This window comes from Triticum aestivum, chromosome 7A, assembly GCF_018294505.1.
Source record: "Triticum aestivum cultivar Chinese Spring chromosome 7A, IWGSC CS RefSeq v2.1, whole genome shotgun sequence".
Taxonomy (NCBI): Eukaryota; Viridiplantae; Streptophyta; class Magnoliopsida; order Poales; family Poaceae; genus Triticum; species Triticum aestivum.
This window is the reverse complement of record NC_057812.1, coordinates 10,160,497-10,303,392: the sequence shown is the minus strand read 5'-3', so window position 1 is coordinate 10,303,392 and position 142,896 is coordinate 10,160,497. Positions and strand designations below refer to the sequence as shown.

Sequence of the window (142,896 nt, the reverse complement as noted above, 5' to 3'; positions counted from 1 at the left end):
ACGAGTACTGGTAAGGTACACATCAATTATATGTATATCACATATACCTTTTGTTTTTCCGGCCTTCTTGTCCGCTAAGTATTTGGGGCAGTTCCGCTTCCAGTGACCACTTTCCTTGCAATAAAAGCACTCAGTCTCGGGCTTGGGTCCATTCTTTGGCTTCTTCCCGGCAGCTTGCTTGCCGGGCGCGGCAACTCCCTTGCCGTCCTTCTTGAAGTTCTTTTTACCCTTGCCCTTCTTGAACTTAGTGGTTTTATTGACCATCAACACTTGATGTTCCTTCTTGACTTCTACCTCTGCTGATTTCAGCATTGCAAATACCTCAGGAATGGTCTTTTGCATCCCCTGCATATTGAAGTTCATCACAAAGCTCTTGTAGCTTGGTGGAAGCGACTGGAGGATTCTGTCAATGACCGCGTCATCCGGGAGATTAACTCCTAGCTGAGTCAAGCGGTTATGCAACCCAGACATAGTGAGTATGTGCTCACTGACAAAACTATTTTCCTCCATCTTACAGCTGAAGAATTTGTCGGAGACCTCATATCTCTCGATCCGGGCATGAGCTTGAAAAACCATTTTCAGCTCTTCGAACATCTCATATGCTCCATGTCTCTCAAAACGCTTTTGGAGCCCCGGCTCTAAGCTGTAAAGCATGCCGCACTGAACGAGGGAGTAGTCATCAACACGTGTCTGCCAAGCATTCATAACGTCTTGGTTCTGTGGGACGGGAGCTTCACCTAGCGGTGCTTGTAGGACATAATCTTTCTTGGCAGCTATGAGGATGATCCTCAGGTTCCGGACCCAGTCCGTGTAGTTGCTGCCATCGTCTTTCAGCTTGGTTTTCTCTAGGAACGCGTTGAAGTTGAGGACTACGTTGGCCATTTGATCTACAAGACATATTGTAAATATTTTAGACTAAGTTCATGATAATTAAGTTCATCTAATCAAATTATTCAATGAACTCCCACTCAGATAGACATCCCTCTAGTCATCTAAGTATAACATGATCCGAGTTAACTAGTCCATGTCCGATCATCACGTGAGACGGACTAGTCAACATCGGTGAACATCTTCATGTTGATCGTATCTTCTATACGACTCATGCTCGACCTTTCGGTCTTCTATGTTCTGAGGCCATGTCTGTACATGCTCGGCTCGTCAAGTCAACCTAAGTGTTTGCATGTGTAAATCTGTCTTACACCCGTTGTATGTGAACGTTGGAATCTATCACACCCGATCATCACGTGGTGCTTAGAAACGAACGAACTGTCGCAATGGTGCACAGTTAGGGGGAACACTTTCTTGAAATTATCATGAGGGATCATCTTATTTACTACCGTCGTTCTAAGTAAACAAGATGGAAAAACATGATAAGCATCACATGCAATCAAATAATAATAGTGACATGATATGGCCAATATCACATAGCTCCTTTGATCTCCATCTTGGGGCTCCATGATCATCTTGTCACCGGCATGACACCATGATCTCCATCATCATGATCTCCATCATCGTGTCTCCATGAAGTTGCTCGCCAACTATTACTTCTACTACTATGGCTAACGCGTTTAGCAATAAAGTAAAGTAATTTACATGGCGTTTCTCAATGACACGCAGGTCATACAAAAAATAAAGACAACTCCTATGGCTCCTGCCGGTTGTCATACTCATCGACATGCAAGCCGTGATTCCTATTACAATAGCATGAACATCTCATACATCACATATATATCATTCATCACAACTTTGGCCATATCACATCACAAAACACTTGCTGCAAAAACAAGTTAGACGTGCTCTAATTGTTGTTGCAAGTTTTACGTGGCTGCAATAGGGTTCTGGCAAGAACGTTTTCTTACCTACGTGAAAGCCACAACGTGATTTGTCAACTTCTATTTACCCTTCATAAGGACCCTTTTCATCGAATCCGCTCCAACTAAAGTAGGAGAGACAGACACCCGCCAGCCACCTTATGCAACTAGTGCATGTTAGTCGGTGGAACCGGTCTCACGTAAGCGTACGTGTAAGGTTGGTCCGGGCCGCTTCATCCCACAATACCGTTGAAGCAAGATAAGACTAGTAGCGGCAAGAAAGTTGACAACATCTACGCCCACAACAAATTGTGTTCTACTCGCGCAAGAAGAACTACGCATAGACCTAGCTCATGATGCCACTGTTGGGGAACGTTGCAGAAAATAAAAATTTTCCTACGGTTTCACCAAGATCCATCTATGAGTTCATCTAGCAACGAGTGATCGGATGCATCTACATACCTTTGTAGATCGCGAGCGGAAGCGTTCAAAAAACAGGGATGATGTAGTCATACACGACGTGATCCAAATCACCGGAGATCCTAGCACCGAACGGACGGCACCTCCGCGTTCAACACACGTACGGTCAGCGTAACGTCTCCTCCTACTTGATCCAGTAAGGGGAAAGGAGAGGTTGATGAAGATCCAGCAGCACAACGGCGTGGTGGTGGATGCAGGGCGTCACAGCAGCAGGGCTATGCCGTATACTACGTGAGAGAGAGAGGTGTTGCAGGGGAGAGGGAGGCGCCAAGGCTCAAGGGGTTTGGCTGCCCCCTCCCTCCCTCCCTTTATATAGGCTCCCTAGGGGGGGGCACCGGCCCTAGGAGATGGGATCTCCTAGGGGGGCGGCGGCCAGGGCTGGAGTGGCCCCCAAGCCAAGGTGGGGCGCCCCCCACCCCTAGGGTTTCAACCCTAGGCGCATGGGGTGGGCCTAGGGGGCGCACCAGCCCACTATGGGCTGGTTCCCCTCCCCACTTTGGCCCATGGGGCCCTCTGGGATGGGTGGCCCCACCCGGTGGACCCCCGGGACCCTTCCGGTGGTCCCAGTACAATACCGGTGACCCCGAAACTTGTCCCGATGGCCGAAACAGCACTTCCTATATATAATTCTTTACCTCCGGACTATTCCGAAACTCCTCGTGACGTTCGAGATCTCATCCGGGAGTCCAAACAACATTCGGGTTACTGCATATACATATCTTCACAACCCTAGCGTCACCGAACCTTAAGTGTGTAGACCCTACGGGTTCGGGAGACATGCAGACATGACCGAGATGACTCTCGGGTCAATAACCAACAGCGGGATCTGGATACCCATGTTGGCTCCCACATGCTCCATGATGATCTCATCGGATGAACCACGATGTCAAGGATTCAAGCAACCCCGTATTCAATTCCCTTTGTCAATCGGTATGTTACTTGCCCGAGATTCGATCGTCGGTATCCCAATACCTCGTTCAATCTCGTTACCGGCAAGTCACTATACTCGTACCGTAATGCATGATCCCGTGACCAGACACTTGGTCACTTTGAGATCATAATGATGATGCGTTACCGAGTGGGCCCAGTGATACCTCTCCGTCATACGGAGTGACAAATCCCAGTCTTGATCCGTGTCAACCCAACAGACACTTTTGGAGATACCCGTAGTATACCTTTATGGTCACCCAGTTACGTTGTGACGTTTGGTATACCCAAAGCACTCCTACGGTATCCGGGAGTTACACGATCTCATGGTCTAAGGAAAGGATACCTGACATTGGAAAAACTCTAGCAAACGAACTATATGATCTTATACTATGTTTAACATTGGGCCTTGTCCATCACATCATTCTCCTAATGATGTGATCTCGTTATCAATGACATCCAATGTCCATAGTCAGGAAACCATGACTATCTGTTGATCAACGAGCTAGTCAACTAGAGGCTTACTAGGGACATGTTGGTGTCTGTTATTCACACATATATTACGATTTCCGGATAACACAATTATAGCATGAATAAAGACAATTATCATGAACAAGGAAATATAATAATAATGCTTTTATTATTGCCTCTAGGGCATATTTCCAACACCATCAACACTTGATGTTTTTCTTGATTTCTACTTTCGCCGATTTTAGCATCGCGAAGAGCTTGGGAATTGTTTTCGTCATCCCTTGCATATTATAGTTCATCACAAAGTTCTACTAACTTGGTGATGGTGACTAGAGAATTCTATCAATGACTATTTCATCTGGAAGATTAACTCCCACTTGATTCAAGCGATTGTAGTACCCAGACAATCTGAGCACATGCTCACTAGTGGAGCGATTCTCCTCCATCTTTTAGCTATAGAACTTGTTGGAGACTTCATATCTCTCAACTCGGGTATTTGCTTGAAATATTAACTTCAACTCCTGGAACATCTCATATGGTCCATGACGTTCAAAACGTCTTTGAAGTCCCGATTCTAAGCCGCTAAGCATGGTGCACTAAACTATCAAGTAGTCATTATATTGAGCTAGCCAAACGTTCATAATGTCTGCATCTGCTCCTGCAATAGGTCTGTCACCTAGCGGTGCATTAAGGACATAATTCTTCTATGCAGCAATGAGAATAAACCTCAGATCACGGATCCAATCCGCATCATTGCTACTAACATCTTTCAACACAATTTTCTCTAGGAACATATCAAAATAAACATATGAAAGCAACAACGCGAGCTATTGATCTACAACATAGATATGCTAATACTACCAGGACTAAGTTCATGATAAATTAAAGTTCAATTAATCATATTACTTAAGAACTCCCACTTAGATAGACATCCCTCTAATCCTCTAAGTGATCACGTGATCCATATCAACTAAACCATGTCCGATCATCACGTGAGATGGAGTAGTTTCAATGGTGAACATCACTATGTTGATCATATCTACTATATGATCCACGCTCGACCTTTCGGTCTCCGTGTTCCGAGGCCATATCTGTATATGCTTGGCTCGTCAAGTATAACCTGAGTATTCCGCGTGTGCAACTGTTTTGCACCCGTTGTATTTGAACATAGAGCCTATCACACCCGATCATCACGTGGTGTCTCAGCACGAAGAACTTTCGCAACGGTGCATACTCAGGGAGAACATTTCTTGATAATTAGTGAGAGATCATCTTAAAATGCTACTGTCAATCAAAGCAAGATAAGATGCATAAAAGATAAACATCACATGCAATCAATATAAGTGATATGATATGGCCATCATCATCTTGTGCTTGTGATCTCCATCTTCGAAGCACCGTCATGATCACCATCATCACCGGCGCGACACCTTGATCTCCATCGTAGCATCGTTGTCATCTCGCCAATCTTATGCTTCTACGACTATCGCTACCGCTTAGTGATAAAGTAAAGCATTACAGGGCGATTGCATTGCATACAATAAAGCGACAACCATATGGCTCCTGCCAGTTGCCGATAACTCGGTTACAAAACATGATCATCTCATACAATAAAATTTAGCATCATGTCTTGACCATATCACATCACAACATGCCCTGCAAAAACAAGTTAGACATCCTCTACTTTGTTGTTGCAAATTTTACGTGGCTGCTACGGGCTTAAGCAAGAACCAATCTTACCTACGCATCAAAACCACAACGATAGTTTGTCAAGTTGATGCCGTTTTAACCTTCGCAAGGACCGGGCGTAGCCACACTCGGTTCAACTAAAGTTGGAGAAACTGTCACCCACAAGCCACCTATGTGCAAAGCACGTCGGGAGAACCGGTCTCGCGTAAGCGTACGCGTAATGTTGGTCCGGGCCGCTTCATCCAACAATATTGCCGAACCAAAGTATGACATGCTGGTAGGCAGTATGACTTATATCGCCCACAACTCACTTGTGTTCTACTCGTGCATATAACATCAAACCATAAAACCTAGGCTCTATACCACTGTTGGGGAACGTAGTAATTTCAAAATTTTCCTACGCACACGCAAGATCATGGTGATGCATAGCAACAAGAGGGGAGAGTGTTGTCTACGTACCCTCGTAGACCATTCGTGGAAGCGTTATATCAACGCGGTTGATGTAGTCGTACGTCTTCACGTCCGACCGATCCAAGTACCGAAAGCACGGCACCTCCGAGTTCTGCACACGTTCGGCTCGGTGACGTCCTCGCCTTCTCGATCCAGCAAGAGGGGCGAAGTAGTAGATGAGTTCCGGTAGCACGACGGTGTGGTGACGGTGTTGGTGAAGAACAATCTCCGCAGGGCTTCGCCTAAGCACTACGAAAACTACGACAGAGGATAAACTAGAGGATACAGGGTTGCCGGCACACGGCTTGGTGTTTCTTGATCTGTCTTTGGTGCTAGCCCTGCCCCTCTATTTATATCTTGAGCCCTGGGGTCGAAACTTGGAGTAAAAGCCTCCACAAAGTCGGTTTCACCCGAAAGGCAAGAGTCCTTCTCGGACTCCAGGGCCAGACGCCAGGGTTCCCGGCGTCTGGACCCAGACGCCAGGGACCCTGGCGTCTGGCCCCTGGACTCTGCAAAACTTCCTTTTGCGCTTTCCAAAAACCTTGTGGGCTTTCCCCTTTGGCCCAAATAAAGTGTTCTCGTACCCAAACATTTCGGGAAACATCCGGAACCCCTTCCGGTGATTTTCGGAACCCTTCCGGTGACCAAACACTATTATCATATATATCAAACTTTATCTCCGGACCATTCCGGAGTTCCTCATCATGTCCGTGATCTCATCTCGGACTCCGAACAACATTCGGTCACCAACATACATAACTCACATAGTACTATATCGTCAACGAACGTTAAGCGTGCGGACCCTACGGGTTCGAGAACTATGTAGACATGACCGAGACACCTCTCTTGTCAATAACCAATAGCGGGACCTGGATGCCCATATTGGCTCCTACATATTCTACGAAGATCTTTATCGGTCAGACCGCATAACAACATACGTTGTTCCCTTTGTCATCGGTATGTTACTTGCCCGAGATTCGATCGTCGGTATCTCAATACCTAGTTCAATCTCGTTACCGGCAAGTCTCTTTACTCATTCCGTAATACATCATCCCGCAACTAACTCATTAGTTGCAATGCTTGCAAGGCTTATAGTGATGTGCATTACCGAGTGGGCCCAGAGATACCTCTCGGACAATTGGAGTGACAAATCCTAATCTCGAAATACGCCAACCCAACATGTACCTTCGGAGACACCTGTAGAGCATCTTTATAATCACCCAGTTACGTTGTGATGTTTGGTAGCACACAAAGTGTTCCTCCGGTAAACGGGAGTTGCATAATCTCATAGTCATAGGAACATGTATAAGTCATGAAGAAAGTAATAGCAGAATACTAAACGATCGGGTGTTAAGCTAACGGAATGGGTCATGTCAATCACATCATTCTCCTAATGATGTGATCCCGTTAATCAAATGACAACACATGTCTATGGTTAGGAAACATAACCATCTTCGATCAACGAGCTAGTCAAGTAGAGGCATACTAGTGACGTTTAGTTTGTCTATGTATTTACACATGTATTATGTTTCCGGTTAATACAATTCTAGCATGAATAATAAACATTTATCATGAAATAAGGAAATAAATAATAACTTTATTATTGCCTCTAGGGCATATTTCCTTCAGATCATACCTAGAGATTCTCATAACTATGCTCAATTCTGTCAATTGCTCAATAGTAATTTGTTCACCCACCGTAGAATACTTATGCTCTTGGGAGAAGCCACTAGTGAAACCTATCATCCCCGGGTCTATCTTTATCATATTAATCTCATATTACTTAGTTATTTCCTTTGCTATTTACTTTGCCTTTATTTTACTTTGCATCTTTATCATCAAAATACCAAAAATATTATCTTATCATATCTATCAGATCTTAGGGCGAGTTCTTTTCGATGATTCTCCCAGAATCGCGCCCCTCCCCAGCTTCTCCCAGAATCGCCACTCCATATGTTTTTTACAATCCTAGCTAATTAGACCTTAATTAGATATGATTGTAAAAAAATATGGAGTGGCGATTCTGGAAGAAGCTGGGGAGGGGCGATTCTGGTAGAATCGCCAAAAAGAACTGGCCCTCACTCTCGTAAGTGGCCTTATAGGGATTGACAACCCCTATTTGCGTTGGTTGTGAGGATTTATTTGTGTTGTGCAGGTACGAGGGACTCACGCGTAGCCTCCTACTGGATTGATACCTTGGTTCTCAAAAACTAAGGGAAATACTTACGCTACTTTGCTGCATCATCCCTTCCTCTTCGGGGAAAACCAACGCAATGCTCAAGAGGTAGCAGGAAGCGGCTCAATGGATCAGCCAGATCCCCACCGCCCCCGGCCACAATCGGCAGGGCCATTTCATCATTGTTGGCACCCTCAAGATCGACTGGGCCCGGTCCACTGCGAGCTACGCCGCCCCGCAAAGCCACAAAACCAACGGGGCAGGGGGAGGAGCGGGGGTGGCTGGGCTGGGCCTGGGCCCTTGCAGGCAACCACAAGGGGAATGCGACCCATATGCTCCCCCAGTCAGATCTTCACCGTCTTGACCGGGCAGACTTCAGGATTGGTCAGCGCTAGCAGATGCTCCATCGTCCATGCCCTCTGGCTCCGGGCCCGCGAATGCACCAATGGGCGTGCATGCAGGGGAGGGGCATGCACGTCGCCCGGAACCCCGATGCAAGCCGTCCTCCCTTCCTCTCCATGCCCTGCCGCTCCTGCCTCTTCCTGCACTGGCACAGACCGCTGCACCAAGGTGCTTTCATGAGAAAGGGCAGGCATGCCTCCTGATTGCCCATCCACACCTCCTTCCCCCTTCCCTTCCTGGCTTGTAGCCCTGACCGACGCGCCAGTCGCGCCGAGCACCAAGCTGTCAACAGGGGCGTCACCAGAACCCGTGAACGGGTCCGCACCCGCTGTAGGGCAGTCCATCAGCCCTACGCCAATGAGCGGCGGCACCGAAGCCGTCGGCGACCCCTCGTGTCTCCGGCCGCCGACGTCTTATTGGGGAACGTAGTAATTTCAAAATTTTCCTACGCACACGCAAGATCATGGTGATGCATAGCAACGAGAGGGGAGAGTGTGTCCACGTACCCTCATAGACCGAAAGCGGAAACGTTAGCACAACGCGGTTGATGTAGTCGTACGTCTTCATGATCCGACCGATCAAGCACTGAACGCACGGCACCTCCGAGTTCTGCACACGTTCAACTCGATGACGTCCCTCGAACTCCGAACCGACCGAGCTTTGAGGGAGAGTTCCGTCAGCACGACGGCGTGGTGACGATGATGATGTTCTACCGACGCAGGGCTTCGCCTAAGCACTGATACGATATGACCAGGGTGGATTATGGTGGAGGGGGCACCGCACACGGCTAAAAGATCCAAGAGATCAATTGTTGTGTCTATGGGGTGCCCCCTCCTCCGTATATAAAGGGGGGAGGAAGAGGGGGCCGGCCAAGGGGAGGAGGCGCGCCCAAGGGGGGGCAATCCTACTCCAAGTAGGTTTTGCCCCCCTTTCCTATTCCAACTAGGAGAAGGGGGAAGGAGGAGGTGGAGAGAAGGAAGGAGAAAAGGGGCCGCCGCCCCCTTCCCTTACCCAATTCGGATTGGGGCAAGGGGGGTCGCGTGCCACCTCCTGCCGCCTCTCCTCTTCCACCACTTGGGCCCATGAGGCCCAATAACCCCCGGGGGGGTTCCGGTAACCCCCCCGGTACTCCGGTATATATCCGACAACCCCTGGAACCATTCCGGTGTCCGAGTATAGTCGTCCAATATATCAATCTTCATGTCTCAACCATTTCGAGACTCCTCGTCATGTCCGTGATCACATCCGGGACTCCGAATTACCTTCGGTACATCAAAACACATAAACTCATAATATAACCATCATATAACTTTAAGCGTGCGGACCCTACGGGTTCGAGAACTATGTACACATGACCGAGACACGTCTCCGGTCAATAACCAATAGCGGAACCTGGATGCTCATATTGGCTCCTACATATTCTACGAAGATCTTTATCGGTCAAACCGCATAACAACATACGTTGTTCCCTTTGTCATCAGTATGTTACTTGCCCGAGATTCGATCGTCGGTATCTCAATACCTAGTTCAATCTCGTTACCGGCAAGTCTCTTTACTCGTTCTGTGATACATCATCCCGCAACTAACTCATTAGTTACAATGCTTGCAAGGCTTGAGTGATGTGTATTACCGAGTGGGCCCAGAGATACCTCTCCGACAATCGGAGTGATAAATCCTAATCTTGAAATGCGCCAACCCAACAAGTACCTTTGGAGACACCTGTAGTGCACCTTTATAATCACCAAGTTACATTGTGACGTTTGGTAGCACACAAAGTGTTCCATCGGTAAACGGGCGTTGCATAATCTCATAGTCACAGGAACATGTATAAGTCATGAAGAAAGCAATAGCAACAAACTAAACAATCAAGTGCTAAGCTAACGGGATGGGTCAAGTCAATCACATCATTCTCCTAATGATGTGATCCTGTTAATCAGATGACAACGCTTTGTATATGGTTAGGAAACATAACCATCTTTGATTCAACGAGCTAATCAAGTAGAGGCATACTAGTGACACTTTGTTTTGTCTATGTATTCACACATGTATCATGTTTCCGGTTAATACAATTCTAGCATGAATAATAAACATTTATCATGATATAAGGAAATAAATAATAACTTTATTATTGCCTCTAGGGCATATTTCCTTCAGTCTCCCACTTGCACTAGAGTCAATAATCTAGATTACACAGTAATGATTCTAACACCCATGGAGCCTTGGTGCTGGTCATGTTTTGCTTGTGGAAGAGGCTTGGTCAACGGGTCTGCAACATTCAGATCCGTATGTATCTTGCAAATCTGTATGTCTCCCACCTGGACTTGATCCCGGATGGAGTTGAAGAATCTCTTGATGTGCTTGGTTCTCTTGTGAAATCTGGATTCCTTTGCTAAAGCAATTGCACCAGTATTGTCACAAAAGATTTTCATTGGACCTGCTGCACTAGGTATGACACCTAGATCGGATATGAACTCCTTCATCTAGACTCCTTCATTTGCTACTTCCGAAGCATCTATGTACTCCGCTTCACATGTAGATCCCGCTACGACGCTTTGTTTAGAACCGCACCAACTGATAGCTCCACCATTTAATAAAAACACGTATCCGGTTTGTGATTTAGAATCGTCCGGATTAGTGTCAAAGCTTGCATCGACGTAATCATTTACGACGAGCTCTTTGTCACCTCCATAAACGAGAAACATATCCTTTGTCCTTTTCAGGTATTTCAGGATGTTCTTGACCGCTGTCCAGTGACCCACTCCTGGATTACTTTGGTACCTCCTTGCTAAACTAATAGCAAGGCACACATCAGGTCTGGTACACAGCATTGCATACATGATAGAGCCTATGGCTGAAGCGTAGGGAACATCTTTCATTTTCTCTCTATCTTCTGCAGTGGTCGGGCATTGAGTCTTACTCAACTTCACACCTTGTAACACAGGCAAGAACCCTTTCTTTGCTTGATCCATTTTGAGCTTCTTCAAAACTTTGTCAAGGTATGTGCTTTGTGAAAGTCCAATTAAGCGTCTCGATCTATCTCTATAGATCTTGATGCCCAACATATAAGCAGCTTCACCGAGGTCTTTCATTGAAAAACTCTTATTCAAATATCCTTTTGTGCTATCCAGAAATTCTATATCATTTCCAATCAACAATATGTCATCCACATATAATATCAGAAATGCTACAGAGCTCCCACTCACTTTCTTGTAAATACAGGCTTCTCCAAAAGTCTGTATAAAACCATATGCTTTGATCACACTATCAAAACATTTATTCCAACTCCGAGAGGCTTACACCAGTCCATAAATGGATCGCTGGAGCTTGCACACTTTGTTAGCTCTCTTTGGATCGACAAAACCTTCCGGTTGCATCATATACAACTCTTCTTCCAGAAATCCATTCAGGAATGCAGTTTTGACATCCATTTGCCAAATTTCATAATCATAAAATGCAGTAATTGCTAACATGATTCGGACAGACTTAAGCATCTCTACGGGTGAGAAAGTCTCATCGTAGTCAATCCCTTGAACTTGTCAAAAACCTTTTGCAACAAGTCGAGCTTTATAGACAGTAACATTACCGTCAGCGTTAGTCTTCTTCTTGAAGATCCATTTATTTTCAATGGCTTGCCGATCATCGGGCAAGTCAACCAAAGTCCACACTTTGTTCTCATACATGGATCCCATCTCAGATTTCATGGCCTCAATCCATTTTGCGGAATCTGGGCTCACCATCGCTTCTTCATAGTTCGTAGGTTCGTCATGGTCTAGCAACATAACCTCCAGAACAGGATTACCGTACCACTCTGGTGTGGATCTCACTCTGGTTGACCTACGAGGTTCAGTAACAACTTGATCTGAAGTTTCATGATCATCATCATTAACTTCCTCACTAATTGGTGTAGGTGTCATAGGAACCGGTTTCTATGATGAACTACTTTCCAATAAGGGAGCAGGTACAGTTACCTCATCAAGTTCTACTTTCCTCCCACTCACTTCTTTCGAGAGAAACTCCTTATCTAGAAAGGATCCAAATTTAGCAACAAACGTTTTGCCTTCAGATCTGTGATAGAAGGTGTACCCAACAGTTTCCTTTGGGTATCCTATAAAGACACATTTCTCCGATTTGGGTTCGAGCTTATCAGGTTGAAGTTTCTTCACATAAGCATCGCAGCCCCAAACTTTAAGAAACGAAAACTTTGGTTTCTTGCCAAACCACAGTTCATAAGGCATCGTCTGAACGGATTTTGATGGTGCCCTATTTAACGTGAATGCAGCCGTCTCTATAGCGGTAAATCAGTAAGACACATCATAGATCGCACCATATCTAGTAAAGTACGATTACGACGTTCGGACACACCATTACGTTGTGGTGTTCCGGGTGGCATGAGTTGCGAAACTATTCTGCATTGTTTCAAATGAAGGCCAAACTCGTAACTCAAATATTCTCCTCCACGATCAGATCGTAGAAACTTTATTTTCTTGTTACGGTGATTTTCAACTTCACTCTAAAATTCTTTGAACTTTTCAAGTGTTTCAGATTTATGTTTCATTAAGTAAATATACCCATATCTGCTTAAATCATCTGTGAAGGTGAGAAAATAACGATACCCGCCGTGAGCCTCAACATTCATCGGACCACATACATCTGTATGTATGATTTCCAACAAATCTGTTGCTCGCTCCCATAGTTCCGGAGAACGGCGTTTTAGTCATCTTGCCCATGAGGCACGGTTCGCAAGTACCAAGTGATTCATAATCAAGTGATTCCAAAAGTCCATCAGTATGGAGTTTCTTCATGCGCTTTACACCAATATGACCTAAACGGCAGTGCCACAAATAAGTTGTACTATCATTATCAACTCTGCATCTTTTGGCTTCAATATTATGAATATGTGTATCACTACTATCGAGATTCAATAAGAATAGACCACTCTTCAAGGGTGCATGACTATAAAAGATATGACTCTTATAAATAGAACAACCATTATTCTCTGATTTAAATGAATAACCGTCTCGCATCAAACAAGATCCAGATATAATGTTCATGCTCAACGCTGGAACCAAATAACAATTATTCAGGTCTAAAACTAATCCCGAAGATAGATGTAGAGGTAGCGTGCCGACTGCGATCACATCGAATTTGGAACCATTTCCCACGCGCATCATCACCTCGTCCTTAGCCAATCTTCGCTTAATCTGTAGTCCCTGTTTCGAGTTGCAAATATTAGCAACAGAACCAATATCAAATACCCAGGTGCTACTACGAGCATTAGTAAGGTACACATCAATAACATGTATATCACATATACCTTTGTTCACCTTGCCATCCTTCTTATCCGCCAAATACTTGGGGCAGTTCCGCTTCCAGTGACCAGTTTGTTTGCAGTAGAAGCACTCAGTTTCATGCTCCTTTTTTATTTCTACTTCCGCGGCCTTTAGCATTGCGAAGAGCTCGGGAATTGCCTTATCCATCCCTTGCATATTATAGTTCATCACGAAGCTTTTGTAGCTTGGTGGCAGTGATTGAAGAACTCTGTCAATGACACTATCAACAGGAAGATTAACTCCCAGTTGAGTCAAGTGATTATGATACCCAGACATTTTGAGTATATGTTCACTGACAGAACTATTCTCCTCCATCTTGCAGCTATATAACTTATTGGAGACTTCATATCTCTCAATCCGGGCATTTGCTTGAAATATTAACTTCAACTCCTGGAACATCTCATATGCTCCATGATGTTCAAAACGTCATTGAAGTCCCGGTTCTAAGCCGTAAAGCATGGCACACTGAACTATCGAGTAGTCATCAGTGATGTCTACTACACAACCTTCTTCTTGTAGACGTTGTTGGGCCTCCAAGTGCAGAGGTTTGTAGGACAGTAGCAAATTTCCCTCAAGTGGATGACCTAAGGTTTATCAATCCGTAGGAGGCGTAGGATGAAGATGGTCTCTCTCAAGCAACCCTGCAACCAAATAACAAAGAGTCTCTTGTGTCCCCAACACACCCAATACAATGGTAAATTGTATAGGTGCACTAGTTCGGCGAAGAGATAGTGAGACAAGTGGTATATGGATAGTAGATAAAGGTTTTTGTAATCTGAAAATATAAAAACAGCAAGGTAACTAATGATAAAAGTGAGCGTAAACAGTATTGCAATGCTAGGAAACAAGGCCTAGGGTTCATACTTTCACTAGTGCAAGTTCCCTCAACAATAATAACATAATTGGATCACATAACTATCCCTCAACATGCAACAAAGAGTCACTCCAAAGTCACTAATAGTGGAGAACGAACGAAGAGATTATGGTAGGGTACGAAACCATCTCAAAGTTATTCTTTCCAATCAATCCGTTGGGCTATTCCTATAAGTGTCACAAACAGCCCTAGAGTTCGTACTAGAATAACACCTTAAGACACAAATCAACCAAAACCCTAATGTCACCTAGATACTCCAATGTCACCTCAAGTATCCGTGGGTATGATTATATGATATGCATCACACAATCTCAGATTCACCTATTCAACCAACACATAGAACCTCAAAGAGTGCCCCAAAGTTTCTACCGGAGAATCACGACGAAAACGTGTGCCAACCCATATGCATAGGTTCATGGGCGGAACCCGCAAGTTGATCACCAAAACATACATCAAGTGAATCACGTGGTATCCCATTGTCACCACAGATACGCACGGCAAGACATACGTCAAGTGTTCTCAAATCTTTAAAGACTCAATCCGATAAGATAACATCAAAGGGAAAACTCAATCCATTACAAGAGAGTAGAGGGGGGAAGAAACATCATAGGATCCAACTATAATAGCAAAGCTCGCGATACATCAAGATCGTATCACCTCAAGAACATGAGAGAGAGAGAGAGAAAGAGAGATCAAACACATAGCTACTGGTACATACCCTCAGCCCTGAGGGAGAACTACTCCCTCCTCATCATGGAGAGAACCAGGATGATGAAGATGGCCACCGAAGAGGGATTCCCCCCTCCGGTAGGGTGCCGGAACGGGTCTAGATTGGCTTTCGGTGGCTACGGAGGCTTCTAGCGGCGGAACTCCCGATCTATTGTGTTCCCCAATCGTTTTAGGGTATATGGAGATATATAGGTGGAAGAAGTACATCAGGGGAGCCACGAGGGGCCCACGAGGGTGGAGGGCGTGCCCCCCTACCTCGTGGCTTCCTCGTTGACCCCCTGATGTGCAATCCAAGTCTTCTGGGCTTCTTCTGATCCAAAAATAAGTTCTGTGAAGTTTCAGGTCAATTGGACTCCGTTTGATTTTCCTTTTCTTCAAAACCCTAAAATAGGCAAAAAAAAACAAAAACTGGCACTGGGCTCTGGGTTAATAGGTTAGTCCCAAAAATAATATAAAAGTGTATAATAAAGCCCATAAACATTCAAAACAGATAATATAATAGCATGGAACAATCAAAAATTATAGATATGTTGGAGACGTATCAATCAGCTTTACTCTGCCAAACGTTCTTAACATTGTCAACAGCATCTGCAGCAGGCCTGGCACCCAGCGGTGCTTCCAGGACGTAATTCTTCTATGCAGCAATGAGGATAATCCTCAAGTTATGGACCCAGACCGTGTGAAAGTGCAACTATCCCTAGGTGGTTTTGGTAATTCATAACAACATATAGCTCATTGAGCTAATGCTATTCCAAGATGATCATTTCAGGAAAGCTCAATGATTGGCATGGCATGGATGGTGAAAGTGGAACCCTCAAAATGCTAAGGACAAAGGATTGGCTCTAGCTCATATGCTCAAGACTCTTCATTTTACATTTTAGTGGTCCAAGATCACATTGAGTCCATAGGAAAAGCCAATACTATCAAGGAGGGGTGAGGTGTTGCTTAATGAGCCTCTTGCTTCATGTGCTTAATGATATGCTCCAAAATCCTCAGCTACTTTACCATATCCACATTTGACCTAAACCCAAAGCCAAACTCGGCCCTACTGATTCTTTCAACCCGGCGCCACCGAGTTTCACTTGTCATAGCCATTGCCAAACCCTATGCAAATCGGTTCTACCGATAGGGATCTCGGTCTCACCGAGATGGGATTGCAATTTCTCTGCTTCCTTTTCATAACTTTTCAGTCTCACCGAAAGAGCGGATCGGTCCCACCGAGATTGCAATGTAAACTCACTGTTTCCTTTTCGTAACATTTCGGTCTCACCGAGAAGAGCGAATCGGTCCCATCGAGTTTGCCTGACCAACCCTCTGGTTAGCCTATTACCAAATCGGTCTCACCGAGTTTGTGTAATCGGTCTCACCGAGATTATGTTATGCCCTAACCCTAACCATATCGGTCCTACCGAGTTGCATGTCAGTCCCACCTAAAATCTCTAACGGTCACTAGGTTTACTATTTCGGTCCGACCGAGTTTGTTGATTCGGTCCCACCGAGATTGGTAAATTGTGTGTAACGGTTGGATTTTGTGTGGAGGCTATATATACCCCTCCACCTCCTCTTCACTCGTGGAGAGAGCCATCAGAACACATCTACACTTCCAACTCATATGTTCTGAGAGAGAACCACCTACTCATGTGTTGAGGCCAAGATATCCCATTCCTACCACATGAATCTTGATCTCTAGCCTTCCCCAAGTTGCTTTCCACTCAAATCTTCTTTCCACCAAATCCAAATCCTGTGAGAGAGAATTGAGTGTTGGGGAGACTATCATTTGAAGCACAAGAGCAAGGAGTTCATCATCAACACACCATTTGTTACTTCTTGGAGAGTGGTGTCTCCTAAATTGGCTAGGTGTCACTTGGGAGCCTCCGACAAGATTGTGGAGTTGAACCAAGGAGTTTGTAAGGGCAAGGAGATCGCCTACTTCGTGAAGATCTACCGCTAGTGAGGCAAGTCCTTCGTGGGTGATGGCCATGGTGGGATAGACAAGGTTGCTTCTTCGTGGACCCTTCGTGGGTGGAGCCCTCCGTGGACTCGCGCAACCGTTACCATTCGTGGGTTGAAGTCTCCATCAACGTGGATGTAGGATAGCACCACCTATCCGAACCACGGGAAAAACATCTGTGTCTCCAATTGCGTTTGAATTCTCCAAACCCTTCCATTTACATTCTTGCAAGTTGCATGCTTTACTTTCCGCTGCCAATATACTCTTTGCATGCTTGCTTGAATTGTGTGATGATTGCTTGACTTGTCCTAAAATAGCTAAAATCTGCCAAGAACTAAAATTGGGAAAAGGTTAAGTTTTTATTTGGTCAAGTAGTCTAACCACCCCCCTCTAGACATACTTTCGATCCTACAAGTGGTATCAGAGCTTTGGTCTCCATTTGCTTTGATTTCCATAGCTTTTGGTGGTCATAGCCTTGGTTTCACAACCTAGGAGAGTATGGCGTCTAGCGAGGGAAATTATCACCGTAGAGGTCCTTACTTTGATGGTACTAATTTTGCTAGTTGGAAGCATAAAATGAAAATGCATATTCTTGGACATAACCCCGCCGTTTGGGCTATTGTGTGTGTTGGTTTGCAAGGTGACTTCTTTGATGGGAGAGAACCAAACCGTGAAGCTACCGCGGATGAGTTGAAGATGTTGCAATACAATGCCCAAGCTTGTGATATTCTCTTCAACGGATTGTGCCCCGAAGAATTCAACAAAATCAGCCATCTTGAGAATGCAAAGGAAATTTGGGACACTTTGATTGATATGCACGAAGGTACCGACTCCGTCAAGGAATCCAAATTGGATGTGCTTCAAAGTCAACTTGACAAGTTCAAAATGAAGGATGGTGAAGGTGTCGCTGAAATGTACTCTAGGCTTGCTCTCATCACAAATGAGATTGCCGGCTTAGGGAGTGAAGAGATGACCGATAGATTCATCATCAAGAAGATTCTAAGAGCCTTGGATGGAAAATATGATACCGTGTGCACATTGATCCAAATGATGCCCAATTACAAAGATCTCAAGCCAACGGAGGTAATTGGAAGAATTGTTGCTCATGAGATGTCACTTAAGGATAAAGAGGAACTTCACAACAAATCAAGTGGTGCCTACAAAGCCTCATGTGAAGCCCCTACATCATCAAGTGAGAAACAAAACTTCAATGAAGAATTGAGCTTAATGGTGAAAAACTTCAACAAGTTCTACAAGAGTAGAAGAAAAGATAGAAGCTCCAAGTCAAGGTCCTACAATGACAAAAGATCTTCTAGTCGAGAGCGAAACTGCTACAATTGTGGAAGACCCGGACACTATTCCAATGAGTGTACGGCTCCCTACAAGAGAAGAGAAGACTCTCCAAAAAGAAGAAGCAAAAGAGAAGAATCACCACCAAGAGAGAGAAGGAGTAGAGATGATCGTTATGAACGAAGACACTCACAGAGAAGCAAGGATTCTGAAAGGAAGGAAAAATCATCAAGGAGCTACACAAAACGAAGACATCAAGCTCATGTTGGTGAATGGGTATCCGGCTCCGACTCCGACAACCACTCCGAGAGAAGCTATCACTCCGATTCCGAATATACTCAAGATGAAGGTGTTGCCGGTCTAGCACTTGTGTCAACCAACTCCTACGACATATTTGACTCACCAAATGAAGGAATTGGAAGATGCTTCATGGACAAAGGTCCTAAGGTAACACACCCCGAGTATGTTGATTTTAATAGTGATGAAGATGACTTGTTAGGTGATGATGATTTACTTGTTGACAACTCTAGTGATGAATACTATGATGAAACGTCAATTAATCATGCTAATCAAGATAAAACGAATGACAATGATAAGGAGAAGATTGAGGCTCTAACTAAAGAACTAAACACTCTTAAGTTAGCTCATGAAACTATCTTCAAAGATCATCGAGAACTTTTAAGAGCTCATGAGAAGTTACGCTTTGAAAAGCTCAATCTTGAGCAAGAGCATGAGTTTTTAAAGGCAATCAATGATGATCTCCGCAAGAAAAGTTCTTCTTACATTGCCAAGCGTTTACTCTTATCCACTTACATGCCTCAAGTCAAGTCTAGTAACAAGAACAAGAAAGATTCTTCCTCTAGTAGTAACAATGATCATGCTAAATCCAATATTGTTGCTTCTAGTAGTTCTCTTGATTCCACTAATGATTCTCTTAGCCAAGTTACACTTGAGCAAGAAAATAGCTTATTGAAGGGAATTATAGAGAAAGGAGTGTACAAAAGCCTTGCCGGGAGTAAGCAATTCGAGGAAATTGTGCGCAAGCAAGGAAGGCACTGGAAGAATCAAGGTGTTGGTTTTGAATGAAAGTTCAATGCCAATGGAGTTGAGTGGGAAGAAGATCAATACCCCAAGACAAAGTTTGTTCCTCAACAAGAGAAGTATGATCCTACTTCCTTCAAGGGGACACAAGCTCAAGATTATCTTCCACCACAAGACTACAAGCAAAAAGGCAAGGGCAAGCTTCAAGAGGAAATTGATGCATTTGAAGAAGCTCCTAAGACCTTAGTCAAGTGGATTCCCAAGACCACTTCAAGTTCCACTTCATCAAGTACGACTACAACTCCAAGGATTCCCATCAAGATGGTGTGGATCCAAAAGAAGAAGAACTAGAGAGTTCTTGAGGGTGACTCCGCCAACATACTTCACTCTTATCATTTTGGCAAGAACAAGTGCAATCAACTTCCACATCTTGCACTAGTTCAAGGAGTCACAAACCCTCTTGTTGGTAAGACAAGGGACAAGGTAACCTAAAAGTTTTCATGGACATCATCTTGTGTGTGCATCACTCTATGTCTATGGATATCCTTGTTTGTTCCTTGTGGGACTAACCCATGTAGGTATTGAAAGTGCAATTCACTCAAATGGATAGCTCCAAGTGATCTACATCAACAATGAGCATACACATCTTCAACATCTACATGCAGTCATCATCGACAAAACCAAAGGTTAGTTCATCCCTCTTAGGGGGGATATCACCTCTAGGGGGAGCTTTACTCAAAGACTTGAGATAAAGCAACTCTAAAGATGTGAACACAACAATGCTTTATGTAAAAGTGGTAACCCCACTTGAGCTTAAATGATGAGTATGACCTATGATCAAGTGTTCTCACTTGACTCCTAAGTCAATATACTCATATATAGATGACCTAGTCATCGCCAATTGCTTGATAGATGCTAGAATTGGTTGTGCATGTTTTGTCACATATTTCAATTGCCATTTTATTGTGTGAGCATGTTGGTTGCATATTTTACTCATTCGAGGACATCCACTTGTTGTTTTGATTGTTTGGTTTTATTTCCTTTTGCCAAGTGGATGGACAAGAATGCCTAAGAACCTTCTCTAGCTATCTATGCTTTTCTCGTCTCAAACTCTATTCATGCTACATCACAAAATTTGATCAAGTCAGATTCGAACCACTCTGTGTGAGGAGCACTCGGAGTCCCCGATTCGTCATAGACTTAAACTTCCAAAACCTCTTTGTGATTCTTGTTCTGACCGATATCCTACTTTCGGTCCTACCGAGATCATTAAGTTGATCTGAATTTTCGATCTCGGTGCAACCGATTTGAACCATTCGGTCACACCGAGTTGCAATAACTGTATACAGTTTTGCATCTCGGTGCCACCGAGTTGTTCCACTCGGTCACACCGACAGGGTCGGGCTATATATAGGCACGGGCAAAAATTTGGAAATTTCTCCGAACCCCTTCGCCCGCGCGATAGCTCGCTCTGCCAATGTGGTCTCCGGATCGTCTCCTCGCTGCCAGCCGCCTCCAGTCGCTGGTCTCCATCACCGTCAACGGAATTCATCCCCGCCGTTGCCGCCATAGCGAGTCTCCGCCGAACTAGGGTATGGACTCGATCTTTGTGCTATCCCTAATCTGATTCCTAGCACATTGTGATCTTATTGTTTCTAGCCACGATTGAAACACTCCTATCCAGTCAATGCGTTCATAGAATAGGATTGATTCGAAAATTTTAGGGTTAGGTTTCCGCCGAAACCATCTCGGACCCACGGAGTTGAAAAACTCAGTCCCATCATTTTGGCTCATGCCATTGCACAAGTGAGACTCGGTCTGACCGAGAATTACTAATCGGTGTGACCGATTTTGGAACTTTGTGAAACCCTAGCAGTCACGGTGCCACCGAACTATGACTCGGTCTGACCGAGTTCACTAGTTTAGGTTCCAAAACTGCTTCGGTATCACCAAGTTTAAAAATCGGTAGATCCGAAATGATTTCTATGGGAAACTAAAACTAAGATTTTGAATCATTCTTTTGCAAAAATCTCTGCATTTTGTGATGCTCATCCACTCTACTCATATATAAACTGTTCACAGGGTCAGCAGTCAGCTTGTTCATCATGTCAGATCAGAGTGATAGCCAAAACCTGTCAGAGCAGCAAGTGCACATGAGTGAGGGCACTAGTCCCTACAGTTCTTCAGATGAAGGCAGCAGGAGCACTCCTAGTAACTTGCCAAAAGCTGCCACCAGACAAAGGAAGAAAAGAACCTCAGAATCAGAGGATGAGGACTATGTGGCAGAAGAAGAAGCCACTTCCAAGAAAGTTGTGCTCAAGAAGGAATATAGCACTGCTGCTGCCACCAAGCCAGGCATGAAGCAAAAGGTTCCTGCAAAGAGAATTCCAATTTCTAAGGCCAGAGCATCTACTCAAGTCCCTTTGGGATCTGAACCCAAAGAGGCTGCTGCAGAAGGGAAGGAGAGGAAGGAGAGGATCAAAAAGATCACTGCTAGAGTGCTTGGGAGATCCTCAATCATGAGAGATTCTGAAGAGGAAGAGGAAGAAGAGGTTGCTGCACCAGCACCCAAGGCACAAAAGCTGATAGGTGATGCTATAAGATCAGGGGCTACTGCATCCAAGCCCAAGGAAGCACCCAAGGCTGCATCAAAGGCCAAGACAGCTGCTGAAAAGAACAAGGCCCCAGTGCCTGACACTGCAGAAGAAGAGGAAGGCCAAGTTCTCAGGAAGCTAAAGCCCAAGATCCCAGACCACAATGATGCTCATCCTGTGGCTGAGGACATGAAGATCAGAAGAGACTCAGGGCTGAGAAAGTGGAGAGCAGAAGATCCATATGCTACAAGAAGAAGAATTGCTGTTGACTATAGGTTCCACACTAAGGAACAGCAGGACTTCTATGAGACAGTCTTGTTGGATAAGAAGCCCATTGTTTGTGACATGAGATGGGTAGATTGGCAGTTCATCAAGGACAGTGAAGAGCACTATCCTGGAGTGCAAGACAGCTTCAAGGCTTGTGGAGTAGCAGACTTTGTTGGGCAGAAGCTCACAAAGTGGAATGAAGAGCTGATCATGCAGTTCTACTCCACAGCACACTTCTATCCAGATGGAAGGATTGTGTGGATGTCTGAAGGTACGAGGTACCAATCAACAGTTGCTGAGTGGGCACAGCTCATCAATGCCCCAGAGGAGCATGAGGATGACTTAGACATATATGCCAAGAAGAAGATGGACCACAACTCTATGTCCAACATGTACAAGGAGATTCCAAACAAGGCACTTGATACTTTCAAGTTTGGGTCTGTACATTATCTTCTGTCAGGGTTGCCAACTATCAATTGAATTTTGAGGCACACTCTGTTGCCCAAGTCAGGTGATCACAAGATGATCAGAGGCCATGCAATCAACTTGCTTCATATCTTTGATGTGCCACAGAAATTCAAAGGCATGAGCCTCATGGTAGAGACCATCAAGAGAACTGCAGCAGATCAGAAGAGGAGCTGTGGTTATGCCCCTCAGATCCAAGAGCTGATTAACTCCAAGATGGGCACAGGCATATACCTATTGGACAAGGAACATTTGCCTATTCATCCAGATTTTGAAGATAATGAAGTTGTGATGAACAAGGATGAACCATCATCAGTTCATGCTCAAGCACAGAAGGAGAAGGGAAGGAAGGAGAAAGCTGCAAAGATGCCAACTCAAGAGGAGGCATCTGAGTATTTCCTGAAAAACAAGAAAGAGCAGCTTAGTTACTTGATTGCATCCACACTGAGGATTGAGAAAGGACTGGCCACCCTCACTCAGAATCATGTGAGCTTAGAGAGGATCATAGAACAAAAGTTCTATGACATGGATGTCAAAGTAACAGAGATTCAGTCTGCAGTGGAGCAACTTCAAGATGACATGCAGGAGAGGAGAGGGAAGACTACAACAGATGCATTTGCCAGAGTGCCACGAGCTCAGAGGTCGACTGCAGTGCCAGTTCCTGACACCAGAGCCACCACCTTAGCTCCAGCCACAGCACCAGCCCAACTAGCTCCAGCATCTACTTCAGCTCCAGCTCCAACCACGTCTACAGAAGCCTTCATCCTTGGAGTGATCCAGACTCCACCACCACTAGAAGATCAAGCCTAAGAGTCGATCTAGCACTATGCATTTTCTAGGAACTTTTTGGTAACTTGTTGCCAAAGGGGGAGAAAAATGTATAGATCATAGGCTTCGAGAGAGAGAGAGAGAGTTGCTTTTATTCTCTCTTGCTTTATTTGGTGGTTTTTCAAACTTTGTTTGCTTTTGGTTGAGATACTTTGATATGCTTGTGAGACATTGATGTTCATGTGTTTGATCATAAGCTACACTTATGCATGCTTGATATATCTTATCTATCTTATGTGATCATTCACTTTCTTTGGTGATGAGTGCATGTATTTCATTCTTATCTTTTTGAGCACTCCACCAAGATGTATGTGACATGGAAGAGTAACCCATGACTCTAACTCTTTGTGCATTTGCAGTCCAAAGCAAATTTTAAATATGCACAAATTTAGGGGGAGCTCTTACTTATCACATACTTCTCAAAGCAATGATATATTTCATTATTATTATTATTTGTCGAAGCTTTGATCTATATGTTGTCATCAATTACCAAAAAGGGGGAGATTGAAAGTGCAACTATCCCTAGGTGGTTTTGGTAATTCATAACAACATATAGCTCATTCAGCTAATACTATTCCAAGATGATCATTTCAGGAAAGCTCAATGATTGGCATGGCATGGATGGTGAAAGTGGAACCCTCAAAATGCTAAGGACAAAGGATTGGCTCTAGCTCATATGCTCAAGACTCTTCATTTTACATTTTAGTGGTCCAAGATCACATTGAGTCCATAGGAAAAGCCAATACTATCAAGGAGGGATGATGTGTTACTTAATGAGCCTCTTGCTTCATGTGCTTAATGATATGCTCCAAAATCCTCAGCTACTTTCCCATATCCACATTTGACCTAAACCCAAAGCCAACTCGGCCCTACCGATTCTTTCAACCCGGCGCCACCGAGTTTCACTTGTCATAGCCATTGCCAAACCCTAAGCAAATCGGTTCTACCGATAGGGATCTCGGTCTCACCGACATGGGATTGCAATTTCTCTGTTTCCTTTTCGTAACTTTTTGGTCTCACCGAAAGAGCGGATCGGTCCCACCGAGATTGCAATGTAAACTCACTGTTTCCTTTTCGTAACATTTCGGTCTCACCGAGAAGAGCGAATCGGTCCCACCGAGTTTGCCTGACCAACCCTCTGGTTAGCCTATTACCAAATCGGTCTCACCGAGTTTGTGTAATCGGTCTCACCGAGATTATGTTATGCCCTAACCCTAACCATATCGGTCCTACCGAGTTGCATGTCAGTCCCACCTAAAATCTCTAACGGTCACTAGGTTTACTATTTCGGTCCGACCGAGTTTGTTGATTCGGTCCCACCGAGATTGGTAAATTGTGTGTAACGGTTGGATTTTGTGTGGAGGCTATATATACCCCTCCACCTCCTCTTCACTCGTGGAGAGAGCCATCAGAACACATCTACACTTCCAACTCATATGTTCTGAGAGAGAACCACCTACTCATGTGTTGAGGCCAAGATATCCCATTCCTACCACATGAATCTTGATCTCTAGCCTTCCCCAAGTTGCTTTCCACTCAAATCTTCTTTCCACCAAATCCAAATCCTGTGAGAGAGAATTGAGTGTTGGGGAGACTATCATTTGAAGCACAAGAGCAAGGAGTTCATCATCAACACACCATTTGTTACTTCTTGGAGAGTGGTGTCTCCTAGATTGGCTAGGTGTCACTTGGGAGCCTCCGACAAGATTGTGGAGTTGAACCAAGGAGTTTGTAAGGGCAAGGAGATCGCCTACTTCGTGAAGATCTACCACTAGTGAGGCAAGTCCTTCGTGGGCGATGGCCATGGTGGGATAGACAAGGTTGCTTCTTCGTGGACCCTTCGTGGGTGGAACCCTCCATGGACTCGCGCAACCGTTACCCTTCGTGGGTTGAAGTCTCCATCAACGTGGATGTAGGATAGCACCACCTATCCGAACCATGGGAAAAACATTCGTGTCTCCAATTGCGTTTGAATTCTCCAAACCCTTCCCTTTACATTCTTGCAAGTTGCATGCTTTACTTTCCGCTGCCAATATACTATTTGCATGCTTGCTTGAATTGTGTGATGATTGCTTGACTTGTCCTAAAATAGCTAAAATCTGCCAAGAACTAAAATTGGGAAAAGGTTAAGTTTTTATTTGGTCAAGTAGTCTAATCACCCCCCCTCTAGACATACTTTCGATCCTACACCGTGTAATTGCTACCATCAACTTTCAACTTTGCTTTCTCAAGGAACGCATTAAAACTCAATGGAACAACAGCACAAGCCATCTACCTACAATCAACATAGACAAGCAAAAACTATCATGTACTAAGTTCATGATAAATTTAAGTTCAATTAATCATATTACTTAAGAACTCCCACTTAGATAGACATACCTCTAATCCTATAAGTGATCATGTGATCCAAATCAACTAAACCATGCCTGATCATCACGTGAGATGGAGTAGTTTCAATGGTGAACATCACTATGTTGATCATATCTACTATATGATTCACGCTCGACCTTTCGGTCTCAGTGTTCCGAGGCCATATCTGCATATGCTAGGCTCGTCAAGTTTAACCTGAGTATTCCGCGTGTGCAACTGTTTTGCACCCATTGTATTTGAACGTAGAGCCTATCACACCCGATCATCACGTGGTGTCTCAGCACGAAGAACTTTCGCAATGGTGCATACTCAGGGAGAACACTTATACCTTGATAATTTAGTGAGAGATCATCTTATAATGCTACCGTCAATCAAAGCAAGATAAGATGCATAAAAGATAAACATCACATGCAATCAATATAAGTGATATGATATGGCCATCATCATATTGTGCTTGTGATCTTCATCTCTGAAGCACCGTCATGATCACCATTGTCACCGGCGCAACACTTTGATCTCCATCGTAGCATCGTTGTAGTCTCGCCAACTTATGCTTCTATGACTATCGCTACCGCTTAGTGATAAAGTAAAGCATTACAGGGCGATTGCATTGCATACAATAAAGCGACAACCATATGGCTCCTACCAGTTGCCAATAACTCGGTTACAAAACATGATCATCTCATACAATAAAATATAGCAGCATGCCTTGACCATATCACATCACAACATGCCCTGCAAAAACAAGTTAGACGTCCTCTACTTTGTTGTTGCAAGTTTTACATGGCTGCTATGGGCTGAGCAAGAACCGTTCTTACCTACGCATCAAAACCACAAAGATAGTTCGTCAAGTTAGTGATGTTTTAACCTTCTCAAGGACCGGGCATAGCCACACTCAGTTCAACTAAAGTTGGAGAAACTGACACCCGCCAGCCACCTGTGTGCAAAGCACGTCGGTAGAACCAGTCTCGTGTAAGCGTACGCGTAATGTCGGTCCGGGCCGCTTCATCCAACAATACCGCCGAACCAAAGTATGACATGCTGGTAAGCAGTATGACTTGTATCGCCCACAACTCACTTGTGTTCTACTCGTGCATATAATATCAACGCATAAAACCTGGCTCGGATGCCACTGTTGGGGAACGTAGTAATTTCAAAATTTTCCTACGCACACGCAAGATCATGGTGATGCATAGCAACGAGAGGGGAGAGTGTGTCCACGTACCCTCATAGACCGAAAGCGGAAGCGTTAGCACAACACGGTTGATGTAGTCGTATGTCTTCACGATCTGACCGATCAAGCACTGAACGCACGGCACCTCCGAGTTATGCACACGTTCAACTCGATGACGTCCCTCGAACTCCGATCCAGCCGAGCTTTGAGGGAGAGTTCCATCATCACGACAGCGTGGTGACGATGATGATGTTCTACCGATGCAGGCCTTCGCCTAAGCACTGCTATGATATGACCGAGGTGGATTATGGTGGAGGGGGGCACCGCACACGGCTAAAACATCCAAGAGATCAATTGTTGTGTCTATGGGGTGCCCCCCTCCTCCGTATATAAAGGGAGGAGGAGGAGGGGCGGCCAAGGGGAGGAGGCGCGCCCAAGGGGGGGCAATCCTACTCCAAGTAGGTTTTGCCCCCCTTTACTATTCCAACTAGGAGAAGGGGGAAGGAGGAGGTGGAGAGAAGGAAGGAGAAGGGGGGTTGCCGCCCCCTTCCCTTTCCCAATTCGGATTGGGGCAAGGGGGGCCGCGTGCCACCTCCTGCCGCCTCTCCTCTTCCACCACTTGGGCCCATGAGGCCCAATAACCTCCGGGGGGGTTCCGGTAACCCCCCGGTACTCCGATATATATCCGACAACCCCCGGAACCATTCCGGTGTCCGAATATAGTCGTCCAATATATCAATCTTCATGTCTCGACCATTTCGAGACTCCTCGTCATGTCCGTGATCACATCCGGACCTCCGAACTACCTTCGGTACATCAAAACACATAAACTCATAATATAACCATCATCGAACTTTAAGCATGCGGACCCTACGGGTTCGAGAACTATGTAGACATGACCGAGACACGTCTCCGGTCAATAACCAATAGCGGAACCTGGATGCTCATATTGGCTCCTACATATTCTACGAAGATTGAGGGAGTCATCGATTAGGAGGTGTTCGGGTAGCCGGACTATACCTTCAGCCGGATTCCAGGACTATGAAGATACAAGATTGAAGACTTCGTCCCGTGTCCGGATGGGACTTTCCTTGGCGTGGAAGGCAAGCTTGGCGATGCGGATATTCAAGATCTCCTACCATTGTAACCGACTCTGTGTAACCCTAACCCTATCATGTGTCTATATAAACCGGAGGGTTGTAGTCCGTAGGACATCAACTCCATATACAACAATCATACCATAGGCTAGCTTCTAGGGTTTAGCCTCCTTGATCTCGTGGTAGATCTACTCTTGTACTACCCATATCATCAATATTAATCAAGCAGGAGTAGGGTATTACCTCCATCGAGAGGGCCCGAACCTGGGTAAAAACATCGTGTCCCTTGTCTCCTGTTACCATCCGGCCTTGACGCACAGTTCGGGACCCCCTACCCGAGATCCGCCGGTTTTGACACCGACATTGGTGCTTTCATTGAGAGTTCCTCTGTGTCGTCGCCTTTCGGCCCGATGGCTCCCTTGATCATCAACAACGATGAGGTCCAGGGTGAGACTTTTCTCCCCGGACAGATCCTCGTCTTCGGTGGCTTCGCACTGCGGCCCAATTCGCTTGGCCACCTGGAGCAGATCGAAAGCTACGCCCCTGGCCATCAAGTCAGGTTTGGAAGCTTAAACTACACGGCTGACATCCGCGGAGACTTGATCTTCGACGGGTTCGAGCCACGGCCAAGCGTGCCGCACTATCTCGAGGGGCATGATCTAGCTCTGCCTCCGGACAGTGTCCTGGAGGCCGCACACGCACCGGTTCCGCCCCCTAACTCGGAGCCTATTGTGCCAATCGAGGATGAGCGGTTGGACGTCACCTCGGGGGCTGCGATCCCAAAGGCGATCGAGCCGAACGCCAGCCCCGCACTCTGCATGACCCGTGACTCCGAGGATCCGGACTCCAAACCCCCCGCGCCCCTGCCAATCGAATCCGATTGGGCGCTGATAATGGAGTTCACTGCCGCGGACATCTTTCAGCACTCGCCTTTTGGCGACATCCTGAATTCTCTCAAGTCTCTCTCTTTATCAGGAGAGCCTTGGCCGGATTACGGTCAGCGAGGATGGGTTACGGACGATGAAGAAGTTCAAAGCCCACCCACCACCCACTTTGTAGCCACTGTTGATGATTTAACCGACATGCTTGACTTCGGCTCTAAAGACATCGACGGTATGGACGACGATGTAGGAGACGAACAGGAACCAGCACCTGTAGGGCGCTGGAAGGCCACCTCGTCATATGACATATATATGGTGGATACTCCAAAAGATGCAGATGGCGATGGAACAGCGGGGGATGACACCTCCAAGAAACAGCCAAAGCGCCGGCGTCAGCGGCGCCGCTCTAAATCCCGCCAAAGCAAAAACGGTGATTCCGGCACGGGAGATAATACTACCCCGGATAGCGCCGAAGAACACTCACCCCAGCAAGATTCGGCACAGGAAGATGGAGAAGCCAGCCCTCATGAGAGAGTGGCAGACCGAGAGGTCGAGGATGATAACTATATGCCTCCCTCTGAAGACGAGGCAAGCCTCGATGACGACGAATTTGTCATACCATCAGACCCCGCCGAACAAGAGTGTTTCAAACGCAGGCTTTTAGCCACGGCAAGCAGCCTCAAGAAAAAGCAGCAACAGCTTAGAGCTGACCAAGATTTGCTAGCTGACAGATGGACTGAAGTCCTTGCGGCCGAAGAGTATGAACTCAAACTCCCCTCCAAGAGTTACCCAAAGCACAGGCCGCTACCCCGATCAGAGGAGGAAGCACCTACATCACCAGCGCACGACATGACAGACCGGCCACCTCGCGGCCGCGACAGAGAGGCCTCTCGGCCCTCCACCCAAGCCATGCCCCGACGCCGCTCAACTAAGGCACGGGAAAATGCGCCAGACCTGCGAGACGTATTGGAGGATAAGGCAAGACAAACAAGATCGATCTACGGATCGCGCAGGCGCCCTACGGCATGTGACGATGATCTTCACTCCGGATACAACAAATCCGACCGGGCCGAACACAACAGACATAGCTCTTTCGAGTTGCGTCGTGATATAGCCCAGTACAGAGGCGCCGCACACCCTCTATGCTTCACGGATGAAGTAATGGATCATAAAATCCCAGAGGGTGTCAAACCCGTAAACATCGAATCATACGATGGCACAACAGATCCGGCGGTATGGATCGAGGATTATCTCCTTCACATCCACATGGCATGCGGCGATGATCTACACGCCATCAAATACCTCCGGCTCAAACTTAAAGGACTGGCCCGGCATTGGCTTAACAGCTTGCCAACAGACTCAATCGGTTCTTGGGAGGACCTGGAAGCCGCATTCCTCGACAACTTCCAGGGCACTTATGTGCGACCACCGGATGCCGACGACTTAAGCCACATAATTCAGCAGCCAGAGGAATCGGCCAGGCAATTCTGGACACGGTTCCTAACAAAGAAAAACCAGATAGTCGACTGTCCGGACGCAGAGGCCCTAGCAGCCTTCAAGCATAACATCCGCGACGAGTGGCTTGCCCGGCACCTGGGACAGGAAAAGCCGAAATCTATGGCAGCCCTCACGACACTCATGACCCGCTTTTGCGCGGGAGAAGACAGCTGGCTAGCTCGCAGTAACAACTTATCAAAGAACCCTGGTAATTCGGATACCAAGGACAAAAGTGGCAGGACACGTCGGAATAAGCAAAAACACCGCGTTAGCAGCGACAGCAATGAAGACACGGCAGTCAATGCCGGATTCAGAGGCTATAAATCCGGTCAGTGGAAAAAGCCATTCAAAAAGAATACTCAGGGCCCGTCCAGTTTGGACCGAATACTCGACCGCTTGTGCCAGATACATGGCACCCCCGAAAGGCCAGCCAATCACACTAACAGGGATTGTTGGGTGTTCAAGCAGGCAGGCAAGTTAAGAGCCGAAAACAAAGACAAGGGGCTGCACAGCGACGACGAGGAGGAGCCCAGGCCGCCGAACAACAATGGACAGAAGGGCTTTCCCCCACAAGTGCGGATGGTGAACATGATATACGCAACCCACATTCCCAAGAGGGAGCGGAAGCGTGCGCTACGGGACGTATACGCGATGGAGCCAGTCGCCCCAAAGTTCAACCCATGGTCCTCCTGCCCGATCACTTTTGATCGAAGGGACCATCCCACTAGAATCTATCATGGCGGCTTCGCCGCATTGGTTCTCGACCCAATCATCGATGGATTTCATCTCACAAGAGTCCTCATGGACAGCGGCAGTAGCCTGAACCTGCTTTATCAGGATACAGTGCGGAAAATGGGCATAGATCCCTCAAGGATTAAGCCCACAAAAAACGACCTTTAAAGGCGTTATACCAGGTGTAGAAGCCAACTGTACAGGCTCAGTAACACTTGACGTGGTCTTCGGATCCCCGGACAATTTCCGAAGCGAAGAGTTAATCTTCGATATAGTCCCGTTTCGCAGTGGCTATCACGCCTTGCTCGGAAGAACCGCATTCGCAAAGTTCAATGCGGTGCCGCACTATGCATATCTCAATCTCAAGATGCCAGGCCCTCGAGGAGTAATCACGGTCAACGGAAACACCGAACGCTCCCTCCATATGGAGGAGCACACGGCGGCTCTCGCAGCGGAAGTACAAAGTAGCCTTCTTAGGCAATTCTCCAGTCCGGCTGTTAAAAAGCCAGACACTGCCAAGCGCACCCGGAGTAACCCACAGCAGGACCGCCTGGCACGCTCTGAGCAAGCGTAGCAATGCGGCCCCAACCCCAGCTCTCGCGACATAGCGAAAGCAGTGCCTCGCGTACATAACTACGCCCTTGAAATACCATGGGCACAGGGGAAGGGGCACAATAACGGCACGCCCAAAATACGGCTTAAAACGTACTAGGGGCTGCCGGATTCTTTTTTTAATTTTTTCTTACTTTCAGGACTCCCTATTTCGGACGACCTGTTCGGCAATTCGACTGCCGCACAAACGATGCAAGATCCAGGGAGGCAGACAAGCCATGCCGCATTATGGAACTCCCAGGTGGTCTCTGTTGCGAGCAGTATACCTATTTTGAATACAATTCCGCGGCCTGTCCCTGGTCAGGACATGTTAAATAGTCCAATATATTTTTGTTTATCGCACTATTTGTATCGTTCGGCTTTGATAAATAGCCTCTCTATAAACAATGCATAGCTTTTTGTCTATGTTTTGCATTATCCTCTTTTCACATATATTTTTATTAAATGACATGATTGCACCCGTACACCATGGTACGGCAAACACGCCAGGGGCTTCAGTACCCCTCATTATGGTGTGAGAAGTCCGTACACTTTCACAAGTGCGGCACCCCGAACTTATAGCACTATATGCATCAGCTCCGAATCATGATTTGGGTCAATAGTTGGGTTTGCCCGGCTCCTCTGTTTTGGTGCCTTACGTTCTGCTATATCGGCTAACGTAGCACTAGGAGAACCACTGTGATTGTGCCCCGGTTCAGCTGGGTTAAGCACCTCAGTGGAGAAAGTTAAAACTGACTGTCATGATGAGGCGAGAGACCGGTCACTGTTCGAGAGGTTTTTCGAGTCCCTAAAGACTTATGCCGCTTCGAGCGAGGAGCTGGCTTTGTCCGGCCAAGGCGTGGATAGCGCCCCAAACTCGGTCTTCCGAACTAGGGGCTTCGCTGAAATTTAAAATTATAGAGTTCTATGGCTAAGTGAGAGTGTTCAAGCATTATAGTCCGATTGCCTGGTTCGTTGTGCTGAGCGCCTCCCTCGAAGGACCCAACTATGGGAAAAAGAGCGCTCAGGTTTATCCCGAACACCCCAGCACTAGTGGCATGGGGGCAGAAGCCGACGACTGGCCATCTCTCAATTTTTTGATAAACGGCCGCACAGAAAGTAATATTTTAAATTCAATAAGCATTTCTTAGCGCATATGAACAAGTTTTCAGCGCACAGGATAAACACGAGCGAGTTCATTCAAAAATCACATCCTTGGTACATTCATCCGCCACAAGGCGGGCACCTGCAAGAACATCCTTGTAGTAGTTCTCGGGCTTGTGATGCTCCTTCCCCAGCGGCGGCCCGTCCTTCACAAGCTTCTCACCATCCAGCTTACCCCAGTGCACCTTTGCACGGGCAAGGGCCCGACGGGCACCTTCGATGCACATGGAGCGCTTGATGACCTCGAGCCTCGGACAGGCCTCCACCAGCCACCGCACCAACCTGAAATAGCTCCCAGGCAGGGCCTCTCCGGGCCACAGCCGAACTATGAAGCCCTTCATGGCCTGTTCGGCCGCCTTGTGGAGCTCGACCAGCTGTTTCAGCTGGTCGCTCAAGGGCACAGGGTGTCCGGCCTCAGAATACTGAGACCAGAACACCTTCTCCGTCGAGCTGCCCTCTTCAGCTCGGTAGAATGCGGCGGTGGCGGATACGCTGCGGGGAAGATCTGCGAATGCCCCTGGAGAGCTCCGGATTCGGGTAAGTAACAAGTAGTTTACTTTTATATTTCTGCTTTGCATAAAGAATGCCTTACCCGCTGCTATCTTCTTCATCTCCTCCAACTCTTGGAGGGCCTTTTGGGCTTCGGCCTTGGCAGACTTGGCAGTCTCAAGGGCCGTCGTGAGCTCGGATGCTTGCGCCTTTGACTCAAGCTCCAAACTCTCATGTTTTTTCATGAGAGCCTGAAGCTCTTGCTGCACCTCGCCGACCTGAGCCCCGAGTCTGTCTCGCTCGGTGCGCTCCGCGGCCGTTTTCTTTTCGGCCTCAGACAGCGCCTGCTTAAGGGTCGCCACCTCAGTCGTGGCCCCTACAATAAGCAGTACAATCCTGTTATTTTTTTGCAATCACGCTTTTTATAGGCACTTTTTCTGTAAGGTATTTCTTACCTTCTTTCTCCTCGAGCCGCCGCTTGGCAAGGCCGGGCTCTTGCTCGGTCCGCTCGAGGTCCTGCTTCAGGACACCCACCTCCGCAGTCAGTGCGGCGGTGGATAGCAGCGAAGCCTGCATACGCATATTGACTCTTTTTTGTTAGACTCCTGCGAAATTTAATAGATCCTCTATTCGGCTTTTCTTTCTGAACGCCAAACAGAGCATCAGGGGCTACTGTCTATGCGGTAATATTTTTACATATTTTTACTTACCTCGAAGCCTGTTAGAAGGCTAGCGCAAGCTTCAGTCAGTCCGCTCTTGGCGGACCGAACCTTCTGGATCACCGTACTCATAATAGTACGGTGCCCCTCGTCGATGGAGGCGCCGTCAAGCACCTCCAGCAGATTGTCCAGCACCTCCGGTTGGACGGAGGCCGCCGGCTCAGAAGGCTTGCTCCTCTTGGAAGGAGTTCGCCTACCGCGGTCCGGAACTGTTGAAGATTCCGGTGCGGTGTCCGGCACAAAGCCGGAATTGGAGCCCTGGGGGGCTTTATCCCCTTCACTCCTGGAGTCCGGGAGGTTGCCTTGCGGCTCCTTCGGGACCACCTCCTCCTGCCCCGGAGCTTGTCGCGACGCCACTTCGGCGTCGTCTGCAGTGCGGGGGGAGACATCGGGCGGAACTGAGTTCACGTCCGATGAGTCCAGGGAGCCGCCCGACGATTCGTTGAATTCGGCCCGGGGCGGGCTGCATAATTACGTTCGACATTAGGGAAAGCTGTGCAACAAAGGAACATCATGAGTTACTCTGATATCCGAACTTACGATTTCGCCGGACGCTTGGCCCCGTTTGGCCACTCCTCTTCGCCCTCTTCGGCGTCAGGGGAGTAGTCCAGCGGAGGGGTATTCCTTTTCCTAGACCCCTCGGCCTCCCCCGTTGGGGCAGCCTTTCTCTTCTCTCCTCCCTCCGCTGGGGGGGAGAGTTTTCTTCTTCCTCCTCCTCGTTTTCACAGGAAGAGGGCGTCTCAGACTCGTCGGATGACGAGTCCAACACCACCACGTTACGGGCACTCTTTCGAGTCCCCGTGGTCTTCTTCTTCTTGGCCTTCTTCTCCGGCACCACATAAGGCGCCGGAACCAGCAGCTTCACTAGTAGAGCTGGGGCTGGGTCTTCGGGCAGCGGAGCCGGACAGTTAATCGGTCCGGATATCGCCCGCCAAGCCTGTCAAAGGTAAGGGAGTTTAGATCTCGCATAGAGTCAAACTATGAAAAAAGCTTAACACCATGTAAAAGGTGAAGATAGCTTACCTCGCTAGCGTGACGCTGCGAGCTGTATCCGCGGTCCTCGAAAGCGGATGCGGGAGCCTCGGCGCCCTTGAATAGCACCTTCCAAGCATCTTCATACGTCGTGTCGAAGAGCCTGCTAAGGGTTTGGTGTTGCGCCGGGTCGAACTCCCACAGATTAAAATCTCGTTGTTGGCACGGGAGGATCCGGCGGACGAGCATAACCTGGATTACATTAACAAGCCGGATTGGCTTGTTCACCAGGGACTGGATGCATGTTTGCAATCCGGTCACCTCTTTTTCGTCACCCCACGACAGGCCCGTCTCTTTCCAGGACATAAGCCGCGTGGGGGTCCGGATCGGAACTCAGGGGTTGTGATCCATTTCAGATCGCGTGGCTCGGTGATGTAAAACCACCCGGATTGCCACCCCTTTAGGGTCTCCACAAAAGAGCCCTCGAACCATAGGACATTGGCCATCTTGCCCGCCATGGCGCCTCCGCACTCCGCCTGGCTGCCGTGCACCACCTTGGGCTTGACATTGAAGGCCTTGAGCCAGAGGCCGAAATGAGGGCGGACGCGGAGGAAAGCCTCGCACACGACGATAAACGCCGAGATGTTGAGGATGAAGTTTGGGGCCAGATCGTGGAAATCCAGGCCGTAGTAGAACATGAGCCCCCGGACAAATGGGTGGAGTGGAAAACCCAGTCCGCGGAGGAAGTGGGGAAGAAATACTACCTCTCATGGGGCCTTGGGGTGGGGAGAAGCTACCCCTTTTCGGGAAGCCGGTGCGCGATGTCCTTAGACAGGTATCCAGCCTTCCTTAGCTTCTTGTCTTGGCCCTCCGTGGCGGAGGAGACCATCCACTTGCCTCCCGCTCTGGACATTGCTAGAGAAGGTTGAGGTGGGAAGTGCGGGCTTGGGCGCTGGAGCTCGAGTGCGCAGGAGATGGATAGGCAAAGGAGGAAGAAGGCATAGGTAAAAAGGTGGATCCTTATCCCCTTATATGGGCGGATGCGGTTGTGCGTCCCCACCAGCCTAGTAAAACTCACTTGCCTCCCAAGCGCCGTGATAAATGGCGCGGTTGGGTTACCCACGTCCGTATTGATGAGAATCCTGTAAAAGGGGGTACACGATCTCTGCTTTGACAAGACGTGCCAAGGAAACCGCCTCGCAAAACGTGCTGAGGTGGAAAAGTAAAAAATGATTTGAGTAAAGGACTTGGCCGTAGTGTGATGACGCACTGCGGAATACGTCGGCAGATTTCATTTGTGTTAATATTATCCTCTCTATGGCAATATGTGGAAACTTATTTTGCAGAGCCGGACACTACTCTTGGTGTTTACAATCTTCTATGAAGGACTTGGAGGAGGAACCCGCCTTGCAATGTCGAAGACAATCTGCGCGCCGGACTCGTCGTCATTGAAGCCTGGTTCAGGGGCTACTGAGGGAGTCCTGGATTAGGGGGTGTTCGGGTAGCCGGACTATACCTTCAGCCGGACTCCAGGACTATGAAGATACAAGATTGAAGACTTCGTCCCGTGTCCAGATGGGACTTTCCTTGGCGTGGAAGGCAAGCTTGGCGATGCGGATATTCAAGATCTCCTACCATTGTAACCGACTCTATGTAACCCTAACCCTATCCGGTGTCTATATAAACCGGAGGGTTGTAGTCCGTAGGACATCAACTCCATATACAACAATCATACCATAGGCTAGCTTCTAGGGTTTAGCCTCCTTGATCTCGTGGTAGATCTACTCTTGTACTACCCATATCATCAATATTAATCAAGCAGGAGTAGGGTATTACCTCCATCGAGAGGGCCCGAACCTGGGTAAAAACATCGTGTCCCTTGTCTCCTGTTACCATCCGACCTTGACGCACAGTTCGGGACCCCCTACCCAAGATCTGCCGGTTTTGACACCGACAAAGATCTTTATCGGTCAAACTGCATAACAACATACGTTGTTCCCTTTGTCATCGGTATGTTATTTGCCCGAGATTCGATCGTCGGTATCTCAATACCTAGTTCAATCTCATTACGGGCAGGTCTCTTTACTTGTTCAATACATCATCCTGCAACTAACTCATTAGTTACAATGCTTGCAAGGCTTGAGTGATGTGTATTATCGAGTGGGCCCAGAGATACCTCTCCGACAATCAGAGTGACAAATCCTAATCTTGAAATACGCCAACCCAACAAGTACCTTTGGAGACACATGTAGAGCACCTTTATAATCACCCAGTTACGTTGTGACGTTTGGTAGCACACAAAGTGTTCCTCCGGTAAACGGGAGTTGCATAATCTCATAGTCACAGGAACATGTATAAGTCATGAAGAAAGCAATAGCAACAAACTAAACGACCAAGTGTTAAGCTAACGGAATGGGTCAAGTCAATCACATCATTCTCCTAATGATGTGATCCCGTTAATCAAATGACAACTCTTTGTCTATGGTTAGGAAACATAACCATCTTCGATTCAACGAGCTAGTCAAGTAGAGGCATACTAGTGACACTCTGTTTTGTCTATGTATTCACACATGTATCATGTTTCCGGTTAATACAATTCCAGCATGTATAATAAACGTTTATCATGATATAAGGAAATAAATAATAACTTTATTATTGCCTCTAGGGCATATTTCCTTCACGTCTCCCCTCCCCTCACACCTCCCACCCGCCTCACGTTGCCCGCTTGCGCCAGCCTGGTGCATCCCGATGCTTGCCTACCGGAAACCTTCGCCGGAACCGTATGTGCGCCGTCCCCCTCCCCCTCCACCACCGCTCTGCTCCAGGAAGCGCGAAGTCTTGAGAGAGCCGATTGTCGTGGCCGTGGAGGTGGAAAATCGCCATCCTCGAAGCTCAGGTACCACCTGTACCCCCACTGCACCGACCAAGATGGAACCGAGCCATCATCCGATGGCAGCCCACTCATGCCACTGCTGCTGCTGTTCCCGCTCTCTGGGCTAGAGGCCGGTGGGCAAGTGAAGTCGACGACGTGGTCGAGGTGGATGAGCACTGGATGCCCGAGAATGCCCACCTGATCCCACCTCGCCGGCACCTCTTCCATGATGTTGAGCTCTGGGTAGCACATCCCAGGCGAGCCCGTGTCACGAGGTTCCTCGAGTTGTAGCACACCTCGCGTCTTCAGCTTCTTCACCGCATCCATCCACACCCACAGCCGGAAACATCCCGTCTCCTCCTCCCGCCTCACCTCCTCATCGATCCCCTCAATGAGCATGGATGGGTCGAACAGAGGGGTGGCGCTCTCGATCTCCCAGGCGTGCTCCGGCACCCCTTCAAGGCACACCCTGGCCTTGTAGAGCATCTTTGCTGGCGATGCACGACGGAATCGCGACCATGGCGCCACCATAAAGGTGACTCTCCCAAGCACCATGGGGCCTTGGATTCCCAGCACCTTGTCCCGGACCGCGGCGTCATCAAAGATGAGCAGCAGCTCGCCAAGAGCTCGCAAGAACACCTTGACCGCCTCTTCGTGTATCCTGAAGCGCAGCGCCAGCGCCCGCTTGACGTCAACGAGCTCAAAGGGGAGGGGGAGCCCGCCACCACCGCCACGACCGCGCATCTCGAGAGCTTCCTCTCCGCCTCCGCAAGCGCCGCCGTCCTGCGCGCAGTGCCGATGACCAGCCCACGCCTCGCCTCCGGGTCACTAGCTGGAGCCTCCATTGGAGCACGAACGTTAGAGCTCAGTGGTGGTCCAGGCGGTGGAGGAGGTAGAACCACGACCGGATGGACCTTTCTCACAGGACTCGCAGCCGGCTCAGGCGTCTCACCACCGCACCACCTTGCCCTGTGCCCAGCCTCGCCACAAAGCAAACACCTCTCTCTGTTTGTACACTTGGCAATCCTATGATCCGTCTCGAGGCACCGGAAACACTTTCCCTAGGCTTTCTTGAAGAGAAGCACTTTGAGTTGAGATGGCTTGGCCTTCGACGGAGGGCGCTGGTAAAAAGGGGGCGCCTCCCCCTCCCTACCATCCTCCACCCATCGTCATCAAGGCGCATATGGGAGTTGCTGGGCCTTGAATGCGATGGATCTGTGGCCGGAGCGACCATAATGGACTGCAGACGGCCACCGGTTGCATTAATCACCGGGCCCCCCTCCGTCCCATGCGGCCTAGGGGACTGCGCAGGGCACGCCGGCGCAAGCAAAGCCTCCAAGTAGGAGACCGTTGGGGCGAGGGAGGCTGGAGCCGGTGACGAGGACATGGGGCAGGGCGCGTCGCCGAGGAGGCGGCGCAGAGGGGGGGGGGAGGGGGAGAGCGGGAGGAGAGTCGACTCTGCCGTCTGAGCCAAGATGAGCTACATAACCTTCATTTCATCTTCTTCTTTTTGTAGCACATTTATTTTATATACGGTGGTCAACTACATGGAGGGGAAAAAATAGGGAAGGATCCCTCTCTCCACTAGATCTGGCGGTCTCGTCAGCCGGTGGGGTGAGGAGAGGGGGGGCGCTCCTGTGCATTAGTTTTAGGTTCCTTTCTTACTATGTTTGCATCCTACGTGGCTAGATTTTGGCTCTTACTCGATGGGGTGGAGGCACCGTCGAGCTCCTCTCTTGGTCGTCCTCAGCTTGTTCTTTGTCGTGGCCTTCCTCGTTGACGACTTTGGCTCGATTCGTCCTAGAGATGCCCTGCTGAATAACCTCCCTTCTCACCTAGTGATTTCCCGGTCTTTTTCTTCCCTTTTGATTCTTGGCACCATGGTGGTGTCAAGCCATCGAAGAAGGGTTGTGACTGGGATCTTACTAGATCGTTGCCCCTTTCCCTTTCCCTTAATCTCCTACCAGTTTATCCCCATCCAACCTATGGAGATACAAAAATCTTTTCATGAAGATCTTGTGCTTCACTTTTGATGTTGCTTCAGCTTCTACAGGGAGGTCACAATCCATCCAAGGGGCTTATTCCTCTCTGGCGCATGCTATTATACATGATCCTTGGCGTCGATGAGCTACTAATCATGTGTCTCAAGAGGCTGCTTGATGAAGTCATCTTCGTCCTCCTTTAGGTTGTTGGTCATCATCTTCATTACCGGTGTTTGGCTACATGTTCTGCTTGATAGCCGACAATGGTCATCGTCTTCATTACCGGTGTTTGGCTACATGTTCTGCTTGATAGCGATTGTCGGCGGCAAGGCTTCAAGGTGGAGCAGCGTCGATCGGCTCTCCCAATGCCTGCTACTCGTGGCCCTTCACGTGTCCTCTTCCTCGGTCTCATAATGTAAGCCGTTTTTGTACGAGATAATGTAAGACTTAGTATGACACTTAAGGGTGTCTTAGATTCGCTAGTTGTACGGATCATATCGATTTCTCTTGAAGACCACATGGCTACATTTTATTATCACACTCGTCTTCCATTGATAAACGCTGGATGTAAAAACATTGCACATACCAAACTATCTTATGCAGCCATGTTGAAAGAAGAGAGTTTATTCGTTCATTATTAATCCCATTTCGTTTTTATTTACCACTACGTCAGCCGAGCACGCATGTCTCGCACGTGCCCAAGCGGCCGATCGACGACGGTCAGGCGATGCCGCTGGTGAGCCCGAGCGCGATGACGGCGAGGCGGCCGTACTCCTTGTCGTGCCCGGCGACGGGGACGCCTCCCCGCGCCTCCTCCTCGCCCTTCCACGCGTCCTCGCACCGCTCCGCAGCGCCCAGCGCCGCCGCGATCTGCTCCACGGCGCGCCCGTACACGCGCACGCGGATGTTGTCCAGCGCGTCCCGGAGCACGTCGGCCGCTGCGCCGTAGAGCTCCGTGCAGCGGCCGAGCCTGGCGCGCGCGCGCGGGCTGCCCTCCGCCTCGCCCAGCCCCTCCATCCGCGCCTCCGTGGCCGCCGCGTGCTCCACCGCCATCCGCGTCGCCGCCGCCGCCAGCGCGTGCATGTCCGCCGCGTCCCGGCCCTCGGAGTCGGAGGAGAGGGAGGCCACGCAGTGCTCGTAGTCCACGGCCGCGTCCCGGCCCGCCGCGCCCCGGCACGCCTCCTCGATCCCCGCCGACGCCGCCATCACCGCCGCCTGCGCCGTGCGCGGCGCCCCGGCCAGGATGAGGACCGCCACGGCCACGGCGAGCACCGCCATGGACGTGGTGTGGCCGCGTCCTCCTTGCTGCATCGCCATGCTACCTCGATCGTTCAGGAGTGTGGTTGTGCGGCATGGGTATTTATGTATGAGCTCGTACGTGGGGTGAGGGTCTGTCAATGAAGGACGACACAGGTGTCGGCCATGCCCCAAGCCGGAGATCAGCCATTGCTAATTCGGACATGAACGAACGACACAGAGTGAGCGGCTAATTATAGATGGATTTGAGTGACACCATGAATCAACATCTCATAGTTCATCCCCATCTTCACCAGAGCATCTCACTCTCATGTCAAGATCACAACTGTTCCCATCCAAATTTCCTACGGTACAGTACAGTGTTTGATTAGTAGTTTCAGTTCATCATGTTCTCTCTAGTTCAAAATTTCAAATGCGTGTCTTGCTGCAGTTCAGACTTCGGTTCGGGATCACACTCTCTCCTGCTGCTCTGCCACGTCTCCGTGGCCAGCTGCTGCTACCTCCACCGTCTTGGGCGGAGCGGCGGCGGCCGCAAGCGCGACGGCGGCTTCCTCCCTCTTGCCCCACAGCACGAGGTAGAGGCCCAGGATGACCAGCACCGACCCCAGCACGCTGCAAACATCATGTCATCATCATCAGATCAATCGACAATTCGTCACTGAATGAGCTCACTGTCTGATGCAGTTTAGACCACTGAACTCTGACGAAAAACAACAGTGTTCAGAGAGTGGGTGGGTGTGGGTTCAGTTTAATGGCGGACCGACCTGCCGAGGTAGAGGGGCTCGTGGAGGACGCATAGGTCGATGCCGGCGACGAACATCTGCGCCAGCGGGCTGAAGGCGGCGGTGAATACCGGGCCCCGCTTCTCCACGCAGTAGGTCAGCAGCAGGTACCCGGCCCCGGACGCCACCACCCCCTGCCAAATCCAAATCCAAACAAATCCCCAATCAAAATCTTGCATCTTTAATCTTCAGGAGTCGACGGATGGACCAGGGATCGCGCGCACGTACGCAGTACACGACGGCGGCGATCTCGACGGTGCCGCGGAGCCGCCAGGCGGCGAGGCCGGCGCCCCACTGCGTGGACAGCGCCAGCGCCGCCGCCTGCGCGAAGCTGAGCAGCGACATGAGCGCCGTGGCCGAGTACACCGCCGGGTACAGGCGCGTGAGCCGCCGCTGCAGCAGCAGCCACCCCGCGAACCCCACCACGTTCGCCAGCATCGACGCCGACCCCAGCACCCACCGCACCGCGCTCCGGTGCTGCTCCTCGACGCCGGCCGCCGCCGCCGACGACGGGGGCAGGTGGTGGTGGAGGTGGGTGAGGGACGCGCCCTTGTAGAAGGTGAGCATCATGGCCCCCGTGAGGGACAGCAGCGTGCCGGAGATCTTGGCGCTCCCGGACTTGCTCCGAACCTCCAGCGCCTCATACCTAGCACAGGTCATGGATGAGATTCATTTGAATTTGTTTGGTTTTCTACTAATTGTGTTTATAAATCATGGCTCATAGGTGTGCAATACAAACCTAGAAAATTATGAAAAAGTGTTTAATTCTGATTCACATGACTTAGAAAATTATGTGTGTTAAAGTTCTGTTCATAGGATACGCTGATCGATGTGGTCCGTAAAGTCGAAGTCTTTTTCTTTTGCTGTTGATTCAGTTCAAGATGCTATTATGTGCTAGATTTGATGAAAACAGATTTAAAAAGTAATAGTGCAGAATCAAACTAGCTATTAGGGTCTTATATTGCATTTCAAGCTCCTATTGTACTACTCCTAGTTAGATTAATGGAAGCTGTATTAAAGTGTTCAAACAGAGTCGATTCAAACTTATAGTCGTGCTACACACTTGTATATGAAACTTTGCAACATGACCTACTACATGGAAGAAACCTTCTTTTCACAGAAAACAACTTTTTGCCACAGGAAAGAGAATGAACATTTACCCGAAAGCGAGTGATATCAGGAAGGTAACCACCGGGAGCAGATTGCCGAAAGTCGCAGCAAACGTTGCGGTCGTGTACTCCAGCCCGACGAAGAGCGTGTACTGAAGCAGGACCGGGCCGAGGATTCCACTAAGGAACAGGTACGCAAAGATTTCAGCAGTGATCTTTGGTCTTGTCTTCCTGAAAGGAGGAACACAAAAAAAAGGCCAGTTCATGTGCATGATCAGCGACAGTGAAATACCAACGACGACTACTGGTACTAGTACTAGCAGCTGCTTTTATCGCCATGATGATCTGTTTTTGCCTTTGCTTTTGATAATAGTAATGATGATACCTTTCCTTGAAGTAGGCAATGGGGCCAAGGAATACAGTGGCCAGCATCTGCCTGAAAGTGATGAGGACCAGCCGGTTCATCCCCTGGTTCAGCGCCTGCTTGAGCAGCGCGGTCATGACGGCGATCACGATGTTCGTCGCCACCATCGCCGCCGTCGGCATCCACTGCTCCACGCATCCTGCACTCCACATTTTCAGTCCGTCTGCCTCGATGATCTGATGGGCAATTTGTTTCTGGTTATGCCATGGTTTTTATAGGGGTGGTGACAGGCGAAGGTCCGGAAAATGGCATCTCAAGGCATGTCTCCGACTCACGGTTTCGTTTTCGCACACGTGACCGAGAGCTAAAACATGGCCCGGGGGAGAGGAGCACATCGTTTGTTCTCTTAATGTCTGAATAATTGTGGGAAATTTGCCGTATCGAGCAAATTGCGCACCCGGCTGAATCGAATAGCTGTCTCTTTATTGCATAGTGCGAAGGAACAAAGTAAGGCTCTGCCCCCCTTTTTTCCAATTTCTGGCAAGCAAAATATAGCTTGTGATCCTTCCTGCATGGCCTTCTTCTACACTGTAGGGCATTAGATGCTGTCTTAGCACTGAAAATTTTGGCATGAGCCCGTTTAGGACCTACAAGGAACAATTTAGGGGAACGCCTTCCCGTGCGAAAGTTCTTAGATCCAATGCCCACTGTCTCTTCTTTGATGAGCAAAACATTTCTTTAAGTCCAAATCAAATCGCAAAGCATTGATTCGATATAGCCGCCCCCACAGGACCGTGGGGTGGTCGTACAAAAATCGTGCGGAGAATATTTTCTTTTCTTTTCTTTTATTTCTTTTCATGCTCAATATGACAGATGTGACCTTCTAACGTACTGAGATATTGGCAACCTATGCCCACCGCTCTTTATCACCTGAAGAATTTGGGCTACATTTAGGCATATAGCTGCAGAAATTTGCCCGACGTATCGTCTCGTTGTGCGAGCGAAAACGCATACGACAACTGCATTACTAACAGTACTGTATACTATTCCTCTTGGTTAAACTACGTAGGTGTAGAAAACTAAGGAGGAATATATGCCATAGTTTTACAACCTAAGAGTGCCATAGCTTGGTCCTTATGATTTGATTTGCTTCTCCTTATCCTCTTCCTCTTTGGCAGGTGGTACTGTCGCCGAGGCATCCCTGCTCTTTCCCCACAGCAGAATATAGAGGCCCAAGATCATCAGTGTGGATCCCAGCACACTGCAAGGGCAAAACAAAAAATACAAAAGGTGATGCCATTTGGACCAGCCATTGCAGTTCTACAAGTGCAAAAGTGGATAAACTCACTCATAAACTGAAAAGATTATGCATCATTTATTTCAGTATGGGAAATGAATGAATGATCATGAGACTGTACTGATTTAATATCTGAGGCAAATCTGGTTTACCTTCCAAGGTAGATGTTCTCATGGAGAAAGAAGAAATCAATTATGGCCACCATGATCTGGATGATGGGGATGAAAGCTGAAGTGAACACTGGCCCTCTCTTCTCCACACACCATGTCATCAGTACATATCCCACTCCAGACCCCAAGATTCCCTGCAACATATGAAACAAGTGTTCTTTGGTTCAGCCAATTCTCTGCAGAGTTCACTCTTTTTTGGTAAACTGCAACAAAAAGATCTTACTGTGTATAGTACTGTAACAATCTCCACTGGCTTTGTGAGGACCCACACCGATGCCCGCCGCTGTATCGCCGCCGTCAGGCCCCCGCCCTGCAGGGAGCTGATGAGGAACATGTATGCAGTGCTGGAGTAGAGTGCTGGGTACTTCTTGGTGAGCTTGGACTGCAGCAGGAGCCAAAAGGAGAAGCACAGGCAGTTTGCCAGTAACGCTAGAGTGCCCAGGGTCCAGCTCTTCTTGCCAGATTCTGCTGCTGCTATTTCTGCATGCTGGCCTGAAGGCTCTGCTTGGTGTGTCAAGGCCACACCCTTGTAGAGGGTCAGGAGCATGACGCCTGCGAACGACATGAGTGTCCCGATGATCTTCGCAGCTCCTGCCTTGTTCTTCATGTTCAGTGACTCCACCCTACATCCATGAGCCGTATTCCCAAAGGGTTTAGATATTAGCAAGAACAAAGTGCATGAGAAAGGTACCAGGTAAATTTGAAAATCGGCACACACACACACCGGAGCAAGACAGCGATGAGGAAAGTGAGCACAGGAGCCAGGTTGGTGAAAGTTATTGCAAACGTTGCCGTTGTGTACTGCAGCCCGTAGAAGAAGGTATACTGAGAGAGCGCAGCGCTAAAATGGGAGGAAAAGTCAATGATGAATCAAGCAGAATCATATCTGGCAGAGCATTCTATAGCCGGGTCGCTGTACTAATATGAGGAAGTGATTGTTGTGATGCTATGTTTGCCAACCGTACCCTAACGCTGCGCTGAAGAAGAGGTACACCAGGATCTCCAGTGTGAGCTTAGGCCGTGTGTTCCTGAAAGAAAACAACAGCAGCATCATATTCTAGGATAAGTTCTGAACTCTGGTCATCTTCTGCAAATCAAAATTTATGTACCGTTCTTTGAAAAATGCGATCGGAGAAAGGAAGACCGTGGCCACCAGTTGACGCAGCGTGATGAGCACTAGACGGTCGAGCCCTTCCTCGAGCGCCGCCTTGATCAGGGCCGTTGTCACGGCAGAGATGAGGTCGAAGACCAGCATTGCCATCACCGGTTTCCACTCATCGATGCGCGCCATCCCCCACATTGTGCTGCTGAATCTTTGACACACCTTTACTTGTATTGCCATGATGATTCTCTTGTCATGGACTACTTATAGGCATAATTTACCAGACGGAGACCCTTCCGAAAATTAAAGAGATGTCATGGAGGATACGCACAAATGACCCTTTTACCCTCCAAAGAAAAGGCGCTGGTGATGACACATAATGCGATTACTTATTGGCATGAAACGGTCCATCTCGACATGTTCTTTTTCCTTCAGTGCCATGAGAAGCTACTGACACGAATCACAAAGATGTTTTGACTGGTGGAAGCATCTCCTCCATTGCTGAGTTCGCAATGACAGTGGAAAAGACTCCACTATTTGCACACTTCGGTGAGTTTGGCAAGCTCCTGTTTGGGCTACAAACTTGACCCTATTCTCATCATGGTAAGGGTGCAGAGCTATTCAGTTGTGCAGAAAAGGCGGTTCTGTCCCGTCCGATCCAATCCAGAGGAAAGCAGGATGGTGAGTTGTTAGTGGAGTGATCACCTAGTATGAAAGCTCCCTGTCTCATCCATCTCCCTTGATAATGGAAATTGGCGACGCCGAGAGACGAGCAGCTCCCAGTTGCGCAGAGGAATGGCGAAAGCGGGTTGTCGGTATGATGCGGCATTGGTGCACATGGCGGAACTACACTTTGCTGCAACTGCACATTACTTCTTGATCAGGAAACGTCCAGCAATGCCAGGCTAGCCCCTAGACGCAGCAATAAGAAAAATCTTCGTCGCCGACAACTGGTAGTAGATCCAGACCGGGGCAGTGACATAAAATTCCCCGAGGTTTTGACTGCGCACATTGTGCAGCGAGCACCCACCCACTCGTCTCTTTCAGCGGTAACGATGTTACCGCCGCTTGTTTCCTACCGCAGGGGTACTGGATCCAGACAAGATGCTGAATTATGCCCACCTGGAGAATAGCATCCATGTTCAGGTAACTTACTGGATCACATAGTGCTAGCAAATCAACATTGTTCAGGAATTAGGATGGTGATTCATGAGAGTGCAAAGCAAAATGAATCTTTATCAACTGATTTGCATGCAGATCACAATCTAAGCCACATCTGCAGCCCTATCCTACTAGGCTTTAGCTGCCTGCAAGGACAGTTAGATGGGGAACAGTAGGGTATTGTCCCGATCACAGTACATACCCTAAGCAAAAGCACATTAAGAAGCAAAGGAAAGAGAAGGCACTGGCTTTTGCCATAAGCCTATGGCTGAGAAAAGTGCTGACTCTCCTCCATGCTGATAAAAAGCTGCCTTTAACCTGACACAAAAAAAGGTTGTGTGTCAAAAAAGAAAAGGAGAAACTTGTCATTTTCATTTTGTGAGAATAAACTGTTTTCATATATCAGTGTGCATCTTGTAAAAAGAAGTTGTATCAAAAAAATAGAAGGAAAGATTTGCCTTTTCTCCTTTTGTTATTTTGGAGAAGGAAATATATATTATTTTTTTTGATAAAAGAAGAAAATATAATGATTGGGTGTATGAGAGCATCTTGTAAAAAGACAACTTTAACTAACTGGTATGATTAACCTAGTGCCCACAGCAATCTAGCACAGATTTTATGCTAACCTTAACATCTGAGACTCTTGAGAGCCTAGTGCCTGTCGGTCTCATGGCTGGCCTTAATCAGATGCTAACAAAATTCGCTGATTAAATTATGATTTTTGGAAGATCTTCTGGTCTTTTTGTATTCGGAAGCTAGACTCAGAAAGTAGCAAAGCACTAACCAACATTGTTTTTTCGCATGTAAAGCTTATGCATACAAAGCCACAAAGAAAGCAGACCAGTTTCTAATGTCATGATTTGGACCAATTGAGCCATAGGCAGTTCCTCATATGCCATGTTATTGGATTTCTTGGGCCTACTGTTGTATGTAAATGGTGGCCGACACTTAAATATGATTCTGAATTCCTTTCTTAAGGGCAATTCCTAATTGAGGCTCGTTGTGTCAAGCTCCAGTTCGATTTTATTTCTTTTTCTGTTTTTCAAGTTTTTTTCTTATATTTTTATTTTCCAGTTTTTCAAAAAATTCAGAAAATGTTCATGTTTTAGAAAAAGGTTTAAATTTTTAAGAAAACTTTTGCAATTATTTAATGTCTTTGGAATTTTAAAAATATTTTCAGTTTTAGGAAATGTTCTTATTTTTTAAAAGTTATTAATGATAAAAAAATTGTTCTAAAACTTTTAAACATGTTTATTAAAAACTGCTTCTCCCAGAAAATCAAAATAGAAACTGATAATCTGAGGAAAATAGAAAAACAAATTAACCAGAGATAGTGCTCGCTGTAGTCGTTGCTACATGTGTTGGCCCACCCGAACACACACCTGTGTGACAGGCCGACAATTTGACACAGTAAGCGTCAAATAGGGGCACCCTGCCTTAAGTGCTAGATCGAACGACACTCCGCCCACTGGCCATCACCATGGGCCAGCGGCCCTGTAATATGTTTTTCCTTTTATCTCTAGGTTTCATTTCTATTTCCTTTTTACTCTTTCTTAATTTTCTTATTATTTTTTTAGTCCTTGCATTCCATTCGACACTTTCTAATCTGTATCTTATTGCTAGCTCACATGTTTGTATAGTTTGTTTTGGTGTCATGTATTAATATATTAAATTTAAATGTTATAGAGCTATTTATCATATTTATTAGTATGGAACATTTTTACATGTCAAACAAATCTTCAAAGGGACCATGCAATTTTGGTTGGGCTTACATAAAAAAATTATTGACATAGATGCAAATTATCATTAAATTTGAAAAAATATTTTAAAATAGTGTCATATTTTTATGATGATTTTTTAGAAGTTGCATGAATTTAGTATTTTATGTGAAAAAATATATTTCATTATGGGATGAAAACAGGGGTGTAGCTAGGAGGTGGATCAGGTGGTCCATGGACCAACCTAGAATTTCCAAAATACATAAATGAATATTTTTGAGGTTCGACCACCCTGGCCCATTGGCCAGGCCACACCATTGTGAAAAACGTATCTTCAAGGAAAATCCATTAAATGTGATTTTGTTCTAAGAACATGTCTTATAGGATACATTTATTATTCATAAAAAAATCTACAAAGTGCAAATATTAGGAACTCCAGTAACACAACGCTGATGGGTCGGTCCACAAAGCTGCAAAGAAGAGGCCGGAGATGTGTCAATGTGGTTTCACTTTCCGCATCTAGTTTCCCACCATGATCCAGTAAAAAAAAACACAACAGACGACCAAACATTTATGGACTAATACCAAAGGTTCTGAAAAATAGTTTAGGTCGCTCACCCAAATAGGTTTTTTTCTTTTGAGAAATGCTCACCAAATAGGTGAGGACCTATGTGCTTACTATCCGTGTAGAAGACCTGGAGACCACAAGATTAAGATATGCTTCTGACCAGGGGTGCCCTTGCTTCTAGCGAGGCTTAGGAACCCTCACTGAAGGGGAGAGGGAGATGGACCAGCCCAGGCGTGCAGGAGGCCACAATCTCGTTTTTTTATTTATTTTTTCTTTATTTTTTATTTTTGTCTATACTTCCAAATATTCTAAATAAATATATTACAAAAAGTACTTCGAGTAAAACATTGAAAAAATGCTGACCAAGCATTTGAAAAATATAAAAATGTATAGAGGAATTGTTTATCATGTATATGAAAAATGTATACAAAAAAATATACAATGTGTGTGAAAAAAGTTGAGCATATATTTAAAAAATGTTAATCTAAACATTTGAAAAAAATGTTGACCATGTATTCGAAAAATGATAAACTTGTATTTGAAAAATGTTAAATGTGTATAGAAAAAATGTTGACCATATATTAAAAATGTTAAACTTGTATTTGAGAAATCTTAAATGTGTGTGGGAAAAATGTTGACCATCTATTCAAGAAACGTTAAGCTTGTATTTCAAAAAGTTAAATGTGTATAGAAAATATGTTGACCATGTGTTAAAAAAATGTTAAGCTTGTATATTTGAAATTGTAAATGTCTATAGGAAAATGGTTAGGCATGTATTAAAAAATGTTAAACTTGTATTTCAAAAATGTTAAATGTGTATAAGAAAATGTTGTTCATGAATTAAAAAAATGTTAAACTTGTAATTTAAAAATGTTAAATGTGTATAGAAAAATAATCACCATGTATTCAAATACTATTAATATGTCATTGAAAAATGTTAAATGTGCCGAGAAAACAATGTTGACCATGTATTAAAAAATATATTAACTTGTATTTGAAAAATGTTAAATATGTATAGAAACAAATTTGACCATGTATTCAAAAATGTTAATCTCTTATTTGAAAAATAAAGCGTTTGAAAAAATGGTAAATGTCTATAGAGAAAATGTTGACCATGTATTTAAAAATGTTAATCTGGTATTTGAAAAATGTTAAAAGCTGCCTTTAACCTGACACAAAAAAGTGTTGACTCTCCTCCATGCTGATAAAAAGCTATCGTTAACCTGACACAAAAAAAGGTTGTGTGTCAAAAAGAAAAGGCGAAACTTGTCATTTGCATTTTGCGAGGATAAGCTATTTTCATATATCAGTGTGCATCTTGTAAAAAGAAGTTGTGTCAAAAAAACAAAAGGAGATATTTGCCTTTTGCATTTCTTTTTTGGAGAAGGGGGGAAAATAGAAAAGGGAAGAATATATAATTATTGTGTGTATCAAAGCATCTTGTAAAAAGAGAACTTTAACTAACTGGTATGATTAGCCTAGTGCCCACTGCAATCTAGCTCAGATTGGATGCTAACCTTAAGATCTGAGTGCCTAGTGCCTGTCGGTCTCATCGCTAACCTTAATCAGATGCTAACAAAGTTCGCTGATTAAATTATCACTATTAGAATATCTTCTGGTCTTTTGTGTTGGGAACCTAGACTCAGAAAGTAGCAAAGCACTAACCAACATTGTTTTTCCCATGTAAAGCTTATGCATACAAAGCCACAAAGAGAGGAGGCCAGTTTCTTCTATCATGATTTGGACCAATTGTGCCATGTGGAGGCGGATCCTCATATGCCATGTTATTGGATTTCTTGGGCCTACTGTTGTATGTAAATGGGTGGCCGGCACTTAAATATGATTCTGGATTCCTTTCTTAAGGGCAATTCCTAATTGACGCTCATTGTGTCAAGCTCCAGTCCGATTTTATTTCTTTTTCTGTTTTAAAGTTCTTTCTTATATTTTTGCTTTCAAGTTTTCCTAAAAATTCAGGAATTGTTCATGTTTTCAAAACAGGTTTAAAGTTTTAACAAAACGCTTGGAATTATTTAATGTTTTTGGAATTTTAAAACTATTCTGAATTCTAAAAATGTTCTTCATTTTTGAAAATTACTAATGATTAAAAAAAACTGTTCTCCTATAAAATCAAAATAAAAATCAATAATCTGAGGAAAATAGAAAAACAAATTAACCAGAGATAGTGCTCGCTATAGTGCATTGCTACACGTGTTGGCCCACCCGAGAACACACCTGTGTGACAGGCCGAAAATATGACACAACAAGCGTCAAATAGGGGCACTCAGCTCACTGGCCATCACCATGGGCCAGCAGCCCAGTATTGTATTTTTCCTTTTATCTCTAGGTTTCATTTCTATTTCCTGTTTACTCTTTCTTAATTTTCTTGTTTATTTTTTAGTCCTTGTGTTTCATTCGACACTTTCTGATCTGTATCTTATTGCTAGCTCACATGTCTGTATAGTTTGTTTTTCTGTGGTTTATTAATATATTAAATTTAAACATTATAGATTTATTTATCATATTTATTAGTATGGAACATTTGTACATTTCAAACAAATCTTGAAAAGGACCATGAAACTTTTGTTTGGCATACATAAAAAAATGAGTAAAATTCATCGTTGGTACCTCAACTTGCGTCGCCCGGTCACTTTGGTCACTGTACACAATAACTCACGCAATACGGTCACTGTGTACGGCGAACAGTGAAAATACGGTCACTGTGCGCCGTAGACGCAACGTACGCCACCAATTTGACCAGTCCACGGGCTCCATGTAGGCGGGCGGAGGATTTATGTTAAAGTGCCCATTTGCGGGAGGGCGTTTTTGTAAAAAAAAGCCGTTTTGATAGAAATCCCCAATCCTCCCCTCCAAATCCCTAGTTCTCGCCGCCGCGCGCCCATCCTGCCCTCTCGCCTCCGCGCGCCCTTCCTGCCCTCTGGCCGCCGCGCGCCCCATCCTGCCCTCGCCCCTGACGACAACTGCGCCATGTCTTCTGCTAGTTCTGCCCGGTCTGGTCTCCGCGGCCGGACAGTGGTGGTGCCACTCATCCCATGTCCTCGCTGCCAGGCGACAGTGAGGTACTGCGTTTCGAACACAGAGGACCACGAGGGCTGGGTGTTCTACAGATGTCCCAATAACTCTGTAAGTAACACAGAGGATCAGTTGATTTTGTTCTTGGCAGCAGTTTTGCCCTCTCGTTGGTCAAAGTTTACTTTTTTGCTGTTGGTTTGCAGGCTACTGGGTGTGATTTCTGGTTTTGGGAGATGGAATATGTTTCGTACCTAGTAGATGCTCATTTCTTGGTTGGGAACCAAGCTGTGGATGTTGTTGGAGCAACAGAGGAGAGGAGGGAAGAACTCATTAGGGCTAGGAATGAAAGGAGAAGGATTGCAGCTCAAGTGGCAACTAGTAGAGCTGCTTTGGCAAGGCCTGGCTCTCTACAGCAGAATATGAGCAGGCACCAAGAAAGTGCATTGATTGGATTAGGTTTAGAGATCTTGGTGCTGCTGAAGCTTCTGTTAGGTAGTGTGATGTTGTTGTGTGCCCTCTGTGTTCTTCTGTTGATGAAGAAGTGAGGACAAATGCTCTCTGCATTAGAAGAAGAAGAAGTGATGAAGGACTACTATAGAAGAAGAAGAAGTGATGAAGACAAGTGCTCATTTTGGCAGTGGAGAAGTGAAGACCAGCTTCAGTAGTTTAGCATGTTAAGTACTTTCAGTAGTTTAATGTTAGGAAATGGCTATGAAGTTATCTTGGTTGTATCAAATGTTATGGTTGTCAAGGCCAGAAATGTATGAAGTGATCTATCTATCTATCTATCTTTAATGGAAACATTGTCTTTGTATTATGTTATCTTTCTGACATGATAATTGTGAAATGAGTTCTTGTGTACTGTTTCATATCATATTTATGAAATGAAAAGAATGGCAGCAAGGAACAAATGTGGAAGCAGTATTGACATCAACAAATAGAATGACAACAAATTGGTAGACAAACAAGACAATTTTCATACCAAAATATAGATTCTATGGTGCATCATCATTAGCCCTACTCAAAATAGAGTACCATAAGATCTTGAGATAACATGAAAGGGAAACACAGTCATATTTTATATTGCTGAAAGAGTACTCTTACTAAAACAAGATAAACAGTCTCATAGATCATCTAAAGATGTCAAACATGCTTGATCTTTCTGGCACATGCCCAGCTTCCTCCATGTTTCTTTGTGCTTCTTTCCTCAGCTGCTCCTTCTTTGCTGCAATGGATTGTCTCTCTGCTTGTTTCTTTGCAGCAAGGGCTTGTTTCTCTTCCTGCTTCTTTGCTAGGAGTGCTTGTCTCTCTGATTCCTTCTGTGCAGCAATGGCTTTCTTCTCTTCTAGTTTCTTTGCAGCAGCAGCCTTCTTTTATGCCTTCTTCTCAGCATCCAGTTTCTCCTTCCTCTCAGCAGAAAGCTCTCTTTGTGTCTCTACTATTATCTGCCTTGTCTCTGCTCTTGCTTGCCTCAGGATGGCCATTGTTTCCTTCTTCTGTGCAGCTGCCTCTCTCTTCTTCTCAGCTTCTATAGCCTTCTTTTCTGCTTTCTCATGCCTTCTTCTAGCAGCCTCTTATGCTTTCTTCAACTCTGCTTCTATCCTTGCCTCTAGTATAGCTTGTTTCCTATCTTGAAGTTCTTTTTCTCTTTGCTGCTTCATGGCCAGCATCTTCTTAGCTAGCTCTCCTTGCCTGATTGTGTTAGTGCTTGTCTGGGCCTGGTTCAACATTGCTTGTGCATTTGTTAAGAAAGTTGATTCTGGGATTGGTGTGTGCTGAAGCACTCTAGGCAAGGGCCTCTGTACATACACATGTCAAGTGTCAACAAATGGAAACTAACAATGTCACTAAAGCATGACTGAAATAGAGCAAGTGACTAAGAGTACTCATGTTATAATTACCTGCTGAAGCATTTGATCCACCATAAGATCTTCTACTACTGTACTGGTCTCTGCACTTGTGTTGGCCTGCTGCTCATCAAACAAAAAGCTTGTTACTTGGGCTCTATAAGATGTGCTAGAGGTTGTGTACAAGACAGTTACCTGGGCTTGTTGTGGAGGTTGTTGTTGCTCCATATTAGCTTGTGAAGTTTCCAAATTGTCATCATGTTGGGGTGGAGGAGCTTGTGCATTGGAGGTGGTAGACCAGCTTTCATATATTTGCATCCCTTGATATTGTGGTCAGGCTCACCACAGTAACTGCAGTGCATGATTACACCATGCCTTGACATCCTCCTCCCTCCATTACTACAAATAATCTCTTCTGGTCCCTTCCTTCTGCTTTTGCAAGGCCTTCCAACATGCTTCTTGTAGTCTGGTGGATTAATTCCAGGCCCATTCATCTTCTCCCACTCAGTGATGTCCTTGCAAGGGTAGATGATATTGCTATAAGCCTTCTTGAACATGGACACTGAGTAGCATTGATCCACTAAGGTTAGTGGATCTACTCTCTCACTCCTACAACAAGCTATAACATGTATGCAAGTCACTCCACTTTTTTGCCATCTCATACAGCTGCAGGACTTGCTGTGCCAGTCTACTATGTAATCTGTTCCTCTATCCACCACTTGAAACACTCCATCTCCTGATTCATACACATAGCATGTGTTGGCCAGCTCTGCCAACTTGTCAACTAGTTTCTTGATCTTAGGGCACATTACTCCTTACATCTTCTCACCCTCACAATGCTTAGTGTAGTGCCTTGCAGTCCACTGTTGCTTGATCCTCTCAAACATTGAAAGAATTGGCAATTCTCTTGCCTCCAAGATATATCTGCACAAACATTGCATGTTATGTTAACAACAGTGATAGGAAAGCATTTCATCTTATGTTAAAAGAGTGAGATGAAAGCATTGGAACTTACTTGTTGAACACCTCACAGAAATTGTTGAGCAGAATGTCACACTTAGGTATGTCACTTTGGAAAGCCCTCACCCAAGTGTTTGGTTCCAACTCTTTCAACCAGGTGTATGCACCCTCATTCAGCACCTTCATCTCAAGCATGTACTGCTCATACTTAATAACTGTTGTGCTCCTAGCTATCTTCCACAATTGATTCTTCAAAGCATCACCTTTGTACAGCTGTTGGAAATTCTTCCACATATGCCTGACACAGAACCTATGTTCTGACTCAGGGAATACTTCAGTCACAGCATTTATCAGGCCCTACAAAACAACATAGACCAATAATCAAAGTGTTAAACAAGTGTTCTCAAGTACAGTAATCTAATTAGACCATCAGGCAATGTGGTTGCATATACCTTCTGCTTGTCTGACATTACTGTCCATGGGGATGTGTTGATAATACCAAGATCACTCTTCAGCCTCTCAAGAAACCAAACCCAGTTAGGCTTGTCCTCCACTTCCACAACACCTATTGCTATGGGGAATATGCAATTATTTGGATCTATTCCTACTGCAACCAGCAACTGCCCTCTGTATCTTGTTTTAATATGGTAGCCATCTATGAAGATCATAGGCCTGCAACCTTGAAGATAGCCTCTATTGCATGCATCAAGGCACATGTAGGCCTTGTTGAACCTAGCTTGATTATCCAGTGCAAGGAAAAATGAGCTACCAGGATTACTTCTCCTTATCTCATTTCCATAATCCCACAACAGCTTGTACTGCCCTTCTTCATCTCCATGAATTATTTTCATAGCCAGCCTTCTTGCCCTCTGAAGCTTGGACCTAGTTGGTGTCATGTGCCATTCCTTTTGAACAACCCTTGAGAAGTTTCTAAGATTCATATCCTGATCAGCCCTGAAACTCTCAAGGTATTTCCTGGCTAGAAAAGGTGCTGTGAAAGCCTTGATCTTCCATTTTTTGCAGCAACTATGTTCTTCAACATACTTCTTTACCATGAAAAACTTGGTTCTGCTGTCATAAGAAGCCCACAAGTACCAAGTACAATCTTTATCACAGACTGCTTTCACTCTCTTCCTGTCATTCACTAGTAACTTGACATCAACTCTATTCTTGCAGCTGTATTCCTTAATTGCTTTCCTAAGCAAATCAACATTTTCAAACACTTGTCCAACATGAAATCTTGGACAAGTCAGATCCTCCTTTCTAAATGCTCTAAATTTTGTTTGCATTTCATCATCTGAATCAGGTGCCCAAAGATCTTCACCTTCAGATTCATAATCTGACAAGTTTTCTTCCTTTTCTTCCCCTACAACTCCTTTATCCTTTGCTGTTGTTTTCTGCTTCACCTTCTCCTTCCTTTTAACTGGTTCATCCTTATCCACATTGTCAGCATAAAGGTCATCATCATCATCACTGATTTCAAAGTCACTATCTATCATGTCACCAGGATCAAAATCACTGTCATCTGAGTCACTATCTGTTCCTACATTGCCTTCAAAACATCTCTTCTTTGATCTGGTTCTCCTCAATTGATGTGCTTCTGCATCTTCAACTACTGCTTCTCTCTCTTGCTCTACTTGCTCTGGATTTTCATGTGGCTCTGCTTCTTCTTCTTGGCCTACATGCTCTGCATCTTCATGTTGCTGTACATCATCTTGGCCTACATGCTCTGCTTGCCCTGCTTGTCCTTGTTGCTCTGCATTTTCCTCTGCTCCTTCACCAAATGTGCACTGCCTTCTTACAAACATGAATGCATTGCCATCTTCATGTGGCACATTGTTTGGATACACAACCTGAATTGGTATAGGGCAGTCTTCTTCTGAATTTCCAGGCTTGCTAGTATGAGAAATCGTACCATCTTTTGAAGGGCTAAACACTGGTGGAAGTTCAGCCCTTGGAAATTGGACCACATCATCAACAACCTTCTTAGTAATCAAACTGTCATCATGATCAAGATAAATAGTAAAGAAATGATGCCCAATAGACAGAAAGGTCATCATTTGATCAGTATCTGCCTCAGATCTGATATGTCTCAAAGAATTCTGAGTAATGTCAAGTATTGGGATTTGATAATATGCCTTCAACCTGCCTGCCATCTCCCATCCAATCTCTTCTACTATATGTTCCACCATTATTGGAGACCAGGTGAGCTTATCCAAATTGTCATACCAAACTATATGCCCATCAATATAAGCCCTATTGCTTCCTTCACCCATGAAAAAACCACCATGATGAAACAGCACTGAGAACTTCTCACTTCTTGCTCCTGCAAAAACAAAGCATAATTGATCACATCAAAATTGAACAAAAATGACCTTTTTGAACAGTACTAGAAATCCCCAATGTTCTCCATACACCAAAGGTCCAAAACCTAGGCCTATTCCAAAGCATATTTCATGTGGAATCGATGAAAATTAGACCCTTTCGATAAGAACCTAAAACCCTATCAGAAACCCTATCAGACAAATTGGGTTTGAAAAACCCTAAACCTAAATTGCCATACACGCGACAAATACTACCACATATCATAGGCGAACACAATGCCAGCCCTATCAAACACGAATCGAAGAGAAATAAGAAGATTTACGGCAGGAATCATGACTTACGGTAAACAGGGGCAGGGGCACCGTCAGGGCGACGAACAGGAGACATGGCGGCGGCGCCTCCTCTTCACCACCGCGAGAAGAAACCCCTCCGCGCCGACCACGGCGACGACCACGCCGCACCACGGCGATGACCACGCCGCACACGCCACCGTCACCTTCTCCGCCGGTTTGATCGGCTCGAACAGGGGAGGTGGAGAGACAGGGGAGGTGGAGACGTGGGGGGACTTCGGGGATCTGTCCGATAACTTGGGGGGTGAGCTGCAAATATGCCATCGGGTCGCTCCTCCTCGCGACACCTGGCGCGCGGACTGGGAGCCGGACGGTCAACAGGTGGTCAACAGGCGGCGTACGTTGCGTCTATGACGCACAGTGACCGTATTTTCACTGTTCGCCGTACACAGTGACCGTATTGCGTGAGTTCTTGTGTACAGTGACCAAAGTGACCGGGCGACGCAAGTTGAGGTACCAACGATGAATTTTACTCTAAAAAAATTATCGACATAGATGAATTTTTTCGTTAAATTTGAAGAGCATTTTAAAACAATGTCATATTTTAAAAAAAATTATGTGAAAATATATATTTCATTATGGGATGAAAACAGGGGTGTAGCTAGGAGGTGGATCAGGTGGTCCATGGACCAACCTAGAATTTCTAAAATTTATACATTAATTTTTTGAGGTTGGACCACCCTGGCCCATTGGCCAGGCCAGACCATTGTGAAAAACGTATCTTCAAGGAAAATCCGTTAAATGTGAATTTGTTCTAAGAACATGTCTTATAGGATACATTTTATTATTCATAATAAATCTACAAAGTGCAAATATTAGGAACACCGGGCACACAACATTGATGGGTTGGTCCACAAAGCTGCAAAGAAGAGGTCGGAGATGTGCTAATGTTGCTTCACTTTTCGTACCTAGTTTCCCACTATGATCCCGTAAAAAAAACACAACAGACGACCAAGCATTTATGGACTAACACCAAAGGTTTTGAAAAACACTTTAGGTCACTCGCCCAAATAGGTTTTTTCTTTTGAGAAATGCTCAGCCAAATAGGTGAGGGCCTATGTGTTTACTGTCCATGTAGAAAACCTGGGGGCTGTTTGGATTGCAGCCCTCAGCTACCAATCCATAAAATTGGTCATTGACCTGACTAGGAGTTCTGTTTGGATGAGCACCGATATTTTGATGCGCCCATCCCATCTCAACACCTCTAGTTCAGTTTGGTGCCAATATTTTGGCAAGTCATTGGCGGCCAGATCTTGTGCCAATTTTTTGTCTGGCCAAGATTGGCAGGGCAGGCACAGGCAAAAACCAAACAACCTCTGAAGACCACAAGATTAAGATATGCTCCCGACCAAGGGCGCCCTCGCTTCTAGAGAGACCTAGGAACCCTTGCTGAAGGGGAGAGCCAGATGGGCCAGCCTAGGCACGCAGGAGGCCACAACCTTGGTTTTGTCATGTTTTTCTTTCTTTATTTTTATTTTTCTCTATACTTCCAAATATACTAAAAAATATATTACAAAAAAATACTTTGCGTAAAACATTGAAAATGTGTTGATCAAGCATTTGAAAAATGTAAAAAAAAGTATAGAGGAAATGTTTCTCATGTATATGAAAAATGTATACAAAAAAGTATACAACGTGTGTGAAAAAAGTTGAGCATGGATTTAAAAAATGTTAATCTAAAAATTTGAAAAACAATGTTGACCATGTATTCAAAAAAGGTAAAATTGCATTTGAAAAATGTTAAATGCGTATAGAAAAAATGTTGAACATGTATTAAACAATGCTAAACTTGTATTTGAAAAATCTTAAATGTGTATGGGAAAAAAGGTGACCATGTATTCAAAAAAGTGTTAAACTTGTATTTGAAAAAGTTATAAGTGTATACGAAATATGTTGACCATGTGTTCGAAAAATATTAAACTTGTATTTTGAAATGTTAAATGTGTATATAAAAATGGTTAACCATGTATTAAAAAAATGTTAAACTTGTATTTGAAAAATGCTAAAGTTGTATTGAAAAAATGTTAACCATGTATTAAAAAATGTTAAACTACAATTGAAAACTGTTAAATGTGTGTATATAAAAATGACCATGTATTCAAAGAATGTTAATATTGTATTTGAGAAATGTTATGTGTTTATACAAAAAATGTTGACCATGTATTAAAAAAAAATAAACTTTCATTTGAAAAATGATAAATGTCTATAGAAAAAATGTTGACCACCTATTTCAAAAAGTGTTAATCCTTTATTTGAAAAATAAAGCATTTAAAAAATGGTAAATGTTTGTAGAAAATGTTGACCATGTATTCAAAAATGTAAATATGGTATTTGAAAAATGTTAATCAAGAATTTGAAAATTGTTATACATGTATAAGAAATTATATTAGATATATACCAAAAATATGTATGGAAAACCAGTGAAACACAAGAGAAGACAAGAAAAGCCGATGAAAAATGAGAAAAAGACAATCAAAACCGAAGTAAAACAAAGAAAAAAGAATGAGAAGAAAAGAAATAATGAGAATCGGGAAAAGGAAGACCAGAGAAAAAGATAGATAAATAAAAAGAAATAATAACCATTAAAACTCAGAAAAACAAAGGAAAACCCGTAAAAAAAGAAAATATAGAAGAAAGAACCAAAAAACCGATGGAAAAACCGGATCGATCCGCCTAAAGTAGGTCGCGCGCCTAGTACTTATCATGTACAGTACTCGCGTGTTGTGGTTAGCAGCACTGGCCATCTTTCAGGAGATCAGGAATCAATTCCTGCTTCTCTCCTTTTACTTCTCTTATTCTTTTAACTGTGCGCAAATGGGCTGACTCAGTTACTGTAGATGCTTCACAAGACATCCTAGCATCTTGCTTAATGCGAGATATAGTCGTCATGCCTGACCAATACTCACCTGACACCATCCTCGTCATCACCACTACCAAGAGCTCAAAACTCACGGGCCATGCGATCGAAGAACCACAGACTCTTTATTGGCAATTGAGTCAACGTGACGCAAGACGAAGATAGAGCCGCGTGACTTTTATTCCATGTGACTTGACCTTCGAGGGCAGTGGCCAAGGATAGATAAGCCCTTATACAAATCGAAAGTAAAACCGCACTGGTCAAACATTGACATGTGCATTCTCCCACGACCACCTGATGCCCAAGAACTCGTCAAATGTGAGAAAAATCGATGAACATGAGCAGAAACACGGAGCTTGTCCCCAGCGACAGCGATGACTAGGTTACAACTGCGACGGTTCCTGAATGCCTTTCATAAATCAAGTTGCCTCTCACTTTTTTTGAGTCTATGTCACCTCTCACTTAAGGCGGGGAATAGGAAGATTTTCATGAGTTATACTCCCTCCGTTCCTAAATATTTGTCTCTCTAAAGATTTCAACAAGTGAGTACGTACGGAGCAAAATGAGTGAATCTACACTCTTAAATATGTCTTTATGCATCCGTATGTGGTAGTCCATTTGAAATCTTTAAAAAGACAAATATTTAGGAATGGAGGGAGTATTGGTTATGGGTAGCAAATAGACTAGCCCATGTTTGCAATTATCGTCTTTGTGTGTGAAGGGAGAGAGATATTGTTTTCTTTTTATCTTTCCACGGACTCTTAGCAAGTAGTCTAGCAATATATACTGAATTTTTGTGGGGAGTGTATTGACATATTTGAACCATAATATATTAAAAAAATCTTACAACAAGCCACATCTCTCTTGTGTGTGGCAAGAGACCGGCCCATTTCAGATTTCACAATCATCGCGTGTGCATGAGAGATATTTTCTCTTTTTCTCTTGCCTTATATTCTTAGCAAGCAGTCTACCAAGCATGTACTAACATTTTTCCTTGAAAGGTTCTCCCTCTGTTCCGAATTATACGATGTTGTACTCCCTTCGATCCATATTAATTGCCCAAAGTTGTACTAAATCAATGATAAATATGGATCGGAGGGAGCAATTTTTTTCTAAATCAGATGTATATAGACGTGTTTAATGTGTTTGCTCATTCATTTCAGTCCGTACATAGTCCATATCGAAATATCCAAAAATTCTTGTAATTTTAACCGGCGGTACTTCACTAAACAGCATGGCAGGTGAGCGGGACGTGCCATCCGGATCCGATTGTAGCGGGGCGTGACCACTGACCACCACACTAGGCACACACTAGGGCGGGCGAGCGATGGGGACAAGCGGGCTTGGGCCCGCGGGCCGTCCCAGTCTGTCGGCCGCCCTGCCGGCAAGCCGTCGGTACAGGCCCATCTATGCTTTGGGGCCCGACCACGTCGCGTTCGAAGCTTCGCCAATCACGCCATGCCGCTCCGTGGATCTCCATTTGTGCGCTAGCTGCAGACGGACGGGGGGTTGGCGTATGCGCCAGATGCGATGGACCTAGCGTCGCTGTGCTAGCTTGTCGATGGCGTGGCCGTCTCGCCGTCGCTGACAGGGAGACCCCGCCGCCGGCATGGGCCTTGCATGTATGCATGGCATCACCGGCCAAAAGCTATGGCCCTCCCCGAGAGGATAAAACAGGACGAGCGGAGCGGAGTGGAGCGGAGCGGAGAGGAGTCCAACCACCGCAGCCCAATGCCGGCGGGTTGCCTTGCTCCGCCACCGTCATGTCATCGCCGGCCTCTCTTGCTCCGGTGAAGCTCCCTCCCGTTACCGGACCAGACAGGGTCAAGACATGGACAGCCAAGGCTTGCAATCGCGGTCGCGGTCGCGGTCCAAGGAGATACGCTAACACATGCACGAGCGCGCGTCAATCGACAACATTATATTCCGTCTCGTCGTCTCCTGCTTGTCCATTTTCTACGCGCGGATCATCGACTGATGCCGGCCAATTTCTTAATTAATTAATACATGGCCCATGCATGACACCGACACCAACCATCGCGTGCATGTGCGTATGTATTTTTTTTGTCGACGGGAATAATTAACTGCTACTTCCTCTGTTCCTAAATATTTGTCGATATTTCAATAAATGACTAAATACGGAGCAAAATAAGTAAATCTATATTCTAAAATATGTCTACATATATTTGTATATGATAGTCTATTTAAAATGACTAGAAAGACAAATATTTAGAAAGGAAGGGAGTAGTTGGATACGTGTATGCATTGTAGGAGTATTGGATTGAACCAGCTGCCTTGCTAGCTGCATGCAATACATACGTAGATACACGTATTGTACATATGTAATCGCGACAAGGACAGGCTACATATGATGCGTGTGAGGGGAGTATCATTTACTGCCCGTATTACGTAGTCGATTATACTACCTTTGTACCGAAATACTTGCAGCTGGGGAAAACTAGTACAAGCACAAGTATTTTGATACAGAGGGAGTAGATTTCTAGCTCCATCGTAATGTGTACATATGCATGCTAGCTATTGATTTAGGTGTACGTGCGTGTACACATAAGTATGTACGTACGTGGCTTTACTTTAACCGTAGGGCACACGCATTACTGTACACCTGGCCTGGCTTTATATTCCACTGTCGTTAACTATTTTGGCCTGCGCATGGCCTTTAGGTAGCTAGCTAGCTAGCTAGTGTGAACTTGTAATGATCTGGCCGGCCGGCAGGCTGGGTTTAAAGTTGTAAACATCCACGGATCGATCCACAGCACACATGGCGTGCCGGCCATGGACGAGAAGAGAGTACGTGGCCGTCCCATGCATCTGACGAATATAGCTAGCGACTTGCTCCATGGATGGTGTGTGCGTGTACCTCGTGTATATGTTGTCGTGTGTACGTGTACCTCGTGTATGTGTTGTCGTGGCACGGGCGCCTGCATGTATGCTTCCGACAAGAGAAGAGATTATGCTTCGGTCTGATCTGGTCTGGTCTGATCTGATGCGCGTCGGTCGATCGCATCCCATTCCCAGCTGCCCCTGCCCAGCTAGCTGGAGTGTAGCTAATTTGTCCCGGCATGCAGTTGCAGGCCGGTAACTAATCATCCATGCATATTGTATGTCGTGGGAATTGCATAATGTATTGCTCTTCATGCATAGGGACGTATATATTATGTACAAAGGTGGGTTCATAGACCTCAACTATATAACGAACTAGGAGGCGGGCCCAATACGCTATGAATAACCAGATAATATAAATAGCCCGAATTACTAGGAACCGGAGAGGTCCACACATCGCTATGAATCAATTAAAATGGAAAAGAAGCTATGGTGGTAGAGTTATTAAACGGGAGGCGAACATGTTTGCCGACACGACAAGCATGACAAGTATGATCCTCTATCTTATGACAACTGAAACTGAAACTCTTAAGAATATGATGAAGTGTGACGGGGTTGGGATGACCCAAACGAGCATGCCAGAGATCGACGCCGGTGGAGAGAGCAACCAGTGCGGTGGTGGAGGTGGACGACGAATGCACCGGATAGAGCTCGTCGAGGCTGTCACAGCGGTGAAGTACCATCCTGATTCGAGCGTCCTTGACACAAAATCCAAGCTCATCAAATTCAAAGTAACAGAATTTTCACGTGTTAAACAACGAACGGAAATAAGGTTTTTAATAAGATGAGGTGACACAAGTATGTTAGACAGAGTAATAGGCATGGAATTAGAAGGAAAAAAGTGTGCCCGACATGTGTGATAGGAAGTGTGGAACCGTCGCCGACAATGATGCGGCGGTCGGTGGTGACGGGAGTGAAGGAGGCAAGATTATCAGGATGAGCAAACATGTGAGCCGTAGCCCCGGTGTGCATGTACCAATCACCGCCTCCAGTGGAGTTGTTCAGCATAGGAACGGCGGGCAGCGCAGCGAAGAGCACCGGGTCCCAGGATGCTAACGGCAAGGCCGGCGAGGGGGACGGAGACGTCATGGTGTAAGCAGGAACGACACCGGTCCATGGGTTGTAGCCGGAGGTCCATGGGGAAGGCACTTGAAGCCGTGGTGGCTGCTGCTGACGAGGTGCACCGACGTCCTGCTGCTGCGGCTTCTGGCCACCGCGCCAGCCCCCGCGGCGCCTTTCGGCGGGAGGGGCGGGAGGCGGCGCATAAAAAACCGTGGGTGAAGGACCATTCGGCACCAAGGACGAAGCCACCTGCTCCGTCGATGCACCGCCGTAGGGCGTTCCGTACGAAGCGGGCGCACCGTAAGAAGACGCAGGCACCGAGGTTGGCGGGTAGGCATAGGCCAACGGGGCAGCGTGGCCATAGGACTGATGCAACGCAGAGGGAGCGGGCCACTGGCTAGCCGGCGCGGCGCCGTAGGAGCCGGCCACCGGGCCCTGGATGCGCTGCTCCGTAGGGCACAGACAGGACACCCTGGTGGTGTATATGGAGCGGCACCGTAGAAGCCTGCAGGCGGGACTCCATACGGAAGCAGGACAACGCCCTGATGACTTGTGGCTGGAGTGGCGCCGTACGGGACGGACGGGACAGCGACGCTGTAGGAGTCCACTGGCGGCTGAGCAGCGGAATCGCCGAAGACCGGCGACGGTGACGCGGCGAAGACCTGGGCAGTGGCAGCCATGGAGGCGTAGGCCAGGGAGAGCAGCGGCGGAGAAGCCAAAAGGTGTGTGACGCGACGGCCTAGCGATGAAGCGCACGACAGCAGCGGGCGAGCAGGACTTGGCGAAGTGCGCGGGGCTGGCGAGCGGGGCTTGGCGAACGACGGCTGTAGCGCGCGGGGCTAGCGATGCTGTGCACGCGAAGTGCAAAGCTAGCTAGACCAAACTTGATGGATTCTCAAGCAACAAACACGTAGACGTAGATGACGTATACGTGAATTAACTTGGCCGGCTGCTGGATCGGACGGGGCTAGCGGCGGCTGTCGCGCGCGATGGATAGAGGGTAGCGGCGGCGGATGGGAGGCGGCGGCGCGTGGGAGTCGCGCGGCGGCGGCGGCGGAAGCTAGGGTTAGAACCCGGAAACTGATACCATATATGTTGTGGGAATTGCACGATGTATTGCTCTTCGTGCATAGGCACGTATATATGATGTATAAAGATGGACCACGGATCTCAACTATACAACGAACTAGGAAGCGGGCACAATACGCAATATGCACATAACACATATACTCAACACATGTGATTGCAACCACATGGCATGTCTATCTATCTATAACCCTGAAACTACTGTAGCAGGGTGAACCCTCCTCGTCTGAGCCAGCGGTCCCAAAAACTCATCGAGGCTGCCCATGAGCGGAGAAGAGTCCAACCACCGCAGCCCAATGCCGGCGGGTTCCCTTGCTCCGCCACCGTCATGTCATCGCCGGCCTCTCCGGCTCCGGTGAAGCTCGCTTGGCTTGGTCCTCTCCCTCCCTCCCGTTACCAGATCAGACAGGGTCAGCGAGCGACAGGCAAGACATGGACAGCCAAGTCTTGCAATGGCGGTCGCGGTCCAAGGAGATACGCTGACACATGCACGCGCGCGCGTCTATCGACAACGTTATATTCCGTCTCGTCGTCTCCTGCTTGTCCATTTTCTACGTGCAGATCATCGATTTGATGCCGGCCATTTTATTAATTAATCAATATATGGCCCATGCAGATGCTTGACATCGACTACAACCAACGCGTGCATGTGCGTATGTATTATTTAATTTGACAGGAATAATTAATTAGTTGGACACGTATATGCATTGTATTGAACGTGCCGCCTGCTAGACGCATGCAATACGCACATAGAGATACACGTGCCATGCACTAATACACATTGAAATACAGACACATACGTGATGTGAGCTTGTGCAAAATATGTCATGCCATGGATGAGGATCTATACCATGCACTAATCAAGTGCTCACATGCAAAGTGTTTTTGGACAGAAGCAAGATCCCTGCAAGATAAAAACTCCCACGGATGCATCCTAGTACTCCCTTCGTTTCTTTTTACTCCGCATATAAGATTTGATTAAAGTCAAACTACACAAAGTTTGACCAAATTTATGTAGAAAAATATAAACATCTATAATACTAAAACTATATAGTATGAACACATGTTTCATGGTGCATTTGATAATATTGATTTCATATTGTGAATGTTTATATTTTTTAATATAAAATTAGTCAAACTTTACAAAGCTTGACTTTGACCAAACCTTATATGTGGACTAAAAAGAAACGGGGGGAGTACATGGGCGAAGGAAATTTTATGTGAAGCAATGTTCACTGCTTGTGAGTTAGCATCCATAATTACGGTAATGTGGACTATATAGCATTCTCGTAGCATAATGACCCATGATAGAGATTAGATTGATCCAGCCACTTCGGTTCGGTTAACTAAAGAAGCCCTCGTGCTACTGGATATCCCGCGGCAACAACTTTCAGTTTTGCCGGGGTTTGCCTGGCGCCCTCCGGGCATCGAGCAAGTGAAGATCAATACAGACGCAGCTATTGCCATGGATGATGATTCCGCCGGCGCCGGGGGCGTTGCACGTTCTGCCAATGCACTCCTAGGTGTATGGTGTAAACCATATCCGGGAGTAACAGACCCAATGATCGCAGAAGCTTTCGCTCTTCGCGACGGTGTTATTTTTGCAAATCTATGGGGCTATACGCATGTGGTGATAGAGACCGATTGCCTGGAGGCAGGGCCGGTCCTGACTTTTCAAAGGCCCGGGGAGAACTTAAAAAGTGGGCCCACTAGTGGGAAAAATCAATTATATATTGATATAAAGCATAAATTTTCATTTAATTTGGATTGAAAGTTCTAGGAAATTGCATTACCAAATAACGTCTCATAATACACCATGGGTAAACAGGAATGCACATGCTTGTCTTGGCAACAACCAACAAAGTCTTAATTCTTATATACCAATGAGGATAGGATTCCTAACACCGGAGAAAACAAGATAAATACTTTTGAGGCAACAATTTTACTGGAAAGGAGCGGGAACACCTGAATTTGTCAGAGGTGAAATGGAAGAAATCCAGCTATCCAATCCCAATCATATTAGATCTTGGTATGATCCTCATATCCTCAAATGAAGAGAAGATCGGTCAGGGAATCGCTGGAAAACCCAAAAAAAAAAACAGCACAAAGATGAAGCGCAAAAGGACTGGGAGATTGCAGGAACTTTGTGAGCTGTTGACCCAAGAAAATTACAATTTGCAAAGCGAAAGTACTATGCAGACAATACTTAACTGGTCGATCGATGGACGATGCTTCATCCAGCGGTTCTACTTCAGTTTGTCCTAGGAATGCATGGTTAGATTAGTAGGATCATGCAAGAATCGGCTGAGCACTGTCGTGTGTGTAGCAGCGCTCTTTGCAAAGAGATTAGCGGATGAAGTGTTGCCTGATGCCGCACACTCGATGGGCATATTTATAGGGAAAACCATAGGGAAGTGAGATAGAGAAATTAATAGTGGGTCAAAGAAATCGGCCACTTATTTACTAGCCATGATGTGTGCTTTGGGAGTAGGAGCGCTGGAGCGGGATGAGGAACGAGAAGACAGACAGAGAATTCAGTCTAGAAAGAAGAAACGGCGGTGGCGGCTAGATGGAACAGAAGCTGGCTGCCTCCTCACGATTCACGTACATAACATTAGTAAGTTAGATTAGGCTATAGGCTTTAAGAATGATGGCCTTTTTCTGTTACTCTGGTGGCTTGCTCGGTGCATTTGTTTAACAAATGTTGGGCTGTCTAGTATACCTAGCGTATATAGATGCACAGGGTCGGGCCCCCATCAGGCTAGAGCCCTAGGGCATCACCCTTCTTGCCCCTACCCAGGGCCTCTGGAAAACTCGTCTCAACTCTCGCTCTGTTGTGGCACCTATCTTATCAGAAATAGGAGAGATAGCTCTTAGTTTTACACTTTTTGTAATTCAGCATGTAAACAGGTCAGCCAACGGTCCAGCGCATTTGTGTGCCAAACGAGCTTGTACATTAGCTGTGACTGAGAGTTGGTTTACTGAGACTCCCAGCTTCCTGATAAGCAACCTCCTGGCTGATTGTTCAGAGAACGCTTTTGCATAATAAAGCTCTCTAAATTCCCTGCAAAAAAACATAGAGATGCACGTACCGTATGTATGTATGTGCGCGCACGAAAAATACTTTTTTTCTTCTGAAAAAGGCACGAGTAATACATGTACTATGTACGTATGTATGGTAGCTGCTGATTTAAGTATGCATGTACGTACGTAGGTGGCTTTAATTTAACTGTAGGGCACAATGCATTATCACGCACCTGGCTGGCTTCATTTTCCACTGTCGTTCGCCTTGCGCATGGCCTATTGGTGGCTAGCTTAATTAGTGTGAACCTGTACTGGTCTCGCCGGCCGGACGGCCGGGTTGAGGCATCCACCACGGATCGACCCACACCACACATGGCGTGCCGGCCATGGAGGAGAAGCATAAGATCGTACGTGGCCGTTCCATGCATCACAGCGACTTGCTCCATGGATCGTGTGTACCTGTACCTCGTGTATACTACGTTGTCGTGGCGCGCGCGAGACAAGAGATTATGCTCTTGCTCTGGTCTGATCTGATGCGCGTCGGCCGATCGCATCCCATTCCCAGCTGCCCCTGCCCAGCTAATTAGTCCCGGCATGCAGTTGCAGGCCGGTAAGTAATCGTACATGCATGTGATTGCAGCCACATGGCATGTCTATAAGCCCTTCTCAATGCTTCATCTTGTACATGTGCTAAGGTCGTCACATATAGACAAAAAATCTGATGTGATAAGATAATTAAAAAGAGAGATGGGTGTGGTGACCCATAAATGCATTGGAGGTAACCTAACCCTGAAACTACTGTAGCACGGTGAACCCCCCTCGTCTTGTCCTGGTGAGGGAGCCGTCCCAATAACTCACCCAGGCTCCCCTTGGAAGCAATGAGCTGTATTTGGCTAGTGCCCTCCTTTTCTCTGCTTTGCGAATATTGCCTTTGGAGGCCGAGCTCCATGGAGCTCAGTTTTGAATAATTCAAAATTCGTCAGATTTTATTTTATATTTTCACAAATTCTGAAAGAAATACAAACACACATGTGTGTGAATTTTCAGGGCAAAATACATTGAAATGAGAGCTGTGCAGAAAAGACAAATCTAGGGCTTTTTAACACATGTTTTTTCTTAAACCAAAAAATTTGAATTTTGGATTTTTCAAAAAATGGCCTCCATGGAGGCCGAGAGCCAAACGTCCATTCTCTCTGCTTTGTCTATAAATATCTTCATATAGGATTCCAAAATGTACACATAGTTTTTCAAGATGATGTGTATTCTAAGAATATATACTTTGCAACCAAACACGAGCTGAAATTCGGATAAATTCCACCGACATCGGCACATGTTTCACTTCCAACTTCAGAGAAGTCACACAATCAAAAGACCATTCCGCGACGTAATCAGAGGAGCAAGCCCTATTTAATAACAGAAATAAAAGGGGCAATCTATTTCTCATGCGATGAAAAGAGAATTCAGAGTCAGTCAATTTTCTGGATCGTTAGATCTTCATCCAATTGCTTTCCTTCGCTCGTCCACTGTTCTTGTTCCTTTTCCAACATGCCGCCAACTGACTCTGGCCTAACTACTTGCTCCCACCTCCCAGGGCCGGCGGCGCTACCGTGCTCTCTCCGCCCTTTCCTAAACTGTACCTCCGCGGTGTGGCCTCCCAGTTTCACCATGGTACTTCATTGACATCGTCTGATGCGTCGAAAATTTTCTGGCGCCCGAGGTTTAGCAAAAGCGAAAGGAAAAAGGAATTAGCAAAATTATATTCTCTTTCATCGTTTGCTCTATATTTATTTTTCACGGAGCATCGTATATGCTGACCGATTGTCTGTCGTCTTGCTAAGCAATGATGCTGGGGACAAGCTGGGTAGCTAGTAGCTCGAAATACGCATATGTGAATGTGAATCCGTCACTGCAATTTTATCTGAGATGATACCTCGATCGATCCACACACACAACACGCGCACACATGGGGTGCCGGGCGTGCCATGCCATGCCATGCCACGGACGAGGACAGCTCGCGTAGGAGCGTCGCTACGTGGCCGTCCTACGCATCCGTCCCGATCGACGGGCGGGCGGACGAATCGACGCACGCGTCGCCGTGCATGCCTTGTCGTGGCGCGGCAGCATGTCTCCGACAGCAGATTATGCCCCGACGCGCCCGTCCCACCTAATTTAATCTGGCCGCTAGTAGGAGGCAGGTCATTACGCATGTGACATTAGTACGCTTGTGACTGCGTCCACATGGCATGTCTGCCTCTCCCGGCCTCTTGTCCATGCCCATGCCCATGCCCATGCCGGTGCATCATGGCCTAGAACGCGAACGTTAGGTTTGTTGGCATATTGAGCGAATGGTCGTCTTCCTACAATAAAGCCTCGCCACCCTTCTCTCTTTCCTTCGTCTCGCCGGTGGGTTGTGTGGGGCTACCGCCTATCTTCTCCCTAGCCAGGCCCGCCCGCAAACAAGCCCTCCTTGGTTTCATCCACCACCGGAATAACTTCCTATGCCATCGGCGTCGATCTCGACGGCGTAGTCTTGTCAGACCGTCGGCATAGAATACCACCAGACAGCGCCGTCACCGAGTGTGACCAACCATGGGAGGCCACGCGGCGAGCATAAGCCGTCGGCATAGAGGGCGATATACCGATGGCTTATCTATGCCTACAGCTTCATCTTGGCCGTTGGCATATATCGGCCTATGCCTACGGCCCCGACAAAATGCCGTCAGTGTTGGCCGTTATTCCGGTAGTAATCGATTTGATGCTTGCTTTGTCCGATCACTCATCGTGCTTGCATTGTGGGGGGGGGGGGGGGGGGTTCCGACAAAGCCTGATAGATGTGTGGACACGTGCGATGCCGATGGTATCCCTTCTCCACCCCGGCCGCCGTATATATCTTTCGTGCATGATCCGTCGCCAGATAACACTAACGGCCGAAGCTATGTTAGGCCGGTTTTTGCCCGCCTGCTAGCGAGCCCTCCTCCGTTTCACCACCTTTGCGCATGCCCTTCTCGACCATTCGCCATTGTTAGACTGTATTTACATGTGTATATTGTAACGTTGTATACCACCTCATTATATATATGTGTGATAGGCCACCCCTAGAGGGTTGTGCCGGTTCCCCCAAAGCCTATTGTCTTACATGGTATCACGCTAGGTTACGTCCGCTTCCGCCTAAAAACCCTAAACCGCCGCCGCCGCCGCGCCCGCCACCGCCGTCGCCCAACTGCTATGACGTCCGCCGCTGCGTCCGGCTCCACCGCCACCGGTTTTCTGCCGGCCTCCCTCGCGGCACTTCTCTCGAGGCCGCTGGATGCCGCCTCCCTTCAGGCGCCGATCGGGACACGGAGCGTCGGCTCCCTCTTCGCGCTCCCGCCGGCTGCTACTTCGCCCGGGCAGGCGCTTGTGGCTCACACCACCGCCGCCCCGTCAACCGCGGCTGTCGCGCCCTCGGCCACTGCGCCGCTGGTGGCGGAGGACGTCGCGCTGGCAGGCTTCGCGGCGTCAACCGCGGCCATCGCGCCCTCTGTCACCGCGCCGGCTGCCCCTCCGACTGTCTCCACGGTGTTCTCACCTCAGCCAGTCTCCTCGATGGGATCGCAGCCGCCGCCGCCGTTTCACTTCGGCCATCTCATCACCATCAAGTTGTTGTCGGACAATTACATCTTCTGGCGCGCGCAGGTTCTTCCGCTTCTTGGGAGTCACTACCTGCTTGGCTATGTCGACGGCTCTCTCCCTTGCCCTCCTGCGCTGGTTGACAGCGTGCATGGTCCGGTCTATAATCCGGCTCACCGTGTCTGGACAGGGCAGGATCAGGCGAACCTCTCCTCCATCCAGGGGTCGCTCTCTCCGGCCGTTGCTGGGCTTGTTGTCTTCGCCAAAACGTCCCACGAAGCATGGACTATTCTTGAGCGCTCGTTTGCGGCACAGTCGCAGGCTCGTGTATCTGGGCTCCGTCGCCAACTTGGGGAGTGTCAGAAGCTTGACTCCACCGCCACTGAGTTCTACAACAAAGTCAAGAGTCTCGCCGACACGCTGGCCTCCATTGGACAGCCCCTCACTGACTCCGAGTTCAACTCGTTTATTGTCAATGGTCTTGATGAGGAGTATGACGCCCTAGTCGAGATCATCAATGAGAGGGGCAACTCCACGCCCATGCCAGCACACGAGGTCTTTTCACGCCTCCTGCTTACTGAGCAACGAGTCGAGACGCGCCGATCCAGGGGCAACGGCGCCCTCTCGGCAAACGCCGCCACCAAGGGTGGTCGCTCCTCTGCTTCATCCAGGGCTCCTTCGGGGCAGTCACCACCACCCGCCTCGGCCCCTCCTCCTACTGCGACGCTACCAGAGGCTGGCGGTCCCCGTGTGTGCCAGCTTTGTGGTCGCGATGGGCACTGGGCCTCGAAGTGTCACAAGCGCTTCCAGCGGGGTTTTCTTGGTCTTGGCAATGACGGGAAGGATACACGCAAATTTGCTCGCCAGGTCGCCACGGCTGATCGTCCGCCGCCGCAGAAGCCACAGGGACACACTCAGTCCTACTCCATTGATCCCCACTGGTACATGGACTCTGGGGCGACAGAGCACCTGACCAGTGAGATGGGGAAGCTTCACACTCGTGAACCCTACCATGGCTCCGACAAGATCCACACCGCCAATGGAGCAGGTATGCACATCTCTCATATTGGTCAAGCATCACTTCTCACTAGACATGCCAATAGGAGTCTTCAACTTCGCAATGTTCTTCGAGTTCCATCTGTGACACGTAATCTTCTTTCAGTTCCTAAACTCACTCGTGATAATAATGTGCTTTGTGAATTTCATCCTTTTGATCTTTTTATTAAGGATCGGGGCACGAGGGACATTCTTCTTAGTGGGCGGCTCTGCCAAGGTCTCTATCGTCTGGAGCATCCTGGCGTCGCTCGCGTCTTCTGTGGAGTTCGGGTATCTCCGTCACAGTGGCATGCTCGTCTTGGTCACCCGGCCACACCTATTGTCCGGCATGTTTTGCGTCGTCATGAGCTTCCTAGTGTGTCTAGTAATAAAGATGTAGCAGTGTGTGATGCTTGTCAGCAGGGGAAGAGTCATCAACTTCCTTTTTCGGAGTCCAGTCGTGAGGTGAAACATCCTTTAGAACTTGTGTTTTCAGATGTATGGGGTCCTGCTCAGACTTCTGTTAGTGGTCATAATTATTATATCAGTTTTGTTGATGCTTACAGCCGCTTTACCTGGCTTTACCTTATCAAACGTAAATCTGATGTGTTTGACATTTTTGTTCAGTTCCAAAAACATGTTGAACGCCTTCTCAAGCACAAAATTGTTCATGTTCAGTCGGACTGGGATGGCGAGTATCGCAACCTCAACTCCTTCTTTCAGTCGCTTGGGATCACTCACCGTTTAGCATGTCCACATACACATCAGCAGAATGGTTCAGTAGAACGTAAGCATCGTCACATTGTTGAAGCTGGTCTGACTCTTTTGGCCCATGCATCTGTTCCGTTTCGTTTTTGGAGTGATGCTTTCACCACTGCATGTTTTCTCATCAATCGTACTCCCACTCGTGTTTTGAATATGAAGACTCCCATTGAAATTCTCCTTAATGAACAACCGGACTACACCTTTCTCAAGGTGTTTGGGTGTGCTTGCTGGCCCCATCTCCGTCCATATAACAAGCGTAAGCTCGAGTTTCGTTCCAAGAAGTGTGTTTTTCTTGGTTATAGCTCTTTTCATAAAGGATACAAATGTCTTCATGTTCCCACTAATCGTGTCTACATCTCTCGGGATGTTGTGTTTGATGAGCATGTTTTTCCCTTTGCCAAACTCCTTGTGTCCACTATCGAGCCACCTGTCATGCATTCATCCTCTGTTGCTTCTGACCAATTTGATGATGTTGCATATTCTCCTCTATTGTTGCCTAACCATGGTGCAGGCACTGGTCGTGGGGCTCGTTTGGAGATTCTGGAAGCGCCATCTTCCTCTTCGTCGCCATCGCCTTCATCCTCGGCACCTTCTGTTGTGCATGAGGAGCACATGGCGCCCCTGCATGGCCTCGGTTTCCGTGCTCATGCACGGCTGATCGACGTCCTGGCCCGGTCGCCTCTAGCTTCTGGGTTGCCTTCGCCATCGTCACGCCCTGCAACCCCGCCGACTGGGCCGGCCTCCTCGGTCCCCGTCTCGCCCAGGGCGTCGGGGCAGTCATCACCAGGCCTGGCCTCACCCGCCCCTGCCTCGCCCAGGGTGTCTGGGCCCTTCTCACCAGGGCCGGCCTCGCCTGCTCTCGCCTCGCCAAGGCCGTCTGGGCCGGTGTCACCGGAGCTGGTCTCGCCCACCCTCGGTTCGCCCATGGCCTCTGAGCCCCTGTCGTCGGGCCAGTCTTCGCCATGCAGCCCGGAGTCGTCTGTCCCGAGCTCGCCTGAGGTGATTCTTGCATCTCTGGCGACCGTCACGTCTCCGTCACCTTCGCCTCCGCCGGCTCCTGCTGCTGCTCTACGTCCACATACGCGCAGTCGGAGTGGCATTTTTCAGCCTAAGCAACGTCACGATGGCACAGTTGCTTGGTTAGCGGCGTGCATGTCTGCTGCTCTCGCAGATCCATCCTCTGAGCCACGCACGTATCAAGCTGCTATGCGCATTCCTCATTGGAGAGAGGCCATGGAGCAGGAGTATCAAGCGCTTCTTCGCAATCAGACATGGACTCTTGTTCCTCCACAATCACGGGTAAATGTCATTGATTCCAAATGGGTTTTCAAAGTGAAGAAGCATTCTGATGGGTCCATTGAGCGCTATAAGGCTCGTCTGGTTGCTCGTGGTTTTCGACAGCGTTTTGGACTTGACTATGAAGACACCTTCAGTCCAGTGGTCAAGCCTACTACCATCAGACTTCTTCTCTCTCTGGCTGTTACTCGAGGTTGGTTTCTTCGTCAGCTTGATGTTCAAAATGCTTTTCTTCATGGTGTCTTGGCGGAGGAGGTTTACATGCGCCAGCCTCCGGGTTTCTCTGATCCGGATCGCCCTGATCATCTCTGTCGTCTGTCCAAGGCAATTTATGGTCTGAAGCAGGCTCCTCGTGCTTGGCATGCTCGTCTTGCAATGGCTCTTCGTGCTCATGGTTTTGCATCATCAACTGCTGACTCCTCATTGTTTCTTCTTCAAAGGCCTGAGGTTACTATGTACTTGTTGGTCTATGTAGATGATATCATTTTGGTCAGCTCCTCTCAGTCGGCTGCTACTGCGCTTGTTCGCTCACTTGGTGCTGATTTTGCGGTCAAGGACCTTGGGAAGCTTCATTACTTTCTTGGTGTGGAGGTTACTTCTCGTGCTGCTGGCCTTGTTATGACGCAGAAGAAGTACTCTCTGGATTTGTTGCAGCGAGCTGGGATGCTTAAGTGCAAACCGACGACTACACCCATGTCTACCACTGATAAGCTCAATGCTGTTGATGGTGTGCTTCTTTCTTCTTCTGATGCGACCGAGTACCGGAGTATTGTTGGTGGGCTCCAGTACTTGACGATCATGCGACCAGACATTTCCTATGCTGTTAACCGAGTCTGCCAGTATCTGCAGTCACCCTGTGACACTCATTGGTCTGCTGTTAAGCGGATTTTGCGCTATATTCGTTTCACGGTGGCTCATGGTTTGCATATTCGGCCGTCTGACTCTGGTTGTCTTTCAGCATATTCTGATGCAGACTGGGCTGGCAATCCGTATGACAGGCGATCCACGGGGGGTTATGCTGTCTTCTTTGGCTCTAACCCGATTGCCTGGAGTGCTCGGAAACAGGCTACTGTCTCGCGTAGCAGTACTGAGGCTGAGTATAAGGCTGTGGCCAATGCCACATCAGAGATTATCTGGGTACAGTCCTTGCTTCAGGAGTTAAGTATACCCCAATCACAGCCTCCTGTTCTTTGGTGTGATAACATCGGTGCTACATACCTTTCTGCAAATCCGGTATTTCATGCCCGAACGAAACACATTGAAGTTGACTATCACTTTGTGCGTGAACGTGTCTCTCAGAAGCAACTACAGATCAAGTTTATTTCTTCCAAGGATCAACTTGCTGACATCTTCACCAAGCCATTGCCTTTGCCACAGTTTGAGACTTGCAGGCGCAATCTTACCCTTCTAGATTCATTAGAAAGTGGCTAAGATTGAGGGAGGGTGTTAGACTGTATTTACATGTGTATATTGTAACGTTGTATACCACCTCATTATATATATGTGTGATAGGCCACCCCTAGAGGGTTGTGCCGGTTCCCCCCAAAGCCTATTGTCTTACAGCCATGCACACATCGAGACAAGCCGCCCATGTCCCCCCAGGGCCCTCTCCTCCATGTTTGTGCGGACTGTGCGGTGCCGGTGATATCCCTTCTCCACGCCCCACGGCATCCGTGTATATTCTGTCCGCCCCATAACACTAACCGCCGAACGCTTGCTCCCTAGCTCCACCGAGTTGCAGCACTGTGCACATGTGCGCACCATGGGCATTACAAAAAGCTTTTCATCCTCGCAGAGGCGTGCAGCTCACCTGCCGAGCCCGAGCCGGCCGGCCAGTCGACAGGCGCACCTGACCCCGTCCGGCCTGTCCCTCCCGCCGGACACACCGGCACATGCACGCAGCTAGCACGCTCTCCTCTCCATCCATCGACGATGGAGCCACCCCACCCGATTAATCAATCATTCGCCATTAATCTCCATCCATCGTCGACACACGACCTTGTCACTCGCGCACAGTTAATTAATTGGGAGTGCACCTACGCTCTCTGCCCACTGTACATCTCCGTCGCCTTCCTGCAACCCACACCCTGTAGCCTCATTTCTCGATCCCTCCTTGTGTCACTCTCCTACCTCCGTCCTCCTTCTACCTCTAGCTATAAAGGCCGGAGCTCTGTGTGCCATGTGAGACCCCTCCTCCTCCTCATCTTCCTCCTCCTTCTATCTCTGTAGCTTTCGAGCTCGGTTCGTCCTCCTGATTCGGCTGTCCGGCAGCCCGTAGATCAAGAAATGGGGTTCCCGGCGGCGTACTCGGAGATGCCCAGGCTGGTGCTCAACCTCCTCTTCCTCCTCGGCCACCTGCGCCGCCTCTCCTCCTGGCTGCTCCGCCTCGTCGGCGCCGGCGTCGACGACGACCACCTCAGCTTCGACTACTCGGACACCGGCTCCGACGCCTACTTCGCCGACCACCACCTCCACACGCAGCACCACCACGACCACGGCCACGGCCTGGAGGAGCTGGAGGAGCACTCCCCGGCCGTGCGCTTCGACGCGCTCCCGTCCGACGGCGACGACGGGACGGCGCCGCTGCTGCCGGAGGGCTGCGCGGTGTGCCTCGGCGACTTCCACGGCGCCGCCCGGGTGCGCCGGCCGCGCGGGTGCCGCCACGTCTTCCACCGCGGGTGCCTCGACCGCTGGGCCGCCCACGGCCACCGCACCTGCCCGCTCTGCCGGGCGCCGCTCCTCCCGCCGGCGCCGGCGTCTCTGAGTCCCGTCCTCCTGCCCATGCCGCTGCCGGCGTCGTGATTGGCACTGGTCGAGCTCGTTCGGGGTGCTGTTTGCATATATGTTCGGCGACTATTCTTGCGGGATCCTGAGGAGAGGGTCCCGAATTTGTCGCTTCCGGTTGGGTTTTTATGCAAAAACAATCTCAACCGGTGAGAGCGCGGCAAGGGCCAGGCCAAGGAAGCCCATTGGCGGAGAGGCGTCGACATATTTTCCGATCGCCCCCTCGCATGGAGAGATTATCACAAGACGGTCCCCATGGAAGGGGATTAGTTCCTGGTTTGAGCTTTGGTTGATTTGGGTTTGGACTCCAATGGAGTTGGTGTCCAGAGCAACATCCATATACAAGAAAGAAGAAAAGGAGAACACATGTATGTACATCAGACTTAGATTAGTGGAAGTAAATAGAGGGGGTGAATCCGAACTAAATCCGTTGTTATAAGGTTTTCTTTTCTTTTCCTTTTCATTCCTTTTCATTCTTGTTATAAGGTTTCATTTTCATTCCAGAGCAACATCGCTTTTCTTTTCCTTTTCATTCTTGTTATAAGGTTTCACTAGACCCAGCATTTTTCATCTGTATACTACTCCTTCTCAAGGGGGTTGGAGATACCTCCTGTTTTTGCTACATGTTTTGTGTATTACACGCTCTATTGGAAATGCATCGGATTCAACCGACTACCTTCATTTATCCCCTGTGGTAGCATACATAGAAAGTCTGAATTTTGAATTCGTTGTACGGTTGCTGCGTGCCTGCGCACCTATGCAAATTTTGTTCTTGTACATAACAGAATTCCCTGGCAAATATCTATTTCGCGGAAGGATTAATCCGTTTGCGATGTTGCTCCATCATGTAGCCGTTACATCATCGGTTATATAAGGATAAGATTTTTTTTTTACATGGCAAATGCATTGAGGACTTCGATATTACATTATTCAGATGTCATATAAAGCTGAATGCAACTAAATATCGATGAGACATCACCTGCCATCTCAGATCAATAGTATAAAGGGAAGATAACCAAACTAATTAAGATAAATTTACTCATGCAAAGTAGAATCTTCTGTCAAGATTTTTATAGATAAAATAGACACAAAAATATATAAATCCAACATAATACATATACATGGCATACACGTCGCATGTGTAGGCCATCCAAACTAAATCCGTTGCATGGCTCGGTTTTGTTTCTAAATAAATGGAACAAATTACTCCATAGGTAGATGCATGTTTTTTTCTTTGTTTATATTTGGATAATTGGATTTATTTAAACAAAATACATTGAACTAAGATTCTGAAGCCGAACATAGTACTAATGTTGCATTTATAATGGTAAAAGATATGTTGTATGCTAGTAATGTTTAACTTTTTAAATATTAAAAGTGTCAGTGTGTGGTACAAATTGTCAGATGTAATGTAATACTAATTAATTTTTGTGATAGTGACATGTAAATAAGTAAAAATATTTAATATAAATAGGTGATTGTTAGCTCTATTGGAGGTTGTTTCGGAAGAATGAGAAACCTACAGGCAAACGAGACCCCAAATAAATTCACCGACGAAAACTACTTTAAGATGCATCACGACACTGCTAGGCCATTCTAAATCACAATAACTTATTCCGGACAAAACTAGTCACAATAATGATTCGCCGAGCAAACAATACAACGACGTGATTACAGAAAAAGCAGCAGCAGCGAAGATCGAAAGGAGAAGTGTAGGAGAAGAGCCAAGCAACGTAATCTCAGCACGAATCAAAATTTGATATGTTTTTCTCTCTTTTTTCTGGCTTAAAGGTCCTACTCATTTTTTTGTACTGATAATTCAATTAATGTAATACAAATTGTATATTACAAAAGTCACCCTTTATAAAATAAATCATTTAGACCTTTTATTAATTCTCCATTCCATATGGTTGTGCCTATTCATGGTGGCGGAGCTGACTTTTCACTGTCCTGTGTCGTCGGAGCACGCTTATGTCTCGCTTATGGCGAGACGTAGGGCGGCCTCGCATAAAGTGATCGCTTTACTGGGCTGGGCTCTTATTGGCTCGCGGGAGGCAGTCCACAACTTCACTTTTTGTTTTTTCCATGTTTTTTGTTTCTTGTTTTTGCTGTTTTTTTTACTTTTTATACTTCAAATATTCTAAATATACATTTTCCAAATACAGTCTACATTAAAACATTTAAAAAAATAATGTGTAAAAAAATGTTTCACATGTCTATGAAAAATATATGAAAAAACATGTATGAAAAAAGTGGTCATGTATTTAAAAAATTGTTAATCAAGCATTTGAAAAATGGTAATCAAATATTTAAAAATGCTAACAAAGCATTTAAAAAATGTTAAATGTGTATAGAAAAAATGCTTCTCATGTATACAAAAAATATACAATGTGTATGAAAAAAGTTTCATCATGTATTTCAATTTTTTTAATCAAGCATTTGAAAAATGTTAGTGAAGTATTTGAAAATGTTTAATCAAGCATTTGAATTATTTTTCTCATGTATGCGAATAATGTATACACAAAATATGCAATGTGTGTGAAAAAATTGATCATATATTTGAGAATGTTAATCAAACATTTGATAAAATATTAATCAAGCATTTGAAAAATATTAAATGCGTATATAAAAAATGTTTCTCATGTATATGAATAATGTATACTAAAAAATATACAATTTATATAACAAAATGTTGGTCACGTATTTAAAAAATGATAAACCTTTATACAAATGTGTTCTTGATGTATACGAAAAATTGTAGAGTATATATTAATTGAAAGTAGAAATATAAAACATATGTATTTAAAAACTCAATTATGTTTTTCCAAAATGTTCCTGATGCATACAAAAAAATATATTGTCTGTCAAAAAATGTTTATTTCCATCGAAAAAACATTCACCATGTATTTCAAAAATGTTGACCATTTTTTTAAAAGTTTTCAAAACTTGAATTGAAGGAAGAATTTACATCATGTAATCAAAAAAATGTTCAACATTTGTCAACAGTTTTTCTTCGCATGTCACTAAAAATATATGTTGTGTGCTGAGAAAAATAGTTATGTGTTGAATAAAAAAATAACCAAGGAAAACCAACAAAAAATCAAAGAAAAACGAAGAAAACCAACAAAAATAAACAAAGTAAAAAAGAAAACCCCAAAGAAAACAAAGAAAAATTGAAAAGAAAAAAGGAAACCAATGCAAAAAGAGCGAGGAAAAGTGAAATTCGATAAAGAAACAATGAAAATAAAAAAGAAACAAAGAAATCCCCATAGCAAAATAAAAATGTTGCAAAAATTGAAACAATGTAAAACAAGAAACAAATAAAGAAAACCGATGAAAAACCAGAAAGAAAGAAACAGATCAAAGAAAACCAAAGAAAAAAGAAAGAAAAGAAAATGGCAGTGAAAACAAAAAAGAAGCAAAGAAAACCGAAGAAAATAAAAACTATGAAAACCCGGAAGGAAACGATGAAATTGGTGAAAAAAATTGAAAATATCTAAGAAAATGGTGAACGGAGTAGTCCACGACCGAACGTAGCAACGGCGAGAAGAAAAGACAAAACAAGAGGCGTGCTCCCCTACTTTTTGGTGTGACGCGCACACGAACCGTTTCCTCTTGCAAGCCAATAGGAGGGAGCGACAGTTCCAGATCTAGCCCCCCCCCCCCCCCCCCCCGCCGGTGATTCCACGACCCCCTTCCTCCCTGATCGCTATCTTGGCAACGCGAGGGTGAGGGGAGCCTCGGTTTCTTATTCAGGCGTATGCAGTAGTCCAAGAGCTTCTAGGCTTTACGAGTTTTCTCTGTCGGTGTCATGGCGGGGCTGATGCTGACGCTGATGGTGCTCATAGGAATAATGGTCTTTTAGCCCGAGCTCTTGTTCTTTGGTGATGTTGCTGGCGTCGCTGAGACGCTTGTGAAGTACAAGTTGTTCGAGCGGCTTCGATCAAGCGTTGCGTCTTGGTGTGATGGGCGTTGATTGGCTGCTCTTCGAGTGGGGCGGTGAGGACTGTTGCAGATATGCAAAAGAGATGGTGGAGGATCCGGCTACTTGTTGATGGGCGGGTTGGCGTTGGCCCCGGATCCAGCGTTGAAGAGGCTCGGAGGGCACCTCCGACCGATGTTCCTTATCGGGCGAGATCCAGCCTTTTGGGCTTGGTGGCTACCGCAGTTCATTAAGGCCTCCTGACTAGGGATTTCTTCAAGCGTCACCATATGTAACAATTTCCGGTGCTCGCCTTCTCCGGCGATGGTGAAGGTCGTGGGTGCTTGATAGTTTCGGCGAGGATGGTATGCAGCAATACAACCGCTTTTACCTTCCTTATTTTCTATTGCTTGTATGCCTCTCATCTCTGTATCATTACTATTATAATTGAAAGCAATCAATGCCTACAGGTGTAAATTTCAGGGGGGGGGGGGGGGTAACAACAGTGCGACAACCACGAACGAACGAACACAGCAAGCAAGCAAGCTAAAACACGAGAATGGGCTGGCTCATAACTACAAATACTTCAGGCGAGTACTTCTTCTGTCTCGCTATAAGCGAGATATAACTCTCGATATGTCGTCGTGCCTGTTTGCAGGTCAAAAGCACGCAATAAGCCGCCCAGCCCAAGAGCAATCCTCCACCACAGTGGTAGGCCAGCCCAACAACAGTTTCCTTCAACTTAGACCACCTGGCCCATCTCCCAGGAAAAAAAGCCTACTTGACCCGCCTAACTATTTATTCCAAACTCCGCCGCCTGTTCGCCCGGTAATATAGACGGATGAATGGCCTCACTGTAATTGGACCTTTCAGGGTGACCGGAGACCATGGTATGCACTATTTAGCTAGCGGCGCCATGAAGCATGGGCGATCCCCGATTAATCATCTCGTCGACACAGAACAGAACCTTGTCACGCCTCGACAACACTTGATTAATTAAGCACGTACTGCACGTACTCCTGTGTCAACTGTCGACTGTAGTACATCTCCATCGCCATCCTGCAACCCACATCCTGTAGCCACTAGCCACACAACACACATTCTAGCAAGATACGAAAACGATGCCCCATCGAGATTGCAGAACACTGAAGGCACGCTCGACATCCTTCCTAGCATTCTCTTGCTCTCGGGCACATCTTTTTCTCTTCTTTTCCGACAGGGTTGCGGATTGTCTTCACAATAGTGGTTCACTGAGAATAGATACCGTCACCTAGGTAGTAACCTTTGTTGTACACTGGTAGAAAAAGGGCCTATAGTCCCGGTTCGTAAGGGCCTTTAGTCTCGGTTTCTGAACCGGGACTAAAGTGTCGGTACTAATGCCCCGACCCTTTAGTTCCGGTTCAATCCAGAACCGGGACTGATGGGCCTCCACGTGGGCAGTGCGCAGAGCCCAGGCAGGAGACCCTTTGGTCCCGGTTGGTGGCACCAACCGGGACCAATAGGCATCCACGCGTCAACATTTCTGTGGCTGGGGTTTTTGTTTTTTTAAGGGGGGGGGGGGGGTTGGGGGTTTTGGGGGGTTAATTTAGGTGTTTCATATATTGTGTTAGCTAGCTATAATTAATAGAGAGAAGTGTCCTCTCTTATGTCCGTGCTTGGTCGACGCTACGTACTATACATACGTATAGAGAGGACTAGACACACTGGCTAGCTAGTAAGCAAACGAAGGAAACAGAAGATCGTCATGAACATATATGCATACAGAGAGAAGTGATATCGACCACCTCTCCTTCTCCGAGAGATTGGTCGAACAACAAGTTCTCGTATATCTATCTGACACTACCGGCTACATATATACAATAATTATCTCTTACAAATATAATCATACGGACTCAGGGTCCACATAGAATTCTCCGTCTTCAGAGATCACGTGGTCAAGAAAGAATGCCGCCAATTCCTCTTGAATTGCTCGCATGCAAGCTGGTGCTAGGAGTTCATCCCGCTTCCGAAACATCTAATTTAAAGAAGGGGGTCAATACATATATATATATGAATGAATGAAACTCAACACAAATGATGGTAATAAAATAAAATTGTGAATGTTGTTATTTACGTACTTCATATTGTTCGTCAGTGTAGCCCCGCTCACAGGTCGTGTGGCGTATGGACTCGCAAACATAGTATCCACAGAAATCATTCCCTTATTCCTGCCACAACCACTTTACAAGAAATAGAGGTTAATCAAACTGATAAGCAAGAATGCCAAATGGTATTGATGAAACTAGTGCTTGAATGACTAGTAGATGCGCTTAAAATGCTACTATAGTACTTACTTTCGGGTGTCTAAATTGCAGCTCCTTCGGCAGTCCCGGAGCTTTTCTGGTGAATTTTCTCCAAACCCTGCCGGACAAAGAAAACAATTACTTGATATATCAGGAAATGAACAAAGTTGCTGATATGGTGGATAATGATCGATTTAACTTACTTCTCGAGTATTTGAGTCATGTCTGCATAGTCCTGGGGATCTTTTCGTCTTGAGTCTAAGACGGTTACTAGTCCCTGCTCAAGGTTAATCTCTATTTTCATTTATTACGAACGATCGTAGCAAGTTGGCCTCGATAGCTGCGGCATGAAATTTAACCTGAGTTGCATCTATGAGATATGTGTTAATGAACCCAATATCACCGACTTGTCTTTTCTTCAATTCGGCGATCTTCAATCTGCATAATATAGTGAGGATGATTATAAATACATGCAATGAAAGAGCTAAGCTATATAGAGAAACTTAATGACAGAAGTAGTACTACTTACAGACAGTAGCAGGCGACCGTTGTTTTATCGAGGGCCAATTGATTGAAAAACTGATAGAACTCCTCAAATGGAACAGGCAACGGATCAATTCCAACGAGGTCATGCTCCTTTTTAACTTTCACATACAAAGTACTCCTCCCCCTAGAGTCTTTGCAGATTTTCAAGTACCAATCGTGCAATTTCGCATCATCGTTGATAGAGATCTTTCATCTTTGACGAGAGGCTTTCCGTACTCGTATCTTTGTATCTGCATGTCCATGGGTTCATAATGTACTTCGTCGGGCAGGTAATCTGTAAGATTGCTATAACCGGGCACCATCCTCGGATCATTAGCGACGTTGTGGCTAGGCACCTTGAGCGGGGGGGCATGATTGCTTCGCTTGTTCGCCGAGCTGGGCAATTTGTTTCCCAGCTCGTCGTTCTTTCAGCCTTTGATCGCTGACAGTACTTCCCGACCGCTCCGCTTCGGCAAATTCCTTTCCAATAATGCGCTCATAGTTTCCTTTCGGCGGAGACTTCGGTGGTTTTGTCAGGGCAGCCAGAGTGCGCTTCACTTTCACCGGATCTACCTTCTCCTCCGGAGGTGGATGTCTCTTTGCTCTCAACCCTTGAAACCAGTCATCCACTTCGGTTCGCACGATCTCGGCGTTCTCCTCCGGGGTCCTCTCATATGGTAACTTCTCTGGAGTCTTCAGAGAAGGACCGAATCTGTATGTCCTCCCGCCTCTGGTTGTACTGCTAGACGCCGACCGAGCAGACGGAGCGGTTGTCTTCTTTACTTGCTTACGAGGCGGAGGAGAAGGACTACGACGCGCCGGAGCAGCTGGAGCGGCGGCAGGTCTCTTCCGCCCTTGCTGACGAGGCGGAGAAGGAGGAGGCTGGCTGCTCGGGCACGTCGGCGCAGGCGGAGAAGGAGGCGGAGTGCCGCCACGCGCCAGAGAAGGAGTCGGCCGAGGGCCCTGATCGTCACTCGCCGGAGGAGGAGGCGGTGGAGGAGGCGGAGTGCCTCGACTCGCCGGAGGAGGAGGAGGAGGCGGAGGCGTCCAGTTCGAAAGGTTGATGAGCTCCTTCCGCCATAGGCATGGAGTCTTCAGAGCAGACCCCAGCCGAGTCTCCCCTTCACCGGTAGGGTGGTCAAGCTGGAGGTCCTCAAATCCCTCCGTTATTTCATCCACCATCACCCTAGCATATCCTTCTGGAATCGGCCGGCAGTGAAAAGTTGCGCCGGATTCAGTAGGATAAACAGAGCCAACAGCCGCCTTGACCTTCAAATTCATCCATTGCGTCATAAGGTGGCAATTTTGAGACTCCGTGATAGCATCCACGGGATAGCTGGCAGGAGCCGTCAAGGCATGCTCCGGCTGAAGCAGCTCGGTGGAAGCCACACTTCTTCTGCACTGAGATGGCGGGGTAGCTTCGAGGGAGGCTTCGACAGTACGTTTGCTGTGATTTGCTTCTCGTTCCTCTATCGCGTCTACCCTTGCTTGCAGCGCCTGCATTTGGGTCTGCTGCACTTTTTTCCTCCTCTCATGGGATTTGTAACCGCCTGCGTCCGGAAACCCAACCTTCCATGGAATGGAGCCTGGCATGCCTCGTGTCCGTCCAGGGTGCTCAGGATTCCTGAGGGCCATTGTGAGCTCGTCGTTCTCTCTGTCTGGAAAGAACGTCCCTTCCTGCGCTGCTTCGATATACTGCTTAAGCTTACTGACTGGTATGTCCATTTGATCGTTCGTCCAAATGCACTTCCCTGTTACAGGGTCCAAGGTTTCGCCAGCCCCGAAGAACCAAGTCCGGCAACGGTCTGGCCAGTTAATTGTCTCTGGTTCGATCCCTTTATGAACCAGATCATTCTCAATCTTGGACCACTTAGGCCGGGCTACGAGGTAGCCACCTGACCCCGTGCGATGGTGAAGCTTCTACTTCGCAGCATTTTGCTTGTTTGTCGCCGATATCTTCTTACTCTTTTCCGATGTCTTGTGGGCCACAAATGCGGGCCAGTGATCTCTGATCTTCTCATATCTGCCCTTGAATTCTGGTGTCTCATTATTTTCGACAAACTTATTCAGCTCTTTCTTCCACCTCCTGAATAGTTCTGCCATCCTCTTCAGAGCAAAAGACTTGATTAATTTCTCTTTAACTGGGTTCTCTGGATTATCCTCTGGCGGTAGGGTGAAATTTGACTTCAGCTCAGTCCAAATATCATTTTTCTGCATATCATTGACATAAGACACCTCAGGGTCTTCTGTAGCCGGCTTAAACCATTGCCGGATGCTTATCGGGATCTTGTCCCTAACCAGAACCCCGCACTGAGCAACAAATGCGCTCTTTGTCCTGAGGGGTTCAATAGGTTGGCCGTCGGGCGTGATTGCTATGATCTCAAACTTTTCATTCGAGCTCAACTTTTTCTTCGGGCCTCGTCTCTTTACCGAAGTTGTGCTCGATCCGGAGGGCTAGAAAAAGAACAAAGACTTAATTAATATGTGTACATACCAAAACAATGAATGCATCAATCAGCTAGTCAGCATAGGCTTAACTAATATATATACCTGGCCGGACTCGGTTCGGTCACCGGAGCCGTCATCACGGTCTCCTTCTTGCACCGGCATTGGGTCACCGGAGCCGTCCTCATGTTCTTCTTCTTGCACCGGCATTAGGTCACCGTAGCCAGCTTGTTCACCCTCTCCTTCCAGACCATCGGTTTCGTTGAGAAACAACGAGATGGCATCACTTCCTTCTGCGATTATGTCCCTCAACAACGCTTCTTTTGCTTCGTCTAGGGCGGTGTCCATAGTTTCTACAAATATTTACAACATGGCAATTATTATTCAAACATGACAGATGGATATATTAGTGCCAAACGTAGAACTAGCTACCTAATCATAGTAAGCTATCGGGAGGGGGTATATATCGACAACGACGACACTACATCTATGTCCCTCGACGACCCTCGTTCCCGATAAAAAAAGAGGAAGAAGAAGAAAAAAAAGAGGAGAAGAAAGAATAGAGGAGAAGAATCTCCTCTATTCTTTCTTCTCCTCTTTCTCCTCTATTCTTTCTTCTCCTCTTTTTTTTCTTCTTCCTCTTCTTTTTTTATCCTCTTCTTCCTCTCATGTTCGAGAGGATCACCGAGGGGTCGGGAGGTTGCCTAGTGTCAAAGGATTCAACAAAACCATGTCTTCATCATTAGGCGAAAGTAACATGTGCATGATGGTACGAAGCTCTTCAAAGTTGTTCTGGAACGGAGTCCCAGATAGGATAATTCGCTTTTTGGTACAAAGTTCAGAAAGAGCCTTCCGAATATCGCTATTTGGAAGGCCTTTGCTGAATTCGTACCAAAAGGCGGATTATTCTATCCGGGACTCCATTCCAGAACAACTTTGCAGAACTTCGTACCAACATGCCCTGGTTACTTCCGGCTAATGATGAAGGCATGGATTTCTTCAATACTTTGACACTAGGAAACCTCTCTCGACCCCTCGGCGATCCTCGACCCCTCGAACCCTCGACGACCCTGGAACCCTCGACCCCTAGACGACCCTCTTCTTCCTCTCATGTTCGAGAGGATCGCCGAGGGGTCGGGAGGTTGCCTAGTGTCAAAGGATTCAACAAAACCATGTCTTCATCATTAGGCGAAAGTAACATGTGCATGACGGTACGAAGCTCTTCAAAGTTGTTCTGGAACGGAGTCCCAGATAGGATAATTCGCTTTTTGGTACAAAGTTCAGCAAGAGCCTTCCGAATATCGCTATTTGGAAGGCCTTTGCTGAATTCGTACCAAAAGGCGGATTATTCTATCCGGGACTCCATTCCAGAACAACTTTGCAGAACTTGGTACCAACATGCCCTGGTTACTTCCGGCTAATGATGAAGGCATGGATTTCTTCAATACTTTGACACTAGGAAACCTCTCTCGACCCCTCGAACCCTCGACGAAAGAAGAAGAAAATAGAGGAGAAGAAGAAAGGAATAGCTAGAGGAGAAGATCGAAGAAAAAAAAGAAGAAAAAAAAGAGGAGAAGAAGAAAGGAATAGTAACTTTTTTCCTCTTCTTTTTCTTCTTTTTTCTTCTTCTTATTTATTTCTCCTCTTCTTTTCCTCTCCTCTTCTTCTTTCTTTCCTCTTCTTATTTTCTTCTTTCCTATCCTTCTTTTTCTAAAATTGTAACTTTTGCATATATAAAACTTTTCTAAAATTGTAACTTTCTATATAAAACTTTCCTATCGGGAGGGGGAGAAGATCGAAGAAAAAAAGAAGAAAAAAAAGAGGAGAAGAAGAAAGGAATAGAGGAGAAGAAGAAAAAATAGAATTTTTTTTCTATTTTTTCTTCTTCTCCTCTATTCCTTTCTTCTTCTCCTCTTCCTTTTCTTCCTCTCCTCTTCTTCTCCTTTTTCCTCTTCTTATTTTCCTTTTCCTCTCCTAAATATATAAAACTTTTCTAAAAATGAAACTAACCTAAAATGTACTAAATCAGAGAACATATATAGATAATCCTTTTCTAAATATATAAATCTAACTTTTTTGCATATATGAACATATATACACAGAGAACATACAAACATATATACATTTTTATAAAAAAGCAAAATACAAATCATCATATGTATGAAAAAAATCTGAAAAGAAGCAGCATACACAATACATAGACTCACATATATACATATATATATATAATCTGGAAAAAAACAAGCATATAATATATGAAAAAAAGGAACAGGGGAGGGGCGGCGCCGGCCGGACCAAGGGAGGGGCAGGGGTGCGGGTTCGGCGGCGAGGACGGCGACGGGGCAGGGGGCGCGCGTTCGGCGGCGAGGAATGGTGTGACGCCCCCGATTTGACCGTACACTAATCATGCACGCAAATGTGTACGTTCAAGATCAAGGACTCACGGGAAGATATCACAACACAACTCTACAAATAAAAAAAAGTCATACAAGCATCATATTACAAGCCAGGGCCTCGAGGGCTCGAATACAAGAGCTCGATCATAGACGAGTCAGCGGAAGCAACAATATCTGAGTACAGACATAAGTTAAACAAGTTTGCCTTAAGAAGGCTAGCACAAACTGGGATACAGATCGAAAGAGGCGCAGGCCTCCTGCCTGGGATCCTCCTAAACTACTCCTGGTCGTCGTCAGCGGGCAGCACGTAGTAGTAGGCACCTCCGGTGTAGTAGGAGTCGTCGTCGACGGTGGCGTCTGGCTCCTGGGCTCCAACATCTGGTTGCGACAACCAGGTAGAAGGGATAAAGGGAAAAGAAGGAGAAAGCAACCGTGAGTACTCATCCAAAGTACTCGCAAGCAAGGAGCTACACTACATATGTATGCATTGGTATCAACTGGAATAAGGCTATTATATATGGACTGGACTGCAGAAAGCCGGGATAAGGGGGGATAGCTAGTCCTTTCGAAGACTACGCTTCTGGCAGCCTCCGTCTTGCAGCATGTAGAAGAGAGTAGACTGAAGACCTCCAAGTAGCATCGCATAGCATAACCCTAACCGATGATCCTCCCCTCGTCGCCCTGTGAGAGAGCGACCACCGGTTGTATCTGGCACTTGGAAGGGTGTGTTTTATTAAGTATCCGGTTCTAGTTGTCATAAGGTCAAGGTACAACTCCAAATCGTCCTGTTACCGAAGATCACGGCTATTCGAATAGATTTACTTCCCTGCAGGGGTGCACCACATTCCCCAACACGCTCGATCCCATTTGGCCGGACACACTTTTTGGGGGCATGCCCGGCCGCGAAAGATCAACACGTCGCAGCCCCACCTAGGCACAACAGAGAGGTCAGCACGCCGGTCTAAACCTAAGCGCACAGGGGTCTGGGCCCATCGCCCTTAGCACACCTGCACGTTGCGAACGCGGCCGGAAGCAGAACTAGCCCCCTTAATACAAGAGCAGGCCTACGTTCCAATCCGGCGCGCGCCACTCAGTCGCTGACGTCACGAAGGCTTCGGTTGATACCACGACGCCGGGATACCCATAACTACTCCCACGTAGATGGTTAGTGCGTATAGACCAAATGGCTAGACTCAGATCAAATACCCAGATCTCGTTAAGCGTGTTAAGTATCCGCGAACGCCGACCAGGGCCAGGCCCACCTCTCTCCTAGGTGGTCTGAACCTGCCCTGTCGCTCCGCCTCAAAGATCCACTCGCGGGTGCTCCTACGAGCTGACCCGTCTTTAATCACCACATGTATCATGTATAAAGTATAAAGTATATACCCGTGATCACTTCCCGAGTGATCACGGCCCGATAGTATAGCATGGCAGACGGACAAGAATGTAGGGCCACTGATGATAAACTAGCATCCTATATTAAGCATTAGGATTGCGGGTAAAGGTAACAACAGTAGTAGCAAGGATAGGCTATGCATCAGGATAGGATTAACGGGAAGCAGTAACATGCTACACTACTCTAATGCAAGCAGTATAGAGAAGAGTAGGCGATATCTGGTGATCAAAGGGGGGGCTTGCCTGGTTGCTCTGGCAAGAGAGAGGGGTCGTCAACACTGTAGTCGTACTGGGCAGCAGTGGCGTCGGTCTCGGTGTCTAGCGAGAGAAGAGGGGGAAGAAACAATAAATATAATGCAAGCATATGCATAGTGATGCATGATATGACAAGTAACGGCGTTAGAGGTGCCCTAACGCGGTAGTAGGTGATACCGGTGAAGGGGGATGACATCCGGGAAAGTACCCCCGGTGTTTCGCGTTTTCGGACCGGTGAACCGGAGGGGGAAAGTTGCGTGTTTGCTATGCTAGGGATGCGTTGCGGATAAACGGGCTGCGTATTCAAATTCGTCTCGTCGTTCTGAGCAACTTTCATGTATAAAGTTTTTTCATCCGAGCTACGGTTTATTTTATATTAATTTTAAAAGGATTTTATCATTTTCTAGAATTAACAGAATTAATTTAATCCTAAAATGCATTTATGACGTCAACCTGATGTGAGCATGACATCAGCAATCAAATGTGGACTTTGACTAGTCAACAGACCTCTGGTCCCACATGTCATTCACTTAGACTAACTAATCCCGTGTAATTAGTTTAACTAAATAGATTAATTAAGTTAAGCTAATTAATCTAAGTTAATTAATTGATTAATTAAATTTATTTATTTATTTTAAATTCCTTTTTTTCTTTTGTTTTTGTTTTCGTTTCAGCGGGTGGGGCCCCTAGCCAGTGGCTCTGGTGAGCCATAGTTGGCGCGGGCGTCGGGCACATGCGCCTTGGCGTGGCCGAACCCGACTGAGCGTGGCGGTGCGCCGGGGGCCACGGCGCTGGCCAGGAGGCCGGAGCGGCGGCCGCGGGGGCGAGGGGCGGCGCGGGGACACGGCGGCGGTGGCCGGCGAGCAGTTGCAGGGTGGAGCTGGCGGTGAGAGGAGGGCCAGCAGCGGGCGCGGCTGGAGACTACGCGCGTGTGGGGGGTGGGGAGCTCGGGCGAACAGGGGCATGGCCGACGCGGGGTAGCGAGCAGTGCGAGGCTGCACGGCGAGGGCGAGGCGGCATCAGTGGGGCGCGCGGGCGAGCAGGGAGGAGGGGCACCGAGCGCTGGGCGCGAGTGGGCCGCGCGCGTGCACCGCGAGGAGGCCGGGGCGCGTAAAGACGCAGACGCGGCGTGCGTGTACAGGGGCGCGGAGGACCATGGCGAGGCGCAGGGCCGAGCGCGGTCGGCGCGGGGTGGACGGCGCCGGCGACAGAGAACGAGGGGAGAGAGGGAGGACGGGGCTCACCGTGCCCTGTAGTTGAGCAAAGCCGGCTCGAGGAGGAGTCGGGGCTGGCGCGACGGGGCGGAGAAGTTCCAGGCGACGAGCAGCGACGGCAGGGTGGTCCGGCGACGGTGAGGCCTTCGGGCGGCGGCGCATCCAGATCGGAGAAGAGGGGGAGGCGAGGCGGTCCGGCGATGGGCGGCGGGGCGGCGCGCACGGGGTCGAGGGGCTAGGGGATCGGGATCCCGATCCAGATCCAGAACGACGAGGGGGAGTGGGGGCGAGTGGGTGTCGGTGGGGCTGGAGTTTCGGGGCAGTAGGGGGATAAGGGCGCGGTGGGGTGGGCTGGCCTGGCGGCCCGGTGGGTAGAGGCCCTAGGGGGGCGCGGTGGCCAGCTGGGCCATTCGGCCCAGTTGAGGGGGGGGGGCTTGCTCTTTTTTTTATCTATTTGCATTTCTGCTTTTAAACCTTTTAAACTATTTAGACATTTTATAAAAATGTGTTTGCTGCCCCATAATTACCTGTGTAATATTTGGCAACCACTGAACATTTTTGTTTCAATTTTTGAAAACTTTTATTGCCGACATTAATTTTAATTTTAAATTTGAAGTTGACGCGGTTTGAACTAACGGGCGTTTAGCAACAGTAATCGGGATGACATGGCATGATTAGCGTGGGATTTCTGTAGCAAGATTATCCGGGCGTTACAAATGGGGCGGGGCAGGGCGACGGCGATGACGGGGGCGCGCGGGCCGGGGCGCGCAACGCGCGTCGGGGCAGGGCGACAATCGACGACGACGTCGGGCAAGGGCACGGGCGACGGCGAGCGGGCGGCGACGGCGACCTGGGCGGCTAGGGGAGGCGACGGCGACGTCGGGGCAGGGGCCGACGTCGAGGAGCAGCGCAGCAGCCTGGCGGCGTTGGAGAGAAGAATGGCGGGTGGGGGAAATTTCTTAAGTGTTTGGTTATATAGAAAAGGCTTTGGTCCCGGTTCGTGGCTTCAACCGGGACCAATGCACCCCTTTGGTCCCAGTTGGTGCCACGAACCGGGACCAAAGGCCAATTTTCAGCAGCCCAAAGGGCGGGAAGCGGCGGCCTTTGGTCCCGGTTGGTGGCACCAACCGGGACTAAAGGGGGGCATTGGTCCCGGTTGGTGCCACGAACCGTGACCAATGCCCCCTTTAGTCCCGGTTGGTGCCAACAACCGGGACCAATGGCCTTGTGCTGCCCACGCCCAAAAGTTTAGTCCCACATCACTAGCTGAAGGGCGCCGGCACTTGTTTATAAGCGCTGGTGTGCCTCCCCATCCGAGCTCCTCTCTAATGCAGGCTTTCGGGCCTAAACTTGCTACTGCTTGTGGGCCTATTGGGCCTTCTGCGGGCCTGAATCCTGGCCCATGTAGGGTTTCTAGTCGTATTCAGGCCGTGGAGGCCCAGTAGGTGGCATTTTTTTTGTTTTTCTTTTTTATTTCTACATTTTTTTGGTTTTTTATTTTTTTATTTCTACTTAAAACTAAATACTTACAGTTTTTTAGTGATTTCTTTTTGCTCTTAGGTCACAAAAATTATAAACTTTTTGTTAGTGCCATTAGTTTTAAATTTTGAATAGTTTAAATTTGAATTTTTAAAAATTTGTGTGAATCACTAGTTTATGAATAACTTTACTATAAAAATAGATTTTTTTTCTATTTTTTTATTTATACTTACAACTAAATACTTATAGTTTTTTAGTGATTTCCTTTTGATTTTAGGTCACAAAAATTATAAACTTTCTGTTAGTGCCATTAGTTTTAAAATTTTGAATAATTTAAATTTGTATTTTTTAAAATTTGTGTGAATCACTAGTTTATGAATAACTTTACTATAAAAATAGAATTTGCTTTATTTTTAATTCTTTATGCTTTTAGTTTTAAAAAAATTATAAACTTTCTGTTAGCACCATTAGTTTTCAAATTTGAAAACACTTTTTTAGTTTTTTTGTTTTCTTTGTTGCTTTATTTATTTTATTTTGTGATTAACTTTACTATAAAAATAGTTTTTTCCTGTTTTTTTGAGTTCTTTTTTGCATTATTTATTTTCTTTTGTTTTTTGCTTTAATTTTTAATTCTGTTTGCTTTTAGGTTAGCAAAATTATAAACTTTCTGTTAGTGCCATTAGTTTTCAAATTTGAAAACACTTTTTTAGTTTTTTTGTTTTCTTTGTTGCTTTATTTATTTTATTTTGTGATTAACTTTACTATAAAAATAGTTTTTTTCTTGTTTTTTTGATTTGTTTTTTGCATTATTTATTTTCTTTTGTTTTTTGCTTTAATTTTTAATTCTGTTTGCTTTTAGGTTAGCAAAATTATAAATTTTCAGTTAGTGCCATTAGTTTTAGAAAAATTATAAACTTTCTGTTAGTGCCATTAGTTTTCAAATTTGAAAACACTTTTTTAGTTTTTTTTTGTTTTCTTTGTTGCTTTATTTATTTTATTTTGTGATTAACTTTACTATAAAAATAGTTTTTTCCTATTTTTTTGATTTGTTTTTTGCATTATTTTTTTTTTGTTTTTTGCTTTAATTTTTAATTCTGTTTGCTTTTAGGTTAGCAAAATTATAAACTTTCTGTTAGTGCCATTAGTTTTAGAAAAATTATAAACTTTCTGTTAGTGCCATTAGTTTTCAAATTTGAAAACACCTTTTGTGAGTAACTTACTAAAAAATGAGAATATATGCGCTTATAGAGAAAACTTGATGCACTTCGTGTACAAAATGGACAATCACTTTCAAATGAACTCTGAAAAAGTTGAAAGTTGGGATGGTATCATAATTTCACCCACATAGCATGTGCATGTACAAAACGGACAATGGTAGCATGTTCGTGTGTTACAAAGTTGGCATGGTATCATCATAATAGTTGCGGGAGAAAGTCTTCACTTTTTCTTCGCTTGTGTCATTTGCTTATTGCGCCGTAACCATGGATAATATTCATTATTTATCAGGATGCTTGGGTCAGCCTTGACATTGAAGGGAGGAATTTCATGAAACTTTTCATAATCTTCAGACATGTCTGTCTTGCCGTCCACTCCCAGGATGTCCCTTTTTCCTGAAAGAACTATGTGGCACTTTGGCTCATCGTATGATGTATTCGCTTCCTTATATTTTCTTTTTATCGGTTTGGTAGACATGTCCTTCACATAGATAACCTGTGCCACATCATTGGCTAGGACGAACGGTTCGTCAGTGTACCCAAGATTTTTCAGATCCACTGTTGTCATTCCGTACTGTGGGTCTACCTGTACCCCGCCGCCTAACAGATTGACCCATTTGCACTTAAACAAAGGGACCTTAAAATCAGGTCCGTAGTCAAGTTCCCGTATGTCCACTATGTAACCATAATATGTATCCTTTCCGCTCTCGGTTGCTGCATCAAAGCGGACACCGCTGTTTTGGTTGGTGCTCTTTTGATCTTGGGCGATCGTGTAAAATGTATTCCCATTTATCTCGTATCCTTTGTAAGTCAATACAGTCAAAGATGGTCCCCTGGACAACAAGTACAACTCATCACAAACAGTGTTGTCACCTCTGAGACGTGTTTCCAACCAACTGCTGAAAGTCCTGATGTGTTCACATGTAATCCAGTCGTCGCACTGCTCCGGGTGTTTGGAGCGCAGACTGTTCTTGTGTTCATCGACATACGGGGTCACCAAGGTAGAGTTCTGTAGAACTGTGTAGTGTGCTTGAGACCAAGAATATCCGTCCCTGCATATTATTGAGTCTCTTCCAAGAGTGCCTTTTCCAGTCAGTCTCCCCTCATACCGCGATTTAGGGAGACCTATCTTGTTAAGGCCAGGAATGAAGTCAACACAAAACCCGATAACATCCTCTGTTTGATGGCCCATGGAGATGCTTCCTTCTGGCCTAGCGCGGTTACGGACATATTTCTTTAGGACTCCCATGAACCTCTCAAAGGGGAACATATTGTGTAGAAATACGGGCCCCAGGATGACAATCTCGTCGACTAGATGAACTAGGACGTGCGTCATGATATTGAAGAAGGATGGTGGGAACACCAGCTCGAAACTGACAAGACATTGCGCCACATCACTCCTTAGCCTTGGTACGATTTCTGGATCGATCACCTTCTGAGAGATTGCATTGAGGAATGCACATAGCTTCACAATGGCTAATCGGACGTTTTCCGATAGAAGCCCCCTCAATGCAACCGGAAGCAGTTGCGTCATAATCACGTGGCAGTCATGAGACTTTAGGTTCTGAAACTTTTTCTCTGGCATATTTATTATTCCCTTTATATTCGACGAGAAGCCAGTCGTGACCTTCATACTGAGCAGGCATTCAAAGAAGATTTCTTTCTCTTCTTTCGTAAGAGCGTAGCTGGCAGGACCTTTATACTGCTTCGGAGGCATGCCGTCTTTTTCGTGCAAACGTTGCAGGTCCTCCCGTGCCTCAGGTGTATCTTTTGTCTTCCCATACACGCCCAAGAAGCCTAGCAGGTTCACGCAAAGGTTCTTCGTCACGTGCATCACGTCGATTGAGGAGCGGACCTCTAGGTCTTTCCAGTAGGGTAGGTCCCAAAATATAGATTTCTTCTTCCACATGGGTGCGTGTCCCTCAGCGTCATTCGGAACAGCTAGTCCACCGGGACCCTTTCCAAAGATTACGTAGTGTAAATCATTGACCATAGCAAGCACGTGATCACCGGTGCGCATGGCGGGCTTCTTCCGGTGATCTGCCTCGCCTTTGAAATGCTTGCCTTTCTTTCGACATTGATGGTTGGTCGGAAGAAATCGACGATGGCCCAGGTACACATTCTTCCTGCATTTGTCCAGGTATATACTTTCAGTGTCATCTAAACAGTGCGTGCATGCGTGGTATCCTTTGTTTGTCTGTCCTGAAAGGTTACTGAGAGCGGGCCAATCGTTGATGGTCACGAACAGCAACGCCTTAAGGTTAAATTCCTCCTGTCTGTGCTCATCCCACGTACGTACACCGTTTCCATTCCAAAGCTGTAAAAGTTCTTCAACTAATGGCCTTAGGTACACATCAATGTCGTTGCCGGGTTGCTTAGGGCCTTGGATGAGAACTGGCATCATAATGAACTTCCGCTTCATGCACATCCAAGGAGGAAGGTTATACATACATAGAGTCACGGGCCAGGTGCTGTGATTGCTGCTCTGCTCCCCGAAAGGATTAATGCCATCCGCGCTTAAAGCAAACCATACATTCCTTGGGTCCTTTGCAAACTCATCCCAGTACTTTCTCTCGATTTTTCTCCACTGCGACCCGTCAGCGGGTGCTCTCAACTTCCCATCTTTCTTTCGGTTCTCACTGTGCCATCGCATCAACTTGGCATGCTCTTCGTTTTTGAACAGACGTTTCAACCGTGGTATTATAGGAGCATACCACATCACCTTCGCAGGAACCCTCTTCCTGGGGGGCTCGCCGTCAACATCACCAGGGTCATCTCGTCTGATCTTATACCGCAATGCACCGCATACCGGGCATGCGTTCAGATCCTTGTATGCACCGCGGTAGAGGATGCAGTCATTAGGGCATGCATGTATCTTCTCCACCTCCAATCCTAGAGGGCATACGACCTTCTTTGCTGCGTATGTACTGTCGGGCAATTCGTTATCCTTTGGAAGCTTCTTCTTCAATATTTTCAGTAGCTTCTCAAATCCTTTGTCAGCCACAGCATTCTCTGCCTTCCACTGCAGCAATTCCAGTACGGTACCGAGCTTTGTGTTGCCATCTTCGCAATTGGGGTATAACCCTTTTTTGTGATCCTCTAACATGCGATCGAACTTCAGCTTCTCCTTTTGACTAATGCATTGCGTCCTTGCATCGACAATGACCCGGCGGAGATCATCATCATCGGGCACATCGTCTGGTTCCTCTTGATCTTCAGCAGCTTCACCCGTTGCAGCATCATTGGGCACATCGTCTGGTTCCTCTTGATCTTCACCAGCTCCCCCCGTTGCAGCATCACCGTATTCAGGGGGCACATAGTTGTCATCGTACTCTTCTTCTTCGCCGTCTTCCATCATAACCCCTATTTCTCCGTGCCTCGTCCAAACATTATAGTGTGGCATGAAACCCTTGTAAAGCAGGTGGGAGTGAAGGATTTTCCGGTTAGAGTAAGACCTCGTATTCCCACATTCAGTGCATGGACAACACATAAAACCATTCTGCTTGTTTGCCTCAGCCGCATCGAGAAACTCATGCACGCCCTTAATGTACTCGCGGGTGTGTCTGTCACCGTACATCCATTGCCGGTTCATCTGCGTGCATTATATATAATTAAGTGTCCAAATTAATAGAAGTTCATCATCACATTAAAACCAAAGTGCATACATAGTTCTCATCTAACAACATATAGCTCTCCAGAGCATCTAATTAATTAAACCATACATTGAAACTATGTAAAACATTTCAATGCGAAAACAAATGCGATCATAATCGCAACCAAGGTAACAATTGATCCAACGGCATAATGATACCAAGCCTCGGTATGAATGGCATATTTTCTAATCTTTCTAATCTTCAAGCGCATTGCATCCATCTTGATCTTGTGATCATCGACGACATCCGCAACATGCAACTCCAATATCATCTTCTCCTCCTCAATTTTTTTATTTTTTCCTTCAACAAATTGTTTTCTTCTTCAACTAAATTTAACCTCTCGACAATAGGGTCGGTTGGCATTTCCGATTCACATACATCCTAGATAAATAAAATCTATGTCACGTTGGTCGGCATAATTTTCATAAACAATAAATGAACCAATAGTTATAAAGATAATATACATACCACATCCGAATCATAGACAGGACGAGGGCCGACGGGGGCGGATACCAAAACCATCGCACTATATAAGATGCAATAATAAATGTAAGAAAATGATACAAGTATCTATCTAAACATACAAGTAAGAATATTTTTCCTTTCAGAAAGAAGATAAGAACAAGAGGCTCACCACGGTGGTGTCGGTGATGAGATCGGCGCGGGTGATCGACGGCGGTGAAGACGGGGACGGGGCGTGACGGACCGCTAAATCTAGACAAATCTCGAGGAAAATGGAGCTTGGAGGTCGAGCTTCGAGAGGAGAAAGCTTAAGTAGTGTGGCTCGGGCATTCCATCGAACACCTCATGTGCATAGGAGGTGAGCTAGAGCACCACAAAGCCCTCTCCCCCCCGGCCAGAAAAACAGAGCACTGTGCTCTGCTCTTGCGCGAGGGGGTATATATAGGCACCTCATTGGTCCCGGTTGGTGGCATGAACCGGGACTAAAGGGGAGCCTTTGGTCCCGGTTCAAGCCACCAACCGGGACCAATGGTGGTGGGCCAGGAGCGAGGCCCATTGGTCCCGGTTCATCCCACCAACCGGGACCAAAAGGTCCAGACGAACCGGGACCAATGGCCCACGTGGCCCGGCCGGCCCCCTGGGCTCACGAACCGGGATCAATGCCCACATTGGTCCCGGTTCTAGATTGAACCGGGACTAATGGGCTGACTCGGCCTGGACCAAAGCCCTGTTTTCTACTAGTGGTAGTTGTGGCCGTTAATGTCAACATTGACCGGCGGACTGTTGCCTTTGGCAAGTCTTGCAAACACCGGCGAGCGTTGAAGCACGTTGATATTATTGTGCGATCCGGCCATGCCAAAGAAAGAGTGCCAGATCAAGAGATCTTGTGAGGCCACTGCCTCAAGTATGACAGTGCAAGCCCTGACATGCCCCTTATACTGCCCTTGTCAAGCAGAAGGGCAGTTCTTCCACTCCCAGTGCATGCACTCTATGTTGCCAAGCATCCCTGGAAAGCCCATGCTGGCATTCATGGCGCACAAGTGGGTTGTATCTTCAACAGTCGGCTCTCTCAAGTACTCAGGGCCAAACACAACAATCACAACCTTACAGAACCTGTATATGGACTCTAGGCACGTAGACTCACTTATACAGACGTACTCATCAATGAGATCACCGGGCACTCCGTATGCAAGCATTCGAATAGCCGCAGTGCATTTTCTGATAAGATGAGAAGCCAATCTTTACAAGGGCATCCTCTTTGCACTCGAAAAACTCATCGTATCTGACCACCCCTTTCTATTACGGTTGAAAACATGCCTAGCCATACGAAAACGCCGCCGAAATTTTTGATGTTTGAACAACGGGTTGGATGAGTCAAAGTAGTCCTTCCAAAGAAGGAAATGACCGCTCTCTCGGTTGCGATTCAACGCCGGAGTGTGCCCCGGGATCGAGCCCCAGAACAACGTCCGCTGCTTATTAAGGTGGTCATGGACCAACACAGCAGCCACCATCTCCTCATCATCAGATGAATAATCGTCGGAGTCACATAGAAAATTGTGAAAAAAGAACTCGTCGATGGAGTCCATTTGTACCTTGAGGCAAACTGTTGAAGAGTTTGCGGGCTGGCGAAGAAGCTGGCTGGCGAAGAGCTGCGCGCCTCCCCTTGACCAGGTGGTTGCCCTGGCGACGTCACGCGAGCGCGGCGGCGACGGAAGAAGGACCTAGCCAGGGGCGGCTTCGTGCTTCCGGCGACGTCAGAGTGGGGGCGGGGGTGGAAAGCTGTGGTGGCCCGGCGGCGTGGTGGTGCTGGCGGCAACATGGGAGGTGGCGGTGTAGGGGGGGAGGGTGTGGAGGCATGAACTGATGGCAGAGACATCGAAACTGGGCAGCGATGGCGACAAGGCAGGGTGGGCGAGGGCTTCCTGTCGACAGGGGTGGAAGAGGATGGCCAATGTGCCACCGACTAACAGGCCACGGGAAGGAGTAGGCGCGCGTCGCGCGCGTTCGCTTCGTTTACACGCCGACGCAAATCAGACCCAAAATTGGGCCGAAAATGAATCGACGGGCGAACGAAAAGCGGACACGCGCTCATTTGAGTTGATGCTTGAGCCGATTTTTTTATCCGCGGTGACCTAAACAGACACGGGCCAATGAAATGAGTCGGCGCGTTGGAGTGGCTGTTAGGAAATTCCCAACTCATCATCCGAAATTCCGAATCATCATCATGGTTCAACCCCGTGAGTTGGGCTGGCCCTTTGTATTTCTTTTTGAGGGGTAGCTGGCCCTTTGTGCTCCGCTGCTAAAAAGCCCGGCCCGTGAGATGGGCTCTACCAGACATCGTGGTTCCCTTCGGCCACCTCAAGGCTCCAGCCACCAGCCGCCCGGCCCTACTCGGACGCCGCCGCCGCCGCCGGCGCACCAGGCGCTCGCTTACCATCCTCCCCCAAACCCCGGCGCGGCATCCTGTGGGTAGGCTGGTGCTCGTGCGCCGGCAGCGGCTGCTGAGGGGCTCAGACGAGGCGAGGCGGAGCGGGCGAGAGAGCGCGATGGCATCGCTGGGGCGGCTCAAGTCCGCCATCTTCGACAGGGAGGAGAGGAGGATGTAAGGATCTCGTCGCCTCCCTCTCTTTACCTTCTTCGATTTAGTACTCGTCGATTTAATCTGATTTCTTTCTGCTCGAATCGGCTATAAAAAACCTAGCTTTTTTTTTTATTCTAAATAAATTCCGTGTTGTCAAGACTGTTAACGAGAAATGCTCACATGGTTAAGTACTTTTAATTCTCGAGGATTCAATCCTCACATGGTTTACTACTTTTAATTCTCGAGGATACACAAACTAATCTCCCTGCACAAGTAATGCTGTGTTTTACAATCTTCTGCACGGTTTACTACTCTTTTTTTTTATCTCGGTGATATGCAAAGTAATCGTGTCCGCGAACTGTAATTTACTTCTTGGCCCATAATTGCCCTGTACAAGTTAGATTAGCCTGGTGTGCTTGTGGTTCATAGGCTGAATTGTTGCTTCACGACTCTGGATGTGGGATTCATGGATGCAGGCAGTACCAGTCGCACATCCGGGGGCTCAACGCGTACGATCGCCACAAGAAGTTCATGAAGGATTATGGTATGATCTGCTGCTGCTGCTGTTGTTTCCTGCAAAAGCATGCTCTTATTATCTTTGCCCCAATTTTTTCTGATTGACTCTGGATTTGTGTTGGTTATGGTTGATGAAAATGGGTTTTTGAATAAAATAGCATGGCAACGAGATCACGAGTTAGGTAAACCAAATTATACTTGGTGGTGGGGGTTCAAAGAACAGGCAAAATTTGTAACTTGCAAGTCCACTAAAAACTTGCATTTCCGATGTAACTACGCATACAAAATTGACCCTGCAAACTTCTTGTCCTTGTGTTATTACTAAAATTAGCTCAAGTGCTGACCTCTGTATGGAATTAAGCATCCAACACACCACGACTACTATATATGCTTCTGGCTTTGTAATTGATCACAACCATTCATTGTGCTGGTGAGCCTGCTTTAGAGTTAGCTTTAAGTCTAATGTATTTGTACCTTGTCTCAATGGTGAAAAGGAAACTGGGGCAGTGGCATATAATGAGTCATTTATTTGCTTTGTCTTGGTTTCCAAAAGGAAGTGAATGTTGAACAGTCCCCTCTACTTAAGAAATAATTGGGGGCTACCTTCATCCATACATGGATTTTGTATTTCTATGTGTAACTTGTCACCTAGCTTAATACAGACAACATTCTAATATGGATTTTTAATATGGGATTTATATTTTTTGCCCAATGTCAACCCATAGACAGGTCACATAACAATTCCCCCTTTTTGCTGATTGATTCTGGAATTGTGTTGGTTAAGGCATTTATTTGTGGTTGAGCAAAATGGTTTGGGAATAAAATGGCATGGTAATGAATCATGAGTTAGGCAAGCTAAATTCTAATTGGTAGCACTAATAGTGTTAAAAAACAGGGGACACGTGTAAGTTGTAACTTTCAAGTATGCAAAAAACAGTTGCAGTTCTGCTGTAACTTCACATACAAACACAGCCATCGATTATCCAAAATTGATCCCGCAGCCTTCTCGTGCTCCTGTTATTGCTAGTTATCTAAAATGCTGAATTCTGTGTGGAATTGAGCAACCATCACACTATAATCTGTTGATTACAATCATTCAGTGTGCTTGTGAGCTTGCTTTAGTAGTACCTTAAACTGTGATATATTGTTACCTTGTCCCGATGATTGAGTTGCCCTCATAGTGAAATGGAAACTGGGGCAATGGCATATAATGAGCTATTTATTTGCTCAGCCTTGGTTTCCCAAAGAAACTGAATGATGAACAGTCCCCTCTACTTAAGGAACAATTGGGGGCTACCGTCATCCATACATGGGTTGTGTATTTCTACTATAACTTGTTACCTAGCTTAATATAGATGAACATTCTAATATGCATTTTTAACATAGGATTATGTCCTGGTCTCCAATATATTGATAACCAGTCCTGTGCAATGGTGCATTTTTTTTTTGCCAAATGTCAGCACATAGATAGATCAACGCTTCATTGCCGAACTTTTTTTTAATGCATCCCAATCTCACAAATAGTGGAATGAAAGAATAGACCCCTTCGTTGTAGAAAGAATTGGAGATCAGACACTCAACATTACAGTTCTTTTAACCTTAGCGTACATGATATCCATCATTCATTTTCTGTGTGCCACTGATATATGTCTTTACCTTTCAACAGTTCAGTTTTATGGCCATGAGAAAAATGTGGATAACAGTCTGCCCATCAAAACTGATAAGGATACATTGAGAGAAGGATACAGGTCTGAACCACATCCTATTAACATATGCCTGTGGTTTTAGGAAACTCATAATTTCATAAATGCCTCACTTTTCTTCTTCTATCATTTGAAAGGTTCATTCTTTCCGAGGAAGATGACATGGATTCAACTTGGGAGAAGAGGCTGGTCAAACGTTACTATGACAAGCTTTTTAAAGAGTATCCATTTTTAGTATATTTTATATTGCATTGTTCTTTCTATGAGGACATGTCAGTACATGGCATATTTTTCAGATATTTTTGTGAAATAACAAGTTCATGTATGCTGATGCTAATGTCATTACATATAGTTATTTAATAGTTTGGTAATGTAAATAGGCATAAGGCATGTGAATGTACCTTAAACCTGTAAAGGGCATATATCTCTTGCTGTCCTCTGTATTGGTATGCTCTTCTGCATGAAGACTTAAGTGCTTCATGGTTTCACCTCAGTGCCTCATGAACTTGTGCTTTCTGTCAACCAGTATTGATCATTGCTTGTATAAATGGGAGCTGTATTTGATGTGTGTGCCGTTCTTTGTAACTTTGTAAGACTTAATTATAGTGTGCTTATGGTCCTTAACTTGAGGCAGGTATTGCATTGCTGACATGACCCAGTATAAAAAAGGCAAGGTATGGTGCTTTAACCCTATGTCAATGAATAATGTTTCTTGATGTAAACATGTAGTTTCTTCTTTAGTCTTGAATCATATACAAAAGGAAGAATGCATGACATGACTTTTGGAGAGACATCTAAAGGCAACAATAGTGTCCTTCCAATTGTGACTCTTGTGACCTTGATGAATTCATATTTCATAAAATTAATGCACAGGCAGGAATAACTAGAAATTGTTCTTTTGGTTGTGGATTTATATCAATGTGCATATTGCAAGAACCATGTTTGCCAACCTGCCCATTTTTCATATTATGTTCTGGCAGGCACACACAAACACTGATTATCCTTGTAACGCAGAAGTGAACAACTATTAACGATATGGCAGTCGTGCATTTTCAGTGGCAGGATGATGAATGGATGCCCAACCAGTTTTTTTCCCCTTCTAAAATCATCTGTAGTTTTGGATATGAATCCCATCTTACAATGGTATATTCTCCTGCAGATTGGATTGAGATGGAGAACAGAAAAAGAAGTGATATCTGGCAAAGGTATTCTTAAGCAATCCCATCTATTAATTTCCATCTAAAATAATTTCTCTGAAAAGTATGACTGAACTTAAATTGTATGAGTATTCTGTTGCTAGTAACAGACCATTCAAACGGAAGTCTAGAACTTAAAAGGGTATTTAAAGAAATTGTAATTAAAGGTTACTGAGCTTAAAGCTTTATTTCTTTACACTATTAGGCATACTTTTCTTTTATTTAGCTCCATGTCAGAGAGCAGTTGGGGTGCTTGCGCCAAATTACCACCAAACTCAAAAACAAATCATAACTGAATCTCTAGATTTTGGAAGCCATCATTGTAGTTTTCTTTTCTAATTCTACTAAGGTGTTAGACAATACAGAGTTTTTTTTCTTCTGAAAATTGTCTGTTTGCTCAAACAGTTGTTCAGAATCAATACAAAATCTTTAGCAATGGTCCGAATATGCTCTTTTGCAGGGCAATTTATCTGTGGCAATAGGCATTGTGATGAAAAACATGGGCTAGGTAGTTATGAGGTATGTTCTTGACTAAAGTCCTATTGCTCATGCTAAAATGTGTAAAACACAGAACACATTTTATAAAGAACTGTTTCAGCTGTATTTGTAGCACTTACATTTTTCTCTTATCATTTTCAGGTGAATTTTTCTTATGTTGAAGCAGGGGAGCAGAAACAAGCACTAGTGAAGCTGGTAGCTTGCAAGGGGTTAGTGAATCCACTGTTCCATAATAGGATTTGTTTGAAGCAGATTTGGCACTGCTCTTTCTTACCATGATAGTTATATTTCTTTAACTTTTCCTTGGACCACTTTTTCTTGCTTCGTCTTTTGTGCTTTCATTTTGTTCAAGCAAGTGCCCAATTGATTATTTAGCCTGATTGTAGTACATTATGAAAGATGTGCAGAAAAGCTTGCTTATAAGAGGCTGAAGGAGAAAGAGAAAGAGAAGCAGGAAGATCCCTACGGTGAAAAGGAAATTGAGTTGAAAGACAGGGACAAGAGAAAGAGGTATCTTAAGTTCTTGTTCTTGTCCAACCCCATTATTTTGTTGCACTACATTCTTTGACTCTGTTCAAACTGCAGAGAACATGAAGAAAGTGATGATACCTCTGAGGATGAGGCCAAGAAAGATAGAAGAAAGAAAAAAGGTACAGCTGATTGGATACACCTTTTATATTGGTCATGTACTTTGTTGGGTTGGGGGGTAGGGGTCTAATGCTTAGTTAATGGCTTGCTTGGCTACTGCACTCCTAAGGCGGCCGAATCTCAAACAGGGTTTTTATAACATCCCCGTGGCCTATTGGCACCATCCTTTTTCCTGAAATCCGAACAGCACTTTTCAAGATATTTGGCACCTAAATGTTCAGTTAGCATGGGCCCAGGTCACGGCTGATCTCGGGCCTTGTAAATAAGGCCTATTTGGAACACAGATCTTGTGTTTATTCATGTACGCAAATGTCATGGCTCTGCGCTCAGTAGAACATATGCCTGCATTGGGCTGACCAGAACCTGCAACAGCCTTGGGCTTTGTCGATTATTCTGTGCTCATGCATGCATCTTGTGTTTGTTTATTGGGGATTTAGGGATGCCATAGATTCCAGTGGCATGAAACTTACTCTTGCAAAGATGCTGCAGATCGGAAGGGAGCTTCTTCAAGGAGTTCAGGAAACAATGATGAAGGTTTCGAAGAGTTCCTCGAAGGCATGTTCCCATGATCTGGTTATCTTTGTGGCTACAAAAAGTTGTTCCATGCTCTTTCAGGGTAAAAACAGGCACGGATCTTGTAACAATGCCATTATTAGTGGAGTAGCAAATCGTTGCAAATCCGACCCTTGATGTGCTTTGACTACAAGTCAATGTAGGTGCGCTATCTGTAATTATGTGTGCCCGTGTTGTTTGATTTTCACATGGCTTTTGTGGCTGTGGCTGTGAGAGATGCCCGTTACTCTGTTAGTCAAAGAAAAGATGAATGTAACTACTCGTGGGTCTACGTCTACTTTAGTGTTACACTGAAGGAGTGAAGGACAATTTCAGCAACATTGACTTGTGTATCTATGTCAGTGTTCTGGCTGGAGAGGTTGGGTGATGAACTTGTGTATCTATGTCAGCTAGCCTGCCTAATTTCAACCCAAAAAACAGTAGTTGATATTACATTTGCATTATACCTCGACAGTTGAAAATAAGTAAATTGCTTGTCAGTCTAATTGTGACAAGGACATATATATCCACGTACAAAGTCATGATGCATGTAGAGTAATCCACCATGCACACACGGCCCGGCCGCTGGAACTTGAGAGCTTGTCGTACGTGCTTAATTAGGCAAATAATTTTTCAAGCATCAGCCAACACGCACGAATGTTTTTGCATTGTCAGCAAGGGGTTGGTGTGTGCGTTGATGCGATTATGTCCTAGGGTGTCGTCTTTGGTTGCTTGGGCAGTAGGGTTGTCAGCTTCCTTGGGAAACTCGACCACGGGATCGGTGTGTGTGTGCGTGTGTTGGTGTGGAGTAGCGGCTCAGTGACATATGGTAGGGGTGTCACCTGTGGCTGCTTGGACGACAAAGTCGTTGGCTCGCTTGGGGTGGCCTCAGGGTTGGCGTCTTTTGGTCGATTTTTCTTATAAAGTGGTCAATTCACTGTCATGCATAAATGTATCTAAACCGTGTATTATTTCTGTATAAATTAATAAAGACAATGTATACATTAATAAAGACAACTGTATGGCAGGTCTGGCTTTTGATCCGGCAGTCTCATCCCATTTCCACGTTTTTTGTTTTGAGAAGACCTCTGTGGAAACGTACAAGACAGGAGTGAACATCTACTCGTCGCAAACAGGAGCCTGGAGTCGCAGAGATGGTGGGATTGCCGAGAAAGTGGTGCTGTTCTTCTATAGCAAGGGTGTCTTTCTCAACGGTATGATGTACGTGATTGGCAACCCGAACGGCATCAGCAACGAGTATGCACTCCTGGGGATGGACATGGAGGGCAAAGTGCGGAAGACTATCCCTATGCCATACGGTCGAAGATTTGGTGCGATTGGATCGTCGCAGGGGTGCTTACTCTATGGTGTAGCTTCCGTCGATGATAACAATAAAACACTAGATTCTGAGACAGAACTCTGGTGCCTCAAGGATTGTGACAGTGAAGAATTCGTTCTGAAGCACACTGCCAGCATCGATGAGCTTATCAGCATGACTGGGGAGAAGTACAGGGTGGCTGGGATTCATCCAGATTGCGACACCATTTACCTGGTTTCACGTGGAGGTGATACCATGGTACCGTATGATATGCAACATCAGAAAGTTGGCTGTATCCTTAATCTCGAGAAGAATACACAACGATTTCTACCTTATGTTCCTCTGTTCTCGGAGTCATTAGCAGATGGAGATGGGCAGTAGTTTTTTACCTTCAAACCACCCTTGTGCAAGAATTGGCTATTTTGTCGGCTGAAGTACTTGTTTGTGTACCTCTGAATCTGCCGGTATCATGCCGCTGAATTTTGCTGGTGCTCACACTCCTGCTTGGTTGATTTCCAGTTCAGAGCAATTGTTACCCTTTTTCTTGTTTACCTAGCACTGGTCGTTCTGGACATGTATTATTTCGGTGTGGCTAAATTATACTGTAATCGGTCATCCTTTCCATAACAGTCAGTTATTATGATTATCCTAAATCCTAGTGCAGATTGTGAACCTATTAGTGTACTCAAATGTTCAGACCGTTTACTGGTGTGATGTTTAGTTGAACTTATTCATTCAGTACTTTGGTAAAACACTGCCTTTTAGGAAGTATTTTTTTTTTTTGCATATTTTCTGTAGCTAGTAAATTCAATATAGCTTTGGATCTGTTATTCACAGAGAAATTGCATCAATGTCGATTAAGTAAATTTGGAGTATGTACTCTTGTACAAATAGCAGCGTGCATGTGAATGACCAGAGTTTTTACTGACAATGATAACAACAATTTTATAGAGATGCAGCTTCATGGGCACACACAATATTTTTCTGTCAACACAACTGAATGAACCCAGCAAAAAAGGCCTCTTGCTGTGGTTGATTCATGTCCGCTGTGTTCATTTTTTTGGCCGAGTTGCTACCCTGTTTGAGTCGGCTCAACCGGCGTTGTTTCTGTATGTGTTTGTGATGTGATGATACCTGATTTTTGAATTGTTATTTTTGAGACTATGGAATGGGAATAGACAATATGAACTGAAAACAGTCGAGATGAGTTACTCAACCATACCATTTCGTTCCAGGAAAAGCTCCAGAACTGATAGTTTTATATCCATAAAGAACTGAACATTTGTTTGTCAGTGTGAAAATTTGCCACAGTGAGCAGAGGGTTGATTCCCAGCTAGTATCATACCTAATCTTGGTCTAGAGGTTTTGCCTTTTTCCTGCATGTATATTTTTTTTCTAGTTTCTTGGATCCATAGTGGGCTTCTTTATTTCTCCTTTTCCAAATAGCGTCGATGGACTAACTAACCAAGACTACAAGCATTATTACCTGACTGTGAGAGCTTGCACGCAGGCAGCATTCAGGAGCCCTCCAGACAAGACCTTTCCTACGTGAAATGACAGCAAGGATTCAACAACGGTAATAACTACAGCTCTGCCTCATTATGAAATTAATGTCCTTCTATTGATTTATATCCTGGTTTTGATGTACAATTTGGTGAAGATAGATGGGGATATAAAGGAAGGAGGGTAGGTGAGATGTAGAACAGAGCCATTCTTCAGTTACAGATGTCATGTTACAACAGATGAATTATCCACAAGAGAGTGTGTAGAACACAAAGTAGATCTCAGTAAAGCCCTTTAGAATTACAAGGAGGGGGCAAAAGGATGGTAATATTTTGACAATAACAAAAGCAAAAAGGAAATGAGTAGAGCAGAATCTACTTTCTTGATTTACCCCGCATATTTGAAAAGTTCATCCCTCTCTTTGTACTTTGCTCTGATCTCTCGACCACGGCTGGGTTCAGTTCAAACATGGGCTAAAGTAAGAAATAAATAGATGTGGTGAGAAAGAACATTCCATTTTCCCATTCAACTTGGGCGACTGGCAAAACAGATGAACAAGGCAAACATGCCCAGTGCTACACACCATAGTTGTCTGATTGGGGTAGCATGCAGGTGAACAAGTCAAATACACCACTTATTAACATTGACATAGATAACCCGAGTGTTGTGGACATCATGAGTTTTGTTGAAAGTTGCTCGGTGAACATGCGATTTCCTGAAACTGCATTGTTAACCCAGTTGAATGGGATGGGGTTTTCAAATTCTGAAAATTTGCTTGACGATCTGTGTTGAATCCCGGCAGTTTGTAACAAGTGACCAACATCTGCAACAATCACTCATGATGAGCCGGCCATTCATTTGTCAGTCTGAACATTTGCCATAGTAAGGAGGGGATTGAATCCCAGACGGACATTGCTCATCATGCATAATCTTGGTCTAATATACATGGGAACACTGCTCATCATCTGGTCGCAGGTAGCAACAAGGCATGCAAGCAGACGGGCACTTCTTTTCAGGTGCCTGTGAACAACAAGGCATGCAAGCAGACGGACACTTCTTTAGGAAATATTATGGCAGAAGAAAATCTTTTGTTCCCTGATTTTTTTTTGAGTCAGCAGCAGACTTTCAGATATTTTGGCATGGTTGGCTTCAAGAGATGCCTTCAGAAGAAAGAAATTTTTTTATTCTTTTTGCGCAAATTGGCACATATATTTGGTGCGGGAACACAGGCAGCATGTAAATGGTGCTGCGGTGCAAGTTCATGTTAGAGTTGCCTTGGCTATCATCAACTTTACAAATTTATCATATAAATATTGGTAGACCATGTGAAAAACATATGATGGAATAAAGAGCAGTGCAGATAAGGCCTATTTGAGTCATATCCAAACCATGAACTTATCCCCTTAGAGATTGTTTAGAATACAACATCTCAAAGTGTAGGGAAATCATTTTTTTTTCAAGATCTCCACACCAGCATAAAAGGCAGAAACAAAGGCACTAAGTCCAAATCAAACGCGTGAATAAGATCATCAAGTTCAACGCTCCACAGTATTACATGTCAGTGGAAACTACTTAAGGGATGGCACCATCACTCACAAAAAAAAAAGAGGTATGGCACCATCAAGTTGTCACTGATCAATTTGTTCTACCTCTTAGCATTTTTGTATGTTACACTGTTTTACTCGTTCAACAGCCTCGTTATTTCTACTGTAATTGGATGAAAGTGAAACACTTTTGTATTACTGTGTCTCTGAACCTTAATTGTCATTTGTTGGAACAACGCAGTCCATGGCGAAGGCTGTCTCCTACGCACGGGAGGAGGTGGAGCTGGAGGGGTAGTAACAAATGACAGTAGGAGGATTTTCTTGATTTGCCCTGCATACTTGGTTCAGTTCAAAGTTCGCCTAAAAGCTAGAAATAATAGAAGCTGTGAACAAGAACATCTCATTTTTCCATTCACTTGGGTGACTGGAAAAACAGTTGAGGCGGACAGAGATACCCAGTGTTGTCCCAAGCAAGCAGGTGAATGAACCAGAGTTCGGAGAGACATCAAGTTCAACGTTCCACAGTATTACTCCTGCAAGCCAATGGAAACTACACTGTTTCCATCAAGTTGTCACCGATCAGTTTCTTCTACCTCTTAATGTTTTTGTATGTTACACTGTTTTACTTGTTCAACAGCCCCCTTATTTCTACTGTAAGCCCCTCTTTGAATTTGCCTCTAGAGTCTAGAAAGAAAATAAGAGATGATTGCGTAGTCAAACTTACTACTACGAACATTTTGTCGTTGCCGGCTGTATATGACGATTCCCACTGACTATGTCTCATCCAAGTATAACTTACAAATATATTAAGCGAGTCGAGTTACAATGCTTGTTTTCTTTGACTACATCATGTGTTACACTTGTAAATTGTAAGAGCTTTCAACTCTGGAGACAAGTTCTGCATTGACAAGGAATCCGATATAAAGAATTATTGAATGAAAGGGATTTCTACCTAAGTCCTTCATAACTGGCACTATCATGTTGTGACGGATAAGTTTTCTTCCACCTCTGAATGTTTTCTTATGTTAATGTCATTGTTCCGCTTGTTAAATAGACCTTGTTGATCCTCTCAGATGTCCCTCTTTTCATCCCTCTCTAGTAAAAAGAAAAGATGGGAGATCGCATAGTCAAACATATTGTTGGTGAGTAGCATCTGTCCTAACATTTTGCCGGCACCGCTTCTTATTCTAACAATGGGAAGTTTCTCTACAGCTGCACAAATATTTTCTCAGGCTTTATCCTGACGATCCCCATTGACTATGTCTCTTCCATGTACTTTGTCAACTCCTCCCCGCCTCCGTAATGAGAAGCAGCGAAGTATAAGGATCGTATAAATACTCCTCTTTCTTGAGAAAGTTGTAGGAAGCTATAGGAACCATTTAGCATGGCAATGCCCAATACCAATAGCATGTTGAGCTTTTCATGTATAGCTTATGCAGCTATTGTCGTCCTAGCCCTAGGCAGTAGAACCTGTAGTTGCTTGCAGTTTACTTATCCCAACTTCAACGCAATCAATATGGATGATTTCACCTTCAGCCCAGGCTCAACAATTGCAGATGGCGCCTTGCAGATCACCCCAAGTACCGGAAACATGCGCCACCGGTCGGGGAGAGTGGTTTATGCAAGGGAAACCCTCAAGCTGTGGAACAACAAGCGCATGGCGCCCACCTTGTTCAGGACAGATTTCCTGCTCAACATCCAACCCGGTCAGAATGGGGCTGGAGAAGGTATGGCATTTGTGCTCACAAACAATCCATCGTTGCCCAGCAACAGCAATGGCCAGTGGCTTGGCATATGCAATGACACGACAGACGGCACGAATACGGACCCAGTTGTAGCCGTCGAGTTTGACACGAGAAAGAGCTATGAGGATGACCTTGACGGCAACCATGTTGGCATCGACATCAACAACATCAAATCTATTCGACAGTACCCGCTTAGTAATGTTTCCATCATCCTCTCAAGTGGCTCTGATGTATGGGTCAGTATCAGGTACCACGGCACATCAAAATTGTTTCAAGTATTTCTAGTCCAACACAGCATCCGTGGGCGGTATGTCTACCAAGGAGATATCTACATTGATCTATCACAGCTTCTGCAGGACAAGATATATTTGGTATTTGCAGGTTCCACTGGCAACTTCACCCAACTGAACCAGATAAAGTCGTGGAACTTCACCATGATAAATGAATAAGTCTGCGTTTCTTTGGCCTTCAGGCGGCAATTAGCGGCAGATAGAGCTATCGGACGTCGGGTTGCTCTTCACGGGTGGGGCTCGACAACACAACAGCTTCTGCTCCATGACCTCTACTTCCCTCATGAGGAAAAGTGAGTATTGTGGAAAGTTGTAGTATTGTATTGAGAGTGTTGAGTGTTCACTATGGTGTGCTTGTGAAGTTGTACGTTACATTCTTGCTTGTTTTCTGGCCGAATAATTTTATACATGTATCAGTTCTTTTTAATCACTTAAACAGGACCTACCAAACCAATGCTCAGATGTTGTCTTATGATTTCTTAGCATGTCCCTTATTTTCTTTCCTTTTTAGCCCGCTATACATTTGTAATATACCAAAACAGACTCAGATAAAATGGAAGACATTCACCTAAAAAAAAGATAAAATGGAAGACATATTTTTATGAGATTGCTTGTTGATCTACATTAAGAAAGAGATCGCAATAGGATTCTAGACAGAAGCAACTATTGATAAATTCAATTGCGATGAAACATCGTGTGCGATTCAACTAAAAATTGTTAGTGATGACCATCATTCAATTTGTTGTGCTCGATGTTTGGCCCCCTTGCGTGTATTTTCTGGCTCCGACATTATTCTTGAAGAAATTTAGGGTTTCAAAAATAATAACTTGGTGATAGTTTGTAGCTTACCGACTTGTCCGAATCTATGTGGCTGTCATCGGAAATGGGTGAAGCTTCTGACGGCAGCTGAAGTCTGAAGCTTTTCAATACAGCCAACATCTTCAATTCTTATATATTTCGTACACCTTGTTCCACCAATGTTCTTAAACAAATAAAGGGTTCGAGAAATACCAGCTTGCTGCTAGTTTGTAACTTACTGACTTGTCCGAACCTATGGTCGCTGGAAATAGGTCAAGCTTCAGGACCAGAAGCTATTGACACCCAACCTGCTAGCCGCCGCAACACCACCACACCGTCTCGACACAATTTCACCTCCGCTTCACCCCTTTGGCCATGCCGACCAATCGCACCCACCTGGTGAAGTACCCGCACACCAGCTTCTTCCACCACACGCCGGTAGCGCGCCACCCAACATCTCCATTGGACTAATCCTGGTTCGAAGCCGTTTGAAGTATTCCGGGGACACAAATTTGAACTAGTAACTACCATCAAACGAGCTGTTTGGTATGCTAATGAGAAGCTCAGAGGATGATAAGCAAGGAATTTACCATGTCAGAATTCCTGCAGCTAGCATGCCAATTCGCACTCATACTGAAATTGAAAAGTGGTGTGTAGACTTGGCAATCTGAGCCAGCTGGTATGCTTGTAAGGGGGCGGTGGCCTCGCCAGATCTCCAGCTGTTAGAAATTCCAGTGCAAAGTTAGTAGCTTAACTAGCGATAAAGTTCACACGGAAAAATCTCTAAACCGCAGAGGACACGAACTGGTCGTTGCAACAGATGATGAAGACCTCCAGCAGCTTGCGAAGACTGGCGTGCTCCTGGAGAAGTTGAGCTGCGTCGTAGCAAGCTGAGGAGATTCCGAAGACGTGAACATTTCCTGGGAAATCTGCCGCCGACGTTGCAGGGTGCGGCCTGCGCATGCGACGGCGATGGTGGCTATTGCAACCGCGACCTCCTTACAAGTAGCGAGCGGGGACCAATGGGAGCCCCAGAGGTGGGAAGAAGGCGGCGGTCTCTCGGCTAGTTTTTATCGTTTCCTTTTTAGAATAGAGTTTGCTAGATTAAATAGGAGTTTTACTAAAGCACATATGATTAATGGTGTTTTGTTTATCACCGTTTGAAAGAAGCAAATCAAGTGGCACGTCATTTCGCAAAATATTCTTACGAGTCCCATGCTGAATTTGGTTGGTATGGGCGTCCACGAAATTTTTCTCTTATGTAATCCATGATGTATAAGTCCTAATAAAGCGTCACAGCACGGAATTTCAAAAAGTAAGAAAAAAAAGAGTCATCCTATTAGCGACCTTTTTGTAGGCCTGACCACAAACGCCACGCCTCCCTCCTCCCCGTGCATGATTTGGGCCGGCTCATGTGCCCTGTTTTTTCTTTCATTGTTTTTGTTCTTTGCTTCACACTATTCAGGATTGTTTAAAAAAAATCAAAAATCTTCAAAAATTTGAGAATGCTCTTGGAAAAGTTTCGTGCATTCAAACATATTTTTAATATTGAAGACAATTCTTTTATGAATAAAAGTTACCTAAGTCAAAACAATTTTTTTGCGCATTTTAAAAAATATCACGAATTCAATAAATGTTTATGAATTTCAGAAAATATTTGCAAATTTAGAAAAGTGTTCATGGATAAAAATATTTTATAAGTTTAAAAATGTTTATGAATTTGAAAAGAAGGTCCACAAATTTCAAAAATATTCGTGATTTTGAAATAATATGCTCATGAATTCAGAAAATGTTCCCCCACAAAAAAAAAGAATTCAGAAATTGTTAATGACTTTCAGAAACATTGTTCGTGAAGTTAAAAAAAGATTCATGGGTTAATAGTTTTTCACTAAAATCAAATAATGTTTGCAGGTGTTAAAAAGTCTTCATGAATATCAAAAGATTGTTCGAGAATTCAGAAAAAAAATGAATTTGAAAAATATTTCCAATTATAAAAAATTGTTTGTGATTTTCAAAAACATTTTTGCGAGTTTCAATTTTATCATGAATTTAAGAATTATTATCGAATTCAAAACATGTTCACAAGTTTAAAAAAATGTGTACGAATTTGGAAATTGCTCACGATTTTCAGAAAAGTACACGATTTAAAAAATATAGTGATTTGTACAAAAAGTTTGAATTAAATAAATATTTGTGAATGTGAAAAAAGAAAATAAAGGGAAATAGAAAATAAAAATCAGAAAAGAAGAGAAAAAAGAAAATGAAATGCAAAGGAAAAAGGAAAAGAAGAAAAAACAAAAGAAACATGAAAAACCGGTTCAGGGAAGGTACAAAACAGGTGTAGAAAAGCCTCTAGAGGAGGCTCGGATAAGGAGGGGAAGGCTTGAAGAAGGTGGTCAGTCGACCCAGTTGAGCCCAGGTTGGAGATGGCGGACAACGTTGTCGGCGGGTCGGCATCACCCTCACCTCTTGATGGAGGACGCGTGGGAGCACTTTCGCCTCTCAATGGTGGAAGAGCACCTCATGGGGGGAGGTGCAGTTCAAGGCAGAGCGCACGAACGTTGCCGCCCTCGTCGAGCTCTACGACGGCCCATCGCTCATTGCCGAAGTCCGCGCCATCCTGGAGTCCATCGAGGATGAGCAGGTGGTGTTGACGAACAGCTGCATGATCTTCATTCATGACCGAGAGCCGGAGGATACCTTTGTAGATGAGGACGACGAAATGCCTCATGCCGCGCCAATGACCACGAGGCCGGTGGTTCTGACGAAGGGGTGATCGCAATCCCCTCAAACTAGGAGTAGATAGATTAGTTTGTAGTATATATGTATTTTTATTTCCGGATGTAGTACTAGCTCGTTTTATCTAGGAATAAGTGAATCTATCATCTATGAATGAGTTGTAGTTGTAGCTCGGTTGCAATCCTATGTTGCATGCTTTTGCATAATAATTTTGAAGGTTAAGAATAGTGAGTCAGACCTCAGACGTATAGGGGGCAAGAGAAAAAAGCCCAACCGGACTGACACCTCCAACCGGACTGGGCTTCTTTTTCAGTCCGGTTGCTACGAGACTCCAATTGCTACCTCTGGAGAAGAAAAGCTTGAGCCTCCACATTCTTCCTCCTATCTGTGTCGCTCCGAGAAGCTCGTCGCCGTCGGCTGCATCCCCGCCGCCCTAAACCAAACCAAGCTACTACCTTTCCCGACTCACCACGGCATGGGCGAGGTCACCACCACCGGCTACTACCTGATTTTCCTCGGCCTGATCCGTGATTCCCTCTCTCCATCTGCATATCTGACCCCTGCATAGGCCCTTGTGCTTCCGCTCCAATCCATGGAGGAGGCGGAAAAAGGGGAGGTCTTCGAGAGGATGTCAGGACCCTGCTTCTCTGCATTGCTTAACTGAAGAAAGAGACAGTGGCTCTGAAGAAATCGACAGTGAGACCGAATCGGTATTCACTTGGGAAATGGACGACCCTGATGAAGCGATCGGGCGATCAACGGCTCAACTGCTCTCCTGTTCACAGTCATGCTGTTGCCGCCACTCTCTGGAAAGCCACCGTAACGGAACGGGACGCGACGGCGACACCACCGGCCCTGCCAGCTATTAAGCTCCTTCTCCACGCCTCCGGAAGCATCTTATCCCCATTCTAGAAGATGTACTACCTAGCGTATCTCTAGAACTCTAGCTATATTTGTAGAATTCGGATTGGATCCTCGAACTGAATTGTACTCATATTATCTCTGTAATGATCCAAGCCTGGGCTAGTTCGAATGATTTATGTGTTTAATTTGATCGTTCGTCCTGTCAATTGGTATTAGAGCCAGTGAATCCTCAGAGGTGAAGCGGATCTGACCACGATTGGGGTTGGGATCTCTCGTAAAATCCCCCGATCCAGTGTCAGGTCCAGGCGGCAGTGCAGATCACGGATCGGAGGCGGCTTGGAGTTGGCATCGTTCGGCTGCAAATTGGGGAGAAACTCGGTTGCGGTCGGAAAAATTCCACCGTAGTAAAATTCCGTAGCGTATCCCTAGTTCGTGCAGCATCGGAGAGGCAATTTTAGCGTGAAGTTTCGCGGCGGAAGGACGAGGTCACCGGCAAGGGTTTCAGACAAGTGCTGTTGTAAATTCCTGAGCAGCGGTGACCGCGATGCCTACTCGGACGAAGCACATGGATGAGATATCATAAGAGCTTGAGGCTCTGCAAACCGAGCTCTCTGCACTTGGACTGAAACAAGACAAGATGCAAGACCAAATCGACCAAGTCAACACGCGTTTGCAGACAGTTGAATCATTGGAAAAGCAGTTGGGCAAGGTCGAGCTCTTGGTGGAGACCAACTCAAAAGTTCAGCAAGAAATTTTCTCCATCTTGAGTGAGATGCGGTCAGGAAATCCCAACCCTCCCTCCCCTGATTCCCTTGGTTATGTTCCAGTGGTGCTGCAACTAGATCAAAGGGCGCAAGCAACTAATCCTCAAGGACAAGCAATTATTCCCCCACCCGTGCAACAACGACAGTTGTTGAACACTCTACCTGACAGACCAGCAAACCAACAAACACATTCTCCAGTCAGCAATTCCTGGCAGTATCAAACTGATAGGGCAACACAGTTCATTAACGCATCAAGCAACCTGATTATTTGACTGATAGGGCGCCTAACCCAAGCACGGCATCCAAACTTGTCAAACACTTGTTTGTTCCCATAGACTTTCCCGATCTCGTTTGTTTTGCCAAGATCACCTCCGGTTCCCCACACAGCGATGAGGCCGAGATCCTCCTGTCCGCAGGTGACCACCTGATGCAGATCCACCTTGGGTTTTCCCTCCTCAATGGCGGCAAGCCTTGCTTCGTTGATGCCAAACATTGCCGTGCAGGCAAGGTTGGCCTGCTCTTCTGCAGCGGCAGCAGGCTTGCAGCCAGACAAACCTTCCTTGATGAGGCGGTACCGCAGGTTTCTGTTGGTGACGTCCTCAACCTTTGCCCTTAGATCCCTCACTTCCATGGCGATGTGGCGTCGATCACATAGGTCACGGGGGATGCATCCCCAGATCGGCTTCGTCTCCGTGTGGAGGCCGAAATCCATGAGGTTGTCCTCCACCTTGTAGGCCAGGTCGCGGACCTGCTGCACCCAGGTAATAAGTACCTTGTATTGCCCTTGCTCCTCGTCGGCCGTCATCAGGAATGACTGCATCATCTGCAGTTCATCCGTGATAAAGGTCACATCGCGCTCGACGCCGAGCTGCAAGGCGATCTCCTCCGTGGCCTTGGACTTGGCATAGCCCAGTGCTCCATTCAGCACGACCTTTGTAGATGAGGACGACGAAATGCCTCATGCCGCGCCAATGACCACGAGGCCGGTGGTTCTGACGAAGGGGTGATCGCAATCCCCTCAAACTAGGAGTAGATAGATTAGTTTGTAGTATATATGTATTTTTATTTCCGGATGTAGTACTAGCTCGTTTTATCTAGGAATAAGTGAATCTATCATCTATGAATGAGTTGTAGTTGTAGCTCGGTTGCAATCCTATGTTGCATGCTTTTGCATAATAATTTTGAAGGTTAAGAATAGTGAGTCAGACCTCAGACGTATAGGGGGCAAGAGAAAAAAGCCCAACCGGACTGACACCTCCAACCGGACTGGGCTTCTTTTTCAGTCCGGTTGCTACGAGACTCCAATTGCTACCTCTGGAGAAGAAAAGCTTGAGCCTCCACATTCTTCCTCCTGTCTGTGTCGCTCCGAGAAGCTCGTCGCCGTCGGCTGCATCCCCGCCGCCCTAAACCAAACCAAGCTACTACCTTTCCCGACTCACCACGGCATGGGCGAGGTCACCACCACCGGCTACTACCTGATTTTCCTCGGCCTGATCCGTGATTCCCTCTCTCCATCTGCATATCTGACCCCTGCATAGGCCCTTGTGCTTCCGCTCCAATCCATGGAGGAGGCGGAAAAAGGGGAGGTCTTCGAGAGGATGTCAGGACCCTGCTTCTCTGCATTGCTTAACTGAAGAAAGAGACAGTGGCTCTAAAGAAATCGACAGTGAGACCGAATCGGTATTCACTTGGGAAATGGACGACCCTGATGAAGCGATCGGGCGATCAACGGCTCAACTGCTCTCCTGTTCACAGTCATGCTGTTGCCGCCACTCTCTGGAAAGCCACCGTAACGGAACGGGACGCGACGGCGACACCACCGGCCCTGCCAGCTATTAAGCTCCTTCTCCACGCCTCCGGAAGCATCTTATCCCCATTCTAGAAGATGTACTACCTAGCGTATCTCTAGAACTCTAGCTATATTTGTAGAATTCGGATTGGATCCTCGAACTGAATTGTACTCATATTATCTCTGTAATGATCCAAGCCTGGGCTAGTTCGAATGATTTATGTGTTTAATTTGATCGTTCGTCCTGTCAATTGGTATTAGAGCCAGTGAATCCTCAGAGGTGAAGCGGATCTGACCACGATTGGGGTTGGGATCTCTCGTAAAATCCCCCGATCCAGTGTCAGGTCCAGGCGGCAGTGCAGATCACGGATCGGAGGCGGCTTGGAGTTGGCATCGTTCGGCTGCAAATTGGGGAGAAACTCGGTTGCGGTCGGAAAAATTCCACCGTAGTAAAATTCCGTAGCGTATCCCTAGTTCGTGCAGCATCGGAGAGGCAATTTTAGCGTGAAGTTTCGCGGCGGAAGGACGAGGTCACCGGCAAGGGTTTCAGACAAGTGCTGTTGTAAATTCCTGAGCAGCGGTGACCGCGATGCCTACTCGGACGAAGCACATGGATGAGATATCATAAGAGCTTGAGGCTCTGCAAACCGAGCTCTCTGCACTTGGACTGAAACAAGACAAGATGCAAGACCAAATCGACCAAGTCAACACGCGTTTGCAGACAGTTGAATCATTGGAAAAGCAGTTGGGCAAGGTCGAGCTCTTGGTGGAGACCAACTCAAAAGTTCAGCAAGAAATTTTCTCCATCTTGAGTGAGATGCGGTCAGGAAATCCCAACCCTCCCTCCCCTGATTCCCTTGGTTATGTTCCAGTGGTGCTGCAACTAGATCAAGGGGCGCAAGCAACTAATCCTCAAGGACAAGCAATTATTCCCCCACCCGTGCAACAACGACAGTTGTTGAACACTCTACCTGACAGACCAGCAAACCAACAAACACATTCTCCAGTCAGCAATTCCTGGCAGTATCAAACTGATAGGGCAACACAGTTCATTAACGCATCAAGCAACCTAATTATTTGACTGATAGGGCGCCTAACCCAAGCACGGCATCCAAACTTGTCAAACACTTGTTTGTTCCCATAGACTTTCCCGATCTCGTTTGTTTTGCCAAGATCACCTCCGGTTCCCCACACAGCGATGAGGCCGAGATCCTCCTGTCCGCAGGTGACCACCTGATGCAGATCCACCTTGGGTTTTCCCTCCTCAATGGCGGCAAGCCTTGCTTCGTTGATGCCAAACATTGCCGTGCAGGCAAGGTTGGCCTGCTCTTCTGCAGCGGCAGCAGGCTTGCAGCCAGACAAACCTTCCTTGATGAGGCGGTACCGCAGGTTTCTGTTGGTGACGTCCTCAACCTTTGCCCTTAGATCCCTCACTTCCATGGCGATGTGGCGTCGATCACATAGGTCACGGGGGATGCATCCCCAGATCGGCTTCGTCTCCGTGTGGAGGCCGAAATCCATGAGGTTGTCCTCCACCTTGTAGGCCAGGTCGCGGACCTGCTGCACCCAGGTAATAAGTACCTTGTATTGCCCTTGCTCCTCGTCGGCCGTCATCAGGAATGACTGCATCATCTGCAGTTCATCTGTGATAAAGGTCACATCGCGCTCGACGCCGAGCTGCAAGGCGATCTCCTCCGTGGCCTTGGACTTGGCATAGCCCAGTGCTCCATTCAGCACGGCCTTGCCCACGCTCACCGCCGTTGCTTCCATGCTTTTCTATCCCCTCTCGACTATGAGTGGACTGTGAAGGAGGCAAATGCTTCTTCCTAGTCTGAAGTTCTGAACTGAAGAGCAGGCAGCAGATGGTGGCTTCACAGGAGAGCCCGGCTGTAAGGTCCCTAATAAAAAAAAACTGATTTTGGGCAGATGTCGATGCAGATCTGAATCAAGCAACCTGATTATTTAATTGATAGGGCGCAAGTTTTTTTGTAAGATTGCATTAAAGCATCAACGATATGTTTAGTAAAAGCTTTATTTTGACTATAAGCATGAGGAGAATTTAGCACGGATTGCAATCAGGAAATACAATCTACAAAAGAGCAATTATCATAATTAAATTTTTTGAAATCCAAGATAGTGGGTTCGTTGCTATCTAATGTTTTAACCTCTTCAATTCCACTTTTACTAATTTTTGCATCAAGATCTAAAAACTCTGAATTTTTGGGATGCCTTCTAACTAAAGTTGACTCATCTCTAGTCCCATCATTATCAAGATTCACATTGCAAAACAAGGATTTAATAGGGAACACATCAATCATTTTTAGATCTTCATCCTTATTATCATAAAAAAAATTCGGTTTAGCGGCCATCTTATTAACTAAGGTGGCCTGCTTATCCGAAATTTCAGCAATTAATTTTTCAAAATGAACAATCTGAGATTTGAAACCATAAAATTCCTTAGACATTTCATCAACTCTTTATTCATATATTCCATAAAGCCTTTTTGTTCCTTGAGCTCGTTTCTAAAGAAATTATTATGCTCAAATTGTAAAGTCATAAAGCTTCTGACATTGCTTTCAATCTCTTCCAACCTTTTAAGGTGAAGATCACCAAATCTAGGCAGGGCCATAAGGGCAACAAGCAACAAGAGGCAAGCGAAAAAGAGGCGAATGGAAAAGAGGGCGAATAAAACGGCAAGGGGGAAGTGGGGGAGAGGAAAACGAGAGGCAAATAGCAAATAATATAATGCGAAGGATAAGAGTTGTGATGGGTACTTGGTATGTCTTGACTTGGCGTAGATCTCCCCGGCAACGGCGCCAGAAATCCTTCTTGCAACCTCTTGAGCACGCGTTGGTTTTCCCTTGAAGAGGAAAGGATGATGCAGCAAGCGTAAGTATTTTCCTCAGTTTTTGAGAATCAAGGTATCAATCTAGTATGAGACCACGCGTGAGTCACCTCGTACCTACACAAACAAATAAGAACCTCGCAACCAACGCGATAAAGGGGTTGTCAATCCCTTCACGGCCACTTGCAAGAGTGAGATCTGATAAAGATAATAATAACAAGATAAATATTTTTGATATTTTTATGATATAAATTGAAAGTAAAGATTGCAAAATAAAATAAATTGGAAACTTGTATGATGGAAAATAGACCCGGGGGCCATAGGTTTCACTAGTGGCTTCTCTCAAGATAGCATAAGTATTACGGTGGGTGAACAAATTACTGTCGAGCAATTGATAGAATTGAGCATAGTTATGAGAATATCTAGGTATGATCATGTATATAGGCATCACGTCCGTGACAAGTAGACCGACTCCTGCCTGCACCTACTACTATTACTCCACACATCGATCGCTATCCAGCATGGATCTAGAGTATTAAGTTCATGGAAACAGAGTAACGCCTTAAGCAAGATGACATGATGTAGAGGGATAAACTCATGCAATATGATATAAACCCCATCTTTTTATCCTTGATGGCAACAATACAATACGTGTCGTTTCCCCTACTCTCACTGGGATCGAGCACCGCAAGATTGAACCCAAAGCTAAGCACTTCTCCCATTGCAAGAAAGATCAATCTAGTAGGCCAAACCAAACTGATAATGCAAAGTGACTTGCAAAGATAACCAATCATACATAAAAGAATTCAGAGAAGATTCAAATATTGTTCATAGATAATCTTGATCATAAACCCACAATTCATCGGATCTCGACAAACACAACACAAAAAGAGTTACATCGAATAGATCTTCAAGAGAATCGAGGAGAACTTTGTATTGAGATCCAAAGAGAAAGAAGAAGCCATCTAGCTAATAACTATGGACCCGAAGGTCTGAGGTAAACTACTCACACATCATTGGAGAGGCTATGGTGTTGATGTAGAAGCCCTCCGTGATCAATGCCCCCTCCGGTGGAGCGCCGGAAAAGGCCCCAAGATGGGATCTCACGGGTACAGAAGGTTGCGGCGGTGGAATTAGGTTTTCATGGTGCCCTCTGATGTTTTCAGGGTATGTAGGTATATATAGGAGGAAGAAGTAGGTCGGTGGAGCCACGAGGGGCCCACGAGGGTGGAGGGCGCGCCCTCCTGCCTCGTGGCTTCCTCGTTGGTTGCTTGACGTCCACTCCAAGTCCTCTGAATCACGTTTGTTCCAAAAATCACGCTCCCGAAGGCTTCATTCCGTTTGGACTCCGTTTGATATTCTTTTTCTACAAAACACTGAAATAGGGAAAAACAACAATTTGGGCTGGGCCTCCAGTTAATAGGTTAGTCCCAAAAATAATATAAAAGTGTATAAATAAGCCCATTAAACATCCAAAACAGAATATATAATAGCATGGAACAATAAAAAATTATAGATATGTTGGAGAGGTATCACCTGAAGACACATTTCCATGGATTTTGTGAAAGGACTCCCTAAATCCCAAGGGAAGAATGTGATCTTGGTAGTTGTGGATAGATTCACCAAATACTCCCATTTTATTGCTCTGTCACACCCTTTTATTGTTAATACTGTCCTTCAAGCATTCATTGACAATGTGTTCAAATTTCATGGATTACCAGAGTAACTGACAGAGACACAATCTTCACCAGCAACTTTTGGCAAGCACTGTTTAAATCCTTGGGAGTGAAACTCAACATGAGTAAAGCTCATCACCGCTAGTCTGATGGCCAGACAGAGGGAGTGAACCAGTGTCTAGAGACATATCTAAGAAGCATGGCTTTTAATGAACCAAAAAATGTGGTATTCCTGGTTACCTATGGACAAATTGTGGTTCAATACATCCTATCACACTGCTACCAAGTACACCCCATTCTAGTGCCTATATGGATTTCCTCCCCCACTCTTTGGAGAAGTTTCAATTCCTGGTGCCAGTGATGTGGATGCAGCTGCCTTTTTACAGCAAAGAGAACAAATGCATCACCAGCTTAAACACAATTTATTGATAGCCCAACAACAGATGAAGAAATATGCAGATATGAACAGAACAGACAGGAAGTTCAAGGAAGGAGAGATGGTCTACTTGAAAATGCAGCCCTATCGTCTTGCTGCATTTGATATTAGGACCGGTATCAAACTTGCAACTAAGTTCTATGGACCATTCAGAATATTGGAGAAGATTAGCCACTCAGCTTACAAACTACTCCTGCATGCTGGCGTTCAGATCCATAATGTATTTCATGTCAGCCAATTGAAACGTCATCTGGGCCCCAAGGCTATACCAGCTCCTGGCTTGCCACTGGTGGATGAAGCCGGCAAGATCAAAATAGCACCAGTGCTTGTTTTACAAACTAGAGCAGTACCTTGACACCCACATTTGGTAACGCAGTGGTTAGTACAGTGGCTCAACATGTCACCGGAAGAAGCCACTTGGGAGGACGCCGATTTCATCAAGCGCACTTTCCCTGAGTTCTTCAACAACACTATTCGCTCTTGGTTTCCACCAAAAGATCCTGGAGGACAAGGATCGTCTTCAGAGGGAGGCAATTGTCAGGACCCTGCTTCTCTGCATTGCTTAACTGAAGAAAGAGACAATGGCTCTGAAGAAATCGACAGTGAGACCGAATCGGTGTTCACTTGGGAAATGGACGACCCTGATGAAGCGATCGGGCGATCAACGGCTCAACTGCTCTCCTGTTCACAGTCACGCTGTTGCCGCCACTCTCTGGAAAGCCACAATAATGGAACGGGACGCGACCGGCCCTGCCAGCTATTAAGCTCCTTCTCCACGCCTCCGGAAGCATCTTTTCCCTATTCTACAAGATGTACTACCTAGCGTATCTCTAGAACTCTAGCTATCTTTGTAGAATTCGGATTGGATCCTCGAACTGAATTGTACTCGTATTATCTCTGTAATAATTCAAGCCGGGGCTAGTTCGAGTGATTTATGTGTTTGATTTGATCGTTGGTCCTGTCAGAGGAACACCAAGCCTTGGCTGGACAGCCATCCGGGGGAGACCTCGGATGCGGCCGGCGTGTTCACCGACGACATCATCCTGGAGATCCTCTCCCGCCTCCCAGCCAGATCCGTCCACCGCTTCAAGTGCGTTTCCGTACCCGGGCGCGACCTCATCACCGACCCTGCCAACCGCAAGAAGCTGCCCCAGGCCCTCGCCGGCTTCCTGTACATGTCCTTCCGCAGCGTGCACCACCACCACTTCGCCAGCGTCTCCGGCGGCGCAGCCCCGTTCGACCCTTCCGTCCCTTACCTGCAGCCAAACAAGTACAAGGACATGGAGCAGGTGGACGCCTGCAATGGCCTCCTTCTCTACCGCGGCTGCACCAAGAATTTGCCCCCTTGGGATTGGAAAGAGGATGATTGCCGTTTTGTCGTGTGCAATCCTGCCACTGGCAGCTGGGTGGAGCTGCCCCCTCAACCTCAACTGCAAGAGCCGGTGAAAGGGCGTAGCCGTGTCGCAGGTTTGGCTTTTGATCCGACGGTCTCATCCCATTTCCATGTTCTTCGTTTCGAGGAGGCAGACTCGTCGAGCGTGACAGGAGTCAGCATCTACTCATCGCGGACAGGAGCCTGGAGTCATAGGGACAGGGCGATGGCTGAGGAAGTTACGCTGTCGTATAGCACTAGATGTATCTTTGCTGGCGGCGTGCTCTACCTGATGGGCTCCCTTCAAAGCACCAACAACGACCATGTACTGCTGGCAGTGGACATGGCTGGGAAAGTGTGGAAGACCATCAGTGTGCCGTATCCCCGAAGATTTGCTATGATTGGATCGTCCCAGGGGTGCTTACACTATGCTATAGCTTCCGTCAGTGATGACAACAACATCCTAGTTTCTAAGATAGAACTCTGGTGCCTCAAGGATTGTGATAGTAAAGAATGGGTCCTCAAACATACTGCCAGCATCGATAAGCTTATGGGCATGACTATGAAGAATTACAGGGTGATCGGGATCCATCCAGACTGCAACACCATTTCCTTGGTTCCATGTGGAGGTCATACCTTGCTACCGTATGATATGCAACATCAGAAAGTTGGATGCATCCTTAATCTTGAGAAAAACAGTACACAACGATTTCTACCCTATGTTCCTCTGTTCTCAGAGTCATTAGCAGATGCAAATGGCCGGTAGCTTTATCTTCAATGCTTCCTCCAAGAATTGGCTTTTCTATCGGCTGAACTATTTGTGAGTACCTCTGAATCTACTTGAATCATGCCGCTCAATTTGCTGGTGCTTACACTCCTGCTTGCTTGGTTTTCAGTTCAGAGCAATGCCTGGTAACCTACAGATTAAGCATAATGTTAACCCCAAAGAACACCGTTACTGGCTATTGTTCTTGACACGGGGCTAAATTATACTGTAACCAGCCTTCTTGTCCATAACAATCAGTTATTATGATTATCCTGGTAGATTGTGAACCTGGTAGTGCAGATTGTGAACCTGGTAGTTTACTAAAACGTTCAATCAGAGCAGTTACTGGTGTGATGTCCACTCAACCTTATTCATTCAGTATTTTGCTAAAGCACTGCCTTTGAGCAGGCTCTTTTTACTTATATTTGCTTAATTTAGTAGAGCTTTGGATCTGTTAACCACAGAGGCATTGCATTAATACCAAAAAAATGAAATAGAGGTGCAAGCTTTGATGGGAAGATTTTGGCAGATGCCAGAACAGGGCATTTACTGTGCTAGAACTTTGACAGTTGATATGGGTGCTCTTGTTTCTAAATTGAACTCAAAAGTTGTTCCACCCTGCCTTTTGTCTAAAAACATATGTAGTGTGAATTTTCATCCGCCTTCGATGAAACTTCAGCTTGATTCTCTCAAATGCGTAGCAACTTTGTTTGCAATCTTATTTCACAGTAAGAAAATGAATACAATATTATTTCTGCTTGTTTCAGCTACCGAACAAAGTACAGTCCATGCATTTACACATTAACTTGTCAGCCTTCTTAGCTTATAATTTTCGGACCTCATTTTGACAGAAGTTGTGCAAGTTTAGTGAAAATGCAACTTTAGTTATCAATTGATTATTTCTGCACCCTTCTTAAGATGTTTTCTAGGTATCAAGTGAATGGATTCAAGTAGATATATTACCTTTTGTCAGAAAAAATTGGCAACACTCTCAGAACTCAGATTGATGTATTTTGCGAACAGTTATGATGTTTTGTTTTCATGTTAAGATATGCACTTTAATATTTTGGCTTTCCCATTGGGCCGTTCTGATCTAGCTTCCTGATGATTACCATCGTTTGCTGGTGTACAGCTATTAGCCGTCTGCTGCTACTACTAGTACGGCCACCACCACCAACACTGTTAGGCTGTTCCTGGCATGCCTGAACTATTTGACTGTCCTGAACTCGTAATTTCCATCCGCCAAGCTGGCTAAGTGTGCTCCGGGGGATGCAACAAGTATGATGGCCTGGCAGATCGAAACAATGCTCCGACTTATCATCTTGTATATTAAGCTGCGTTTTCATATTGTTTTCCGCAACCCCAATTGCTGACTGAATGCTGATGCTTTGGCAATGTGTCATGGGTCTTTCTGCGGATGATTCTGCAGTCCTGATTTGCTGACTGAATTGCATACATCTTTCTGAAGCTTTGCTATATAATATATGCGATGTTATTTTTGCAACCTTGCTTTGCTGGATATTCATGCGTCTTTCTGAAGTTCTGCTAGCTACTGTCTGTATTTTCTGCGTGCACGTTGAGAAAATAAAATGTATTATTAAACATGGTCGCTGATTCCTTGTGTTAATTCAATTGGAGCTATTCAAATGTATTGTTTTTGCAGGCACCTGTAAGATGAAGAAGGGAGCGATCAGAGAAGCAAAAATTCATGTTGATATATAGTGAGCTAAAGCTGCCTATTGATTTTATTTTATGATGGAATGAGACTGTTCCTGTGAAATAAACTTCTGGAGAATTTTTTGAGTTCCCCTGGTAGATGCAGATATATTTTACACATGTATAAGAACTACTACACATGTAGACGTTTCAGAGGGAGCACTCATCTGGGCAGTCTCGGGAAACCATCTCAAGCTGTGTTTGTGTGTTAGCACAAGAACCAGAGTCTATCATTCCACAATATTATTTCAGACAATTCTAATCTGAAAACAAAACATTCTTCCACAATACCATAGATCATCATTTATTGGAAATAAATATATAGCTTCAGTGTTCATCGTCCCAAATTATTACAACCAAACAAATGCAGAGGCCATCATTCCACGACATCACAAACCATAGGAAACAAGTGAATATAGTGTTCATAACTCCACACTGTTACAAACCATATGAAGCAAATAAATCCAGCGTTAAACACTGTTAAAACTTAAGAAACAACCCTAATGGTTCTTAACTTGAAAAGGTAGGAATTAAAGGGATTTATAAATGTATATACCTCTCAATCCATCATTTTCAACAGGAGAGCAGCTTCATAATTAATGTATAAATTCCTTCGCTCTTTCGCCAGTTTAGCTGACCTATTTGTTTGCACGAACTCATAAACACTCCATTGCAGTAAGACACTTTAAACTTCTGAAGAGACCGGGGATGTTCTGGAAGTGATTCTAGATACCAGCATAGCCGAATCATTAGGCTCTTGAGAAACCTGAGGTTCTTCACATTGTCTGGCAAGTGGTGCCAGCAGCATTCGGCAATTAAGAGATGGCGAAGATGAATGAAATGCTCAAAAAGTTCAGGAGCAGGCCGCAAATCGACTGCAGTCGTGGAATATAAGTTCATGTAGGTGCTTTTGGCCACCGTTCTGCTCACCCAGCGTCCAACTTGGGTACCTTAGACTTTGGTACCTCCAGACTTCCAGACTTTTAAGATCCTTGGGTGGGCAAAGGCCCTCAAGTACTTCTGCTTGAACTCCTGGTGTGCAAGCTCTGTCATTAACCCAGAAAAGTCGCAGTTCGGTTAGCCCTTTCTTAGCAGCTAGCTTTGCTTCATGTGCTTCCTTCTTGCTTTCAACATTTTCAAGATTTTGGATCGTCAGACTGCCCCGAAGCTTGTTTAGGTCCCTCAGCTGTTTTAACTCGTACCAATGTTCCCTTCTTACATCAAAAGTTTCTATTGTCTGTATTGATATTAACCTGCCAATGTTCGGAATATGCATTGTTATTTCGCCGCCGATGATATGCCTCAAGTTGGTGAGGTTACCCATGTTTATATCAGATGAAACTTCTACATCACTTGCATAACCAAACATTAGCACCTGCAGATGGTAAAGACTGTCTACTGTTTTCGGTAAATATAGCGCTGCTTCGTAGAACACTAAAGTAAGATACCAAAGATGCTTCAAATGACCAATAGCTGCTGGGATTTCGAACACACTTATTTCATCAATCAATGTCCAGGAGGTTTCTATGGTCAATACTCGCAATTTCTGCAGTTTCTCAAACACTTTCTCAAAGAATTCTTTGTTAGCTGGTGCAAGCTCCATATGATCAATAATGAGAGTGCGTAGGTTTTTCAGTTTAAAAATCTCCTCAGTAACCATTGCTCCATTCGCAACGAAAAGATGACGAACATCATCAAGAACTTCTCTTCTTGAGCCATTCTCGATTCTGAAGCATTCTTGGCTAAATCATGCATAAGATCGTGGACTAAATAGCACAAACTGCCTTGGTAGTATACTCCTGGTTTCACAAATGAGGTTGCCATTAACTCATGGAAGTAACCCTGACCAATAGCTTCCATGTCCTCCTGTGCATTAGTGCTCTGTATGAATCCCTCTGCCACCCACAGTTTAACTAACTCATCACGGTTCAAATGGTATCTTTTGGGGAAAATACTGCAGTACGCAAAGCATCGCCTCACCAGCTCATCAAGATGCTGGTTGGTTGTTGGGCGTAATAAGCCGCGGGGGTCGCTCCTGGCGCGGCTGGTGCGTGTATGGGCGCGCACCGGACTTGTTGGGCGCGCCGGGTCCGCGGGGTGTGTGTGCGTAGGTGTGCGTGTGTGAGTGCATGAGCCAGCGCGTGTGTGCGCGGGGGCCACGCCGGGTTGTTAGCGAGCAAGAAGGAGGGGTAGACCGCATCGGGCGCGCTGGGAAGCCGTGGCGATCGCGTACAGGCGCGGTGCGTGGACGCGGCCAGAGCGCGGAGGACGTGGGGAAGTGGGTGGCCGAGTAGGTACAAGGCAAGGCCTGGCAGGCCGGTGCTCGCGGGTATAAATCCCTGGTTCCCTTCTGTAGCTCGGTGACATAGTCGAGTTCGTGCTCGAGGAGAAAGAAAAGCGTTCGTGTGCTGGGAAAATCTCAGTGTCCACCTCTTCTCTGAACTTCTTCTTCCTCTCTTTTCTGATCGAGCCACGGCAAGCCAGAGCGAGCTGAGCGAGAGGGAGAGGAGAGCTGCAGCGAGGCAGTGGCGGTTCCAACAATTGGCATCAGAGCCACGTGGAGATCAGGGTTCGCCGGCGATGTCCATCGTCCCGTACGCCGGCGGAGCGGGTGGTTCGTTGCCGCAGCCAGTGCCGCTGCTCACCGGAGAGAACTACACGGCCTAGGCAATCAAGGTTGACACAAACCTTGATGCGGCCGGGCTGTGGGAGGCGGTGGTGGTGCCGGAGGACACCGCGGCGTCCGTGATCGTCAAGAAGGACAAACCGGCGAGGGCATACCTGCTCGGTGCGCTCGCGGAGAACCTGCTGATGCAGGTGGCGTCGAAGAAAACCGCGGCGGAGGTGTGGGCGGCCCTCAAGACGAGGTACGTCGGAGCTGATTGCGTGCGGGCGGCTCGGCTGGGCATGCTGCGCGGGGAGTTTGAGCTCCTGCGCATGGCGGACGCCGAGTCACTGGACGACTTCGCCGGCAGGCTCGGTGGCATGGCGGCGCGCTACGCGGCGTTGGGCTCGACCCTGGAGGACGCCGCCCTCGTCAAGAAGCTGCTTGACTCGGTGTCGAACCGCCTGTACCCGGCGCTGGCCGGGATCGAGCAGTTCTATGACATCGACACGATGGCCTTCGAGGACGCGTTGGGGCGGCTGAAGGCCTTCGACGAGCGGCTACGTCGGCGCGGGCAGGACGGAGGCGGCCATGGCGGGGACTAGCTGATGTTCACGGAGGCGCAATGGCGGGCGCGCGAGTGGCAGCGAGGCGGAGCTCGGGACAACGACGACAGGCACGCAGCGAGGCGTCGGGCTTCGGCGGCAACAGAAAAGGCCGGTGTGAGCGGGGTCACTTCAAACGTGACTGCCCGCAGTGGAAGAAGGCGCCGGCAGCAGAGCGGGCACTGCTTGTTGACGGTGACGTCCAGGACGCCGGGCTGCTCTGAGCCGCGGCTTAGGGCGCGAGTGTTGGGTGTAATAAGCCGCGGCGTCGCTCCTGGCGCGGCTGGTGCATGTATGGGCGCGCCGGGTCCGCGGGGTGTGTGTGCGTAGGTGTGCGTGTGTGAGTGCGTGAGCCAGCGCGTGTGTGCGCGGGGCCACGCCGAGTTGTTAGCGGTGTGCGCCGGGCCACGCCGAGTTGTTAGCAAGAAGGAGGGGAAGACCGCGTCGGGCGCGCTGGGAGGCCGTGGCGATCGCGTACGGGCGCGGTGCATGGACGCGGCCAGAGCGCGGAGGACGTGGGAAAGTGGGTGGATGAGTGGGTGCAAGGCAAGGCCTGGCAGGCCGGTGCTCGCGGGTATAAAGCCCTGGTTCCCTCCTGTAGCTCGGTGACATAGTCGAGTTTGTTCTCGAGGAGAAAGAAAGCGTTCGTGCGCTGAAAAAATCTACCTCTTCTCTGAACTTCTTCTTCCTCTCTTTTCTGATCGAGCCACGGCAAGCCAGAGCGAGCTGAGCGAGAGGGAGAGGAGAGCTGCGGCGAGGCAGTGGCGGTTCCAACATTGGTAACGGACCACAGTGCCCCGTCGTCTCATTCAGAAGGTCACGATCTCGAACTTCTCTCCAAAAGTCGACATCATTTTGTCTTTTACGTAGATGCCCTCCCACTGTACTGGTTGCCAGAGTTGATCCTTTCAGCTTTCTGTGCAATTTCAGCCCCAATAATTTTGAGTTGCATTTGATCTGGATCATCTGCATTTGCATCTTCAAGGGCATAATACATGAACAGTTCCAACAAGACTTGATCATCCAAGGGGCGTATCGGAATAGCAGTGCGTGCCACACCAGGACCAAGATCTGAAAATGCATCTTTGTGGCGACTTGTCGCAAGGATCTTGCTTCCTCTATTTCCAAGATTCAATTGAGAGAGTAACTTTACTAGTTTCTGCTTATCATCATCATTATCGCACCAGATATCATCTAGTGCCAAGAGGAATCGTTTGCCCTCTAGTTTCTTCTCTAATTCATTTTCCAGGACATCAAGGCTCTTGTAATCAGGGCATGATTTATTGTCCATTGAAGCTGCCTCAAGCATCTCCTTGAAAATGTCACCCACACAGCCACACTATAGTTCCGAGAAACACGAATCCACATAACAAGGTCGAAATAGCCATCAACTTTCTCATACTTGCAAACATGTTGTGCGAGGGTTGTCTTCCCAGATCCTGACATTCCATGAATGCCAACTAAAGAGAAACATTTACTATCACTTGAGCTTGGATTGAGATCAACATTTTCATTACGAAGCATTGCTGTAATCTCGTTAAGATCCTCATCTCGACCAGTTACCTTTCCTATTGGTGCTGAAGTGGTGCATGTGCGTACATTTTTTGGCAGCAACATTTCTGCTCTTCCTCGACGGCTTTGCCAGTGCAATAATTCCCTGTGCTGCAACAATTAGTTCTTCTATAATGACCATATTATCCTTCAAACGATGACTTAAGTCTCCTGTGAGAGTCAAACTCGGTTCGATACAAATATCCTGCAAAAGCAATCAGCATTCCGAATTTCAAAAAACAATCCAACTAAAACATTTTTGGAACAGTAGCCTGATAGGAGGACAAAATTCTAGGTATGGTTTATTTTGAGATATCTCTGAGCGAAATCTAGTGCGCCTGGTGCAAAGTAGAATTTTTTCTAACCATAGTAGTATTTTATTTATTGAATTGAGCAAGTATGTACAAGACAATATACATGCCTGAGCATACAGCGAGACATGGTTTTATTGAGTTCAGCCAGGTTTCTAATGCTATTAACACGATCCATTCTACCAAAATACAAGGGGGAAAACAGAACAGCTTTACTAGGATAAAGGTACCATGCAGGGATCAGCAAGTATGCATCTATATAGCTAAAAATTAAGGATAGCAAGAAAGGACCTGGTTTGAGGGGCCAGCTTCAGCATCCAAAGTAATTTTGAGCCTTTTCTTCACTCTTTTTTGACCAAGAATTTTCTGTTTGTCCAGCTTCTTTTGGTGACGGATGTATTCCAGTTCATCAAGGATATCTTCCATGTCATAGAAAGCAGATTTGAGACACTACCAGAAACTGGACTATTCCCCACGGCTAAAAACCGACAGGAAATGGGGCTGTACCGTCAGGAAAATATTTCCTGTCGGCTACCCGACAGGAAATGACCCACAGGATTAGAGCGACAGGGAAAAGGAGTTTTGCCTGAGAGTGGGCCGACAGGAAAACAATTCCTGTCGGTAGTTTCTGTTGGTCGCCCACAGGAAAATCATTTGTCTCGTCAGATTTATTATACACATTTTTGTGGAGGATGGCCCTCAGGGAAATTCAACAGGGTCTATACATAAAGAAATTGCATGCTCACCTAGCAGCGTACACCATGTAATCGATAGTTCTATAACCTTTTATTAAAAACAAACCCACTTGATGGATAATCATACATCTGATGGTCCATATATTAGGAAAGGCATCCAAAATTAATGTTTACATACATATAAATCAACTGAACCATCATTCAACATCCAGTAAATTACATATGAAAAGTTGTACATGGACTTGCTCAAAAGCAAGAACATTTGTACATATACATGACACCACTCTGATTCTCATAGATCACATTGCACAGAGCAATGACAACTAAATACACACATTTCTATGTTACCTAGGTTCATGATCAGGAGCAGCATCATCTGACACACATGCCATTTCACTATTTCCAAAATACCGGAACATGGTCGATCATTAGTTGAACTGCAAGTGGACTAGTGATATCCTCCTTCGGATGCACAGTAGTTCCCCTACAAAGTCATGTACAAAATTAATGATGAACAACAACACGTAGATGCCAAATCAGCCAATGTTAAATTATAGCCAGCCAGCACAAAGTCACATAAAAGCAACATACTACCTGGCAGCAGCCACTAATTTAAATACATAGACAGCACAGAGCATTGACTGAATATGTTGGAACTCAGCTCACGGTGACACATATATTATTACTGGAGTTGTACTGTCCTAGACATGCATATTCAGAATTAATGCATCTCATGCAGTAGTGCCATTTGTGGACACACCATATGATATATGAATAAAACCAGAAAAGTATATATGAAACTGTATAATCTGGCACTTGGTTTCATGCCTCCAGCAATGTGATATCCTTTTTTCTTCACAACTAGACAATTCAGAGATGCTTATTAGGAAATATACTTACAGAAAAATAGCCAGAGGACATGAATCGGTTGGACTGGTAGAAATCGAACTATGAAACTATCCAGCAATGATCTTCACTCGTCTGTTCCGGACTCATTGTCTTCTGAAAGCAGCGCCTGCACAAGCACACATCGTACATGTAGAAAAAAGACTAGTGATTCAGTGGAAAAGCAATAATAGACCACAGTACAAGGGCCAAAGAAGAAAGAATGTGAAAGCTACATTAATTCTTTGAGACCTTGAACCATCAGCTTATATTTTGCTTTGGCTAATTGGAACTTGATGTAAATCTGCATCTAACCGTACTGGCACTGGGACGGGAAGTATTTATAGGAGGAAACAAATCCATAGGAAGATGAAAAAAATAGCAGCAATAATCATGACCAGCGGCAATAGCAATTAATTAGCATGGTGCTTTCAGAGTTGGATCCAGGGAAGTGCGGGATGAGAGAAAAACGAACGCCAGCCACCGTCATACGTGGTGATCCAAGCAGTACATGATAGTTTATTTTTCTCTAAGGGAAATCAGTCAGCCTGTTACGTAACTCTGAATTGGGCCTCGAACAGTAGTGGGCAAATAGCATCCAGTGATCTAAGAAGAAGAGTACATCTTCTCATATATACACTGCATGTCCTGAAGCACCTAGCAAGGAAAAAGAGTCAACATCTTCACGTCTTCAGATGCATACACTCCATATCCTGAAGCACATGGCAAGGATGAAAATTACAGTGATATTAATCTTTTCAGTTTTTCAATGATCTACCAATGTGATTGTTAATAGCACACCTAGCAGTAGCATCTAAACTGTGAGCTAGCATAGAGAACAAAGCCATTTCTTGCAACATTAAAAATGAATAAATCCATACACTGCAAAAGAATGCAAAAAGGCAATAAACAAACAGGATTTCTTGGGAACTCATCTCGGACGTAAACAGAAGACCCAATATCGGTTCCGGCCAGAGGTAGGGATATAGCCTCTCTGGAAAAGCAGTGTTTTTTTTTTACTTACAACGGAGCAGGGGAACACCATCCAGTGACTAATGCGGCGGCGGCGACCTCCAGAAATAGTTCCGCAATGCATCTAAAAAAGAAACCACCAAGATGGAAGAGATAAGAGAACGAAATTTAGTAAGATTTCTACAAATTCGTGGCCTAGATTTATCAAAGGAAGAACATTAAGGACAAAAGAAATTAAAAGAACAGGGGAGAGGGGAGGACCTGAGTTTACCATGGAAAGGGGTAAGGTGAGAGACGCGGCGAAGCGATGGTGACGGGAGAAGCGAGAAGGGAAGAAGCAACTGACCCGACCACTCCTCACGCTTGCCTACGACGTATGCGCACGCACAGGGGCGAGAGACGGGAACGACCTCGGCCTTCGGGGCGGAGGGCGTTGGCCGCGGGCGAGGTCGGCGGTGGGGTGAGGTGGGGAGGCCGCCATGGGCGAGGACGGTGGGGAGGGGTGGGCTGGAGGCGGCGGCCGTGGGCGAGATCGACGGTGGGCTGGCGGCGGCGGCTGTGGGGAAGGACGGTGGGGTGGCGGCTGGGAGCCGTGGACGGTGGGGTTTCCATTCGTCTCAAAGTTTTTTTCTCCCGTGGGCCCTGCACAAGGAGAAAAAGAATTCAGACGAGCCTTCGCGCGACTTCGCTCCACGCGCGGGAGGTACAAAAAATTCATGCGCGCAAGTATTATTTTGGCGCGACAGCGGGTTTCGCGGCGGCTGGATTACTTTTTTTTTAGCATCAGTACAGACAGAAGCGCTCATATACACGCGCATACACTCACCCCTATGAACGCACACACGCACACCCTATCTCTATGAGCACCTTCGAGAGACTGAGTCGGCATATCATCTTGAGATTTACGAAGTCATCGTAGGCGCCTCGTCGTCGACGGGAACGTCTCCTCTCACTGAAAGCACATCGTCGGAAATCCTGAAATAAATCCAGGAATAATGCGAGCACCAGGATTTGAACCCTGGTGGGTTGGGGATACCGCTGTCCACCTAACCAACTTAACCACAGGTTGATTCGCGGCAGCTGGATTACTGGTCAGACCATTTTCCTGTGAGCTAGCCTCACGGGACAATTCATTTTTTTGTGAGGTATATACTGACTACAGTAAAATATGCTGTTTTTCTGTGTGCTTAAATAAAGCCGTCAGGAAAATTAATAATCCTGTGAGGTGCTTCGGGCCCCACAGGAAAATAGGTCACCGTGAGGAAAAGTTCAGTTTCTAGTAGTGAGACCCCTCACCATCTGATCAAAGAGTTTATTTTGATTAACTGCCTCTGCTGCTTTTAGAGTAAGTGTAAGTCGAGGGAGAACATTCGTCAACAGGTGGTAAAGCGTCTCCGGTTTGTCGGGTTTGCAGTAGGACAAGGTTTTATCCAGAAGCTTGGAGATGACAGGCGACATGATCCAGTCTGCGACGGCCCATGAAACACCCCCCATCACCGTTGAGGCTTTTCAGGCAGGAGAAGACATGGGCGAATTAGGCCATTCTGATAAGAAAACCAACCCATGTTGATCAAAGGAATGATTAACCTAAGGTAAAAAATGAAGTGTCCAGAGAAAAAAAATAAAGCTTTGGCACTAGATTGTGCTGACCTGTTGGAACCTACACGCCATTTGCCGGAGATGGGGGAAGTTTCTTACAGGAAGCGGGATGCAATAGTCGGACCGGAGTCTGGAGCAGCATCAGCGAAGGCAGAATGGCAGCTTTGTGGTCGCGGGTATGGTATCAGTCGTTGTAGTAGGCTTGGTCTTCAAAATTTCTTTTCCAAAGCAGCAGCAGGGTAGGACGAAATAAAAAAACACAAGCTAACTACTTCCTCTGTAAATTAATATAAGAGCATTTAGATCACTAAAATAGTGATCTAAACGCTCTTATATTAGTTTACGGAGGGAGTACTAATCAACGAGAAGACTTGACATGGTTGGACTAACAATATCGATATATGGAGCCTAATAGCAAAAAATCAGATGGACTGTATGAGGCTTTTGACATGATTGGGCTATAGGATTGGTCCTCTGAATTATTGCCTGGCCCAGCAGGGTGGTTGGGTGAAGCAGTGGTGGAGGATGGTACATATTTTTGGTAGGAACTAGTCAAAAGCACAAATTTAATAAGGAGCGCTATTCAGTGTGAAGCCTTGACATTGAGCACCATCGAAGGGGACAACCCGAGCCTGGTGGAAATTCGCATGTGTGTTGCTTGAGGATGATGCAGATGGCAGATTTGTACAGATATTAACCAACTGGCTGCTGTTTGTACAATCTAAACTATGAACAGAGTGCGCCAAGAACAGAGTATAATATAATTAACTGAAAAAGATTCAGACAGAAAGCACCAAATCACCGGCGTCCAAGAACCAGGCACTCAGGTGAAGACCTCCACTCCCGGTAGCAGGCGGGGAGAGGCCAGAGGTTGAGCGGCCTATGAGCAGGCTGAGGGGACGAGCTCGAGGAGGCATTTATGCGATCCACCTGGGAGCGCTGCCGTTGGCGGTGCATGGAGCGCAGCCTGCGCGCGATGGTGGACGCAGCGCTTGTGGGAAGTGTTGGAAATATGAGCAAATTATTATGAGATTTAATCCGAATAAAGGAAAGATAAATCATGACAGCAATAGCAGAGATGAAACTAATCATGTGAACTAGCATAATAGATGAACATATCACATTTAGGGCACATACTAGAAACATAAATTCTACCACGATCTCGAATAGGAAGGATAGAATCACATACGGTGCAGCGGGAGCAGCACCACCGGCGTTGATGTTGTCGCCCATGTCGTCGAGGATGAGGTTGCCGAGGTCGGGGAAGAAGTCGTCGTTCGCGAAGTCGTCGCTGCCAGCAGTCGCGCGAGTGCGCTCCCCAAAAACCTGATCGCCCCTCTCCCGTACAGGATCACGAGAGGCGGGGTTCCGGAGGCCTGCTGTCCCTTCTCGCGGTGCACGCCGGAAGGAGGGATGGATAAGGCTTGCTTGGCGGCGCAATGATCTGAAATGATGGTGAGAAACCATACGAAGCGGTGGCACGTCCGAGTCGTCACGATACAAAAGAATCGGAAATGGTTCAGTAATTAACGTGTCCGTTAATTATTAATTAATGACTCATTAATTTTTCTCGAGCAGCAAAAATATAGACAACGTGCATAGCTCTGTCCTCGGCTCGGCTCAATCCACTACAACATGACAAAGCTTTGGTAACACAGTGTTGTGTTACTATAGGCCCAAAACAGTGTTACTAGACTTAACATGTTTTCAAATGTGTTCCATTAGACCGTGTTACTAAGTGGTGTCCACCGTCACATATAGTAATTGTTACCATATATCAAAAATTGTGTTACAATTAAGTTATAGTAACATGCATATTTTGTGTTACAAAACGCGTTGGTAACACATTTTTGTAACTATAGTAACACCCATAGTAACATGTTTTTGTAAACATAGAACATTGTGGTACCATGTTTTTGTAATTATAGTAACACAACTTGTAACATAATATACAAATATCATAAGACAACACTAGTAACATATTTTGTAACTATAGTAACACCATTAGTAACACTACTATATTAGAATGGCAACATAATTAATGTATTTTTAAAATTATTAACCACAGAAGTAGATACCCATTTTATGGAATATACATTTATTTAATAAAATTATTGTGGCTGCTCAAATAGTTAATTACTTTATTATGATGCTTGGCTTCATTAAAATGATATACACAAATTGAAAATATCAAGGTATTTATTATGAATATACAAGAATGTAGGATACATATGCATTACAATAAATACATACCAATGTTATTGGCTAGACATCATATCATTCATATATATTTTACTATAGAGAACACATCTATGAAGAATATTACACCATAGCATTTGCATCAATTCGACCAAAGAAAAAGATCTTCTGAATGGTGTTACATTTTTCAATCTATCAATGCAAACTACAATTATTGCTAAGTAAAGTCTTCTAATTACATTTGCTTCTTCATCCAACCGAAGAACGGTTCAGCTGCAACTCCATTATGCTTCTTTTGAATCTGTAAAAGGAAAATGGACCTTACAGTTATGTGATTAAATGCACACAAATATAATTGTGGAATATGGAAGAAAAGACTCCGACTTACAAAAGCTGGAGGTTGGACAATTAAGTATCCTGAAGCAAAAGCATCACCAATTCTCTTGCAATCAGAAACTTACCTTACTAACTCCTCATTATCCAGAATAGGTTCATCTATGCACACAAGTGCAAATTTGGCACCTAACTAAATATCACCAACCTTAGTTTCTAGATGAATACTCTGAATAGTAGCATATGCAACATTTCGCTGGTTTGGATATGTTAAAGTCTTTAAAACTACTTTGGATGCAACCTATATTATGATGAATATTATTATTCAACAACAATAATTATAGGATTTGCATGAACATTACTTCAATGGATACACATAGTCATACTTCAGGAAGGTTATCATGACCATTCACTTTCTTAGGGATACACATTCAGACTGCAGGTGGGACTAATAAAGGGATGCCCACACCTGCACGCATGTGTTAGGCGCAACGGCGGAGCAAGGAATTATACATAAGGGGGGCCGAACATTGAACAAAATTCTAAAATGCAACATGGTCTATGGAATATGTAGGATTTTTTTCAAGGAAAAAATATAGGAATTGACCATGGATATGGCAAAATAGGTACTATTTTTACTAATAAAGAGTTGATAACATAGACATATCACATAGATAGCCCGAGAGCAAAATGTTGAATTATATGACGACGAACGAACAATTACCAATCGAACTGCATAGAACTTCTGTCGTATTCAATCCATCAAAGATGATTTTTTTGGGGGCTACATTGGTGAAAATGCCAGCCAAAATTTAATTATTTATTTTGAAACAAAGTAACCAAGAGGTATCCATAAATTACAACACCAAAATTTGCCTTGTTTTCATGCTTGTGGTTGTGCTGGGCATGTGCGTGTGTATGTGCTTTCTAGTACCTAACTAAAGTACCCGCAAGATGTTTTTTAACAGTAGACATTCCATGGAAAAGTTATAAATAATATAAACATTCGATACGAGTTGTCAACAAGCGCGTTATGACTGCATAAACATATACCTGAAAACCAGTAGCCATGGTACACTGTTACAGTGGCTTTAAGCAACATGGAATTGATATGCATAAACCCTTGAGGCATCGACACTAACCGAGCTCCCCGCAAACATTCTGTAAGAGATAAATAACTTGAGACAGAAATAGATGTACAACCAAAAGGTACAGGCTATAAGCACGCGGTAAAACCACATATTCAACAAATTTGTAATTAAATGT

General features: G+C 46.0%; 8 protein-coding genes, 3 long non-coding RNA genes and 1 pseudogene across 18 annotated transcripts in view; 5 read left to right on the top strand and 7 right to left on the bottom strand.

Annotated features, from left to right (window-relative positions):
* Positions 1 to 40,913: 40,913 nt before the first annotated feature.
* LOC123148341 (pectinesterase inhibitor 8) lies at positions 40,914 to 41,652 on the bottom strand. Its single transcript, XM_044567729.1, has one exon. It carries the CDS (start codon positions 41,630 to 41,632, stop codon positions 41,036 to 41,038), a length of 597 nt encoding a protein of 198 aa, XP_044423664.1. The 5' UTR covers positions 41,633 to 41,652; the 3' UTR covers positions 40,914 to 41,035.
* An 81-nt stretch (positions 41,653 to 41,733) lies between these two features.
* On the bottom strand, positions 41,734 to 44,052 carry LOC123148339 (WAT1-related protein At3g30340). The gene is made up of 5 exons (XM_044567727.1): positions 43,849 to 44,052; positions 43,515 to 43,694; positions 42,583 to 43,000; positions 42,337 to 42,488; positions 41,734 to 42,184 (listed from the first exon to the last, which is right to left on the bottom strand). The coding sequence occupies exons 1-5, from the start codon at positions 44,037 to 44,039 to the stop codon at positions 42,022 to 42,024; spliced, it is 1,104 nt and encodes a 367-aa protein (XP_044423662.1). The 5' UTR covers positions 44,040 to 44,052; the 3' UTR covers positions 41,734 to 42,021.
* Positions 42,290 to 48,019, top strand: LOC123148342 (uncharacterized). 7 transcript variants are annotated; one of them, XR_006473762.1, is made up of 5 exons: positions 42,290 to 42,461; positions 42,547 to 42,913; positions 43,495 to 43,770; positions 43,864 to 44,334; positions 45,006 to 48,019. It is a non-coding gene; the product is annotated as an uncharacterized lncRNA (long non-coding RNA). The 7 variants fall into 7 exon arrangements; XR_006473764.1 differs by having other exon boundaries at positions 42,547 to 43,770; positions 45,006 to 45,117; positions 45,212 to 48,019; XR_006473760.1 differs by having other exon boundaries at positions 42,547 to 43,770; positions 45,006 to 47,542; positions 47,654 to 48,019.
* Positions 44,645 to 46,636, bottom strand: LOC123148340 (WAT1-related protein At3g30340). Its single transcript, XM_044567728.1, has 6 exons — positions 46,404 to 46,636; positions 46,260 to 46,322; positions 46,019 to 46,135; positions 45,518 to 45,917; positions 45,277 to 45,428; positions 44,645 to 45,088 (listed from the first exon to the last, which is right to left on the bottom strand). Exons 1-6 carry the CDS (start codon positions 46,634 to 46,636, stop codon positions 44,962 to 44,964), a joined length of 1,092 nt encoding a protein of 363 aa, XP_044423663.1. The 3' UTR covers positions 44,645 to 44,961.
* A 5,883-nt stretch (positions 48,020 to 53,902) lies between the features above and the next one.
* Positions 53,903 to 68,791, bottom strand: LOC123154537 (uncharacterized). Its single transcript, XM_044573236.1, has 7 exons — positions 68,473 to 68,791; positions 68,227 to 68,338; positions 56,133 to 58,006; positions 55,736 to 56,037; positions 54,916 to 55,644; positions 54,775 to 54,843; positions 53,903 to 54,672 (listed from the first exon to the last, which is right to left on the bottom strand). The coding sequence occupies exons 3-5, from the start codon at positions 57,954 to 57,956 to the stop codon at positions 55,536 to 55,538; spliced, it is 2,235 nt and encodes a 744-aa protein (XP_044429171.1). The 5' UTR covers positions 57,957 to 58,006; positions 68,227 to 68,338; positions 68,473 to 68,791; the 3' UTR covers positions 53,903 to 54,672; positions 54,775 to 54,843; positions 54,916 to 55,535.
* A 9,086-nt stretch (positions 68,792 to 77,877) lies between these two features.
* LOC123154286 (brassinosteroid-responsive RING protein 1) lies at positions 77,878 to 79,459 on the top strand. The gene has a single exon (XM_044573054.1). It carries the CDS (start codon positions 78,277 to 78,279, stop codon positions 78,790 to 78,792), a length of 516 nt encoding a protein of 171 aa, XP_044428989.1. The 5' UTR covers positions 77,878 to 78,276; the 3' UTR covers positions 78,793 to 79,459.
* A 22,864-nt stretch (positions 79,460 to 102,323) lies between these two features.
* LOC123150078 (protein FRA10AC1) lies at positions 102,324 to 108,098 on the top strand. Of its 2 annotated transcripts, none has more exons than XM_044569870.1 (11): positions 102,324 to 102,618; positions 103,074 to 103,141; positions 104,780 to 104,861; positions 104,954 to 105,037; positions 105,451 to 105,490; positions 105,976 to 106,021; positions 106,473 to 106,531; positions 106,652 to 106,719; positions 106,910 to 107,020; positions 107,096 to 107,160; positions 107,648 to 108,098. In XM_044569870.1, the coding sequence occupies exons 1-11, from the start codon at positions 102,563 to 102,565 to the stop codon at positions 107,725 to 107,727; spliced, it is 759 nt and encodes a 252-aa protein (XP_044425805.1). In that variant the 5' UTR covers positions 102,324 to 102,562; the 3' UTR covers positions 107,728 to 108,098. The 2 variants fall into 2 exon arrangements, with proteins under 2 accessions (XP_044425805.1, XP_044425806.1); XM_044569871.1 differs by having other exon boundaries at positions 102,342 to 102,618; positions 103,027 to 103,141.
* Positions 108,099 to 113,379: 5,281 nt separating this feature from the next.
* On the top strand, positions 113,380 to 114,545 carry LOC123154260 (probable L-type lectin-domain containing receptor kinase S.5). The gene has a single exon (XM_044573032.1). It carries the CDS (start codon positions 113,460 to 113,462, stop codon positions 114,267 to 114,269), a length of 810 nt encoding a protein of 269 aa, XP_044428967.1. The 5' UTR covers positions 113,380 to 113,459; the 3' UTR covers positions 114,270 to 114,545.
* Positions 114,546 to 126,974: 12,429 nt separating this feature from the next.
* Positions 126,975 to 130,028, top strand: LOC123152771 (F-box protein At5g65850-like; the record flags this gene model as incomplete). Its single annotated transcript, XM_044572231.1, has 2 exons — positions 126,975 to 128,213; positions 129,292 to 130,028. A coding segment is annotated over one exon (1,185 nt), but the record flags the coding sequence as incomplete, so codon positions are not given.
* A 420-nt stretch (positions 130,029 to 130,448) lies between these two features.
* LOC123152770 (putative disease resistance protein RGA4) lies at positions 130,449 to 139,022 on the bottom strand (annotated as a pseudogene).
* Positions 135,803 to 138,052, bottom strand: LOC123152705 (uncharacterized). Its single transcript, XR_006476306.1, has 3 exons — positions 137,771 to 138,052; positions 136,543 to 137,623; positions 135,803 to 136,126 (listed from the first exon to the last, which is right to left on the bottom strand). It is a non-coding gene; the product is annotated as an uncharacterized lncRNA (long non-coding RNA).
* A 2,257-nt stretch (positions 139,023 to 141,279) lies between the features above and the next one.
* LOC123154089 (uncharacterized) overlaps positions 141,280 to 142,896 on the bottom strand; it is a 2,478-nt gene continuing 861 nt past the window's right edge. Inside the window, exon 2 of the long non-coding RNA XR_006476666.1 lies at positions 141,280 to 142,791. This is a non-coding gene — a long non-coding RNA (uncharacterized lncRNA). The remainder of the gene's footprint in view (positions 142,792 to 142,896) is intronic.

What these genes read in the sequence shown, in the direction of transcription:
- LOC123154260 (XM_044573032.1), top strand. Translation starts at nt 113,460, where the DNA reads ATGGCAATGCCCAATACCAATAGCATGTTGAGCTTTTCATGTATAGCT.
- LOC123150078 (XM_044569870.1), top strand. Translation starts at nt 102,563, where the DNA reads ATGGCATCGCTGGGGCGGCTCAAGTCCGCCATCTTCGACAGGGAGGAG. An exon ending in GACAGGGAGGAGAGGAGGAT is followed by an intron (nt 102,619 to 103,073) that starts GTAAGGATCTCG and finishes TCATGGATGCAG; the next exon opens with GCAGTACCAGTCGCACATCC. An exon ending in AAGCTGGTAGCTTGCAAGGG is followed by an intron (nt 106,720 to 106,909) that starts GTTAGTGAATCC and finishes ACATTATGAAAG; the next exon opens with ATGTGCAGAAAAGCTTGCTT.
- LOC123148341 (XM_044567729.1), bottom strand. Translation starts at nt 41,632, where the DNA reads ATGGCGATGCAGCAAGGAGGACGCGGCCACACCACGTCCATGGCGGTG.
- LOC123154286 (XM_044573054.1), top strand. Translation starts at nt 78,277, where the DNA reads ATGGGGTTCCCGGCGGCGTACTCGGAGATGCCCAGGCTGGTGCTCAAC.
- LOC123154537 (XM_044573236.1), bottom strand. Translation starts at nt 57,956, where the DNA reads ATGGGTGAAGGAAGCAATAGGGCTTATATTGATGGGCATATAGTTTGG. An exon ending in TAATGTCAGACAAGCAGAAG is followed by an intron (nt 56,038 to 56,132) that starts GTATATGCAACC and finishes GTTGTTTTGTAG; the next exon opens with GGCCTGATAAATGCTGTGAC. An exon ending in TTCTGTGAGGTGTTCAACAA is followed by an intron (nt 55,645 to 55,735) that starts GTAAGTTCCAAT and finishes ATGTTTGTGCAG; the next exon opens with ATATATCTTGGAGGCAAGAG.
- LOC123148340 (XM_044567728.1), bottom strand. Translation starts at nt 46,636, where the DNA reads ATGGCAATACAAGTAAAGGTGTGTCAAAGATTCAGCAGCACAATGTGG. An exon ending in ATCGCATTTTTCAAAGAACG is followed by an intron (nt 46,323 to 46,403) that starts GTACATAAATTT and finishes GTTTTCTTTCAG; the next exon opens with GAACACACGGCCTAAGCTCA. An exon ending in CTCATCGCTGTCTTGCTCCG is followed by an intron (nt 45,918 to 46,018) that starts GTGTGTGTGTGT and finishes TCATGGATGTAG; the next exon opens with GGTGGAGTCACTGAACATGA.
- LOC123148339 (XM_044567727.1), bottom strand. Translation starts at nt 44,039, where the DNA reads ATGTGGAGTGCAGGATGCGTGGAGCAGTGGATGCCGACGGCGGCGATG. An exon ending in CTGATATCACTCGCTTTCGG is followed by an intron (nt 43,001 to 43,514) that starts GTAAATGTTCAT and finishes GACCTGTGCTAG; the next exon opens with GTATGAGGCGCTGGAGGTTC. An exon ending in GAGCCCCTCTACCTCGGCAG is followed by an intron (nt 42,185 to 42,336) that starts GTCGGTCCGCCA and finishes TGATGTTTGCAG; the next exon opens with CGTGCTGGGGTCGGTGCTGG.